We start from the raw sequence: 123,915 nt of genomic DNA, 5'->3' as shown, positions 1-123,915 counted from the left end.
GTGCCCGCATGTGCGCCCACAGATGTGCCAGGGTCCGGGGAGGGGGCTGGGGCACTGGGATTTGTCCTCGCAGGCGTCGAGGGTGAACGCAAAGTCGTTGGTTCCCAGCCCCTCAGGACAGGAAGACTCAGTGACAAATGACATTATTTCCATGCCCTTTCTTTTCATGATTAAAAAAAAAAAAAACACCTCTGTATCTAATTCAATCTTTCTGCTCCACTTACTATGAACTGATTTTGTCTGTCCCTCCCCCTGCTTCTCCATGTCTGTGACTCTGATTATTGTGAATCCCTGCCTGTGCCGACCTCCTTCTCTCTTCATCTGTGTCTCTCTTTGAGTCTATGATTTTGTCCCGGTCTCCCTGGCTCTGTTTCTCTGTCCATCTGTCCGGTTGTCTGTCTGTGTGTTCCAGTCTCTCTCCATGCCTCCCTATCTCTGGCTCTCTCTGTCTCTGGCTCTCTCTCTCTTGGTGTGTCCATTTCTGTCTGCTCCCCTCTGGGTTTGAGTCTGTCTGTCTCTAAATTTCTGACTCTCCATCTCTCTGACTTTCTCATCCTCTCTCTCTTTCCCCCTTCCTCCCTCTCTGTGTTTCTCTGCCTGGGTTTCTGTGTACATCACTCTTCTTCTCTCTGGTTCTATCTGTATCCTTATCTTTTTTTTTTTTTATCTCCCAGGTTTTGCTTCTCTGCCTGTTTCTCCCTATTCCTCTCAGTGTTTGACTGTTTCTCTTTCCTCTGCCTCTGTCTCTCTCTGAGTCTCTGTCATCCCTGGGTCTCTGCATCTCTGTGTATCGCTGAGGCCCTATCTGTGTGTTTCTCTGTCTCTCTCTCTGACTCACTCTCTCTCTCTCACTGTTTCTCTCTGTTTTTCTGTCTCCAAGTCCTTATTTCTCCCTGCTGCTCCATCACTTCCAGCCGGTCCCCTGCAAGATGCCAAGTTCTCACTCCCTGGGTTTCCCCAGAGGGGCAGGGTGGGGAGGGGCCATCGCCAGGTTGAGCCTTTGCCTGAGCCTGGTTGTCAGGGAGAAAGAGGGCTGGTTCAGGACCCAAGTGAGGGGCACCACGCCCACCTCACCAGGGCAGGGCTGTTTCTGAGTCTCTGACGCTGCTGCCGGGAGCCTGGGCAGCCGCCTGGTGTCCGGCTGTGTCAGGATGATGGGTTCTCCTGTGGGAGCCAAGCCCAGAATAGGAGGGGAGGGTGATTCCTCTACTCTGAGGTGGGGGTGGGGGGGCAGCCCAGGCTCCACTCAGAAGCCGGGCATCTGGCTGCCCAGCCCCCACCCCGCCCTGCCCGGGTGGAGCAGCTGTATAAAACCAGATGTTTCTAAAACCAGAGTGTGGACGAGGGAGGAGGGACCTGGACTTTAAACTCCAATGGTTTCCTCCTCCAGGACCCTGGAGTCCAGGCCCCCAGCCCCTCCTCTCTCAGGACCCTCTTTCTCCAACCTCCTCCTCCCTCAGACCCTGAGTCCGGGCCCCCAGTCCCCTCCTCCCTCAGACTCAGATGTCAAATCTCCCAGAATTCCTTGCAGGGAGAGAGGAACAAGGCTGGAAGCAGCCAAGACAGGAGCTGAAAGACAAGGACAGGTGAAGCCGGACACTCCCACGGGAGGCAGGGATTGGTGTGGTGGGACCACTTCCCACTCCCCTCACTAACAGCCATCTCTCCAGAACCCTCCACTCCAATGGTGGCTGATCTCGGGTCTCTGCCCTGAGTCTACAGTGGCCTTGCAAAGATATCAATCATCATCGCAAAACCTCAGGGTGTGGTTTACAGAACAAAGGACAAAAGGAGCGAAATGGACAGGGGAGATGATGAGGCAGAAATAGAGAAAAAGCAGGGGAAAGAACACTGGTTCACTGTAGGAACATCTCCTGCACCGCCAGTGGGCTGGGCTGTCAGCTGGGCGATGCCGGGCACATAGAAATGACTCAGACCCAGGCCCTGCCCTGGAGGAGATGCCAGTCTGGTGGAGGAGACAGCTGTGTAAACAGAGGACCACAGACCAGTGTGAGGCTGCATGAACCCACAGGAGGGCTTCCTGGAGGAGGTGATATCCTGGAGGTGCTGAGTCCTGACTGATGAGAAGTTAGAAAGGGGAAGGGCAGCAGGGGTGGGGCTGGGGGTTGAAAGGTGGAACTGGAAGGGCATCCAAGGCAAGGAATGTCCTGGCCAGTCAGGAAAGTACTGGGGAGTTGTGGAAGCTTCAAGGGTGGGGTGCATAGCAGGGTCCACCCCAGGCAGGGTTTTGAATGCCAAATTCAGAGAGTGGGACTTTGTCCTGGGTGCTGGGGAGCCATGAGAGGGCTGGCAGCAGGGGAGGGACAGGCAGTTCTGGGTGCCTCTGGGCAGTTAGCCATCTTCAGGACTACTTGCTTCCTGGGGAACTAGGGAGGGTGAGAGGCCCGGGGAGGGGAAGCAACTTGAAGAAGGCTGTGTTTTGTGAAATTCTTGAGTCTAGGCAAATGATTTCTCTGCAAGGTGGGAGGGAAGCACTTTGGGAGAATCTGGGCAATGAGAGTCAGAGGGGGAGAGGAAGAGAGGGAGAAGGGGAGGGAGGAGAGAGGAGGGGAGGATAGGAGGGGAGGAGGGAAGGAGGAGGAGAAGAGGAGGGAGGGAGGAGGAGAGGTGGGAGGGGAGGAGGCTCACCTGATCACCTGTTTAATATGGAAACCTGCCCCACCCTGGGACTCCCGACCCCCTCTCCCTTCCCCTACTTTTACTTTTTCCCACAGAATTTGTCGTCTTCATATGGAAAGTATAACTTGCCCATGGAGAATCTTTTCTGTATGAGGCATGTCTCCCCTGTGAGACTGCAAGCACTACACAGGCAGGGGTCTTGGCCCGGTTCCTCTGGATCTGGACCTATGCCTGGTACACAGTAGGTGCTCAATAAATATGTGGCAAATGAATGAGTGAGATTGGGATGGAGAGTCAGAATGGTAGACAGAGACAGGAAAGAGAAAGAAGAGGAGGAAAAGGGGGGATGGGAAGGGAGGGAAGGAGGGAATAGGAAGGGGAAGGGGGAGGAGAGATGGATAAGGAGGAGGAGGAGGAGGGAGAGAGAAGTAAGGATGGGGAGGGGGAGGGACAGGGAGAAAGACAGAGAAGTGGGAGGGAGCAAGCCCAGAGCTAGAATCCCCACCCCCACCCAGCAGCTCAGAGGGATGGGGTGTGGAGTTCCCAGGGAGGCTGGACCCTAGGCAAGGCTTCCCAGGATCGGCAAAGATCCAAAATCCCTAAGTAGAGCATGTGCCTCTGAACTTCCAGGAATTCCAGGGCTTGGGTCCCGGTGCTCTGAGCTGAGCCCTGGATGGGCAGCGGTACGTTGGTTACAAAGAAGGCTGTTCCTCCCACACATCCATGTTCTGGGAAACACCTCAGCCTCCAAATTCTGCTGAAATTCTGAGAGGAGGGGAGGCGATGACTGTACATCCACCTTCTGCCTCGGAGGAAGTTGGGGGACTTCTGAGGCCAGGAGGAGAGGGACAGTTCTGACTGGCCAGGACACCATCCCTCCAGCTGAAGACATCTCCGCCCCATTTCCTCTCTGCTCTCACCCTTTTCCCCAGAGGGAACTAGAGACAGAAGGAGCCAGAGAGAGACTTCCCTTGCAGCAGCTCTGTCCTCTCCCAAGGAAGCAAGAGACAAGTCTCATTTTCCAGAGAGGGAAACCGAGGCCTGGGAAGAGCTGTTTCCTGGCCAGAGTGATGCAGTCTGGGGGCAGCAGAGCCATGTAAGAAGGTCACTGCGGGAGGAGGGGGCTGGGGACTGGACCCCTGGGTCTGAGGGAGGAGGGTCCCAGGATCCACACCACTATGTACTGAAGAGGAGGCCTGGCTCCTGGACTCCCAGGTCCGTCACCTTCGGAGCTCTGACAAAAGTTTTTGAGGTCCAGATTACTCTTGAATACACGGCTTTAGCTCTGTGTCTCCCCAGCTCCCTTCCTGAAGTTCCCACTGTCCACCTTGAGTCCTGGGTCCGCCTCCAGCACTGACCAGGGCCTGAAGAGCCTCTGGGGGAGGAATACAGCAGTCTGAGTCAGAAGACGGTGAGAGGATGATGGGGAGCCGGAATGCAGGCTGGGCCTCCTGGGTAGGAGTCAGTTCCTTGCGTGTTCTTTTTTTTTTTTTTAATTTGCATTCACTTATTTATTTTTGTCAGGGAAGTTTGTATCCACTGCCAGAGACCCTCACTGTCTTTATTTTTTTTTTTAACTCTTTTTTTATTGAGTTATAGTCATTTTACAATGTTGTGTCAAATTCCAGTGTAGAGCACAATTTTTCAGTTATACATGAACATATATATATTCATTGTCACATTTTTTTCACTGTGAGCTACCATAAGATCTTGTGTATATTTCCCTGTGCTATACAGTATAATCTTGTTTATCTGTCCTACATTTTGAAATCCCAGTCTGTCCCTTCCCACCCCCCGCCTCCTTGGCAACCACAAGTTTGTATTCTATGTCTATGAGTCTGTTTCTGTTTTGTATTTATGTTTTGTTTTTTTAGATTCCACATATGAGCGATCCTATATGGTATTTTTCTTTCTCTTTCTGGCTTACTTCACTTAGAATGACATTCTCCAGGAACATCTATGTTGCTGCAAATGGCTGTTATGTTGTCACTTTTTATGGCTGAGTAGTATTCCATTGTATAAATATACCACATCTTTATCCAGTCATCTGCTGATGGACATTTAGGCTGTTTCCATGTCTTGGCTATTGTAAATAGTGCTGCTATGAACATTGGGGTGCAGGTGTCATTTTGAAGTAGGGTTCCTTCTGGATATATGCCCAGGAGTGGGATTTCTGGGCCATATGGTAAGTCTATTCCTAGTCTTTTGAGGAATCTCCATGCAGTGGCTGCACCAAACTGCATTCCCACCAGCAATGTAGGAGGGTTCCCTTTTCTCCACAGCCTCTCCAGCATTTGTCATTTGTGGACTTTCAAATGATGGCCATTCTGACTAGTGTGAGGTGATACCTCATTATAGTTTTGATTTGCATTTCCCTGATGATTAGGGATATTGAGCATTTTTTCATGTGCCTATTGATCATTTGTATGTCTTCCTTGGAGAATTGCTCATTTAGGTCTTTTGCCCATTTTTGGATTGGGCTGTTTGTTTCTTTCTTGTTAAGTCGTATGAGCTGCTTATATATTCTGGAGATCAAGCCTTTGTCGGTTTCATTTGCAAAAATTTTCTTCCATTCCGTAGGTTGTCTTTTTGTTTTACTTATGGTTTCCTTTGCTGTGCAGAAGCTTGTAAGATTAATTAGGTCCCATTTGTTTATTCTTGCTTTTATTTCTATTGCTTGGGTAGATCCTTGAGTGTTCTTAAGTCTCTCTTTCCTTACCTGTAAAATGGGAATGTCTCAAGTTGTCCCTCAGCAGGTAGCCCTTCAGATTAAGAGAGAGCATCTGCCTGGCACAGTAGAATCTGAGGTGAGTTTTAGCTGTTCCTGAGCCAATGGCAGCTGAAGGTCTGCACCACTGACCCAGGCAGCAACAGGGGGACCTTCACCCTCCCTGGTGACATCAGCTCCAACCCGGGGTGTCTGCATCCAACTTTCCCTTCTTCATAAGGACACCCAGTCCTATTGGATTGGGGCCCACCCTACTTCAGTACTGTCATCCAATCGAACTTGGTCTGCTCGCCCATGTGCAGTAAAGCCCATCTACTGACCCCAGGTTGTGGTGAAGGAGGGTGCAGGGTTGGTTGCAGGGCCCTCAGCAAGGAGTCCAAGTAGCTAGTGCTTAGAAGATCTGAACTCCCCAAAAGTCTTTCAGGGTAAGGTTTTTAAAGACAGGATGAGGGAGAGGGGCTGTGGGGGTGGGTGATCCGCTCTTGGACGTTCTTCTGACTGGTTGGTGGTGAGGACATTGGGAGTCAACATCATCAACCTTCTGGTTCCATCAGGTCTGGGGTCCACATGCTTATGGGCAGCACATAGTTAACTTCTTCCACCTGGTGGGGGTTTCAATGTCTGCAACACAGCTCAAAGGATAGGGCTCAGAATACTATCTATAGCCCTTAAGGAGGAGCTAAAGTTCCTTGTTTTTGTTTAATGGCTAAACTGTTATTATTTTGTCTTGTTTGAGTGTTTTCCTTCCTTTCTGCATTTTCTCACTTCTGTGATTAAATGTACCCTTTTGAACTGGGGAAGCCTAGGTGGCTGAAGTTTTTTTACAGACAGCAGGCAGGCGGAGGACATGGGGGAGGAGGCTGTCAGTTCCAGGAAGGCCCCATAGAGTCCTGCCTGGTTACAGTATGATCTCATCTTAACTTAAATAATTACGCATGCAACAATGCAATATCCCAATAAGGGCCATTCAGAGGTACTGGGGGGTTAGGCCTTCAGCTTAGGAATTTGGGGAGGGAGTGGGCACAATCTAATCCAGAACACCAAGAATGGCCAGCAACCTCCAGAAACTAGGAGGAAGCATAGAACCTACCTCCCTGAGAGCCTCCAGAAGGAACCCTCTCGATACCTTGATTTCAGACTCCCAGCCTCCAGAACTGTGAGAGAAGACATTTCTGTGGTTTTAAGCCACCCAGTTTGTGGTGATGAGTTATAGCAGCCTGAGCAGACTAGTACATCAGCCCAGTGCCCGACACATGCAGCATGCAATGAGCCAGCTGCTGGGCTCTACCCTGGAACCCTCCTCCCTCCTCTTCTAGGGCGCAAGGGACCAGAATGGGTCACAAGGAAGGTGTTCCCTTCCCCTCCCTCCCCAGGTCCAAGAATTCGGAGTAAAATTTGCTGAAAGGTTCCCCAAGGTGTTGATTGCCAAAGAGAGGGGCAGTGAGGAAGGAGGACTGTGAGGACGGGAGGGAAGGGCCACGTCCCTGTCCTCTGGATCTCAGAGAAAGCAGAGAGCAGGCCAGTCTCCAGCAAGAGCAAGGAGCCATCATGCTGATAGTGGCTGTGGCATTTACCAAGCCTTGGGTTGCCCACTTCATATTCATTAGCTCCCACCCAAAGGTCTCCCTCAGAGCTTTATTATAACTCCTGTGTTCAAGAAGAGAAAACTGAGGTTGAAAAAAAGGAAGTGACATCCAGCAATCCCACTCCTGAGCATATATCCAGAGAAAACTCTTAATTTGAAAAGATACATGGACCCCAATGTTCATAGCAGCTCTATATACAATAGCCAAGACACAGAAACAACCTAAATGTACATCAACAGATGACTGGATAAAGAAGTTGTGGTATATAGATATACATATATATATATGCATACACACAATTGACTACTACTCAGCCTCAAAAAAGAATGAAATAATGCCATCTGCAGCAACATGGATGGACCTTGGAGATGGTCATACATGAAGTAAGCCAGAAAGAGAAGGAAAAATATCATATGATGTCACTTATACGTGGAATCTAAAAACAAGGACACAAATGAACTTATTTACAAAACAGGGACAGAGTCACAGACATAGAAAGCAAACTTATGGTTTTCAGGAGGGAAAGGGGGTGGGGAGGGATAAATTAGGAGTTTGGGATTTGCAGATACTAACTACTGTATATAAAATAGATAAAGAACAAGGTCCTACTGTATAGCACAGGGAACTATATTCAAAACCTTGTAATAGCCTATAAGGAAACAGAATATGAAAAGGAATGAATATTTGTATATGTATAACTGAATTGTTAAGCTGTAATCAGAAATTAACACGACATTGCAAATTGACTATACCTCAGTTAAAAAAACAAAATAGGGAAGTGACTTCTCTAAGGTCCCACAAGTAGTGACAGAGTCAGAATTTGAACACGGCTCTTACAGAATCCCAAGCACATGTGCTTTCTGCACTGTGGTGTGCTGGCAAATATTTAACAGCTAGCTCTAGGCGGGGAAGAGGGTATCTGTATATAAATACATATGTTTGCAATCAGTTTTACTGAGTATAAATGATATGTAGCACACAGTTTACAAATAATAGTCCAATACACGATACTCTTTGCTGTAAAGTCCATGCAGCTACAGTTTCAGGGCAACTTGCTATTTCTTCCAAAATCCAGCACCAGTTTTTATAATTCTGCCTCCAAGTAATGTTGCAAAATCAGCCTATAAATAAATGTTTGATTACTCTCCAGTCCAGCAAAGAAATAGCTCACATGATTGATGCCATCCTACAATTCAGTTCTGACGCTGTCTACCCAGGGATAGCATCAGATCCCGAAAGTTAAGGGCTCAGCCCCACCAGACGCCACCTCCCACTTCAGACGCCAGTTCCAAGTCCGGGTTGTCACTTGTGCTTCTGACCAACCGACGACAAATCACGGGTTCCTGTGACCTCCCCATTTTGGGTTTGATTAATTTGCAAGAGCGGCTCACGGAACTCAGGAAGCCCACTTATTCACTACATTACTGGTTTATTACAAAGGAGATTAAAGGAGATGAATCAACAGCCAGAGATACACAGGGCGAGGTCCTGAACAAAGGATCTTCTGTGCTGTTAAACAGCAAAAATTCATCTGAGTAATTTAAAAGTCAGATTGGCTTTATTGAACGACTCATGCTTCAGGCAGCACCCCATCTAGCAAACTGAAAGGAGCGCCCATGAGCTGCAGGAAAAGAAAGGTGTTTAAAGGTAGAGGGGTGGGGGTGATTATTAGCAAAGGATGCATTGTCTCAGGCAAGGTCACCCCCCACAAAGGGGAACAGAAGGGGTCCATCAGCAGATTACCTCCCGGTCCTGGGCAGGAAATTCCAGGTTGGCTCATAAAGGTCACATCTCTGCAGGACTGAAACTGCAGTTGGTTAGGTATTAAGTCTCGGTTTGTTGGCAGAGTTGACTCCATCTTGGACCCGCTGTCTCCTTTTTAACAGAACCCATGAAGTTTGGGCTCGCCACGGTGATACGTGGAAGTGTTCCGGCTTTTCCCCAACCTGGAAGCTCTCTAAACCCCGCCCTTTTGAATTTTCACGGAGGCTTAATTAAATCATTGGCCGTTGGTGATGGAGCCCAATTTCCAGCCCCCTAGAGGTCCGATGGTGGGGCTGAAAGTTCCAGCCCTCTAATTACAGGATTGGTTCCTTCTGTCCTTAGGGGTGTGCCAGAAGCTACCTTATTAACATAACAAAAGATCTCTACTGCTCTCACCACTGGGAATTCCAAGGGTTTTGGGAGCTCTATGCCAGGAATAGGGATGCAGTTCAAATATATATTCCATGTTATCATCACAGTATCACAGATGCTCCCACAATTGCTAACGTGCAAGTCATCTACCAGGTAGGTTACTTAACTAAAGAAGATATGGTTCTTGCCCTTCAAGAGAATATACTGGGCAAATGGCATATAGAGAAAACAGGGACTCCAACAAAAACTTGTTCACAGTGTGGGCTAAGAATGCCACCTGCCGTGTAAGTAAACAAAGGATGCTGCGGCCATCAAGCCATCAGCCACTACCTGCACTGAAAAAGATGGCAGTCTTTCTGAAATTTTAAGAAATTTAAAGAAAGTATCATCTGAGGGTATCAGGGTGACATGGGGAAATATGGAAAAAGAGAAAGAGGTAAGGACAGTCACCCTAAAAACGTTATTCCCAAGGTCTTGTATCAATTAGGCTGCTTTCAATCATATGCAGTTTGCAGTTTACAATTACACCTAACAATGGCTTGAACTAAGGCAACATTTATGGTTTACTTTACAAGAGTTTTGGAGATGGGTAGTAGTAGGTTCAGTTCTGTCTGAATAATATCATCAAAACCACATTTATTTTCATCCTTCCTCTTTATCATCCCTAATATGATGGTCTTTTTCCTGGAAATTGCTACCTCATGGCTGCCAGTTAGCTGCCGGAGCTCCGGACTTCACACATGACAGCATCCCAAGCCAGGACGATGTAGACGAAATGAGGAATCACTATCAAATTTGTATTTTATGTCAAAAATATCTTTGGGATCACACATAAAAGACACATTATAGAAGGCTCCCAAGGGAGGAAGGATTACAAGGGTGGATGTGACCAGGATTTGAATAAAACCCAAAGTCTTTCGGGGAATTCAAATGAAGAGAATGGCAAAGGGTACTACAATGCGCGGGGAAGGGCCCAGATGCTGAGAGGAAACCAAAGATACAGGATCTCACAGAGAGTAACTGCCAGACAAATGTCCAGATCTTTAGAAGTCTGGCTGTTCTTTCTGAAACTGGGCTTCTTGTCATGACCCTGGCATGTTTCCCATAAGCCCTCTTTACAAAGGCATAAGCAGGGTTTTTCCCCTTGCTAACAAATGTCCCATGATTAACTAGAATCTGCAAAAATGGACAGAGGCAAAGTGACTAGGGTGAGGAAAAGAAGTCTCAAAGAGACTCCCACTCCTGAGTGGCCCCATTGCCTGATCTGGATAAGACAAGGAGGCAATGACATTGGGGTTGACCTGGGTAAGGCAAGTTCTTGCCTGTGCTGCAAAAATCCCTGACCCCTGGCAGCTGATGTCTGAAATGGCCTTTGTGAACCCTCCTACACTGTTGGTGGGAATGTAAATTGGTGCAGCTATTATGGAAAACATGGAGAGTCCTTAAAAAACTGAAAATAGACTTACCCTGTGATCCAGAAATTGCACTCCCAGGCATATTTCCAGAGGAAACTCTAATTTGAAAAGATTCGTACACCCCAACGTTCATAGCAGCACTACTTACAATAGCCAAGACATGGAAGCAACCCAAATGCCCATCGACAGAGGACTGGATAAAGAAGTTGTGGTATGTGTGTATGTATGTATGTGAGTGTGTATATATATATGTATATATATAATGGAATACTACTCAGCCATAAAAAATAATATAATGCCATTTGAAACAACTTGGATGGACTCGGAGATTGTCATACTAAGTGAAGTAAGCCAGAAGAGAAAGAGAAATGCCACTCCATTGTTCTTACTCAATCACCCTCCTCTCCCTTTCCCTCATGTCATCCCTAAAGTTTTTGCATTTCCAGTGCAGGGAAGTTTACCCATTTCATTTGCATTCTCGACTCCCAGAAATGCTTTTTAGTTCCCAAAGAAATGTACATTCTTCAATGCTCAATGAAGGTATGAGCATAGAAAATAAAGAACAACTAATAAAGGCAAGAGGGCAAAGCCAGGAGCCGTGAAGGACGGTGTACATCCTCTAGATAGGAGAACCAGTGCTTCCAAATGGGCTCCTTAAGAAATCTGGTCCCCCTCCCACCCCGCTCTGCCAGGGTAGGAAACTCTTACTATTCCTGCCCACTGGCCTTGGGTAATTGCAACAAAGAGTGCCTGCTATATCCTCTCCATTTTTCTGTTCTTCATTGGAAGTTTTCATTGTGGATGCTCAGTTCTCATTGCACTACTGTATATTGGGTCTCTGGGAGCTAAGGATTCTTTTTAAGTTTATGGAATGCTCACCACAAACACTTCTAGATCGGATTGAGTCTAAGATGCCAAAATAAAACTTTGGGGCTGTGTCACACTTGGGAAGGATGGGACTACTTCTGTTTGGGGAGAAGAGTATACAGGGATGCTGAGGAGACAAATGAGTAGGATGTGGCAGAGACGGCCAGCTTCCTCTCAGTTCATTCCCCTTCTTCCAGTGGGCTGGACATTCATACACCTAAAACAATACTTTCCTCAGCCATCCTTCCAGCCAGAGGAGAGTAAATTCTAAGCAATGAGATGCAACAGTTGTAATCATGAGTACACAGTAAGGATGGGGAGAGCTGAGGGGTCAAAAAGCAGCAGCAGTAGTGGGGAGGGTATAGCTCAGTGGTAGAGTGCTTGCCTAGCATGCAGGAGGTCTGGGTTCAATCCCCAGTATCACCAATAAGATAAATAAATAAACCTAGTTACCTCCCCCCACCCTCCTTTCAGTGAACAATCCTGGTGTGACTGGCTTTGGTGTCATTCAGGTTGTCCAAGTGCTAATGAAAACTAACTCCTTAGAAGCTGAGCTCCACCTTGTGGCAGCTGAAACACAAAGCAAGGAAACTGAGGTCCTGCCTCGTCCTCAGCCATCTGACCTCATTTGGAAGAGAACCTCTCGGAGACCTTGATTATTTTCCCCATGAGCTTCCCCCAGAGTGACTTTCTAAGTGCATCTGAACAACCTTTATTTTTCAAGTCCAGGAAGTCCCCTTCATTCCAGAACGTACATTCCAGAGACAGGAGAGTCTGGAGATCTCTCTCGTATCTCACCCCACCCTATGAGTTACCACTGCTACCAGATAAAAGAAAATCGGTGTAAATGTTGCATAATCTGGGCAGGCTGTGGATTGTTCAACTGTGTTCTTTCCTCACATTTCTATCTAACGCCTCTCCTAGCTCCAAATACCATCTAGGTAACTGTTTCCCAAATGTTGACCTACAACTGATGCTGTTCCATCAGAATCACTTGGGGAGGTTTTTGGGGTTTTTTTAATTGAAGTATAAGTGATTTACAGTATTGTGTTAATTTATGGGGGAGGTATTTTTTTAAAAAAAGTGTTAGGTCACTGCAGCATCAAGGCATCTGATTAATAAAATCTAGTGCGGATGCAGGAATCTGTATTTATTCACAAAACTCCCTGGTAATGGTGTTCCTCTCTCTTTCTATCTCTCTCTCTCTCTCTCTTTTTTTTTTTTCCTCCCTCGTAACTGTAATGGGCAACCAAATTCCTCTGATTATTAGCAGTTGAGTAAATACTCTCTTTTCAAGAGAACAGAGTAGGAACCAGCAGTAGATCTTGGGAACACAGATGTATCTTCATAGTCCACACCCAGGAACAAACGGCCATCTTTATCTGGGTCTAGTGAGGCAGTTATTAGGACGGCGATGTGGGCAGAAGTTCAATGTGCAAAATACATCTTTGACAGAAAAGCTGTTGTTCCCAACATCTGGTTCAAAGCCCTCTGGAGCTATTTAGGTCTTGAAGTGGCAGATGTGGGCAAGTTAGGCTGTTAATATTGTGTTCTTCTGAAAGGAGAGGTTCTCAGAAACAGTTAAAAGAATTACTAATTAATCAGAAAAAAGTCTTTCCCACTCTTTCCACCTCAAATTCTCAGCTTGCATAATCATGTGAGTCAATATCTTGTAATAAATCATACACACATACACTAATGGTTTTGTTTCTTTGGAGAATCCTACTATATTAGAGAATTATTGTTAATTTTGTTGCGTATAATGATATGGTGGCTATTGTCTTTTTAAAATCTGTTACGGATACATATTATTTAAGGAGAAATTATATGAGATGATATTTGATTAGAAATATTCCCAAGAGTGGGGAGGGTATAGCTTAGTGTTACCGTGCGTGCTTCACATGCACAAGGTCCTGGATTCAATTCCCAGTACCTCTGTTGAAAAATAGATAAATAAAAATAAATAAACCTAATTAAACCCACTCTCCCCCCAAAAAAGAAATATTCCCAAGGGGGGAGAAAAAGGAAAGGCAAGCAATGAAATCAACAAAATGTTTAAAAAATTTAAAGCTTTCCACAACATTGTAAATCAACGATATTTCAATTAAAAAGAAATTTTGAAGCCTTCTACTCTTGCATGTTTACATTTTCCATTTTAAAGTCTTCTGGATAAACAAGTCTTCCCTACTGTATAGCACAGGGAACCAAGTTCAATATCATGTAATAACCTATAATGAAAAAGAATATAACTGAATCACTATGCTGCACACCAGAAACTAATATGACATTGTAAATTAACTATACTTCAATTTTTTAAAAATATAGATCGTTCTGCCCAAATTTATGTATGATTTTAATGTGACACCAGACAAAATTACACAGTACATGTACTTCATGGAATACTTAAAAGTATTTTTTTTAAATTAGTAATGTAGGGATGTGTATATGTTAAACTCAAGTGATAAGAAATCATTCAATTAATAATAACTTTTCAATAAGCGTAAGAAGCCTAAAATAAGGAACCCAAATTTTAACAAGTGTTATCTCCAGGCAGCATATTTTGGGGAAACTTGCTTATTTCTTACTGTCTACGTCATGATCAGCCAGAAACGAAATACTCAAGTGAAGTATACAAAAACCTTAGAGATAAAAAAGGCAGAAGCCACACCTTTCATAACATATATTATTGCAGATTAATTTACTTTAATCACTTCAAAGTATTCTCATTTTTCAGAGAAAAAGTCGGAAGAGAAGACGACTTGGGGTTAAAGGAGAACTGAAAACAGGCTTTGAGTAGGAGATTGGATACGACGAAACAAACTGCGTGTCAGCTGTGAGAATTACGCCCCCAGATAGCTTATTCCCATTATCCGAGGCGGTGAACTCAAATTACTGAACATCCCCCTCTTCCACCTGCCCATCAAGACTTCCCCCAATTCACTGCAGTTCTCAGACCTACGCACAAACCGGACAAGCTACTCAGTCACAAACACGAATGAACCTGTCTGACCACTCACGCTCAAGTGGGATCTCATCCTTAACCAAGTCACCCCATTCGTGGACACACCATACTGAAGTTATCAATGACTCACACTGCCACGGAACACTGACCGTCAGGTTTCTCAAACACTGACTCGCAAGTCCCCAAGGAGTAATCCCTAGCCCCCGCTGGCCCACTCTCTTGATGCTGCCACTCACTCACACCCAAGCCTCCTCTCCGGTAACTCTTCACAGTCAGAGCCTCCAGCCAACTGCCATACGCCCCGAGGCTGCCTTCATCAATTATGCACCCTACCATCCTCCCTCGGCATTTTCTTCAACACAGCAACTGTATCCAAGCAGCTAGAACCCTCCTCAGCGCGCCACAGGTTTAAAAGGATGCCACACCCCACTTCCGCTTCCGGCCCCGGCCCCGGCCCCGCCCCCTTTCAGCTCACTCAGGGTAGTTTGACGTAAAGGGCCGCAACCGCCCAAAGAACAGATCTGTGCACCGTGGATGCCTGGTGAGCAACATGGCCGCCCCCGTCTAGCGACTTCACAGCGGGAGCGGCCATCTTGAAGTACGTGCCGTACAGAGCACAGCGAGGACTTTGTTCGGCTCCGCAGACCCATCCGCCTCCCTTCTGCGGAAGAACGCGGCAGGCTAGGGGCGCTACGCATGCTCAGTAGCATATCAGACTCCGTCTATCCCTACCCCAGGACCACTGGACCGCCGGCCCTTCTATAATGGCCGTAACCGTCGTATCGCTTTGGACAACGGAAGTTAGGGGCACCTCGCAGCGACCCCGGGCATCGTGGGCCAGGCGAGAACTGTGGTTGTTGGTACTGCAGAGAATGCGTTCTCTAGTCAGGGAAGGACGTCCGGGAAGACTTCTGATAAAAGGCAGCGTTCTCTGCGGGGGACACGGTAGACACACGCATAGCAGAGAAGTAATGCTAGGATATTTGGAAGCAGAGGTCCTGGAAGAGGAAAAGGAAGCGGAAGCCCTGGGGCCAGTAGGAGGGAGGCACCAACAGTAAGGACATGCTTTCTTTATATTAAGAAGTCCAGACGCGATGGGCTCGATGTTTGCAGAGAAACGGAGCCAGTTTTAGCGGCAGGCCAGCGACAGGGGGCCGGGGCAAATATCTGGAACCCACTTATCCTCTCCTTAGGATGGGAACTGTTGAGGCTCCTAAACTCAGAAAAAGTAGATACCGTCACCAACGCGGGCCCTTGGACTCTAACAGAAATTGGTAAGAGGCTAAAGGAGAAATTTCAGGCAAGGATTTACTGGGGCTCCTGCTGCAGCAGAGGGGACAAAAACAAGTAACAGGTACTTTTCCTGGCTCCAGGAGCGCTGCTTGGGTCCTTAAAACGGGTAACAACGGGTTGATCTGTGGGTCGGGCAGAAGGGGTAGCTTAGGTGGTCTGCCCACCCCCTTGGTGGAGTTGTGTGCAGGGATCATGCGCAGTGCCCTGCTTTTCTCTTGACACCTCAGAAGTGGCAGTTGGCTTGTTGCCTTTTTTGTCCATCATTACTCCAGCTGAGCAAGTGTGCAGTTTTTACTCCCTTATAGTTTTTTTGTTTTGATTTTTTTTTATTCTGTTGCTCCAGGGGACGTCTGTCTAGGTGCAAGCACTCTGGTAAGCGTCCCAGATCCCAGCCTGTCTTAATACAAGGTCCTGTAGTTTTGAAAGCATCAGGTGGGCTCCACAGATCAAACCAACCAGCCATACTCCAAACTCTAGCCTGCTACACACCCTGGGAAATCAAAGAACTAAAGTCACTTGATCAGAGAAAGTTATTTTTTACCTGAATGCCTCCACCTGTGGGTTGGTGTTGTCACATGAAGTGTTTTAAGCTTCTCTTCACAGAGGGGGAGTTTGTGATTCCCCAGTGACAAAGTGGAGACCCAGGCTCAGTCATGTTAATGTGACCTGCCTGTTGTCTGCCTGCAGCAAATTCTGCTGTGTATGTTGAAAACCTAGATTACTGAGCCCCACCACAGGACCTCTCTGAATCTGAGGGGGGGGGGGGGGCAATAATCTGCATTCCCAACAGGTTACTCAGTTGATATGCAGACCATGGTCTGGAAAAATGTGTTTTGAGAACCATCTGTACTGAGGGATCCTGCCTTTTAGAGTGTGTGCTGGTGCAATGGACTAGTTTGTAGCATAGAGATCCTAAAACACTTGGAATTTCCTAAGTAATGAGTCTTAAAAGTGTCTTTTGTTAATCATAACAAGCCCCTTTGAACCACACCTGGCTTTATATTAACAGGGTGACTTCAAAGCCAAAAGTAGGGGGAGTCTGCACAGAGGGTGGTTGCCAGGGGAACCAGCCACATAATGAGAGATATGGAACTTTCAGTCCTCCCCACTCTGGGAGGAGATGTGGGCAAGAGGCTGTCAGTCCCCAGTGGCCGATGAATTAATAAGTCATCTGTGTGTGTGTCTGTACATGTGTAATGAGGCCTTCATAAAAACCCCAAAGGAAAGGGTTTGGAGCACTTCTGAGTCTGTGAACACATGGACATTTGAGGAGAATGGTGTGCCCAGAAAGAGCATGGAAGTATGGAAGTTCCTCACAATGCTTTCCACATACCTGCCCTAAGCATCTCTTGATTTTCCTGAGTTATATTTCTTTACAGTAAACCAGTAATCCAGTAAGTAAACTGTTTTCCTGAGTTCTGTGAGCCACTCCAGAAAGTTAATCCAGTCTTAAAAGGAAGGGGGTCATGGAAACCTCCAATTTATAGCTGATAACAACCTGGACTTATAACTGACCTCTGAATTTGTTGTTCATATTTTCTACTTTTTCTAGGAATTTGTTATTTGTTATTTCATCTCAACTTTCAAATGTACTGAAACGAACCAGTTAAAATACCAGAAACAATCAGATAAATCCAAAATGGGGAATATTTTATGAGATCATTGCCAAGTCTTTTCAAAAAAACTGAATGTCATTAAAAAAAAAAAAAAAAGTGGAGGGAACATACCAGGTGAAAAGGAGGCTAAAGATATCAACATATGATCCAGTAATTCCACTCCTGAGCATATGTCCAAAGGAAACTCTAATTCAAAAAGATACATGCATCCCAATGTTTACCAGCCTAAATGTCCACTGACAGATGACTGGATAAAAAAGTTGTGAGATATAGACATATATACATACATACACACAATGGAATATTACTCAGTAGTAAAAAGGAATGAAATAATTCCATTTGCAGCAACCTGGACGGGCCTAGTGATTATCACACTGAGTGAAGTAAGCCAAAAAAATAAATAACATAGGATACCACTTATATGTGGAATCTAAAGTGACACAAATGAACTTATTTACAAAACAGAAACAGACTCAGACATAGAAAACAAACTTATGGGGCGAGAGGCAGGATAAATTGAGAGTTTGGGATTTGTGGATGCTAAATACTATATATATACTATAATGTATAAAACAGATAACCAACAAGGGCCTGCTGTATAGCACAGGGAACTATATTCAGTATCTTAAGAAAAAATGTAAGTGCTCCCAATACTGTATTATGAATATGACTGTAACACTGTAGTCCATAAATATTTTCTAACAATGTATTCATTAGTGTATAGGCTAGCTACCATGAGGCAATCATATTGCTGCTGCTTTTTTATCAATGCATTTTATCAATGCATGAGATGATTCATCTTATAAACAGCTGACATAAACTTGCAGTGTTGATAAGTACTGTGCAGTACTTTAAATAATTTTTTTCTTTTTCTTGGGGGGGGTGGGGTAATTAGGTTTATTTATTTCTTTTCATAGAGGTCCTGGGGATTGAACCCAGGACCCTGTGCATGCTAAGCAGGTGCTCTACCACTGAGCTGCGCCCTCCCAACTAGGACAGTACTGTAAACATAATTTCTCTTCCTTATGACTTTCTTAATAACATTTTCTTTTCTCTAGCTTTATTGTAAGAAGAGAGTATATAATACATAAAACATGCAAAATATGTGTTAAGCAGCTGTTTATGTTACACTTTCTATAAATACAGAGCAATGTGACAGGATCAGAATTTTCATTATGAAACTGTTTCTATGTGAACCACCTTTCCCACCATCATTATACTATAGTAGTCCTTAATAAATATCTGCTGCACAGTAAGTATGGACTTCATGCCAGAGGCATCCTTTATCACAAGTCTTCAGTCATCTGTGTTCTTTGGTATGAAAACTCAATTGTTTGGAAGGCGTTCACAACATTTGTGAGACTTTTCCTCATGAAAACTGACTACTTTATGATGGCCTATAAGAAACATTTGTTGTACTCAAAAGGTTCCATTTCGGTGTGATGTATAATGGGATTTCTTTTCTCAAGAAACGATTTCAACTTTTCAACTCAATATTGCCTTTTTCTAATGGAATATTAGGCTACATTGGTAGCAGACAATTTTCCTATATTCACTGCATTTAAAAGATTTCTGGGTAAGTTTTCTGAAACTTAACAAAGACCAAAATTAATGGAAAAGTACCCTTTCTCTGCCCTCATAGGGTGACTTGTGAGAATTCTCTTGTATTCAGTGAGATCTAGCATCTCATGAAAGTCTTTGTCGCTCACTGTGTTCCTGAGATTTCTTTCAGGTATGGATTTCCTCGTGTGAAGTGACAAAGAACTGGACAGAGGAGGTTTTCCCACACTCACGACACTGATAAGGCTTCTGCCCTGCATGACTTCTGTGATGGACACTGAGGTATGATTTCTCAAAAAAGGCCTTCCCACACTGAGTACACTGATATAGCTTCTCTCCCATGTGACGTCTCTGATGTCTAATGAGCTGTGACTTCTGGTTGAAGATTTGACCACATGGAATGCATCCATAGGGTTTCTCTCCAGTATGGCATCGCTGATGGATAGTAAGATGGCTTTTTTGGCGGAAAGCTTTCCCGCATTCATTGCATCCGTGGGGTTTCTCTCCCGTATGAATCAAGTGATGTCTGCTGAGCATTGCCATACTGCTAAAGGCTTTTTGGCATTCGAGACATACAAAGGGTTTCTCTCCTGTATGTGTCCTCTGATGGACAATGAGCATTGCCTTTCGTATGAAGGCTTTTCCACACTCACTGCATTCGTAGGGCCTCTCTCCTGTATGAGTTCTCTGATGGACAATGAGATGTGATTTGTCTATAAAAGCTTTTCCACATTCACTGCATTCATAAGGTTTCTCTCCTGTATGAATCCTCTGATGCGTTATGAGGGATGACTTTTTATTAAAGGCTTTCCCACATTCCTGGCACTCATAAGGCTTCTCTCCTGTATGAGTTCTTCTATGAGCAATAAGCTGTGACTTGTCTATAAAGGCTTTCCCACATTCACTGCATTCATAAGGCTTCTCTCCTGTGTGAATTCTCTGATGGGTTATGAAGTGTGACTTTTTATTAAAAGCTTTCCCACATTCGTTGCACTCATAAGGTTTTCTTCCTGTATGGGTTCTCTGATGTAGAATGAGTTGTGATGTGTGTACAAAAGCTTTTCCACATTCACTGCATTCATAAGGTTTCTCTCCCATATGAATCTTCTGATGCATTATGAGGTGCGAGTTTTTACTGAACGTTTTCCCACATTCCCTACATTCACAGGATTTTTCTCCCGTATGAATTCGCTGGTGAACCACAAGCTGAGACTTATTAGAGAAGGCCTTCCCACATTCTTCACATCCATAGGGTTTCTCTCCTGTATGGGTTCTTTGATGGATAGTCAGGTTTGACTTCTGCATAAAACCTTTCCCACAATCGGTACACTCAAACGGTTTCTCCCCTGTATGTGTTCTGTAATGTAATCTGAGCTTCGCCTTTTCCCTGTAAGCTCTTCCACACTCTTTGCATTCATAGGGTTTCTCTCCTGTGTGGGTCCTATGGTGTAGAATGAGATGATATTTTGTTCTAAAGGATTTCTGACACTCGATACAGTCATACGGTTTCTCTCCTGTGTGAGTTCTCTGGTGCAGTGTGAGATGACATTTTGTACTGAAACCTCTCTGACATTCACTGCACCTGTGCGGCTTCTCTCCCGTATGAGTTCTCCGGTGTATTACGAGCTTTGACTTATACCTGAAGGATCTGGGGCATTCACTGCATTCATAAGGTTTCCCTTCTGTGTGAATTCTGTGATGTCTTTTAAGATTTGTTACTGTGCTGAAAGACCTCACACGTAAATTATGTTCATAGCACTGGGCTTGAATGTGGGCGGTTTCATGCAGATTATGGAAAAATGACTTCCCATGACCATTTAACTCATCAGAGTTCATTTTTGCATAGTTTCTACTCTGAAAACTTGAATCTGAATTTTGTTTCAAACTTATTCCTCTTGAGACACATTTAGGGGGTCTTTCTATAAATGGCACAATGTTTTCGCTCAAAGAAAATATTTTCCCCCATGCACTGTTTTCATGACCTCTCTCCACAGGTCCATCCTTCTCATTATCTTCCTGAGGCCAATCACAAACTTGCCACATTACTTCTAGGAAAAAAAAAAAATCAATACTCGCAGAATCATGAAATGGAGAGGGATGAAATCTCAAAGTCAGATTTCCTATAACTTGTGAAGGGCACACAACTCAAGTGGCTTCAAGTTTTTATGTGATTCAAAGTGCCTGTATTTGCATTGTATCACTGCATCTTCAATTATAAGAAAAAATTAATTTTGAGTTGTTTTCATCATTAATAATTGTTTATCTGGAGCTGCATATAAAATAGTGTTATTTTCCATCAAAAAAACTTACATATCCAAAGAGATGGAGAAACTATGAAAAAGAATATGAAAATGAATATATGCATGTATATGCATGACTGGGTCATTGTGCTGTACACCAGAAATTGATACATTGTAACTGACGATACGTCAATGAAAACAAAAAATAAACAAAAAAAACCCCCAAAGTGATGGAGAAAGTGATACAGCAGGTGCACAATATTAAGTCTGAGGGATCCAATACAAGAAACAGTAAGAAGTAACGAACTGAAGGACATGAGTGTCATTAAACACTGGAACATAATAGAAGAGGTCTATGAATATGGATAAAAGGTGAAGGAGGCTGGTTGTGTCTATCAGGCTACAATAGAAGAACAGCCAAGTAAAAAAGGAGGGACCAAGTGAAATAGGCATAGATTTGACCCAGGTAGATAAAAGGAGGTAAATCTCAGTGGCTGGCACAAGAGAGCCATATGTGGAAGTGTGGCAAGGGAGGAAGCAGGCACCTTTCGTACTGAAGACCTCTTTTCACTCACAGTCACCTCTAAAGGTTCAGAGACTATGAAAAAAATATTAAAATAAGTTAACAAGGGTCCCAGCTCAACAATGACCAGTTGCTACTTTGCTTGCGTGAATTCCCACTGCACTGGTTGCACTCACCCGGACTGCACTGGCTTGGGAATTCCCTCTCCACTATTCCTTGTTCTCTTCCTTCCTCCAAGGGCACCAGTGCTTCTGGCTTGCTAACTTGATAACCTGTCAAGGAGGGGTAATGACAGAGAACCTGAGCAGTGTCAGGGCCTATGAAAAAAAGTTCTGTTTCAGGGAACGTATAGTTTAAATCTCAGCAAAATGCAAACATTTCACTTGGAGAATGAAATTAAGCACAGTCACTGTATGACAATAAATAAAATAAGCTCTGTTACCCACCTACACTAGGCCAAGTCCAAAATCACTGAGGATATCAGAGTACCCATAAATCGCAGCAGCGGGGAAAAGATAGTCGATTAATGTGCGTATGCTGAGATACTGAGGAAAGCTGTCCTTACCCAATGACAGCAGGTTGCTATAATTTTCCAACATCACATCCCGGAAGAGGTTCTTCTGAACAGTGTCTAGTAGCTGCCACTCTTCCCAGGTGAAATCCACAGCCACGTCCCTGAATGACAGTGAGCCCTGTGATAACATAATCCTTTTTAATCTGGAGTCAGTAGACTAGAATAAAATAGTAAAGATCTAAAGGATATTGTTCTGATTATTTTTAGTATGAAAATGTATAAATAGTATTTTTGTTCCTAGCTTTGATTTACATTTTGTGGGCTAAATTCATTAAAACTATCCTTTCTTTGTGCATTCTTCATTCCCTTCTTCACTCACTCGTTCGCCCAATATAAAACATCATGCAAACTCTAAACTACCTAAAAACCATCTGCAACCTACCTTACAAGCATTGAATGTTACTATAAAGTTTGCAATAAAAAAGGAAATAAAGCATGATCCTGCTGTCAAATGCTTTCTGATCTATTTGAGTTCAAGGAACTGCATGTAGTTCAATGAGACAGGCGAAGAGGCTGGAGAGGACAGATGCCCAGGTGACAGGCAGGTACAGGTCTTGGAGCAAGTGTGCACATTTCCTGCAGACACTGGGTAGCCACTGCAGTGTTTTTCATATACAAAAGGGTGCTATGCTCAGAACTGCCTATTAGAAATTGTACTATATATTAAATCAGGATACTAAAAAGAAAGACAAACAGAGCTCTCACTATGTGCTATGCATCATTCTAAACATCTTCCAAACAACAGTAATCTGCACAATAACATTCATGTAAGCACTATTATTATCTTCTTTTTATAGATAAAGTTTTAAAGTTTTCTAGCTGTATCCATTACATCTCCCACATTTCCTCAGGAAGATGACTTTTCACTTGGGCCACCGTCTGGATGAGAAACAAGGAAGAAGAAGACCCATCTTCATACTCAATGTCCAAGAAATATTTACTGATCTCAAGGAATTCATGTGCTTCCTCCTTATATACAAAGTAAACCTTGTAACATGTTTTTATTCTTTTGTGATGGTTTCCAGTATTACCGGAGAAATGTGTGCAACTCATTTCTGGATCCTGTTGCTTACATGGCAATGTTCTAATTATTAGCACCTTGCAGGACACTAAGACATGGAGATACATCTCCCTTCCTGATTGGCTATTCAGCATCATTTATTCTGTCTCCCAGTCTAAGCACATCCCTCCCAGCCATGGTATATCTATATATATTGTTCTGATTGTACACAGCTTTATAAACTTCTGAAAATCTAAAATGGAAAACAAACTGGGAAAAAACAAGCAAGCAGCTCACCTGGGACTTGGTCATTTTTAACAGTTTTTAGGAAATAGTCACCACTTTTAGGATCTGTCCTGAAATCCTCGTAATGGTGTCTCATCAATGGTATCCTTCAGCAAGGATGAATTTCTGGGCTTGAGCTCTACTTTGTTTCCCCCTCTTTATAGGAGTGGACTCATTCTAGGAAGCCAGCATCTATGGATTCAAGAAAAGATTTGTTTGGCATGAAAATAATGATAAAAACAAGCTCCTGTACAAGCAAGGAACTGCTTTAAGCATGTTCTTTTCTCACATGACCCTCACAACAATCCTATAAGGTACAGATGATAATTATTCCATTTTAGAAAAAAGCAAGAGAGGAAAGGTCTAGCACCTTCGCTAAAACCCAACATCTAGTAACTGGTGGAACAAGAACAAAAACACAAACCCTCAGAGTCAATAAATCCTCTGATTCCCAGGAGAACTACCAGAATTATGCTTTCACCTTAACCAACCAAAAAAAAATTAGGAAAAATATCTAGAACAACTATCTTAAGAGCCAGAAGTCAAAGAAAAAGGTAAACAAACAAGGTGAGACCTTTGTGTGCTGCAGCTCAAAGCCCGGTGAGACTTTGCAGGCTATAGCACAGGGAGAAGGAACCCCCAAAGAGCCCAGCAGTCTTGCTAAGTTCATGATACAGAATTCAAAGTCTGAGGAAGCAAAGGTGGCTAGAGTTTGCCAGGCAGCACACCAGAAAAAGAGACAGAGAGAAAACACACTCTGTAGATGTGCAGAGGGCTTCTTTGAGTCTCTGGCAAAGGACTGATGAACTGGAAAAACCACAAAGCCACTTGAAAGGAGCAGGTGGAACAATTCCTAGAACTTACACAAGATCAGGACTAGTTCGTGTTCCCCCTAGCCAGGGTGGAAAGACCTTCTAATATAAAGGGACTTCAAATGAAGTCCTCAGAAGAGTGCTGCCTCAGTAACAGGGACAAAGTAATCCTAGACAAAAGACTGATCTGGCCCCACCTAACAAAGTTTAAAAGGAAGTCTCTGAAGACTCAAACCATTTCAAAGTAACCTGACCACATCCCAGAACAAACCTCAGAAGTATTTAAAGGACTAAAAGAAAGTCCTGTAAATAACAATGTGAAACTGACAATAATCTGACAGCCAATCAACAATTACTAGACACTAAACAACAAGGTCCTACTGTATAGGCACAGGGAATATCTTGTAATAACCTATAACGGAAAAGAATATGAAAAAGAAAAAATATATATATATACACACACATATACTGAATCACTATGCTGTACACCAGAAACTAACAGATTGTAAATAAAATATATGTCAACAAAAACAAATCACTAGACAGGCGAAGGAGAAGAAGAAAAAAAAAAGACCCATAGTCAGGGGAAAAATTCAAGCTAGAGAGACAAAAATGACAAAAGGGATAGAACTGGCAGGCTAGGACATTTACACACACACACACAGAATGTATTACACATTACACATATTCAACAAGAGAAAAGCAAGAGCATGAGAGAAAAAAAAATTAACATTGAAACAATAGGCTATTCATGTTTGCCTCAAACCAAAATTAACTCAAAATGGATTACCAATGTAAGAGATAAAACTATAAAACTTTTAGAAGAAACCAAAGAAAAATTTTAAGTGAGGCTAACGTTTCTTAAATAGGGTATAAAAAAGCAGGATAAAAGGAAAAGTTGCTAAATTAGAATTCCTCAATTTTAATAATTTTTGATATTCAAAAGACACCTCTAAAAAATGAAGAATCAAGCCAGAGGCTACAGTAAAATAATAACAAAGCATGTACCTGACTAAAAAATATATATCTGAAGAGTATGAAGAACTTTTCCAACTTAATAAAAGAAACAATCCAGTAAAAAAGGAACAAAAGCTTCAAACAGACATTTCACCAAAAAAAAAAAAGATGGCAAAAAAGCATATGAAAGATTGCTTTAAGTTATATGATAAAAGCAAATTAAAATCTAAATAAAATATTCCTACCAACCTGCTAGGATGGCTATAATTTAAAAGACTGAAAATTCTAAGTACTGACAAGGATGTGAAGAAAAAAAAACTCTCATGCATTGCGAGTGAAAATACAAAACGACAAAATGGTACAGCCATTTTGACTTGAACATCAGTGTACACTGCAGCTTCACCCATAATATCCAAAACGTACTCCCCCAAATCCAAAATATCCATCAACTTGGAAATAGGTAATATTGTGACTCATCTGCACTGCTGAACATTAACTCAGCTGCAGAAAGGAATGAACTAATGATACATGCAAAACCATGGCTGACTCTCAAAAACATTATTCTAAGTGAAAGTCAACGACTTCCTACCATAATTCAATTGTATGAAGTATTAGAATATACAAAACTATAGAAAGCACGTAAGTGATTGTGAGCGAACAGAGGATGGGGGGTATGGTCTCAATATACAGAGGCACAGGGGACTTTTGGGGTTGATGGGAAAGCTCTATGTATTGATTACAGCGGTGGTTACACAGTGGTACACCTTTGGGAAACTCATCGAATTGCACCTGAAGAACTGGTGAATGTTATTGTATGTAAATTACACTTCAATTTTCTTAGCTCTTGCCTAAGAAAAGCAAAACAAATACAGGCTGTCTACTTCTGAAGACGAAATCCATGTCCTTAAACTGCAATGAAGCCTCAACTGAAATCTCAAATTCACGTCTCTCGTTTTGAAACTTCATCTTCACGCAAAATCCCAGCTGGGTCTCTTGGCTACTCTAACCAGTGTTGACTGTTAAAGAATTAACTCTGGTTATAAAAAATTAATTTAACACTGAGAATAATGTAGAGATGCCAGGACACCCTATAAATATAATAACACAGCTTAAATACTCTCAATATTACATTGCTGAGAACCCTGAAGGACAGTGCAACTCTGTCTTAGGCCGGATATAACAGAACTGAAGAAAACAGATCTGGATTTCAAGGACAATATGTCAAAGAAATTTATAGGCCAACCTAATAAAAATCCTACATAAAATACTAGGAAACCATATTCACTGCCATATAGGAAGGATACTAAGAAACTGAACATAGGAAGAATTATACAATTTACAGGTAGCTTTTTTTTTACAGGAACGTAATAGTGTAATAGAACTATTTAATTATCTCAATAGATGAAGACATGTAATAAGATACCATAGCCAATCACAATTTTAAAAAATCCTATGAACTAGAAATAGACAAGAACTTTCTTAACTTGATAGAGTATCTACCAAAAAAAAAAATCCACAGCATTTCTTAAAACTTAGGAACACAACAAGGATAACCACTCTGAGAACCTTTAGTCAGATCAAACCCTGAACAGTACAACAGGAAAAATGGAAGGAATGAAGATTGGAAAAGAAGAAACAAAACCGTCACTAAGCAACTGTTTTAAGATCAATAGAAACATTCATTGCAGTTTCATACTCAAACAACAAGATTTAAAGGGAGAAAAACACTATTTACAATGCCAACAAAATGTATACGGTACCCAGATGGGCTCCTTGCTCACTGGCTCTTCCAACGCCTCGCTGCACCGCCTACGGGGGCGATCCGGAGTCGACCTGTCACTGCCAACAGTTCCATGTATTGATTAGATGGGGAAGAGTCTCTCGATTCTTCCTCAACCCCCTCCCTCACACTGATGCCGGCCCAAGTCGCCCACAACGCCCCCCAAACTACCAGGCCGCTTTAAAGAACAATCCTCCAGGAGCACCCACCACAAACCACATCTCAAGTCACCGAACTCCCACCACGCGAGATTCTTAAAGCAGCTCGCAGAAATTTAACTTTACCACAAATGCCAATTCTCTGACTTTACGTCCCGGGAAGCCAAGCTTCGGACGCCACTTCCGTTTCCACTGACGTAAGCGGCGGGCCCCTGCCGTTACTCAGATTCAAGGCCACTTTGGAAGTGAGCGGTGGATTCTGGGGCCTGGAGGCGTTATTGCCGTGCAATATGGCCGCGCCAACTTCGTTACCTTACGTTACGTTGGGAGCGGCCATCTTGGACCGTGCGCCGCCATCTTGGGTCGTGCGCAGGGCAGAGAGCGACATGGCCACTCTCGCCGACCAAGCGAAAAAGCTGCAAATCCAACCTTCAGGAATTCTCTTCAGGATTTCTCACCTTTGGTTTTTTTCCCCCATGTTTTCAGCGGCTGCCAGCACAGTAACGCACGTTTAGTAGAATTTCAGCCTCTTGCCTACAGTCTTCCGACCGGACCGGAGCGCTGAACCAATCCCAGGCCAGGCCTGAGTGGACACTGGCCGCGCCCACTGTGTCTCGCAGCCCTTTTGAGGCCGCACGAAGCATGTGGCCGTATTGGAAAGGTTTGGGTCCCTACTGCAGAGAACCGGACAGAGAAATGGCGAGCGTGCACAGACAGGAGAAAGGGATTAGGAGGGGGCTAGAGCTGTATCTGAAGGATCCGAAGAGGTACGAGGAGAGCACTCCGGATGTACTTGGGGACGAGACGGAGCGGAGGTAAGGACCTCTTCAGGTAGATAGGTTTCATTCTGCGGGTCAGTGATGGGCTGTAAATGAAGTTACCAGAGATGAAGGAGAAGAATAGCAAAGGAGTTTATTAGGTTACACTGCCGTAGACAGCAGCGGGCCACACTGAAGAGAGGTGCTTGTTGCTAGGGTTGTGTATAAGTTAGGGTCACAAGATGCGTGATCCGCTTGTGCGCAAGTCTCTGGTTGTAGGTGAGGTAAGAAATTTAGGTTCCTTGCAGGGCTGTGGGGTTTATGATTCTTATAAGGTGGGCTGAAACAAGCCAGCCTGAGCTGTTGTGAGGTTAGGCATTACCAAGGGCTATTAGTTTATTAGGGCAAACATGTCCAGTAAAGAATGTGCTTTATCTGTTGAGGGATCACAGGGGGACAGATGAGAGCCCAGAAATGGGGGTTGTTGGACTTTGAAGGGTCTCGGTTGGTCCCACAACTTGTATCCCATGATACAAGATAATTCGAGATACATTCAAGAAGGATTAGTCACAGCCTGCCCAGTCATTTGTTTTTGTGAATACTGTGGCCTACTCTGTCTTTTTTGGGGGGGTGGGGAGGGGTTGTGTGTGTGTAATTAAGTTTGTTTGTTTGTCTGTCTATCTATCTGAATGGAGGTACTGGGGATTGAACCCAGGACCTCCTGCATGTTGGGCATGCACTCTACCACTAATCTTTACCCTTCCCCCTCAATTCCCTTATTAAAGTCAGTCTCTTCACTGTTTGGCAGTGCCATGTCTATCATAAATCAAGTGTCTGTGTGTGTATGGCTGGTCTAGGACCTTCTGTTCCATTGGTCTGTTGTCTATCCCTAGGCCAATGCTACTCATTTTAGCTACAGGATCTTTTCTAAGTCTCAGATGATAAAACAACGTTGCCTGCTATATTCTTTTACTACAAAATGTCTTTGTTCTTTTGGCCCTTACGTTTTTACATAAAATTTTACCTTACCTTGTCAACTTCCACCAAAAAAAAAAAAGTGTCTGGGATTTGTACTGGGACTGCATTCAATCGATAAATCTTTTGAGTAATGACATATTTATAATATGAAGTCTTAAAAGCCATGAACACCATGTATGATTCCATTCATTTAGGTCATCTTTGATGTCTCTGAATAAAGTTGATGTTACTTACAGAAGCGTTGTACATTTATATTAGATTCATTTCATGATACTTGAAATTTTTAATGCTTTTGTAAATGGTGTTTCATAATTTCATTAACTTTTTGTTGGTCGTATACAGAAATACAGTTAACTTGTATGTTGATATACCAAGCAAATGCGATAAACTGTCTTATTAATTCTCATAGCTTTTGTGTAGATCGCTGTATTGTAAATTTTAAAAGCTTCATATTTCTCGTCTACCTCAGCATCCCCACAAACAGGCTCTGTGTACCAGTGTAATAAGGGCGGTCTTTGCCACAAGTTCCTCTTCCTACCCTCCCCGGACTGTGACCTAGTGTCATTTGAACACACAAGTGAAATCTCCTCCAGTCTGTTCTTGTGTACTCCACCATGACCCCCAGTAAGGGCAGTTGTCCATGGTCCTTGCTCCCACCCCACCTACTTGGTTGCACCTTATCCCTTGGTGCTCTCTCCCATGTGACTTCCTCTCGGCATGCAATGAGTCTCGTCTCTCAGGACCTGTAAGTGTAATACTTTTTTTTCCCTGTACCTATCCTGTGTCCTTTCTTGTGGTCACAATCTGACTGATTGTCACCTTAAAAACCCACAAAAAAATTATAGCTTTTTACAGAAACAGTCATATCACCCTTAAAAAGTGAGTTTTTGTATGACTGAAACATTATGTTATACATCAGAAACTGACTGAACATTGTAAACTGACTATACTTCAATAAAAGAAAAAAAATGTTAAAAAAAAAAAAAAAAGACAAAACAGGGAGTTTTCCCCATCGGTCTCAATTTTTAAAACTTTGTTTCTTACCAGTTGCACCGGTGGGAACTGCAGTCCAGTGCTGAAAGAAGTGCTTGCAGCATTCTTGTCTTCTCCCTGATGTCAGAATTTCTCCTTTAAATATGATGTCTGTCAGAGATTTCTGTAAATATCCCTGTATCAGATTAAATCATGCCTATGTGATTAGCCTCCGTGAAAAACCCATAAACCACAGAGAGCCTCCAGGTGGATGAACACATCCACGTGCCAGGCGGGCGGTGCCCTCCGACTCCACGGTGACAGAAGCGCCTGCGTTTGTCCGCACCTCACCCTTTGGCCAGCTCTAAGCTGAGGATGATGTGTTCATTTAGGGGGCAGGTAAGTCTTGGCTGTTTTGGAGGAGTTTTAGGGCCTGTACAGCAGAGAACCTCATCCCTGGGCAAGGAGGAGGGCAACTAGCAGGGCGGACTCCAAGGAGGCCTCTCTGGTGGGGGGATTCTAGAGCAGCGTAAGGGAAAGTGCTTCAGGGCTGTCTCGTGGGGGCTGTTGACCATAGAAGGGGGAGGGAGGGCAGTTTACTGAAGGGCTTCTGGTTTGTGCCATCACTTGACTTAAGTGGTGTTACCTAGTTGTTCACACATAGGTATAGACATTTTATGTGAAACTGTGTGTATGTGTGTGCGTGCGTGCATGTGCGTGCATGCACACGTATGTGATTATTTTTAATATGCTTTTCTGCATGGTATATTTTACAATATGAATGTTTTGATAGTAGCCCATACTCCATCTTTACACAGCTGGCAGTTGGTTAGAATGAATGGCTCTTTAGTTACAGGCAACTATTTTTTTTCTTTTTATTAGACTTTTTTTTTAACTTTTTTTAATTGAGTTATAGTCATTTTACAATGTTGTGTCAAATTATAGTGTAGAGCACAATTTTTCAGTTATACATGAACATACATACATTCATTGTCACAGTCTCTTTCGCTGTGAGCCACCACAAGATCCTGTATATATTTCCCTGAGCTACACAGTACAGTCTTGTTTATCTAGTTACAGGCAACTATTGCCTTCTCTCCTCTCCTACTCCCTGCTCCTTCCTCCATTCCTTTCTCTTTTTCCCCAATACTATTTGGGTCTTTGGTGGTCACTTCAATAGTTAGTGCTTCTATGAATAGTTCATGTGACCCAATAGCTTAAATATCCCAAAGGGAAGATTGTATTTAGCCAGGCCCGAGTGCTTGGCCTAGGCACCAAGAAACTCATGCGGAAAGGGCGCTATCCTAACATCTACCATTTTCCCTCCTTCTCTTACCTGCTGGGTCTTAAGTGATGAACTCAACTGTTTCAGTCTTTTTACAGAGTCATTAGAGGACTTCAGTCTTAAATTTGGCCAACCTAAAGGACTGTGGCTGTCCGGCCCCAAGAGCTGATGACCATATGGAAGCTTATGTAGTTGGGGCCTGATTGTGAACCCTGGTCATATAATTTTTAAATATAATGAAGGCTCTGCTGCTGCCTTGTGTGGTATATTTGGCTTTGTGGCCTTCCTGGATTCAGGAAGTTTCACTGTGGCTTTCTTGCCTGAAACTTTCATTAAACCAGGTTTCTCTTTTTTCATCTTGCTGGTATTCTCTAGCAAGGGCCTCATTCTTTCCCAAATACCACACTCTCAAAGGACTGGCATCATGAAGACGTTGTGCTTGTAGGAGAGTATCTTTATTAGGAGATTCAAATTGAGGTATTTGGGGGTGAAGGATCATGATATCTGTAATTTCAGGTATTTCAGTCAAAAGAAGTAAATTGGATAAAAGAGAGAGATGGATAGATAGATGATATGTAGAAGATATATACATAAAACAAATATGGCAAAATTTAATGTTTATTCAATCTGTGTGATGTGTATAAGGGGGGTCCACTGTGCTATTCTTTGAGTTTTTATATATCTATGAATGTTTTTTATAACAAAAAAAAAACTTGCGAGAAACTACTAGTGACTGTCTTGGGATAATATGTAACTGATTCTTAGGTTGCTTGTTTTTTGTGTGGCAGGAAGTTGGAGAAGAAAGTAGACATCCTGTCCGTCGCATCTCACATCACTGCAGAAATGTTCTTAGCGCTCACTTATCTGATAAGAACTCATTTTGTCCCCATCCCTGGGAAGCACCAGGTTCCTGTTTAGTTTCCTGAGATGAAAGCCTGTGAGGAAGGAAATAATTTGATGCTGTTCGGAGTTTGTTGACCTGCTTGTATGTATAGATTGTTTTCATCAGATTTGGAAGTTTGGGATCATTATTTCTTCGCATATTCTCTATGCCCCTTATTCTGTCTCCTCTCCTTCAAGGACTTCTATTATGCATATGTTGGTGTGCTTGACGGTGTCCCCATCTCTGAGGCACTGTTTACTTTTTCTTTTTTGATTTTTTCCCACTTCACCTGGATAATCTTTATTGACCCATCTTCATGTTTGCCTGTTCTTTCTTCTGCCAGCTGAAATCTGCTGTGAAGCCCTTCTAGTAAATTCTTTTTTTTTTTAATCATCTCTCTTTGTTGATATGCTCTATTTGGTAAAACATCATTGTCATATTTTCCTTTATTTCTTCAGAAATAGTTTCTTTTAGTTCCTCAAACATATTTTAATAGCCAATTTAATGTCTTTGTGTAGTAAATCTGACATATGAGACCCCTCAGGAACTGTTTCTATAGGCCGCTTTTTTTTTCCCTGTGTATAGATCGTACTTCCCTCATTCTTTGTGTATCACAATTTTTTATTGAAGCTAGACATTGTAGGCAATATAATGTTGCTACCTTGGATGTCGAATTCCCCCTCTCCTCAGAATCTGTTGCTGTGGCTGTAACTGTTGCTGCAGTTTGTTTAGTGACATTCCTGGACTAATTCTGTAAAGTCTGTTCTCCTGTAGTGTGCAGTCACTTAAGTCTCTGCCTGGTTAGCTAATAATTGATCAGAGATTTCCTCAGTTGCCTTGAGTCAGTGAGTCCTCCACCCTTGGCCAAAGGTACTTTGTGTGTGTTGAGGCACTACTTCAATGCCCAGCCACTTTACAAGTCTGCCTTAGCCTTCTCGTCCTGCTGCAGGATTTCAAGGTCAGCCAGAGGTTAATTATTGGCGACCTTCACGTCTTTTCTGGGCAGGCACATATTCCTGTGTACGTGTGTGACCTTTTAGATCCTCAGGAATGTGTCAGAGTGCTTCATAGCTCCTTGGGTCTTAAGTGATGAACTCAATTGTTTCAGTCTTTTTACAGAGTCATTAGAGGACTTCAGTCTTAAATTTGGCCAACCTAAAGGACTGTGGCTGTCCGGCCATGTGAACATCTTATTCTTATGATACACCTTTTAAGAATTTTGGCCTTGGCTAATGTTTACCCCAACTCGTATTGCAGCCTTAACCTACCACAGTGTAAAACAATTGAAACTGATCCTTTCTGATGAAAGGTTTTCTTGCTACTGTAGCTATGAGGCTGCTGTTTTTCTAGGGCTAGTGCAGAGCTTGGGGAGAGGGAGCTGGGAGTAAACAAAGGTAAAACTCCACAAACCCTGTTTTTACTGCTGAGGTTCAAAATTTTTTTCTTGACAAAAAAATGCTCTTCAGATTGTTGTTAGACTTTGGTTAATTTCTAGAGTTGTAAAAAAGTTGACTTTAGTAATTTTGCCAGTATTTATGTTGCTTTTCTAAAACAGTAGATTTACACAGCATCTCACTCTGCTATTTTGGAAGTCTTGCCTCATCACCTCATTTACTTCTGCACAATAACCTAATAGGATACAATTTATTAATTTCATAGGTAAATGCCCTAAGTCTTACAATGATTCAGCTGCTTCCATGAGTTACAGTTGTTGGCATACAAAGCCAGTACTGCTTATCATTATACAATATTGCATCCAATTTAGTAAGTTGTCCTAATAAACCGTTAACATTTCTGATATGTCCTCAAATTATTCCTGTCCAATTTCAACTAGCATGCTTCCATCAATTATTCCAAAGAAAAACAATCACAAAGCATCATGATAATAGTAACCCTTATGTGGTATTGTATTTATTTGACAGTTGTCTGCCTTCTGAGTGAAGCTGGAAACTTCCACATGGCTAAGTCAATGTCATACAGATCTTTGCATCATCAGTATCTTGGGTGTATGTCTGTCATGTCTAGACATCTAGGATGTCCTTGCTTGAATAACCAGATTCTTTGGAGAAAAGAAACCATTGTGAATGGCCCACTAGCAATTTTGGAATTATTCCCCCACCATTTAAAAGCGGAATCTTGGTGCTTGGAGATCTTGAAGCAACAGTATCAGGGAGCTCAGGGTGGGATAACATGCTGCCAAAAACATAGTGGTGTGCTGCACCCAGAGGTGAAAGTTGGAAAAAACATTATAAATTGTAACGGACAGAATTGGCAAAGTAAAACAAAACGAAGGTGCTTGCTAGAAATAGGATGGTTTGAGTGGCTTTTGCCTCAGGAGAGAGTCTGTGGGAGTTTCTGAGGGTGTGCATATGCTTCAGTGTCTAGTGGTGTCTGTGTAGGAGAAGGACCGTGTGAACACTGGCCCCAGTCATAAGTCCCGTGAGCACAACATCTGGGAAGGTCATTGTAAGTGTGTATTTTGTAGTACTAGATGTTTCAGGCTTTTTCGAAGAACACAGCCCATAATCCCGGAGCTTGGTAGAACTGCCAAGACGCGGATGAGCCTCTAAATGGATAAGAATAAAGGTGTTTTATCAGCAGGTTGGAGATCGAACATAGGGAGCAGGAGGAACGGATGTTCTTCCAAGCTGTCTTTGAGCCCCATTGACCCACCAGTTCTGGGGCTGACGGTGATTGCCTGAAAGTTGCTCAAGAGGCAAGTGGTGCAGAGGGAAAGGCCTCGGGCTGTTCTGTGGATATAGTAGACAAGCTTACACCAAGCGCTGCCCACGATGTTGTGACTCCCCAGATAAATATCATCTGAAGGATTCCCTTGAAGAGAAGAACCAGGATGTTGGCCACAGCCTTGTTGGTGAGAACCAAGTGTATGGGCTTCCAGGCGTGGCCAGTGCAGGATGTGGAAGTGTAGGCTGAGAGAAGATAGATATTCCCCAGGACTCCGATACCTCTGGACCAGGAAAAGGAGCTTCAGGATCAAGTCACCAAAAATCATTCTCGTGGGATCATGGGAAGAAGCAGTTCAGAAAAGAACCTGGAGGTCATGAAGTTAGAACGCAGAGTGACAGCAGCACCAGTCACAGATCGGCTCCCTTATTCCCGGTTCTGATAGGGACTCTCGGGCCCTCAGTCATTTCCCTTTCTGAGGATAGAGATTTCAGTCCCGGGGAGGGGATCCAGAGCAGTGAGCTCAAAATTGCCGCTCCGAGTGGCCATCCTGGCATGTCTTCTGTTTATTCTCACACACAGATGCAAGATGGTTATGTAGTCTATTTCCCAAATCCTTCAGTGTATATGTCTAGGGCATAAGCTCCAAGGTATAAAGCTTTATCTTTCATTTTGAAAGCCCTTCTTAAGCATCTCCTATATGCCAGCGCAGGCTGTCAGCTCTCAGAGATACAAAGATTAACCGACTTGGATCACTGTTCCAAAGGGCTAAGAGCCTAGTGTGGGAGACACATATATAAAGTATGATAGAATAAAATATAAATCATGCCGAGAATTAAGGATATAAATGGTATTGTGGAAACGAGTGTCAGGGATCCCAGCGTTTAGGGATTCTATGATAATATATCAACATTTTAATTTGCATTAATTGAGTCAATTGTTCTCTCAGAGATTAATATGTGTCTGTCACAAGGAATAAACTAATACAGAGATATAGAGAGGAAAAAAGTTCATCTGTGTCCTCTGTCTCTAATCTCTAACCTTACTCCTCTCCTCCCTGAGATAACCATATATCTCAGTGTGCATTCTTCCACAATTTTCTTCCTGTTCTTACAAAATGTGTGTGTGTTTTAGCAATCACTAATAAGTATAGGGTTAAATGTGCTGCTTATGTTTAGAAATTTAAAGCATTCTTTCTCATAAAACATGGACCAAAGGAAAAAAATCATACTGCAAATATGGCATTAAGAAAATAATATATCATGGCCATGTGAGACGTACCAGGAAAGCAAGGATAATATTTTATTAATAAAATTCTTGTTATTATAAAATTCACTTGATATTTCTAAAAAGAAAATTCATAGGACTGTCTTCATTGATGCTAAAAAAGCCTTTGACAAAAATCAACATGATTTTTTTAAAAACCACTCAAGGATAAAGAAGTTTATGGAGACCTCCTTGGCATGATTATGTGTTTATATACAAGCATTTTACTTAAAGGGAAATACTGCAGGAACAAAAATCAAGGAGGGCCACTATTTCAGTTATTAATGTTGTCCTCTAAGTATTTAGCCAAGAGAAAACAAATAAGCATAAAAATTTAAAAAGAAATAAAGTTTGCAGGTGATATGATAGTATAGCAGAGAATCAGTGCTACAACAAACTCAGTTAAAAAAAGAATTTAGGAAGGTAGCAAATTATAAAATTTATACATAAAAATCATATATACAATTAATACTTGTAATATGTAATGAAAGAGAACATTCTATTTATAAAACTAATCAAAAGTTATCATTTTCAGGAACAAACTTACGAAAAACATAGAAAAGTGTGAAAGTTTCATGCAGAAAAGATTTCAAATACTCCAGTGGGATATCAAAGTCGACCTAGGCAAGTGAAAGGACATCCTTGCTTTTGCATTCACCACATGAATAAAGCAATAAAATATGATTGTTAAGCTACAGTGGTGGGCCCTACTTAATTCAGTCAGTAAAGAGTAAGTTTTTAAAATGTGGTTATTAGAGAACAGTGTAGGTAATTAGACTAAGTCTGTGTAGACAAGGCCTAGATTCTGTTAGCCCTAATGTGTAGATGCAATCAGCTTAATTTAAAATTTGGAATCTAAAAAAAAAAATATTTTGGCATCTTACGGTTTTTGTATAGCTAGGCACTTTATTTCTGTCTCTTGAATTGAAAGCACACTTCCATATAGAGTCATGTAATTGTCCTGAAATAAGATGCTTATAAATGGAACAGCTACACAGCTAGCCTAGTTTTCCCACAATCTTTAGCACCTAAGATGTTTTTTAAAAGCTTCTAAATGCCTAATATAAAGGGAGATGCTTATAGCCACAACATAAACAAACAAACAAAAATCTAACCATTATAAAGACATCTGTTCTCCACAAGATAATTTAAGAATTTAATGCCAAGTGAAAATAAGAATAAGCTTTTTGCTGGAACCAGATGAGTTGGTGTTTTAAATTACGTGGAAAGAAACATGCAAGATTAGGTAGGAAATGTATAAAAGAAGTGCTGTGTGCTATGGAGTAGTTCCACAGATACTACAGCAAACTGCAGTCTACACGCCCAAGCGCTGTGCTCACACACAGACAGGCAAACAGAGCAGCAGAATGGATGAGAGTGAAAGATGCCTCAGTCGTTTCAAATGAAACCCTACATGTAAGTATTAGAAGAAACCAGGAGTGTATCCCTCTATGACCTGGGAGTAGGGAAGGGCTTCCTAACTCTTACTGAACATCAAGAGGCAATAAAATATTGATACAGACAACTACATAAAAGTTAAAAAGAAACAAAAAAGTTTTCATGAAATACTAGAAGTAAAAGACAGGGCAGTTTCTGCTTCTGGTAATAAGCTGAGTAAATCTTGCTGAAGCAACTCTCCTGCAAATAACCACCACGGACTCTGGACAAAGTATACCTACTTTTTAATGACTATCTACAGAGTTAGTTCACCAAAGAGTGAACAGCAGCAGGCAAATCCTGCTGGGTTGACACTTGGAAGACGTGGGTTTTCCATTTTTTTTAAATGACTCAGTTCCTGAGGGCAGGCTGTAGCTGGCACCATGCACCCAGAGCCCAGAAAGATCCCCTGCAGTCCTGTTGGTTTAAAGAACCAAAGGACAAAGTTCAGCATAGCCACAGATGCTGCTAAAAGTAAAAGGAAATCTGATATAAAAACAGCCACAAAGGTGGTACCACAAATTTTAGATATACCCTCCACCTAAGACCCTGGCTGGTCCCTGAATATGCACGCCTGGGGCAGATACCAAGCCGTCCGCCAGAGACTAAAATGATGAAATCAATGTTATTATGTTACCTTGTATCTTCTTTCCCCATTTTGCTCCCAAATTTTAAAGATTTTATAATTTCTGTGCTGTCATTGTTTGTAGCACTTACGTGAGGCTCTGTAACTGACGTTCCCATCATCTAAAGGCTGATCTGTACGGTTATGTGGATTCCATGCTTACTCTCAGTTCTTTTGCCATTGTTCATCTGTCTGTCTCTTATGGGTAAAACTCATGTTTTAGTAATTTCTTCACAAATTTCATGCATGTTCTTGCATGTTCAGCAATGTCTGCCTCTTGGTACTTGAAAGACTTACTTATTGGAGGCGAAGAGTTGTCTTTGTGATAGTGAACCTTCTCATTTAATGACCAATCCACCTCTTCCTTTATTATGGTAATTTAAAAAATCTTCCAGGGTGGGGCAGGTATAGCTGAGTGGTAGAGTGGATGTTTCACATGCACAGGGTCCTGGGTTCAATCCCCAGTACTTCCATTAAAATAAATATATACAATAAAGTAAAATTAATATATGAATAAAACTAATTCCCTCCCCCCCAAAAAAAAACCTTCCAATAAAGTGGTATAAATCTTTCAAATTCTCTCGTAATTCCTATTGTGAACTGACAACTTTTCCAGAGTGTTCTGATTATTGCTGGTGCCTGGCACTCCAGTGAAGTTGCATACTGACCAGAGAATCAGTGAGTAATCAGAGTATCTAGAGAATCCTACTGGACTCTCATTCCGCCTGGTTGTCTGTGGCTTCTCCTCCTCCCACAGAGGCACTCACATCATCTGCAGATAAAGATTTTGTTTCTTCATTTCCAATTTGTAAACTCTTCAGTTGTTACTCACTGTCGCACTGTGCAGGTTAAAGACCTCCAGCAAAGTGTTTAGCAGAAATAGAGGCAACAGACTTGTGTTCCTCATTGGTGAACAACTAGGCAACATCTTCAAAGTCTCTCATCCTTAAATATGATGTAAAGTTTTGGTAGAAGATATACTCACACCTGTTTTGCTAAGCAGTTTTTTTTTCGTAAGTAACTTAATTTTTATCTGCATTTTGAGGGCTAAGTTTCTTGCTATGTCATTCTTTTTAAATGTATTTTTATTGGTGTAAAAATGTAGAAAATAGAAAATTAACCATTTCAGAGTATATAATTTGGGGGCCATTTCCTACATTCACAATGTTATGCAACCGCCACCTCTATCTAGTTCCAAAACATTTTCGTCATTCTAAAAGAGAACCCCATATTCATTAATTAGCCAGTCTCTATGCCTCCTCCCCCCAGGTCCTGGTAACCACCAATTTGCTTTATGTCTCTATAAAGTTACCTATTCTGCACATTTCATATAAATAGAAACACAATATGTGGTCTTTTGTGTCTGGCTTCTTTCATTTGGCATAATGTTTTTGAGGTTTATTCATGTAATAATATGTATTGATACTTCACTTGTATAGGTGATTAATATTCCATTACACATATGTGTGTGTGTATATGTGTAGACACACACCACATTTTGTTTATCCACTAATCCACTGATGGGGTTTTGGGTTGTTTTACCTTCTGGCTATTGTGAATAGCGCTATGAATACTCATGTGCAAATATTTAAGTACCTGTTTTCAGTTTCGTTGGGTATACACCCAAGAGTGGAATTCCTGGGTCATATAGTCATTCTATGTTTAACTGTTTAGAAGGGCCACCAAATTGGTTTCCATAGCAATGGAACCATTTTTACACTCCAGCAGTGTTCAGGAGTTCCAATTCTGCAGTGTTTTCTTAATATTAGCAAAATACCAGGCATTTTAGGAAAGGCTGAGAGGGAACTGTTTGTAGTGCCCAAGGACGTGTTATAATAATGATTCCAAAGTTCCTTTGTGACCCAGCACTGGAAACATATCCACGTGAACTCACCACATGTAATCCCATCTTTTTCCCTCCTTCAGTCTCATGTGCTGCTTTGTTTTATTATTTATTGTAAATCTTTTATCATCTTTGGATATTTAAAAAATAAGGCTCCAGAAAAATGTAGGCTTCGAGAAGTGATGGCCCATCACAGTTGGCAGATAGATTACAAAAGACAATAAAAACAAAATTGAGGAAAACAAACCCATGTGGGATATGACTTCATGAGTCAAATTACATATTACAAGGCATTTTAATTGATAAGGAAATAGAACAGTTCTATTTATATTAGATTATATTACTCACCACTCTGTGCCTATGCTGAGAATTTATTAAACCCTAAAAATTACATTCCTTCCTGTAAATTCCGAAAATAAAAATTAAGTACATAAAGTCCATGTTATGTAGTGTAGTCCACAACATAACCACGACAAACCTTGGTTGACACTCATCTGATCCTGTTCTGATTGTTTTTGTATATTCAAACAGTATTGTATTTGTAGTGAAAATGCCTAATATTTATAGTAGGATATTCTCTAAAACAATTATGCTAAGCCCTTATAAAATTATTTCATTCTATATATAGTTTCCAAGTTTACTTAATGACTCAAATCTAGAACACCATCACTTGTAGAAAAGCCCTTAATAATGAAATGATGACATTCCATCAACTGTAACATGTGTCACAATTTAAGATACAGTCAGATATGAAGAAATAAATCCATGAAATACAAAAATAAATTATCATTTACCATTGATGCTTTTTGCCACACTCACTGTATTCATAAAAGCTCTGTGTGGAGCAAACTGTTTCTAGTTTTAAGAGCTTATGAGCACAGAGAACTATATTCAATACCTTGTGATAGCCTATAATGCAAAAATATGAAAAGGAGTGTGTGTGTATATATCTATATATATATCTGAACCACTATGCTGTACACCAGAAATTAGCACATTATAAACCAACTATACTTCAATACAAAAAAATTTTTTTAAAAGAGCCTATGGCGGTTAATGATATCCAATCTTCCACAGATCGTGACTATAATCACAATATTTCTGTGATATATGAGTTCACTGGAGTAGAAAAAAGATATGATTCCTTAAGGATTTTATACCTTCACTGAATCTAGAAATTATTCCCTTGTCTGAGAATAGGGTCTTTCTACTTTGTGAGTTAGCGGGCAATTAAGGAGTTCTGTGAATTGTAAGTAAACCATTTTAAACAATCACTGCAACTCGTGGTGTTTCTTTCTTGCTGTGCAGTGAGTTTTGTGGCCAAAGGAAGACTTTAACTATAGCCATTGGAGTTTCTCCTGAATTAAGTACCTGCTGTTCAATATGTCACTTTCAAAAGTGTTCCTCATTCCGTTTCAAAGATTTACCTGTTACATGAGTTTGTGGATGATCTGTGACATCCAGATGAAGGATATACTTCATTTACTACGGCTTTCCTCCTACATGAGTTTGCTGATGTAAGGAAGATACGCATTAACTGGCAAGATTCTGTCACATTCACTGCGTCTAATGGATCTCTCTCCCCTATACAAGATGTTCAAAGAGTTTTAACTTTCTAGGGAATGCTCCACATTCCTGAAATTTTTATTTTTGTGTACAATGAGATGTAATTTCCCCCAGCTTGATGGCATTCACTGCAACTGTAGGGTCCCTCTCTTGGATGAATACCCTAATGCATAACAAACATGACTTGAAAAATAATAATTTCCCACCTTCCCTGCATCCGCAGGTTGTCACCTCCTAAACGCATAACCTGTGCCTCTCAAATAAAGTCTTTTGACAACTGCATGTATGTTTCTTTTTTGGTGAGATCCCTAAGGTATAATGAGAGGATGTCTTCAGATGGAAGACGTACAACTTTCATTCCACATCTAAGGTTTCCTTCCTACAAGAGTCTACTGTAATTACAACACACATAGCATTTCTATTCTGTATGAATTCTCTGAGCAGGTAAGATTAATCAAAAGAGCTTTCTTACATTCCCATGGTCATCAGGTAGAGGATTTTCCTGGGTGCTGCGTTTGCTGATGACTAACTAGGGCTGACTTCCGAAGGAAGGCTTTTGGACATTCACTGCATCCATAGGGCCTCTCTCCTGTGTGAGTTCTCCGGTGACCAATCAGAGTTGACAGAGTCGCAAATGCTTTCTTGCAATCACGGCATTCATACGGTTTCTCTCCTGTGTGGATTCTCTGATGTACAGTGAGGTAGGATTTAGCTGTGAAGGCTTTATCACACACACTGCACTTGAACGGTCTCTCGCCTGTGTGGGTTCTCTGATGAATCACCAGAGTCGACTTACACGACAGAACCTTCCCGCATTCACGGCATCCATACGATTTCACTCGGGCATGACAATTCTGCAGATGGTTGGTGAGACCCGACTTCTGGATGAAGGCTTGCTGACACTCGTCACACCCATACGGCCTCTCACCTGTGTGAATTCGCTGATGAATCATGAGATGTGCCTTAGTGGAGAAGGCTTTCTCACAATTCAAGCATCCATAGGGTCTCTCTCCTGTGTGAGTTCTCTCATGTACAGTGAGGTGTGCCTTTGATGTGAAGGCTTTATCGCATACACTGCATCTGAAGGGTCTCTCGCCTGTATGGGTTCTCCGATGTATAGTGAGCGTTGACTTTGAGGACAAAACCTTCCCACATTCACTGCATTCATGGGATTTCCCTTCTGCGTGATGAGTTTTCTTATGATTACTGAGATCTGACTTCTGGATGAAGGCCTGTTGACATTCACTGCATCCATAGGGTCTCTCTCCTGTGTGAAGTCGCTGATGAATCAAGAGCTGAGCCTTTTTTGCGAAGGCTTTCTTACAGCCTGAGCATTCGTATGGTTTCTCTCCTGTGTGAGTTCTCTGATGTGCAGTGAGATGCGTCCTAACCATGAAGGCTTTATCACATGCTCTGCATCTGAAAGGTCTCTCTCCTGAGTGAGTCCTCTGGTGTAAAATGAGTTTTGACTTCCAAGGAAAAGTTTTCCCACATTTACTGCATCCATAGGATTTCCCTTCTCTGTGTCGGGTTTTCTGATGATAGGTGAGAGCTGACTTTGTAATGAAGGCTCTCTGACATTCACTGCATCCATAGGGTCTCTCTCCTGTGTGAATTCGCTGATGAATCAGGAGCTGAGCCTTTTTTGAGAAGGCTTTCCCACAATCTGAGCATTCGTATGGTTTCTCTCCTGTGTGATTTCTCTGATGTGCAGTGAGATGCGTCCTAACCATGAAGGCTTTATCACATACTCTGCATCTGAAAGGTCTCTCTCCTGAATGAGTCTTATGATGTAAAATGAGTTTTGACTTCCAAGGAAAAGCTTTCCCACATTTACTGCATCTGTAGGATTTCCCTTCTCTATGACAGGTATTCTGATGATAGGTGAGCGCTGCCTCTGTAACGAAGGCTCTCTGACATTCACCGCATCCGTAGGGTCTCTCTCCTGTGTGAGTTTCCTGATGAGTAATTAGCTTTAACTTACTGGGAAATGCTCTCTTACAATCTCGGCATTCGTGGGATGTCTTTCCTGCGTGAGTTCTCCGAGGCATGGTCTTAAGTGGTTTCCAAGCATTCGTCGCACTTTCATTGTATGCATGTGGTTTCTCACCTAAAGGAGTTGAGTCATAATTAGCGAGCTCTGACTGCTAGATGAAAGCCAGAGTTGCCCACAACAGAAAGGGCAAGATAACAAGGAGAGGTCCAGAGAAGGTTTTTTTCTCTCATTTACTATAAAAAATATTAGCGAGACAATCAGTAAAATTTGAGTAAGCTCTGTAGATTGGATGACAGTTCTGTGTCAATATCAACATCCTGATTTTGATAATCTGTATTCTATTTATGGTTTTAAAATGCCCGTATTTCTAGGAAATACACACTTAAGTATTTAGGGGTAAAAATCTCAGAAAAACTGTGTGTGTGTGTGTGTAACGACAGATTAGGCAGACTATGATAAAGCAAATGTGGTAAAATATCACCACCTATGGAAATCTGCAAAAACAATGTGCATGAAATTTGTATATAGTTTTGGGATTTCACTGTTTAGAAATAAACATTTTCAAAGGGAAAAAAACAGAAAATAAAGGAAGACATTTATATAAAGCTATGCAGGTGCACTACTCATAATGGCCTGAATGCAGAATGAATTGTTTTATTTTCACACAACAGCATCCTGCACGGTGCTCTGGTGTATGTGTATGTAAGTATGTGTGTGTATGTATATATATATATATTTTTTTTTGGTGTGGGGGTTAATTATTAATTTTTAATGGAGGTACTGGGGATTGAACCCAGGACCTCGTGCATGCTAAGCATGTGCTCTACCCCTGAGCTATAGCTTCCCCTCTGTGCTCTGGTATTCTTGATCTAGACGCTGGTTACACAGTGTGCTAACTGCAAAAATTAACTGCGCAGTATACTTTTATCTGTATACTTTCCTGTGTTATACTTCAAACAAAGAAGTAAACAAAAATGCAGGCAGGAGTCAGGAAATGCTCACATGCACGAGAATCCTGGAAGGAATTTGGGTGTTATATTAATAATAACCGGATGCCATTCAAAATAACAGTACGAGGGAGATGACATGTCCCAATTTTCACTTTAGAACTGTCATCCTTTGTGTATGTGTATCAGTCATCACACGGACCAGGTTTTAAATATTGTGACATAGATGCTGTTTTTAGGCTTGTGGACTGTGGTTGTGAAAATTGGTAATGATCTGCTATGTCTTATAGCATTTTTCTTACTTTTTTTGGTATAGACTTGTTTTTAATTTAAAATTGTTCCTGCAATAGCGTAACACTTAAAAAGAAAAAATTCAAACATACACAAATGTAGAGATGGTACAGTGAACCCCCCATATACTCACCACCCAAATTAAATCACTTAGATTATACTTTAGCTCTTTCCCTCCACCCTCCAACTCAGAAGACTGCTCTTTCTATATGATGGTTTCTCTTCCAAACACCTTTTTTTCTGCCCAGGTAACAGTCAAAACCTTATCTTTTTAAAAATCCAGATGTTTCTGAAGTTTATCTTTATGGTCATGACCTTTGTGGGTGAGAAGCTGGAAACACTGAGTTTCCTTAGCTACTGTTTATAAATAAATAAAAATAATAATCTGGCTATTACGTGGAGAACAGAGAGAAGCAAGATTAAAGAAGTAAGAGTATTTTCAAGAAAACTATAATAATTTTGGCAAAAAATAATGGACATTGAGGCTTGAGTGAAAACCATAGTTACAGAAAAGAGTGGAGACCCTCAGGACGTGATAAGGAGACAGACTAGACTTGCTGATGGATTGTATCTGTGGTGGGAGTGAAAAGAGGAACCAAAAGTGACATGAAATCTGAGGTAGCTGTTAGCTCCCCAAGTGAAGAAATGAAATATCCAGGTGACTGTATGAGGATAAGGGAAGGTCTGGCCTGTAGACAGAAATTTGGGTCATCAGTATATAAACAGTATTGTTAAGGCCATGAAATTTAATGAAATCACACTGGGAACAAGTGATAGAAATAGGCAGGGATGCAGCTTCGTGCTTTCCAACCCTGAAGACTTTAAAAGATGCCCAGAGAATGGAGAAAACCCATCCATCAGGCACAAACAATGAGGACAAAGAAAAGATGCCGAGTTAAGTCTTGAATGAATATCTGGGGAGGCAGGTTAGAATGAAGGACCTTCCACTTCTCACTTCAAGGTAAGCGTAGTTAACTGCTCTTACTGATTTTTTCTTCTCTAATTAATTCTGCAGGAACAGACAATGAACTTTCCCAAAGCTCTAATATCATATTTAGAGACCACCACTGTGGTCAGCGTTCCCACCTACTAGCTTGCTTGGATTCATTCTCACCTGGCTCACAGAAGTCCACCTGGACAGTGGACCAGATATCCTTACCCAGGATAAAAGGTGCTGCTGTATTAACCAGAAGACTTGTTACATTATTTGATCCGGTAAAAGAGGTAAAAACAGGAGATGTGGAGAAAACAGGAAGTGACACTGCCGAAGAGGAAGTAGAGGAAAAGGAAGAAGTCTGGATGCTGCCAAGAAAACAACGTTCTACTGAACAATGAATCAATCCGAAAAAGAGAGAAAGGCACTTTTTTTCTTGAAACAGCAAGCAGGAGAGCCTCACCAAGAATTCAGGTATTGGTAATGACCTTTCAAGTTTTAGCCTTGTTAAACACACTTGGAAGGGTCAACCCTTCATGGCCAACTGCTTTACTTTCAAGGTCTCCCATCCTGCTGCTCCTCAGTTGCTCACTCACCTGAGAAGCACGGACACTGCATTTCATCTGCTACTCTCCATGGCTCCTCGCCATGCTTGAAATTAAGGATCATATCTGGTTTGGAAGCTTGACAGCCGGTTCATGGGAAACGACAAAGACCTGGACACTTATCACGGACTTGGTGGGGGATGTCTAGGAAGAGCACAGAACGTCTCCTGAACTGACACACTAGCACCTGGGCAGATTAAAGATCTAATGAAGGAGAAAGCACATTAAGTTCCATCTGGGAACAGAAGAGGGAATGAGCATCTGTCTAGAAGCTCAAGTCCAGGATCTGGAAGCTCTTTGGAAGCCAGGGGAGCTGGAAGGGGGAAGCCTACTGGCTGTGCTCTCTGAGTGACGCAGGGCAGTCATCCTTAACTGGTGTCACAGGTTGCTGTAATTCTCCGACATCACGTCCTGGTAGCTGCCACTCCTCCTAGGTAAAGTCCACCGACACATCCTCAGGTGACATTAATCCCTGCAATTACCACACGTTCTTCTTCAATTTGTGATGATCATTTCTGATGAGAAGAAGACCTACAGATACACCTTCTGGTTGTTTTCACCATCAGTTACAAAGGCTATATCTCTGTAACAGTTTTCATTGGAAAGAAGTAAAGTGCCATTAAATCCATCTGGCGACTGAACACCTAATCCAGTAAAATTAGAAGTTTTTGTAAGGCATACTGATTAAATTCTACATGTAAGACATCCCTAAGATAGTAATCTCTGAAAACCATTTTTAACGTCTATTTAAAAGGTAGAGAACTAAGTGCTAACATATAAACACAGCAAGTATCTGTCCTCAAAGAGCTTTTATCTTGAACATTTTCCAACAGATAGAACAAAGAATAGAATCAGACATGAAATGACTACACGTGCAGGAATTACCAGCACTGAATATTAATAGGAATATTCAATATAAATATTTAATATATTGAGAAATAAGCTATCTTAAATATGGAGAAGGAATAAGATATTATTGAAATGACCACTTAGATGTATATAAACCAGAAGAAAATTTTAAAAATAGAGTCAATCCTCATTATTTATGGATCTATTGTGAATTCACCACCTACTAAAATTCCTCTGTAACCCAAAATCAATAGTCGCAGCACTTCTGTGACCATTTGCAGACACATAGATACAGTTCTAAAGATGCCCCTCCAGATTCCTGTCCCTTAATTGGTCAAACAAACATTAATTTTGGAAGTGCTGTGAAGGGAGTCTGGAGATGTGATCAAGGTTACTAATAACCTGACCACAAGATAGGGAGATTAACCTGAATTATCGGTGGGCCCAGTGCAGTCACATACTAGTTTAAAGGAAGAGACAGTCAGATATGTGTCAGAAAGGGAAGCTGAAGAGATCTGAAGTACAAGAGGAACTCAAACGCCTGCTGGAGGGGGATCACATGGAAAGCGTCAAAAGGAAAGGAGGCAGCCTCTAGGAGAAAAGATTGACCCCTCAGCTGACAGCCAGCGAAGAAACAATGATCTCAGTCTTACAGTCACAAGAGAGTGGTTTCTACCTACAACCTGCATAAGCTTGGAAGTGGATTCTCGCCAGCACTTTGTTGGCCAGTACTGTGATTTCAATCTCAAGAAGAAGAGAGCAGGGAAACCAGCCACGCCCACTCAAACTTCTGATTTAAGGGACTGTGAAATAATACATTGGCAGTGTTTTAAGATGCTAAGAGTTGGTGAGAATTCGTTTCAGCACCAACAGAAAACTAACACATTATTGATACCAAAAACATTAAAAACATTTTTCTTTTAATGGAGGTAATGGGGATTGAACCCAGGACCTTGCATATGCTAAGCACGCACCCTACCACTGAGGTATACCTCCACCCCTCAAAAACAACTTGTAATTCAATTTAAATACATCATAAATTCTTACACATGTATTCACCAGTATTCCTTTTATTTGAACACTATGGCCTACATTTCCCCATTCTACCTTTGTCCTAATCTCAATTTTATGGTTTATTTTTTCTCAAATTCTGAATTTAGGAACATGCATGTTTCCATTTAATAGTTATTTTTATAAGCCTCTGTAAATTCAGGAGGAAGAAAGGCAAAATAGAGAAACAGAGAAAAACTCATCAGGGCCTTCCTCGGTCGTTTTCTCCCATTCTTAGAAAATGACCAACATTTCTAGGGTACGGTCTACTCTGTTGTCTTTTTGGGTTCTGAACATCTGACAGAAGATCTCTGATCAAGGGTAAAGGAGACATTCAGAGAAGGGCCTGGCTTTTAGAATTTTAACAATTACTCAACTCCTCTTTTTTGATGAAGGACAAATTCTTAAAAGCACAAGGCTGGGACTGGCAAAAGGAGCCCCCAGAGATCAGACGAATCAGCCCATATACGACCTATGAATTTCTAGTCTCTACCTCCACCCCTAAGCATAGACACAAAGAGAGAGTCAGCTGCTCCCCTGAACAAGATCAGCACTGGGCAACTTGTGGTGGAGTGGCTGACTCTCTATTTCTCTGAGGTCTAGAAGGTTCTAGAATCTAGAAGCCCAAGTTCTAGCCTGGAAATCAAGACAAACTGGGTGCAGCGACATGGATGGACCTAGAGATTATCAAACTAAGTGAAGTATGTCAGACAGAAAAAGACAAATACCATATTGATATCACTTACATGTGGAATCTAAAAAAATGACACAAATGAACTTACTTATAAAAAAAAAAAAAAAAACAGACTCACAGACATAGAAAACAAAGTTGTGGTTACCAGGGGGGAAAGGTGCTGTGGGGGAGGGATAAATCGGGAGTTGGGGGGATTGACAGACTAACTGCTATAGATAAAACAGATAAATAAGGTCCTACTATATAGCACAGGGACCTACAATTCAACACCTTGTAATAACTTATAATGAAGAAAATGTGAAAAGGAATATATATACATATATACACATGTATAACTGAAATGCTATGCTGTACACCAGAAATTAACACAACACTGTAAACAGATTATATATACATCAATATCAAAAAAAAAAAAAAAGATGAAGTGGGTGGAATCTGTAAATCTTAAAACTAGGGTTGTAGGTTCTAAAGTATGCAAATCAAATTTCTTTTGTCCTAAATCATCTTCCCATTGCTAATAATAATACTATTTAAAAGTTGTTCACTTAGTCCTCAAGGCACTGCATGGCAGAGAGTGTTCTAGAAGTTTTCTGTTCATGGTAACAGAGCTGGTAAGAAGAGGCTATAGGGCTGGACATCCCATAGGACACACTAAAATTCCCCTCCCAGGTCCCCAACACAGGATCCACCTGGCCCCCTAGAGCAGGAGGGATGAAGGTGGAAGGAGGAGGATGTCCCACACAGCAAAGGAGTTCCTGGAGCCATCACTCACCCAGGCCACACAGCAGGGCAGACCCACGAGGTCTGACCTGGCCGGAGCTGAGCACTAGATGGGCTCAGAATCGACCCAGGCAGAACTAACTCCCTCACACGGCGCAGACAGAAACTGCAGCAGCCTTCGGTTGGGGTTCTGGCAGGTACCCTCCTTTGACCACCACTGTACCCAAGTAGAATTCACTCATGTAGGGAAAAATGGCAGGAGATGCACGAACGGTGTGTCCCAGAAACCACCACGGTGACCAAACATCCAAGGCGCACCAGCCCCTAACCAGGAAGGTAACGTACCCTAAACCGTGCCTCCCAGACAGAGCAGCGCAGCACAGGCACCAGCCCCCAGGGAAAGGAGGGGGCAAGTCAAAGGCCGAACGACACTCCTCCAGTTTGGCTGCGCTCGGTTCTCCTCCTCATGGGACCGGGTCCTCACTGGCAGCAGCAGCTTCCTTCTGGTCCCTTCCTGGGAGGCTGAACACCCTGGGGACAGGGGCTCCGGCACCTGGAATGGCCTCATCTGCCCCTCTGTCATGGCGAGAGCGCCTCACCGTAAATTGTACTTTTTGTAATCCCCTTGATGTAACCTTTCTGAGCATACAGAATATTTACAGTAACGTTTTAACACCATTTTGCACTAATTGTATGCCCTGTGCCACTTGTGCGTCTCTGTTGACTTTCCTTCATATTTATGGGTCCTGTTTTCCTGCTGCTTTGCATACCTGGGTAGCTTTTGATTAGATGCCAGATGCTTCGAATTTTACATGACTGGTTGATGGATTGCTTCCTATTCCTTTGACTACTACTGGGTTTTGTTCTGGGAAGCAGTTAAGTTACTTAGAAAGTTTGGTTCTTTTAGTGGTTTGCATCAGTGCTTTGGAAGGACGGTTCGGAGCAGCCTTTAGTCTAGATCCAACGGAAGCCACCCACTGAGGCAACACTCTTCTCAAGTTCCGCTGTGATCCTCTGGGTGGTAGGTGTTTCCATTCCAGCTGGTGGAAACACAAACAACTCTCAACTCTGTGCAAGCTCCAAGGATGGCTCTGCCTGTCTGTTTCCAGCGGTTCTTTCTCCAGGCTGGGGAATTTCCTCACATATAGTGATTGCAACTTATAAACCTGGCGGGGAACACTACAGAACTGTGGAACCCACTCACTCTGGATACAGCCCTCTCCTTTCCTGTCATCTGTCCCATGGACTGGAGCCACCTTGAATTCTCCAAATTCAAAACCCTGTCTGAATTCAGGGAGGCTGCTGAGATCTTTTGGGGTTCCCCCTCCCTATGCGGCAGAACAGAAGCTCTCCAGGCAGTAAGCTGGAGGCAACCACAAGGTTCGCTTCATTTGTGTTCTCTCTCTCACAGACAGCTGTTCTGAGCTCCCTCTTACCCAACACCTGAAAACAGTCCATTCACACATTTTGTCTATTTTATTTTTTTTTTCAGTTATTGAAGGTGGGAGGATATATATGTTATCCTGTTGAAGAAAAAGGAGTTGTTAGAATTGGCTGTGAAAACACTGGTCAGTATTTAGGTGCATCGTGATATATGCAGATATATAAATCTATACAGTTTCATAGTTAGATGCAAACGTTGGTCTGGCAGCAGTTCCAGCAGCACAAATCTCATGTTCCTTTAGGACATTTAAGAGTTCTCTTCCTGTGCTGATAATCTGATTTATACATTTCAAGAACATTGTGCAGTGTTCATATCTAACACTCAGTGTAGGGTTCTCTGATTAAAGAAAAAATGTTAATGTATTTAGTTCATAATTACTTTAGATAATTCTTTCTCCGGAAACACGCTTTCCCAAATTTACTTAAGGGCTAGGTAGGAATTTATCAAACTGTAAATTCTCTGAAGTCTCATGTTTTTGTGGTAGGCGAAATAATGTCAAGTCCAAAGATGTTTATGTCCTAATTGTCAGAATCTGTATGTCACACTGCATGGTAAAGGGGAATTAAGGTAGAAGAGGGAACTAAGTATGTTAGGACCATATAAGTTGTTTCTTATATGAAGAGTTTTAGAGGTTCAGAGAAATTGTGCCTCGGGATGGATTATACTCAGAGCCTCACCGATACTTGACCTAGATGATGAGATTGGGTGCTGCTGAGCTGATGAATTTTAGGTGAGACTTTGGACTCTGGGTTGGGGCTGTAATGGGTTGAGCCATTCAGAGATATTGGGACAGGGTGAATGCACTTGGGCACGTGGGATGGACACAGATCACTGGGTGCCAAAGGGTGGTCTCCAGTAGGCAGAATAATGGCCTCCCAAAGATGTCTACATCCCAGTCTCCAGGACCTGCTTAAATTATAAGGCAAAGAGGATACAAGGTAGCAGATGGAGTTAAAGCTGCTAATTAGCTGATTTTAAGATAGGGAGATTATCCTGGATTATGTGGGTAGGCCCACTATAATCACAAGGGTCCTTGAGTGTGGATGAAGGAAGTCGAAAAATGAGTGTCAGACTGATGAAAGAGTTGACCTGCTATTGCTGGCTTTGAGGAAGGAAAGGGGCCACAAGCCAGGGAATCTGGGCAGCTTCTAGAAGCTGGAAAAGCCAAGAAACAGGTTCTCCTCAAGAGCCTCCAAAAAGAAATGCAGCCCTGCCAACAGCCTTGCTTTTAGACCAGTGAGATGCATTTTGGACTTCAGACTCCAGAATAATACACTGTGTTGTTCTGAGACACCGTATTTGTGGTAATTTGTTGCAGCATCCATAAGAAACTAATACAGCTGTACTTCTATATTCATTATATTCTCAGGTTTCTACTACATCATGCAATTCCTGGTGTCCAAGATGATTTCCATTATTAGAGAAGTCTTTCCCACTTTCTCAAGGGTAAAACGGTGATACAAGAATTCGTTTAGTGATAGATGTTTCTTTTTTTCTTTTTGCATTCAGTGGGGTTCTCTTTTCTACGAGTTCTTCCACGTTGGTGAACACGTGTTCCACATCTAGTGCCTCTAGAGTCGTCTTTCTGTGCTTCTCTGACAAGTGATAAGGTACAACTTATCACTGAAAGAGATCGCATTCCCTCCTAAGGTTGTGGTCCTGTGAGAATTCTGTGATAGCAACCGTGATGCCACCTCCAGGCAAAGGCTTCCCCCAGCGGCTGCACTTCTGGGCAATGTGATCTGACAGGTACTTACCAAGTCTGACCCTCGCAGGGGCATCCTCCGCCACCACTGCATCCACGGCATTTCTGTCCTAAGTGAGCCGACACATAACGGATGTGGGGCGGATTCACGCTAAAGGCTTTTCCACGCTTCCGGTACTGGAGAATTGTTTTTTTCCTATGCGATATCTGTGACATATAAGACATAATTTATTACTGAAGGGGTTGTCACATTCATTGCACCTGCAAGGTTCGCTCCCTGTGTAAATTCCCGATTAGCTACTGAGGCTTGACTTCGTGGAAAAGGCTGCTGCACAATCACTACGTTTCTGGCCCCGAGGAGCTCGCCGATGTTTAACGAGGGCTGAGTTTCCAAAGAAGACATTTCTGCAGGCACTGTGTTCATAGCCTTTTGCTCCTGGACCAGGTCACTCATGTATAAAGAGCTATGACTCCCCGAGGAAGGTTTCTCCACCTTCAATGAATTGAGAGCTTTCTCTCTCATATGAGTTTTCTTATGTTTGATGAGGACGGACATGTGGGCAAAGGCTTTGCCACATTCACCACAGGCATACGGTCTCTCTCCAGTGTGAGTTCGCTGATGCTGAATGAGCTTGGACTTGCTTCGGAAGGCTTTTTCACAGTCACTGCATTCGTAAGGTTTCTCTCCCGTATGAATTCTCTGATGCTTGGTCAGGTCTGACTTAAAAAAGAAGGTTCTCCCACATTCACTGCATTCATAAGGCTTCTCTCCTGTGTGAAGTCTCTGATGTGCAATGAGGTAGGCCTTCTGGGAAAAGGCTTTCCCACACACACTGCATCCGTAGAGCTTCTCTCCAGTGTGAGATCGCTGATGTCTACTGAGCCGGCACTTCCGGCTGAAGGCTTTCCCACATTCGCCGCACTCATAGGGTTTCTCTCCCGTGTGAGTTCTCTGATGTACCATGAGCTGTGACTTCCTGGAAAAGGCTTTTCCACATTCGGTACATTCGTGGGGTTTCTCTCCCGTATGAGTTCTCTGATGCTCGGTGAGCTGAATCTTCCTCATGAACGTTTTCCCACATTCGTTGCATCTGTGGGGTTTCTCTCCTCTTTCAGTTCTCTGATGTCTAACGAGCTGTGCCTTCCTGGAGAAAGCTTTCCCGCACTCACTGCACTGATGTGGTTTCTTTCCTGGATAAGTTTTTTGATGGTCACTAAGCTGTGGTTTAGTGCTACTGGGTTTAACACAACCATGGTATTTAATACCAGTAAGAGTTTTATCATGCTGGACGTAGTGAGATGATTTCCCATATCCGCTAAACTCATCAGAATTCTTTCCTGCATGTCTTCTATTCTCAGTAACAAAACCTAAATGTGATTTCAAATGTTTACAATGTGAGCCAAACTTATTGTGTCTTTGTGTTAAAGGAACCAGACTTTTGCATACATCGACATTATTTCCAAGTGCATAACTTTGCTGATATCTGTCCACAGTTTTAATCCCATTTTGGTTTTCTGGGTGCCATTGCATATGGTCAAGCTCCCACATTTCTTCTAGGAAAAAGAACAATGAAAATACTCATGATAGTTTTAGGGGGGAAAAAGGTATAAAAATGCCGTGGTTTGGGCTATCTCTTATAAGATCTCAGTCTAAGAGAAACGTACCCTATAGAAATGGATCCTATGCTCTGTGAAAAAGTTGACAATATTGTAAAACAGCTACTTCAGAAACAATGATGGATAGCCTACAATGAAGAAATATAACCCGGGCTTCTTTCCAAAGAGGACCATGCAAAGTGGGGACAGAAGCAGACACAGAACCACACTGTGACTGGAATACAACAAAAGAAGGTAGAGGGGATGGATTCAATAAACACTGAATCGGTTGGTGTTTGGGAAGATGTCACACTATCATATTAGAATATCAGAATTAGTATGTCACTAGAGTGTGACTGATATATTCTATCTCCATGGAGCTGCCATTCTAGCAACAAGAGAGAAAGAGAGAGGCAGCAACAACCAAGAGGTTAGCAAAGAAGGAAGAAAATGACAGATCGTGAAAAGCGGGATGAAGGAGGTGACACAGCAGTGGTAATTCAGTCTTAGATAAAGCAGTCATCCTCAAGAGAAAAGAAGTTAAGCTGACATCATAGGATAAAAGAGTGAGCAACGCTGTGCAAATAACTAGATGAAGACTATTCCACAAAGAGGGACCAACCAATGCAAAAACCCAAAGGCGGCGAAAACTTCAGCGTGATCAGGAAATGTTAAGGGAGGCTGGCGTATCTGGGACCATCCTGAGCTTGAAGGAAGTAGAGATAGTTAAGTTTAGAAAGGCAGGTAGAATTGAGAGCATAGAGATTTGATAGAAAGACTGTTAAAAACTCGATTTTATGCTAAGAACAAAGGCAGGTAGAATGAGAGCATATAGATCTTGTAGCAAGACTTTGTCAAAAATCAGATTTTATACTAAGAACCAAGCCACCAAAACTTTTTTTGGCAGGAATACAAGCGGTTTTGAATGGATATTTCCAAAAGGTCACACGACTCCTATGGAGAATGGCTTGGAGAAATGAAATTGTTGAGAAAACACACAGGAGGCTACGGCAGAGTGCAGGCAAGAGGTAACAGTAGCTTCAGCCTGGATGACTACCATGGAGAAGAAAAAAATGTACAAAAACAAAATTCCTAGGATGGAAGCGGAAAGGACAAGTGTAGTGGAGGGAAAGACAAGACTCACCAGCAGAACCAATGCTGGAGGCAGAAGAGTGAAGAATCAAGGGTTAGTCCTCAATATGTGGCTTAAGCATCCGATCTAGAAGCTGGTGCCATTTAATAAATGGGGAAGAGTAAAGACACAGGTGTGGCGTTTGTGGGGAATCAAGTGCTCCGTTTTGAGGTGGATGTCATGTTTGGGATGACTAATCCATTCAAGAGAGAGTATGATGTACTCAATTGGATCTATGAGTGTGGAGAAAGTTCTAGACTCTAGGTAACAATTTTAAGTCATGTGTTTATACATATTACTTAAATATTTGGACTGCATGAAACTATATGAGCTAATTTAAGAATGAATAGAGAAAGAGGAAGGCCCAGGACAAGTCGCTTCATGCACTCCCAAGTTTTAGAGTTTGGGGAGAGGGATGTGCAGGGATTATGAAAAGCCCGTCTAGAGATATCAAACCATATCTATGCTGATCAAACAAACAAACGACATGGGTTTTAGTAACAAAGGGATGGAGCTGGAATGTAGGATCACATTGAACCAGAACGTAGGATCCACGGCATCTAATGCCAAGATTACTGAGCTAAAATACTCAATAATCGCCTTGTCACTAAATCTTCCCCTCTCATGCCAACTACACACCAAAATTAAACTTTCCTAAAACACCAATCACCTATTTAATTGTAATACTCCAGTTAATACTCCAACTGTCTATATCGGGATGATACAACTTCAGAGGACCCAATACATCCAAACGTACATGTATCTATCTGAAATTTTAAAACAAGTCCCTGGGCCATCTACTCATGTCCTGTGTACCAACTGGTGGAAATACCACTTTCTTTAATCATACTGTAACTGTATATAGAGCTGTTCAATAAAACTTTCTGCAGTGATGGAAATGTTCTATATCTGTGTTTTCCAATATGGTAGCCATGTGTATGGCTGTTGAGCACTTAAAGTAACTGCAGAAATAACTTGTTACTTTTACTTAATGTTAATTAAATTTAAATTTAAGTAGCCCACCCGTGGGTCATAGCTCTTTATACATGAGTGACCTGGTCCAGGAGCAAATGTCTTCTTCGGGACCTCAGCCCTTATTAAACATCAGCAAGCTTCACATTTTCTCATCAAGTCCCACTGCCTGCACGCCCTCCACCCACAGAGAAATACAACCATAACCTCAAAAGGAGCTAAAAGTAAAAAACTGGAATCAGCCAACAGATGCAGCAACTGGGGCAAAACAAGTCTGTATCATAGTGGCCTCCTTGGAAGGCGGGAATTGATTGTGGAATCTCCAAAAGGCCTTTGCAAAACAACAAAATTTGATAGGAACAGCACAGACCTTTAGAAATAACACGGCAGAGTGAAAGGAAAGACTCGAGGCAACCGGAAGGTGACCAGGCACTGGGGTGTAGAGCTGTACGGCAAAACCTCAATAAAAGGCACGGGAAGTAAAAGGATTCACCAGGAGGACAATGACCTCCTTCATGAGGCTGAAGGAAAAAGGGTTTCATAGGACAATTATCTCAGGTGCCAGCAAAATACAAGATTAGAGGGCAGATTAGACTATAGAAAGAGAGCTGTTAACTTGGGGATGCCTGTCAGTGTGCAGGAAGCCTACATCTTTGCTATCTATAGAAACACACTATGATGGTGAAGATGGTATCTGGGAGGAAGGTCCAGTTTCACACACAGGAAGCAGGACATCACAGGGCGTCACAGCAGCCCTGGTGGCTGGTAACACGCAGAGGATTAGAGGGCAGATTAGACAGTAGCTGGGGTCAATCTGGGGCTCTCCAGCAGAGAACAGAAAGTTTAGGCCTTGAGAATGAATTCAACTTTCAACAGAAGATTAAAACAAAAACAAAAACAAAAACAAAAACAAAAACAGAACCTGAAAGCTGGGGAAACAAAAGGTGAATTAGGAGACAGAGGTGCCCTGAGAGACGAGGCGTGTGGTTCTCAGATGCACGAGGGTGAAGTGGATCATCAGCCTTTTCACAAGGGGCAGAAGGAAGGAGCGGTGCTGAGTGCACTGCGATCTGTGTGGGTCGTGAGGGGTTATCTCAGAGCAAGTCAGGTGGAGAACAGGACGTGAGAAGAAGAAAAAGGAGAAGGCATAAGTGAGCCTGCTGGGAGGAATGGAACCGGATAAGACAGCAGGTCCCGGATGAGACAAACTGCAGTCAGAGCCAGAAAATCTAAAAAAGGAAGACAAGGTGGGGAGGGTATAGCTCAGGGGGTAGAGTGTGTACTTAGCATGCATGAGGTCCTGGGTTCAATCCCCAGTACCTTCATTAAAATAAATAAGTAAATAAATAAATCTAATTACCCCACCCCCAATAAAAAGGGGAAGACATCATGCTTTAACAGCAGGCAAAGAAGAACAGCCCTAATAAAGAACATGCAGGAAGGTGTTAGGTTTCTGGGTCACCAGTGGGTGGAAGGGAAGTTCTCCAGGCAACATTCTGAGAGTGTCAGCCCTCCACTGGTGCACTGGAAGTTTAGTGTCCTTTCTCCCCATTTCCTCGGTTTTCACTCACTCACCTGGACAGGTGTGCCTAGGGACTGCTCCCTCTGCTCTCCACAGTGGTCGTCTGCGCTCCCACTGAAACAGTGAATCTGGTTTGGTAGCTTGATGTCCTGTAAACGGGAAGTCATGGAACACTTGGCATTGAACATCTGAGCCTGGGGAACCCATGAGAAAGCTGGAGAAAGTTATCTTTCAGGGACGACATCATTTGTACTTTGGTAAATAAAACCCTTTAACTCGGAAAGGGAGAGCACACACCCTAGGACCTATGGTGCTTTTAGTCCAGCTCATGAAATATTCCAGGGGCCCTAAACATTTCACTGAGTGAGAAAAGAAAAAGCATCTGACAGTGACGCTGCCTGTCAGGCTGCACCCAGCAGACCTACAAGCCCTGTACTGGCCCAGCTTGAAGACCAAAGAAAGAGCCCGGAGTCAGCAACAGCGACATCAGTGGTTTAATGGCATTAGGGGACCTTACACGTCTGAAGCAAGGTCCTGGAGCGAGACCCTCACCGTGTGCGGTGGACGGTGGGCAGGACATGGCAGCAGTTGTGAGGGTACCAGTTATAGGGGGAACTGACATCAGGTTGGCTCACTGGTTACCAGGGAAACCAGGAGAGGGGCACGCCCCTCACCGCCCGTTTGATAAGCCATCACAGTGGAGATGTTCTGATCTAAAGTTAGAACAGTCATCAGCTGGGGGAGGGGCAGGTATGCAGGAAGGTCAGTCAGGTGAGTAGAGTGCAGGGGAAGCAGGCACAGGTCGAGCAGGGGATGCTCAGAGAGCAAGAGAACAGCCATCTTGGGTGGCCTGACCCTGCCCTCTCCTTACCTACTGACACGACGTTGTAGTAGTTCTCCAACATGACATCCCTGTACAGGTCCTTCTGGGATGCATCCAGTAGCTGCCACTCCTCCCAGGTGAAACCCACAGCCACGTCCTCGAATGACAACGATCCCTGTGATGACAAACCCCGGTGTAATCGGAGGCGGGACAGATGATGGGGGAAGGATGGACAGGGACACATTCGGACCATTCTCTCCCGGATAAACAGTGCACGCGGTGACTAGTTCACTCAGCCACGGACCATGTGTCTTAGTCCACCCTGGTTGTTACAAGAAAATACCACAGATCGGGTGGTTTATGAAAACAAATTTATTTCTCACAGCTGTGGAGGCTGGGAAGTCGGAGATCAAGGCATGGCCGCGTTCTGGTGCGGGCCTGCTTCCTGGCTCAGTGGGCACCTTCTCACTGTTCTCACGTGGACGGGTGACAGACGTGCATTCTCTCCTTTTCGATGAAGATACTGGGGATTGAACCCAGGACCTCGTGCATGTCAAGCACGGGCTCTACCACTGAGCTACAGCCACCCCCTACCCCTGCCACGTATTCTCTTTTGTAAGAACACTAATCCTATTCACGAAGGCCTCACCCTCATGACCTACACACCTCCCAAAGGCCCCATCTCCTAATGCCCTCAGCTTTGGGGGTTCAGATTCAACACCTGAATTTGGGAGGCACACAAACATCCAAACCACAGCCCTGTGGAAGTCTACCAGCTAGTCCCTCTCTGACTAAAAAAGTGCTAAAATAGTATTTACACAGATGTAAAAAGCACTGTGCAGTAAGAATGTCTTTGTTTATAACAGTGAAAAATCTATCAGTAATTTAAATGTTTGCCATAAGCAGACAGGGTGTGCTGTATCTCTATGCTATGAAAAACTGTGCAAACATTAAAATCAATGGGGTATATTTAAACATACTGGTATCAGTGATCTTCAAGGCATTCTCTTTTTTTAGGGGGGGATTGGATTTTTATTTATTTATTTTTAGAGGAGGTACTGGGATTGAACCCTGGACCTTGTGCATGCTAAGCATATGCTCTACCATTTGATCTATACCCTTCCCCCAAGGCATTCTCTTAAATGAAAAAAAATCAAGTCCCCAAATTGTATATATAGTATGAGCCCAGAAATGTGAAAAATCTTCATAATATATATAATAATATATAATATACATAAAAACCTTAGTAATACAGTCTAAGTATACATATGTATACATATATAAATGTATATGTAAATTAATGTAAATATAAATATACATACGTTTTACCACTTGTCAATTATAGAGAGAGAATGGTGGGAGACCCAAACTATTAACATTTGTTACCCTTTGGGTGGGAATTCAGCAAGAAAAAGGTAAAAGGGGATATTCTCTTTTGGTGCCAAGACTTCTGTTTGCTACAATATCTTGGAAATACTTACTGGAAAACAAGTTTAGGCTATAATCTTAAAATCAAGGCAAATTCAGAAGTGAGATATGCAGGCTCCAGGGGTCATACAAAGTTCTTTTTTTTTAATAATGATATTTATTTTTATTGTATTTTGTTTTTGCTTTTTAAAAAACATTTTTTAAAATTGTAAATTTAATTTTTTCTTTTTCTCAACAGGGCACTGGGGGTTGAACCCAGGACCTCATGCATGCCAAGCACACATGCTCTACCACTGAGCTCTACCCGCCACCGGCCCGTACAGTTCTTAAGACTGCAGCCTAGGTAAGTGACTATTTAAGACCCTGTGGGTTGCCGTAACTTGAATATCTTGCATGCAAATAAAACCATGTATCATTAGAGTAATTAAAAACACAAAGACCCAAACAAGAATAATTGGCTCTGGCCTCATTTTTTGGACCTGGGGTTGGGAAGGCATATCTGCACACCAAGCTGCTCTCAAAAAATGGAACTTTTAGCTGTCTCCTGAAAATCAATCCCAAAAATCTGGTTGAGAGAATTCTTCTTCATGGAGGACCACTCAAAGGTCAAACAGCCCATCCATTCCACTGGGTAAAACAGGCTTTCTTCTTGGGTAAAGTCAGACTTCCAGAAGGCTCCATGTCAAGGCATTCTCCTTTCAGAGAAACTTACTCAGCTGAGTTCTGCTTTGGCGTGACCCGCGTGGCCCACCCTGGGGAGCCCAGTAAGGAAAGGCCCAAGGACATCGTATGCCTTTATTACAAGACTGATAATGAGGATACTGTCTATCACAAAACCTCTTTGAAGAACTAGCAAAAGAAATTAAAAAAAATTTTTTTTATTGAGTGTGGTTGATTTACATCATAGTTTCAGGTATACAGCAAAGGGATTCAGTTATACATATACATACATATGTATATTTTCTTTTCTGATGCTTTCCCATTAGGTGTTATTACAAGAAATGGAACACAGTTCCCTGTGCTATTCAGGAGGTCCTTGTTGTTTATACACTGATATGTGTGTGTTAATCCCCAACCCCTAACTTATCCCTCCCCACCCTTTCCCCTTGGTAACTATAAAAGAAATTTCTTAAGATCCAAGAGCAATGAAATGTTTTCTTCCCCTGAATACTGATTTGCAATCACAGACAATGCAAATCACGTAACGTCTCACATGCTTCCTGCTATAATGGCTGCCAAGAAAAGCAGACTCAGGCTCAGAGCTTCGGCACCCCACAGGGTCTTACACAGCCACTTACCTGGGCTCCAGCCTTAAGAACTTCATACAGACCCTAGAGCCTACGTATCTCGTTTCTGAATTTGCCTTGATTTTAAGAGTATAGCCTAAATTTATTTTCCAACAGATCCTGATTTTTATCAGTATACACTGTCTCCTTTCAGCAGACTGTTTTTTAGAAGCTTCCAGCAATTCACTGGGAAACAAAAGATAAAACAGATTAAAACAAACCTCACCTGGACTTTGGTCATTTTCTCCAGTTCTTAAGAAAGGGCTAGCAACTCTAAGGTGTGCTCTGTCTTCTATCTCTCCGGGCCTGCCCCAAAGTTGCGGTCAGGTATCTCAGGTCAGGCTGCTTCTGGAACGATGATCTCCCAAGCAAGGAACCCTCTCCTTCTATTGCAGAAAATGTCTTGTTCCCGCAGAATGGAGCCTCTGGATGCAAGAGCAAATTCAGCTATGAGAGCCTGGGACCACAGCTCTCTCTTGCCATAGGGACTCACTCTAATAGAAGGCCCCACATCTCCGAAATAAAATAGGTATTTTCTTAACAAAGGGAAAATGGATGCCTGGTTGGCGGCCAAGAGTAGCTAATAAATAATAGGTTAGAGGAGGAAAGCCTACATTGATATTGAAAAACCAGTTCGTAAAACTTGGTATTGCTTTTGTTTTAAACCTGTAATAGGCTTGGAATAGTGGCAAAGTGAGCAAAAACATATGTAAGGTACACAAAATATATGTTTAGGTCCACTAATGCAAGATTCACTGAATGAACAGCTATAATCCATCTCATGGAATACTACGTTAATTTCATATCTTAACAAACTTAAGTAAAAAATGGCCATAATATACAACTCGGTGGACAAGGCACATTTCTACTCATTATGTATAATACAATTCTATATTTCTGCAAAAGCAAAGCAACACACCTGTATCTGTGGGTACATATGTGAGTGTGTGTATACACACACTCACAAAAGGAAATACAGCAATGTTAATAATTATTATGGCTGGTCCGATATATTAGGATGTGAATTTTATAGCTTTTTCAATAAGCACAGGATATTTTCAATTACAACTGGAAGTTTACATTTTTAAATTTTAAATTAAAAAAAACTCCAACTAAAGTTAAATTAAAGGTGTTGCCAAGTCACTGTACATCAATAGCCATGTTTGCTTTTGGAAGGAATATTTGTTTACTTATAAATTTTATTTCTCTATTTAAATAAAATACTTAAATTTATTTTGTTATTTTAAATTAAATATACATTCAGTCAACTATATCTCAGTTAAAAATGCAATTCGAACACTTCCACTGTAATTTTTTTTTTGATTCATGGGTTATTTAGAGGTATATGAGATACTTGCCAAACAATTGGGGATATTCTACATACTGTTTTGGCATTGCTTCAGAGCTTAATTCCACTGTAGTTAGAGAAAACAGCCTGTATGATTTCGATCATTTGAAATTTGTTTAGACTTGCTTTATGGTCTGCCATATAACTTTTTATCAATGTCCTACAGGCATGTGAGAAAACCTGTTGGGTGGAATGTTTCATATTGGTCAAGTTTGTTAATCATGTTTGTTCATCTTTCAAGGGTCAGCACTATGGTGGGCTGGTGACCTGTTTTTGTAAATAATGTTTTACTGGAACACAGGCACACCCATCTGTTTATGTATTCTCTATACTACTTTCATGTTATGGTGGCAGAGATGAGCAGGCACAGAAAGAAGACCACTGGGCTCATAGAGCTTAAAATATTTACTATTTACTTCTTTACAGAAAGGCCAGAAAAAGTCTGCTGGCTCCTGTAAATCTATAGCCTTCTAGCTTTTTGTCTCCTTGGTCTCCATTACGGAGAGAGGCACGTTAAGAAGGATTCCCACTGTGACTGAGCATTTGTCATTTCTCCTCGTATCTAGCATACTTTACACTTTAGGAATTCCACTAAGTGTATACCCAACAGCAGCAAGATGCATTACAAACTGTTCATTTAAGCATTATTCATAATAGCCCCAAGCCAGTAACAACCCAAATGTCTATTAACAGCAGAATGGGTAAGTAAACTGGGGTATACTCATACAACAGAACGCTACACAGCAATGAAAAACCCATCTACTGCTATTTGCAATAACTTAGATAAATTTCACAACAGAATGTTGAACCAAAGAAATCAGATACAAAAGAACATGTACTGTATGATTCCATTTATATAAAGTTAACAATCAGGCAAATTTAATATGATGTTTTTAGGATAATAACTGCCTGTGGAGAGGAGAGAGGAGATGAGGATGAGGTTGGGGCTACCAGGGTGTTGTAATTTTTTTTTTTTAATTTTTAGTGTTATATTTGGAAAAAACTTTTAAAGAAAAGTATAGATCAGTTTCGCTTATAAATTTTCACCAAAAAACTTTAAAATTCTTAATATGAAAAATGTCAAGCAAAAGAAGAAACAGTATAATTAAACCTCATGCACACACACAAAAGAGCAGTATAAAATCATACTCCATGTATCTAATATGTGACTTCGGTAATTATCAACTCAAATCTAATTTTGTTTTATCTACACCACCACTCACTCCCCCTCCACCACTGGATTTTTTTCTTTTTCTTTTTCTTTTTAAGGGGAGGAAGTAATTAGGTTTACTTATTTAAGTGGAGGTCCTGGGGATTGAACCCAGACCCCTGTGCATGCTAGGCAGGTACTCTTCCAATGAGCTATCCTCTCCTTCTACACCACTGGATTATTCTGAAGCAAATCCAAGACATCTTTTCCTTCCTAGATGCACAAATACTAAATAAAATATCAGGAAACATAATCCAGCCCTATCTTAAAAGAACAAGTAAGGTTTCTTCCAAGAATATAAGACAGTCAGAAATCTAGCAACATAAATCAAAGAAAACTTTGAAGAGACAGAAAGAAATTATAAATGAAAATGAAATTAAAAAGCCTTTGAGGGGAATCTAATGTACAGCATAGTGATTATGGTTAATAACACTGTATTATATACTGGAAAATTGATAAAAAAGAGTAGATCGTCAATGTTCTCATCACAAAAAAGAAATGCTAATTATGGGACATGATGTAGATGCAACATGTAAATGTATCAAATCAACAGGTTGTACACTTTAAATTTACAGAATGTTATATGTCAATTACATCTTACTAATGGGGTTGGGGGAAGTCTCTGAGAAAGAATAACTTGATAAAGTACAACTACCATTTTTTCAAACTATACTATGTGTCAGGCACTACATTTTGTACTTAAATGACAACATTTGCTCATTTAATCTTCCTAACAACTATGTTAAGGAAATTATGAAAGCTTTTTTCACAACTGAGAAGTCTGACTCAGAGATTAACCTACCCAAGTCAGAGGCAGAAGCAGCTTCTTCTTACTCCAGTCCACACACCATGCTGGCTGGCCAAAACTGTTGGCAGATGACAAAAATGCTCAACTGGAAAACATAAAGAAATCAATATGAAGCTACTAAGTAGCATGAGGTGAAAAAATAAGTGTATCTTTTAAATTTTTGCTCTTGTGCATTACATAAAATTAGAAGAAACAAAAAAGAGGGAGTAAGTTTACATGGGGGAAAAACATCATTTACAATTAGAACAAAAGTGTAAACTATTCACAAATAAACATCATAAAACATGTCCAAGACACATACAAAAAAAAAATCATAGCTCGTCAAAGAAATAACAACAAAAAACTTGAGTTAAAGGAAATCTGCACGTTCCTGAAAGTGCAGTGCCTACATCAGTGGGTAGGGTATAGCTCAGTGGTAGCCGGCGTGCTTAGCATGCATGAGGTCCTGGGTTCAATCCCCAGTACCTCCGTTAATAAACAAATAAACAAACCTAATTCCTTCTCTCCCCACTACCCCCCAAAAAACAGACCTACATCAGTCTTACTGAAATTAAAACATTCACTTGATGGAACATACCTGCAGCAGTTAAAAAAGAAAGAAAGAACCCTTCCAAAGAGTTTGTAATACGGAAATGGTATAACAGGATGTTAGATTAAAAATGTATAAAGTTATAACAATACCTACACACCTGATCCCAATACTAAAAATGAAATATACAAATTTTAACGAGTCATTTTCTGGAGGAGTATTAGGAGGATGGAGGTGTCATTACTTGGGTCGGGATAAACCTGAAAACGTATTTCAATAGGAACATACAGTAAACATGGAACACAAGAGGACCAGAAACCCCAACTCTAAAACTAAACATGCGGTAAGCTCCCCAAACGGTGTCCCCAACGCGGAGACTCCCAACTCCCCCGAGCCACAGACATTCCAGACGCTACTCTGCAAAAAAGACCTTCCAAGTGTTCGCCCCAACAAGGAATCCCGTGAGCTCTCCCCCAACGTGGGGGAACTCTGAGCACACATCCCCAGTCGGATCCCCCAACATGCATCACCGAGCGAGGTCTACCGCTCGCTTGCCCCAACACCGACCACTACGCAGGCTGGGACAACCACCACAGAACACCCCAACGCACTTTCCCTGGCCCAGAAACACGCTTGGAACCCGATACTGACCTGACGGATGACCTCCGTCTTCACCGCTTGGACCAAACCACGGAACCACAGTTCTAAACACTTTGCTTTAGAGTCCGTAGCCCGGCGATCAACCCCCGCAGGTGTTAGGACCCTCGGACGCTGGAAGGATGGCGGCCGACGAGAGCCAATAGACCTTCGTCCATAGCCGCGGACTCTGGCTCCTCGCAGTCCCTCTGTGACGTAGTATTGCCGCGCCCGGTTCGAGGATCTTGACCGGGAGCCGCCATTTTCTCAGGTATTGCCGTACGGCGGGCAAGGTCTTCCTCTTTCGGCCTTTCGCGGGAAGGTACAAAACGGTGATTTTCAAAAGCTATTGAAAAATGACCTATATCAACCCATTTCCAGGCCACTTGACCCACCAGGCCTCGATTTTGCAACATTCGCCAGGGGCGCTACACAAACGCTTAGCTTCTCAGAAACTCAGACCTGCCCTGATCTCTCTGCGGGGTGGGCAGAGATGTCGCAGGCGTTTAGGCGTTTTGATTTAAAGGATAGAGAGAAGCTACGTGAGTGCGACCGTCTCAAGGGGACGTTCAACAGGGAGGGAACCCGAGCCGAACCAAGCTACAGTTGGAGAACCGACAAGTGTCCTAGGAATGCTGACTGGGGTGGGAGGTGGGGGCGGGGCTTTGAAGCCGCTGTAGGGTTTGGAGAACCCCTAAGGAAGGCACTGGTCTGACAGTGGGTAAAACGGCAGGATTATACAGCTCTCGTTATGACGGGTGTGGAAAATGGGAACACGGTTCATCAGAGATTGGCAAAAGGGGCAAAGCCAACGGAGAAGGGTGGTTTCACCTCCAATGTGGGTGGGAGGAGCCCCAGGTAGGGCAAGGTTTCCTTCTACAAAGATGGAAAATACTTTTGAATCAAGGGCTGAGTGGGGAGGGAGCGTTTAGCATGTAAGAGGTCCTGGGTTCAATCCTCAGTACCTCCATTAAAATAAATCTAATTACTGTCCTCCTCCCCCCAACCTCGGAGAAAGGGAAGAGATTCTGTTCAATGTTGCAGCCCAACTGATTAAACTGAGAGCTCTTAGTGCACACCGCACTCCCTGTAATTATACAACCAGGCTCAGAGAGCCTTCGAACTAAAGGGGTTAATCATTTATTCACCGAGCAGATGTTTATGAAATGCCTACTATGTGGCAAACACTTTTCTGCTTGCTGGAAATACAAAAGGTAGAAACGCAGACAAAAACATCTTTCTTCGTGAAGCCGTACATTCTACTGGTGTAGAGAATGTAGAAGTAAAGTTGCTGGTTTGATTTTTCTCATTACAGCCAAGTGTTATGAATCTCACCTACAATGTAACCTACAAGTAAGGAGTGGGTATAGCTCAGTGATAGAGCGCGTGTTTTAACACGCACGAGATCCTGAATTCAAACCCCAGTACCCCCACTTAAAAAAGATGAAAAAAATTACCTCCCCCCTCGCAAAAAAATTAAAAATAATAAAATGAATAAATTCAAATTACCATTGAACCAAAGACGATTAGTCTCAAGCCTTAAGATCTAAGAGCTGTACACCAGTAATTGACATAACATTGCAGACTGAATATACTTCAATTAAAAAATCTAGTAAAATTTGTTTCTCTAGGTTTTGGATTTGCTTGGCAACTGTCACTCTTTTTTTCCCTTACGATTGCTTTTAGAATGAGAAGGTCTATCCTACCCATGTCCCACCATAGTGTTTTGGAAGCATGTAACTTACCTGGTTTCATGGGTTCAAAGCTGGAGAGGAATTTTGCCTCCAGGTGAATTGTACCTCAAGTCTCACCCAGATCTGATTTAGATGAGAGTATGGACTGTAGACCAGAGTTAATGTTGGAATGAGTTAAGATTCTGGGGGCTGTTGGGATGGAATGCGTGTATTTTCCATGCAAGGTCATGAATTGGGCAGGGGAGAGGGGGAAAGAATGGGGCCAGTGGTGGAAAATTACAGACTGAGTTTGTATCTCCTCAGGTTCCCGTGTTGAAGCCCTAAAACCCAGTGTGCCTGTAGTTGGAGATGGGGCTCCTAAGGTAAGTAATGAACATTCAGTGAGGCTGTAAGGGTAGGGCTCTGATCCAGTAAGTTTAGTGTCCTTGTAAGAGAAACCAGAAAACCCTGTGTCACCAGAAACTATCTGCTGGAACTTGATCTGGGGCTTGCAGCTCCTGGGACTATGAGACAATTTCTGTTATTTAAGCCACCCGCTCTGTGGTATTTTGTTGTGGCAGCCAAAGCAGTCTAATACAGTGACTTACATTGCTTGTAAAATTTGCTGGGGGAGGGCATAGCTCCATGGCAGATCGCATGCTTAGCATGCACAAGGTCCTGGGTTCAATCCCCAGTACCTCCATTAAAAAAAAAAATTAGACAAATTTTAACCTACGTTGCATTCTTTGGATAAACCCAGTGTAGTCGTGGAGTGTTTATCTTTCTCATATATTGTTTATGTGTTCAGTAGAAACCTGGGAAATATTCGTGGCATTGTGATGGAAGGACTATAATTCTGGATCAAGCAAATTTAATAATATGGGCTTACTATGAATTGATTCTGGCTTAAATGGGTGAGCTCAATTAGACTGGCTCTCACAGTTTGCTTGGTTGGTTGACTGACATCTGACTCAAAGTGGCCTACACTAAAATTTCAATGCCAGAAATTCCTTAAATAAATTCCTTACATAAGTTAAATTCAGAGTCAAAGAAATGTGACCACTAATCATCATGTAATTCCATATGCATACCTTTGGATACTTTACAGTATTATCATATGATACTGGGTAGGTATTGAAGGTAATTTTTTAAAAAAGAAAAGAAAAAGGATCCACAACTGGGAGAAGTGAATATAGTGTGATAAACCAGTGATGCAGAGTGGACTATCTCCTTTAAATTATGGATTCATTAGCATAGTGACTAGGAATATGGTTTGAGGCTTCCTCTCCAGAAATGTACATCAGGTGGGTTACGTAATGTGTAATGAAGTGAGAAATGGTAACAAAGCCCTCAAATATTCCTCATTTTCACAGGCCTTTGCTTCAAAAGAACTTTAATATTTTGTTAAAGGCATTCCAGTTAGTGTGTTCACAGTGCTAGTTTTATATGATTTCACCAGCTAGTAGATGAGGCACTGAGAACCCTGCCCCATTCACTGCCTTCCAACAGTTTCTCCCCAGTATGTAATGACACCTGTTGAGGGCAAGGACTTTCCCTCCCACTTTCATTATATTTCTACTCACTGTGAGCGCACCAATGATGACTGATGGGAGACAGGGCCTATCTTCCAAAACACAGCCTCCCTAAGCTCCTCACTCACAGGCTTTCAGTGTATACATCACCGTATCATCAGCTAGACATTGTTGCTCAAGGCTTTTCCAAACAATGCACCAGTGTTTTCCTATGTGTTTTTTGTGACATAAAATGTGATTGACCACTGAAGGCATAACCACATTCACTGCATTCATAAGGTTTCTCTCCTGCACACACACTCTATCTCCTGAGGATGCACATCTGACATCGGCTGGCCCCCAAAGACTACATTCCTATCTGCTAGGAGCCCCCTGAGGGATCACAGAAGGTATCTATACAGTCACCGTACTAACAGGGTCTTCCTCCTGCATGAGTTCACTGGAATCTAAAAGCTGTGACCCTTTGTGGAAGGACATTCCACCTTCACTGTATCTACATGTTGCTCTCTTGTGTGTGTCCTCTTATGCTTAACCAGGTAGGATATGTTAGTGAAAGCCTTCCCACACTCGGTGCATCCATAGGGTCTCTCTCCTGTGTGAGTTCTGTGATGGACAATCAGCGTTGTCCTTGTCGTGAAGGCTTTCCCACAGTCACTGCACCCATAGGGCTTCTCTCCTGTGTGAATTCTCTGATGTTTAATGAGTCCTGATTTCTGCGAACAGGATTTTCCGCAGTCGGTACAGACAAAGGGAGTCCTTCCTGTATGAAATCGCTGATGTGCGATGAGGCAGGCCTTCTGGCTGAAGGCCTTTCCACACTCAGTGCATCCATAGGGCTTCTCTCCAGTGTGAGTTCGCTGATGGATATTAAGATTGCCCTTCTGAATGAAACCTTTTCCACATTCACTGCATGTGTAAGGTTTCTCTCCTGTGTGAGTTTTCTGATGCAGAATGAGCTGCGTTTTTGTGGAAAAAGCCTTCCCACACTCACTGCACCCGTGGGGTTTCTCTCCTCTTTCGTTTCTCTGATGTACAATGAGTTCTCGCTTCCTGCAGAAGGCTTTGCCACAATTAGTACATTCATAAGGCTTCTCTCCTGTGTGAGTTCTCTGGTGCTCAATTAGCTTGGACTTTCTGTAGAATGCCTTCCCACATACACCGCACACATGGGGTTTATTTCCCGTATGAGTCTTCTGGTGTTCCGTAAGCTGAAATTTCCTGAGGAAGGCTTTTCCACACTCACCACACTCATGGGGTTTCTCTCCTTTGTGAGATCGCTCATGTTCAGTGAGCTTGAACTTCTTGGAGAAAGCTTTCCCACACACACTGCATCCGTGGGGTTTCTTTCCTGTATGAATTCTCTTATGTTCGTTGAGCCGACACTTCTTGAGGAAGGCTTTTCCACATTCAGCACATTCATAGGTGTTCTCTGTTTTGTGTATTTGCTGATGTTCAAGTTCAGGATGAGTTTGCTCACGACTAGCGTGAAGCAAGGCTCTTCCCTCTGCAGCAAGCTCAGCAGGCTCTTCTGGGTCAAAGCGACTGCTCTGGCTGATTGCATCTAAATATGGTTTCAAAGGTTTTCCATGTAAATCAAATACATCATGATTTGGCTTTAAAGGAAAACAATTTTTGCTCCAATGAATAATATTCCCAAATGCATCCTGTCCATAACACTGTTCCATCCTCTGCGGCATATTTTGGTTTTGCCAGTGCAGCTGCACAAGACCAGCCACTTTCTCAATTTCTAGGAAAGAGAACAATGAACCCTTCCATGAGCATCACATGGAATAAAACTACTTCAAAAAATCTTGGGGTGAGCTGGCTCTTTAGTGGAAAACCTATGATAGCAAATATAAAAAAGACTCCAGGTATAAATGTGCCTCATCTCTCTTTTTTAAAAAAGCTTATAAAAGTTATAAATATATATGATAAATATTACCATTTTAACAATTTGAGTGTACAGTTCTCTGGCATTCAGTACATCCACACTGCTGTGCAGCTGTCACCACCATTCATCTCTAGAACTTTTGCATCTTCCCCAACTGAAAAACTCCATCCATTAAGCACTAACTCTTATCTCTTGGAAATGGTTAAAAACACAGTAATGTAACTGAGGGGGAAATAGAAACTAAGAATTTGGAGGATGAAGAGAAAGACGATCCTACGGAAGAATGGGGTTCTGAAATGAGAGCTGCAGAGAAGGAACTGGAAGAGCTAAAAACTGAGGAAGAAAAGTGTCAAAGGTTACCTTCAGTTTGAGTGTTAGAAAATCGGCCACACTTCACATGGCTAAATGACTTCCCACCTCCAGGAACTGACAAGGTTGAGGACGTAAGTGGCCTTCACATGGCCAGTTTTAGGCCAGTCTCAACAGTCTTGTACGCGGCCTTGCACAGTTCTACTTTCTTGCCATGTTTCCTCATCATCTTCGTACTTCAGAAACCCACCTGTATCTCCTGCACACAGTGCTTAAGGACACAGTCATTCTCCATTCTCTCTCTACCACTTTAGGCTACTTACAAGTTTCTCAAATAGGCCCTATATTTACGATTCACGGTGAACTTTGCACAGCGTTCAGTTAGCGCAAAAACATTTCACACGTTCAAAAGCTTAATTTGTAAATATTACATGAACATTTGTCCTAGCTTTGCTCATAAAAATCTTTGCTCTGAAAAAAAAAAAAAAACCTTTGCTTTGAAATTGTTTCCCACTAAACTTTGTCTCTTCTACCAAAAATTCTTAGCATCATCTTCCACCTTTTTTTTTTCCTTTCACATTCCATCTTGGGGTTTGATTATGTCTTCCAAAGAGATATGTTTAAATCCTAACCCCAATAAACAACAAGGTCCTACTGTATAGCAAAAGGAACTATATTCAATACCTTGTAATGGCCTATAATGAAAAAGACTATGACAAGGAATATATATATATATATATATATATATATATATATATATATATATATATATATATATGTAAATGAATCACTATGCTGTACACCAGAAATTAACACAACATTGTAAATTGACTATACTTACATTAAAACACACACACACACATATTCACTCGTTGTGTAAAATGAATATCGATAGCCAAATGTCTATCTTGGCTTTGAATTAGTGTCCAGATTGAGAACACATGATGATCAGTTCATAGTTAAAGCAATATAATATTTTTAAAGGATTTTATAATCTTTTTCAATAGTTATTAAACTAACTAGTTACATTAAGCTTAAGAAATAAATGGTATTTAATAAAGATCAATTGTGAAGCTTAAAAAAAAAATCCAAACCCCTTGTAGCTATGAATGTGACCTGATTTGGAAACAGTGTCTTTGTATGTGTAATCAGTTAAGATGAGGCCACAGTGGATTAGAGTCATCCCTAATCCAATGACTGGTGTCCCTGTAAGGAGAGGGAGATCCGGCTACAGACACACAGAGACATGCAGGGAGAAGGCCATGTGATGACAGAGATCAAAGACTGGAATGACGTGTCTACAGTCTCAGGAACATCAAAGATTTCTGGCTGCTCCCAGAAGTGAGGAAGAGACGAGTAGGATTCTTTCCTAAACCTTTAAAAGGGAGCATGGCCCCACCAACACCTTGATTTCCAAATTCCGGCACCTACAATTGTGAGAGAGTACATTTCTGCTGTTTAAAGTCACCCAGTTTGGGGTAATCTGTTACAGTTGCCCAAAGAAACTGAGATACCCCATATCTAGTTCAATGGCAAATTCAATCAGCCTTTATTCATCCAGAACCTTCCAGTACTCTCTTCAAGCCGGGCTGAAGTCATCAAGAACCAGGTCTCCCATCTGACTTTCTGCGTCAACACCTGCCTATTCGTCTAGTCTCTACCCATAGCCAGAGTGATACTCTGAAACATAAATTATATCATGTCACTGCCACACTTAACCTTCTAAAGGTTTCTCAATCCATTAGGAGTGAAACCAAGTCCTTGAAATAGATGACAGGACCCTACATTACCAACTGACCTATCGACAGCCCCCAGCTAAGACCCCACTGACCTCATCTCCTGTCATTTTCTATCTTGCTCACTCTGCTCTGTCTGCATGGGCTTCCTTGATGTTCCTCTAACATGCTCTTGTCTTTGCTGTGAACGTCCCATTCTCTCCACTCTTCACCCAGGAAACCTCATAACAACTCATCTCTCTGCTCAAAGGCACCTTAGATTATACAGGCATTCCTACTCCTAAGAGAGGAGCCCCAGCCTCACCACCCACTCTAACACACGCTGATGAATTGCTGTTTACAGCCCTTTTCACCACCAGATATAGCATGTGTGTACTTTTTCCCATGTATACTCAGTGTGATAAAATACACATAATGCAAAATTTACCATCTTAATCATTTTTGAGTGCATAGTTCAGTAGTATTAAATGCATTCATAATGTTGTGTAATGATCACCGTCTGTCTCCATTAACTCCATCTTGTAAAATTGAAAATCTGTATTTGTTTTGTTAAATTTCTGTCTCCTCCTCTTTGAGAGTAGGGACTTAAGTCTTTCACAGTAGAGAAGTTTCTCTGTCATAGTAATATGGTCACTTAGGACTTAATGTCATCAGAAAGGAATTCAGCAACAAAATCTACAGTTGAACTAAAAGAATGATTAGAGTTAACAAATACACAAAGGCGGGCATGAAGCTTTATGATTCTATTCAGGCTAGGAATTGAGAATGAGAAATTTTATAAAGGTTTTTCCTAGTTAAACGAAGAACGGGAACACCAAAGACCTTAAACACAGGAGCTCAGGGAGTAGAGACAATTCAAGGTAATGCCAGGATGGGCAAGATTTATGATGCACAGAAGTACAAGAGTCAGGGAGGGAAACAGCTCAGTGGTAGACACAGGCTTAACATGCATGAGGTCCTGGGTTCAGGTCCCAGTACCTCCACTGAAAAAAAAAAAAAAGGAAAGTACAAGAGAATCTGAATTTCAAAAAGGACAATGAAAAGGGATTTTCTTGGAGGGAAGATAATCGAGTTCCTCACACAAAAAGTAGGAACTCACAAGGAGGTGCCATGGAGATGTGAAATATATGGTACCAGCATGTGTATTAGACAGTGTTAAGGACGTGTCAACTGAGAGTCTCCACAGAGAATAAGAGCTCAACACATCTGAAGGAAGTAAGGTTTTACAGCCTATGAGCCAGAGCAGAGGATGAAAACATAACTCTAAAGATACTCAGAGTAAAGAAAAAGAAAAGTTGAGCAAGCAGATAAATGTACATTAAGAGACCAGTTACCACGAGAGTAAGACATCCAAGGTATGGCTGGATGTCATAAAAGGAAATAAACATTTCCCAAAGGGGCAGGAAGGTGTATTAGTCAGAGGACAATGATGAAGTCAAACTTTCCTCTTAGAAAGACACAGAAGGAGGAATTTCATAGCAAGCGACGTGAAAGGAACCCAGAATCATACTCTGACGATTTGAAAATCCAAGCAAGAATAATCCTAGGGGGAAAAAGCTGACATCTAAGAGGAAATAAACAAGAATTTGTTCCAAGAAGAGATAAAGGGGTATGTTTTCCTCTAAATTCCCACACAGCAAGAGTCTCGTATGGGAGGAGGGATACACAGAGGCTATTTCTGTATCCTTAGACCCCCTCACCACTGTGATTCCTTCTCTAAAGGACCAAAGTGATTTCTGCAGCCTTGCCCCTCCTGCAGGTTCTCTCTCACTGACCTGGATGGGGCTGATTGTGAATTTCGTGTTCTAAAGTCCATGGCGGTTCTCCCTGTTCCAGCTTGGAAAGTGTATCTAGGTTGCGAACTTGGTACACTGTTCGTGGGAGATGACAGAAGACTTACTAGGCCTACCAGACTGCACTAGGGATCTGTGACCCTGAGAATGGTACACTTTAGCGACTGCACGATTTGCATGTTTGCAAATTAAAGGCTTTCTGCTAAAATGAGAGGAGATTAAACCTTCTCATCTGGGGCCAGGCTGTGGAGTGAAAATCTACTTCAGAGCATCTCAGACACAACGAAGTGTTTAGAAGCTGAGAAAGGAAAGGCGCTGTCCAAGGGACACAGGGAGCATTCTCACCCACGGACACCAGGTGGCTGTAGTTCTGCAGCGTCACCTCCCGGTACAAGGCCTTCTGGGCAGGGGTCAGGAGCTGCCACTCCTCCCTTGTGAAGTCCACGGCCACATCCTTCAGGGTCAGTGATCCCTGTAACAACACAGTCCTGTTTAATATAAGTGTGTCTCTAGTTATTGAAATGGAAGGTGTGAGATAATAGAAAATATATTAAGGGCCTGTCCCTGATTCCCAGTACAGAGCTTCTAAAACCCTTGCAGTTTCCTGAGTGATAAGAACACTAGGAGCATCTTTTGTTCTAATAGTTATTTGGTTCCTGACGCAAGGCTCCTGAAATGCTTGTCAATTCCTATGTGGTAAGTATCAGGTTCAGAAAGCTTCTGGGTTGCTGAGCACGTGGAGGTGCTGGGGGTGTCGCACCCCACGGAGGGCGTGGAAGCTCCGTGTCCCTTCCCACATACCTTCCCCTGGGCACCTCTTCCATCTGAATGTTCATCCATATCCTTCACATCTTTTACAGTAAACTAGTAAATGTAAGTAAGTGTTTCCCTGAGTTCTGTCAACCATTCTTAACAAGTTAACTGAACCCAAGGAGGGGGTTTTGGGAACCTCTGATTTGTAGCCAAGTCGGACAGAAGTTGCAAGTAACCTGGGACTTAACTATTTTCGGTTGGCATCTGAAGTGGAGAACACTCTAATGGGACTGAACCCTTAGCCTGTGGGACCTGATGCAACCTCCAGGTAGACAGTGTCCGGATTGAGTTAAATTGTAGGACGCACGGTGGGTGTCAGAGAATTGCTTGGTGGGAGAAAACTCCCACACAGCTGGTGTCAGAAGTGCTGTGAGTGTGGTAGTGGCGTGTGAGCAATGGAGAGACCCAAGGGGAAGGACCGGGTTTCTCCCTATTCAAAAGGAAGGTGAAGGAAGTTGTTCTGCTCATTTTTCACCACCTATATTCCTGTTTTTCCAATATATTGTGAAAGAAGCAAAGTCCTATTAAAATATTCAGTCATCCATTCATTTCAGCAACTCACAAATTTCTGTAATGTGCGGCCATGAAATCCTCTTGCTCACCTGAGGTCGTCTGCACGCTTTTCAGCACCTACTTGTCGATCACTGAGCTATGTGCTTGTGACATCAGAACAATGTACTATGAGTCTACTCGTGGAAAAAAGGTCAATTAAACATGTAAAATCATGTGTGTGTGTGTGTGTGTGTGTGTGTTTTACATGTAAAACATTACCAATAAACATTTGGTAATGATGTGCTAGCAGATGAGGTAAAAGTATGGGGTGGGGAAGGAAGATTTGTTTTCTCACTATGGATACTATATAATTTGAGTCTTTTACATTGAAAAAGTATCCAGAAGTCTGGGCTTTTCTTCTGACACCAAGTACATGGTATCTTTTCCAGTACCAACTCTCCAGCTCTCTTAATCCGCTGACACCAAATGGACGGCCTACAATTCAATCCTGTTCTGACACTAACAACTCAGAGTTAGCATCAGGCTCCCCAGGTGAAAGGGCTCAGTCCCACAAGACTGCCTTCGCTTCACACACCAGTCTAAAGTCCCAGGTTCCTAGCACTTGTGTCCAGCTTGGCGACAACTTCAGGGATTCCCACAGCCTCCCCACTTAGGCTTGATAATCTGCCGGAACTCACAGAACTCCGGAAAATGTTAAACTTACTGGCATAGTTTATTATGAAGGATACAAATGAACAGCCACGTGAAGAGGTCCAGGGGCCTCTGTCCCAGCGGAGCTGGGATGCACCGCCCTCCCAGCAGGTGGCTGTGCTTGCCCACTTGGAAGCTCTCTGAACCCTGCTGGGCTCTGTTGACGGATTAAATCGCTGGCTACTAGGGCTCGAGCTCAGTCTCCAGCCCCTCTCCTGTCCATGAAGGTCAGAGCAGAGCTGCAAGTTCCAACCCTCTAATCAAGGCTTGGTCTTCGTAGAGATCAGCCCCCATCCCGAAGCTGTTAGGGGCCCACCCTGTGTCACCTCATTGGCATAAACTCACGTGTGGCTCAGAGGGGCTTGTTATGAATAAAAAGAGACACTGCTACCACTCAGGGAATTACAAAGGTTTTAGGTACTCTGTGCCAGGGACCAGAGACAAAGGCCGAATATATATAATACCTTTTACTGTGCCACAGTGAGTTATTTGTGTAATTAAAATAAAGGCGACAAGGAGGTAGGAGGTAATAACTACATTTAGAGGGTATTCTCTTTCAGTTGTCAAAATTTTATAAGCAATTGAACTTTTTCTGGTTAATTTTTCTGTATTACTTGATCAGTGATTTCATTTTTAATAGCTTTATCAACTTGGAATTTCAAATTTAGTGTCAATACAATAACCATCCTCACTCAAAAATAATGATACCTCTTTGAATGGGACAATAGCCACACCAGGATCAGATGTCATTGCTTCAAAGGTTAATATTTAAACTGACCAAACATCACATTGATGATTATGTATTATTTTGCTAGTTTCAATATTTAGATGAGTTCTTTTCAATGTAGTTCACTAACTGTATTTCAAATAAATATAACAATATCTGACTCTTTCCTATCTACACAAATACTTAGTGTTTTGGTCATGAAAAGTATAGTCATGACCAGATTTTGAACAGGGAAGGACCCTGTATTTTCTGAGATAAGGTGAAGTTCTAAAGTACACTATGGATCTCAGCAACCCAAGACATTACCGAACAACAGAACTTGACTCCCTGTGGCCAAGTCTGTACTCAAGCACCAGTTCAGCAGTCTGTCCACAGATGACCTTAAGAAACCATGCAAATCTTCCATTTTCCTGGACACTTCAGGTTTTATTCAAAGATAAACCCAGCCAGGAACAAGTGTGGGTATGTAAGTCACCAGGCTGTGGTCTTCTGAAAACCTGTGTCCACTGAATTCTACTTGGTCTAGTCCCTCAGGGCACTCAGAATAATCATATAAGAACCATACACAGCCTGCTTGTACATCTCTTAGGAAAATGCTATGAACACAGAGTCACCACCATCACCTCTAGAAAGAAATCATCAAAGATATTTCCTAAGACTTAAGTACCATGAGACAGTGACATCACCCGAGGAACTGATGTGCCTTCTCCCAGGGTCATTGCGTATCACATAACTCATCATGAGTCTGTGGGTGTGGCCGACAGCTGACCAACAAGGTCCTGCAGAGCCACACATTACATTCCAACACTGGTCACGTCGTATGAACTCTAGGAACAATACATTCCCGATTGTACTTTGTCCTGATTTTGAAGGTATGGCCTAAATTTATTTCTCCCCAGAACTCATTTTTCCCAAGGTACACTTTTCATTTAAATGAACTGATTTTTTTTCAGGCCTCCACAAATTCACAAGGGAATCAAACATAAAACAAACCAAAAGTCACCTGGGCCTTCGTCATTTTCTTCCAATTTGGAAAATGCCCAGTAACTGGGATGTTCTGTTTATAGTTTCTTCTGGATCTGCCCTAAATCTCTGTTCAGAAATCTCAGTCTCAGGTGAAGGATGTCCCACGAAATGACCATGTGCAACTCCAGGAACGTCCTCCTTGTCCTTTACTTGATCTCTCCTGCTCCTGGGAATCCAGGACCTGTGGGGGAAGAGTAAGTTCATTTGGGGTGATACCTTCCCTCTGGGCCGCTGCTGCTGCTGCTGCGCACCCACCTTATGTCAAGGCCAGCACTTCTAACTGCCCCTTTGTGTGGTGCTCCTGGGGCAATAAAACATACCAGTCTAAGTGGCGGGGCAGTAGGCCTTTCTTCAGAGAAGTAGAAGTAACAAGACTGAGAAAGGGAAGACGGGAAAGGAAAACCAGCTCAGCACAAAGCCTCAATGGCAGGAGGCTTCTCACACAGATCGGTTTTGGGAAGGAGGACACCTAGTAGGTGAAGCTCTGGACATTTTTTCCCTTAAAATCATGTGTCCACATACCCCTCTGCAGTGGGTTGAATGGTCACCTCCTAAAAGATATGTCTATATCTTAACCCCCACAAACCTGTGAATGTGATCCTATTTGGAACAAGGGTCTTTGCAGGTATAATTAAGTTAGGGATCCTGAGATGAGACCATCCTGGATTATCCACGTAGGCCCTCAAATCCAGTGAGTGTCCTTATACCAGACACACTGAGAAGAAATACACACGGAAGATGAGACCATGTGAAGACAGAGGCAGACAATGGGGTTATGTTGCCACAAGCCAAGGATGCCTGGAAAATCTGTTAGAAAGGAGAAGGAAGTTAATGGATGTTGGGCAGGTGTGCCGTTGTGGGGGAGGTGGGACCCCAAGACCAGCTGAAAGCCAGTGATAAAAGCATTCAGTAAGAGCAAAGGGGTGTGTGTGTGTGCAGTATCATTTTTCACCACAGTTCTGGAAATACTCCCAATACAATTGGATAAAAGAATAAAGTAGAATTCCTAACATTAGAGATGGAGGTCAATTTTAGTAAGCACCAAAAATAAGAGTATTAGGTTAGCTGACCAGTTACACAATCTACATGTAACAGCTGCCAGCACTATGGAGTGACATCAGCAAAAACAAAACGGTGGAGAAGAGACCTCCAGGGGACTCTGCCTCCTCAGGAGCACAAAGAAACCTGGCAGAAGCTGTCAGAATCAACCTTATTGGAACTCTGGATGATAGTCAATGGTTTACAGAAACAAAGTGAACAGCTGACCAGGTTAAAGGCCACTGAAACCGACTGGGAGAGTTTTTACGGCATTCTAAACTAGCCTCGCCCTGCACCACGGCAGACTGGTAGTCTGAAGATGGCAGCCGGTCTTCCTGATGTGGATGGATACCTGGTCCTGGAAAGAACAGTAACCTTGTCCCAAGGAATTAATAAGCTTGTTTGTTTTGACCTGTCTATGGATTCCCTGAAAGACCGATGAGAGGCCAGTATATAAAAGACACACCGAGAAGCACTCTCTGGTGGATCAGCAGGAGCAGGAAGAGAAGCCTAAGGCAGTGTCATAAATGGCCTGGCTAAGTTTGAAGGAGTGACCCCCAGTCAATAAGCAAAAAACTTAAAAAATTACTTTTTTTTTTTTAAAACTCAAAGACTTCTACACGAAGACACGAAGTTCAAACTGATGGAGACAGAATCTTTAAAGCAGTAAAAGAGAACCATCTGTCAGATGCAATGAATGTAAGAGGGAAAATTATTAAACTCCTTAGATGAAAACATAGGCATAAATCCACCTGACCTCAGACTTGGCAACAGAGCCTTAGATATGACACCAAAAAATACAGAGATCAAAGAAAATAAGATTTCATCAAAATTAAAAACTACTCTGCATCAATAGGACATTACCTGAGAGTGAAAAGGAAACCCACAGAATGGGAGAAAATATTTGCAAATCATGTAACTGATAAAGGTCTAGTGACAGAATATATAAAGAACTCTTACAATTAAATAACAAAAAGACAACAATGGGCAAAAAGACTTGAACAGACATTTCTCCAAAGAACAAATAAGGATGGCATATAAGAAGATGCTCAGTGCCATTTGTCATTAGAGAAATATAAATCAAAACCACAATGAGATACCACTTTACCACTTCACACCCATCAGCATGGCTATAAAAATAAATAAATAAAATCATAAGTGTTGGTGAGGATGTGGAGAAACTAGAATCCTCATATACTGCTGGTAGCAACATAAAATGGTGCAGCTGCTATGGAGAATGGCTTGGCAGTTACCCAAAAAGTTAGACACAGAATTACTTTATGACTTACCAGTTCTACATCTAGGTATATACCCAGCAGAATTGGAAACAGGGATTCAAACACAACTTGTAATCAAATATTCAGAGCTGCTTTGTTCATGATAGCCAAAAGGTGGGAACACCCAAATGTCTATCAACAGATGAATGAATAAACAAAATGGGAGGGTATCCATAAAATGAAATATTGCTCAGCCGTAAAAAGGAATAAAGTACCGATAGATGATTGAGCCTTGAAAACAGCAGGCTAACTGAAAGAAGTCAGGAATAGGCCACATGTTGTATGATTCCATTAATATGAAATGTCCAGAATAGGCAAATCCATAGAGACAAAAAGGCAGTTAGTGGTTGCCAGGGACTGGGGGGAGACAGGAATGGGAAGTGAGTACTTAATGGAGGCACAGTTTCCATCTGGGATGATTAAAACAGCTCTACAACTAGACAGTGGTGATGTTTGTACAATGCTGTGAGTGTACTCAATGTCACTGAATTATACACTTTAAAATGGTTAAAATGATAAATCTTACGTTAAGTGTATTTTACCACAGTAAAGAAATGGATAGAATTGTGTAAAAGAAAACTGATGTCTGTGACATGGCAGACCATTTTAGTGGAATATTTTAACACTGTGTACTAATAAAGTTCAACATAGGCATTACTGGTAACCAAAAATTTTACTTCTAGAAGCTTCTGCAAAGGAAATAATGGCACAAACATGCAAAGATATATATACACACATACATATATGTATTTATATAGCTACAGATGTATGTATATGCACATATATACATAAATGTATACATACACATAAAGATACAGATCTAGTAATAGAGGATTAATTGATTAGTATAAACTTTCAATGGAATACTATGCAGCTATTTAAAAACATTTTATATTTAGTGAAAAAAACATGTAGCTCTAAGTTATATATAGCATAATTGTTTTCTGCTGTAATATAAAATGTGGCGAGTTATGTTTTGTTTGGGGACCTCACTGAGAACTACAGCCTGGGAGACAGCTTCTCAGCTAGCTCTGAGGAACTGCTCTCAAAAGGTAAGGGGCGGGGGAGGTAAGGGAGGAGCCAGGATATATATGAGTTTTTGCTGAAAAAGAAACATGTAGTTGAACATCAAAAGATTACTGCTCATCACAAAAAAAAGACATTTCAAATTAATGATTTTAGCGCTTTTCTAAGTATGGGAAGACACAAGAGTCTGGGCTCACTGAAATTATTCCTTAGATGCACATCTTAACTATCTAGGACCAGTATCCTGAATTCCCCTCGGTGCACTGTGGGGCAGGGCGGTGGTGGGTGTGTGTGTGCACTGGCTGGTGGCTTGACGGCAGGCCACATTCGCTGTTTACTGAAATGACAGGCAACAGTTTTGGTCCACATATGTTTATACACAGACAAACGAAAAAATATCAATACCAAAAAGTTAATGTGATTATACTTAGATATTAGGTCATTTTATTTTCTTAATTACATTTTCATAAGTATGTAAAATACTTGTAATAGAAAATAAAATTATAGTTGCCTAATTATTACTCTAAGTTTATGGGTCTTTTAAGTGTTCATTACCCCCACCAAATGACTAAATGAACCTAAGTGATAAATTTCACAAAGTATAAAAGTACAAGTACAGGTAATAGCAGGTATTATTTATTTATACCATGTATGTGCCACTAACCACAATTTTATAGACTTCATTCCCTTAATTCACAGCAAGCTTGAGAGGGACTTCACTTTTATTTGCAAAAAGGAAGAAATAAGACTCTGGTTTAGTAACTAAATGAATGCTCTGGACCCATTTCCAACTTATGCCGGGATAGGGACTCCCCCTACACCACCAAACAATTCTCCAGACACCTGCTGGGTGTCCTACAATTCAACATAATCTTCACACTATCCACCCAGACACAGTGATAGGATCCCACAAGTTAAGGGTTCAGTCCTACAAGCCTGCCTCCTCCTCCCCACCACTTCAGATGCCAGTCCCAAGTCCAGGACTTCTGTACTTCTGACCAACTGGTTATAAATCATGGTTCCCATGACCACCTCCTCAGGTTCAATTTATTTACTAGTGCGGCTCAAGAACTCAGAGAAACTTTTTGCTCACTAAAGCACTGGCTTATTATAAAAGAATATAAATCAGGAACAACCTGATGGAAGAGATGCATTAGCAAGGTATGGGGAAAGGGCACAGAGCTGCGCCATCCCCAAGAGAGCCACACTCCCAGCACCTGCTGTTCACCAAACCCAAAGCTCTAGGAATCCCATTCTATTGGGGTTTTGCAGAGGCTTCATTACATAGGTATGACTGATTAACTCACTGGCCATTGGTGATTGATTCAACCTCCAGCCCCACTCCTCCCAGAATGCCAGGGGTTAGGACTGAAAGTTCCCACCCTCTAATCAGGAGGTTGGCTGCACTGGTAACCACTCCCCACCCTTAGGTGCATTCCAAAAGTGACCTCATTAACATAAAAAGTAATACCTTAAGGGCTCTCCATACTTAGAACAGCCCCAGGGTTTTAGCTCAGTGCCAGAAACAGAGATGAAGACCAAATATTTATCTTATTTTAAACCACAATATCACAGTAACTCACCCAAGTCATCAGTAAGAGCAAGAACCCAGATTTAAAAGCCAGATCATTTCATCCCCAAACCCACACACTTGTCACTGGGCCAATATTATTTTATTATTCACCGGAAAGTATACTGATGGCTGGAGTTTACTTTGAAATACACTGTTTTAAAAAGTGAATTTAAAAAATGGAGGGATGGATGGATACCTTATAGTGCAAATACAGTAAAGTGTTAATGGTACAATCTAAGTGGTCAGTAAATGTTCACTGTAAAATTCATTCAACTTTGCTGTGCTTGGGATTTTTTCATAATAAAATGGTAAGAGGGGAAAAGCTATTAGTAAAAGTTTAGTGAAGTAACCAAAACAAAATAAATATTTAATAATTTAAAAAATTGCTTTACTGTGTTAAAGAAAATTAGAAGAAAATGAGATTAAAAGGTAGGGGGCAGGGGAAAGACCCAATTAACAATTGTAACAAAGGCAGAAAGAACAAAAACAAAAACAGGAAGGAGATGAGGGTTAAGGAAACACCCTCTGGCAAATGCCAAGTCCTAATATAATCCTAACAGTAATAACTAATGTTTTAAATATTCCAATGCAATCCAAATAGATGCGTGTATTTAATCCGATTCTAATCAATGTTGTTCTCTGTCCTCTTTATGTATTAGTGTAGCCATTTTGAAAAATCTTAATAAGAGAACTTGTATTATTTAAATGTTTAGAATATGAAACAAAAGAAAGAAAATTACACCAATGTTTCCAGTTTATCTGAAATATGAAAATTGAACGGAGAAAGTAAAAGAAGTTGAAATATGCTAACATGGAAGAGTTGAGGGACAGAACTGGAGGGGTTAGAAGTGTTATTTTACTGGTGTCAAAAAGAATCTGAAAGGAAATACCCAAGTAAACTTGCAGTAAGAAAGAAAGAAACAACTCTAATAGGAAGTTTACCACTTTAGATTCGCTGTATCTTTGATGTTCCTAAACTTCATGTGGGGAGGAAAGCGGAGGGTGATGTAGAGCCCCAAGGGGACTACCAAAATGGTCCTTGGACGTGTACTTCAAGGACTGAAGAGAACTGTAGTGCCTCACGCCCAGCTCCTCCATCGCCCAGCTCCTCCATCGCCCAGCCCCAAATTAAACCCAGACACCGCTTTCACTGACACACACCAGCCCCCTCCCACCTCTCAATCACTGAGCCCTACTACAGCCGCAATGGCCCCAAACACAGTCCTTGCTCTCGACAGACCATTACTCCACGCCCGCGAGAGCGCCTCCACGCCCGCCAGCAAAGGCATCCCAACCGCAGCCCCACCATCCCGGACCACCAGCTCTCCCCGCCGACTCTGCGGCTCCTCCCGGCACGGACGCCCCCAGAGTCGCTCACCCCTTAACGCGTCCCGCGGAGAGACCCACACACTGACCTGAATTCCCCCCGATCCCACTGCGACCTCCTAGCGGCTGCACTTACCTCGCGCCTTCTTTCATTTCAGGCTCCCTGAGCCCCGCCCCGGAACCGGCCTACGGCGGCCCGCCGGGCTGGGCCTTTTCCCCGCAGCGCGGGCAGCCGGACTTCCGGCGTCGCCTTAGACGCTAACAGGCCCGCGCCGGCGCCGCGGCTCCCTGGGGGCAGCCATCTTTGAATAGCTGCGCGGAGCAGGGACGGCTGGAGAGAGGGGCTCGAGGCCAGGTAAAAAGCCCCTCAGCTGTTCCCTCACCTGATGCCTTGGCCTTTTTGCGGGGAGGCTGAAACGGTTGCAAACAGCGCTACACAAACTGCATAGATTTCAGAGGCTCGGGTGTACACAAGGCAAACATGGCGCCGGCGACGTTCGCCTCAACGGTCGGGAAAGAAACGGCCAGTGAGCGCTGCCATGTTGGAGGAATATCAGGTGTCCGTACGGCGGAGAGCTTTCCCCCAGGGAAGGCGAAAAGCTTAGACCACTAAAGCTTGGGTAATGAGAGGGCCCGTGACAAGTCCCTTCGTCTCAGCCGGTGACGTTAGATTTAGAAGGTGTGAATGACCGTCGAAGTATGAATTCATAGTCAAGGTTGCCTTTTGTTTCAGGCCTGTTTGGAAAACACCAAGTGTTGAAATTTGAAATGGTGGTCTGTGAAATAAGTGGACATAAAAGCCACGATGGTGCTGCCCTACCAGCAGCAATGCGGTGCCGACGTTTTGCAAATAAATCATTGTTGAAGGCAAGTTCATGTGCGTGACCCTGGGGGAGGCCAAGCAAACTGAAGTGGAGCAGAGAAAGGTTCAGGGCCAAGCGGGGAGAACTGGTGACGCGTAAGACCCAACTTGCAGATGGTCTTCGGGGAAGGATTTTTAAGGGCAAAATTTGGGGTGAGGGCTGCAAGGATTTGACTTTCTTCTGATTGGTTGGTGGTGAGGTTAACAATCAGTGCTCCAGGAATCTTGGGCTCAGCCTGAAGTTGCCATCCTCTGCTTGGATGGAGGCCTTAGTTCCTGCAGGAGAACTCAAAAGATAATGGTGTGTGTATTCCTTGAGGAACCAGGATCTAGCTTCATCTCTTTATCATGTTTCTTGACTGCTTTTCCTTTGTTTCTGCATTCCCTTCCCTGATTAGAAACCGTTTGAATCTGCCCTTTGGAACTCAAGAAAGGTCTAGGAGGCTTTCTCCTTTGAACAAGAAAAGGGGCACATGGAAAGGCTTTTGTACCTGTGAAACAGAGCAGGACCCTATGGGGTGGTCCTTGGTATAACAATCCTTTCTGTGCCCCCCATTTCTTGTTTGTAGGAAATAGACTTCATTCAGCCTCCTTGACCCTCCCTGAGTTCCAAAGGGCAGATTCAAACAGTTGCTAATCAGGGAAGGGACTGAAAGAAGAGGAACAGACTAGAAACAATAGTGTGGCCTTGGGGCAGGGTCCTGGTTCCTCCCCAAGGAATATATGTAACAGTATCTTTGAGTTCTGCTGGAACTAGGTGGATGGCAGCTTCAGGTCCAGCAAAAGATTCCTGGAACACTGCCCTGTTAACATCACCACCAGCCAATCAGAAGAAAGTCACACTTTCTGCAGCCCTCACCCCAAATTTTGTCTATAAAATCTTTTCCCCAGAAACTGTCAGGGAGTTGAGGTTTTTTGAGTTTGAGCCCCCCATCCTTCCTTGGCCCTGCAATAAACCTTCCTTTGCTCCAAACTCAGAAGCCTCTGTTTGGCCTCAGGGTGCACAAGGCATAAGAACTTTTGTTAGGTAACACCTGAGAAGGCCCACAGGGCCCTGCTTTGTTTCCAAATCACACATAACCATTCTTTCCAGGATAGTGTCATAAAGGTCTTAGAACTTCTGCTTGACACTAAGATTGTTGGGAGATGCTTCTGGAGCATCTATGAGCTGTTCTGTCACTTTCTTATGTCCAACCTTCTCTCTCTGATCACTGCTTGCCCTGTCTCTGCACCTTAATCCAAGCTCCTTCCAGCTGTAGCAGCAGTGAGCTATGGCAGAGACAAGTCAAATATTCCTTACAAACTTTTAAGACCACATAAATCTGTCAACTATAACTTTTTAGATTGGTCCCCAAAAGGTATTAAAAGTGTCTCATCCAATAAGAGCCTGGAGGGAGCAGGCTTTACTAATTCTTGGTTGTTATCTGACAGCAGTTACTTTCCTGCAAACAGGGTTTGAGGGTGAATGTCAGACACAGAGTGCGTAAGGATGAGGAAAGATGAATCAGGTATTTTGCATCTTTCTAGAGGAAAGGTTCTTCCTCTACTGGAACGCCTTTTAGTATTTTGAACATGTCAAGAAAAAGTTAGGAAGTCCTTCTCCCACATTTAAGTACAGCGATTCTCTTGTTGGAGAGTAATTTGCCAGTGGGAGCTGGTGAGGAGCAAGGTGTATGAAGACTCCTGATTCACTATAACCATTTTGCTGCTCACAGGTTAGAATCTTTGTCTTCAAAAGGACAGAGCCCTGTCAACTTCCAGGGCTTTACAATCAGGACAGTTGAGAGCTCCTAGTCTTTCGTGAACAAATCCTTTGGAAATGCAGACAATAGAATAGTGGTATTTGTTTTGTTAGCCAACATCTATTGTACTTGAGATTTCATCATCACCCCTCACACCCCCGAAATTCTCAAAGCTTCCTCTTGTGCAAGACTGTTGGTTCCCGGGTTTGGAACAGAAAGGCTGTCAGTGTCCCTGGGATTAGTGTCAGCCCTTCTTCTTCCTCTCTCTCTGTCATGCTGTACTGTGATGCTTAAGGTACATATGCCGGCCTGTCTACATTGCTTATGAAAATATGGAGCCGGGTGAGTCACACAGCCCTAGGAAAGGCTAGTTTTCAGTATGTGACCAGTGCCATTAAAAGGCCTCGCAGCCAGCTTGTGCCTTGGATCCCCTGAAGCTGATATTCTTCACATCTATTTTGGCAGCTTGTGATTTGGATATGAATAGTGTTCTTTGTGACTGAAAAAGGCTCCTGGATTCTGTGCCTGAATGTTGCAGAATACCTGTGTTTTATTTTACGGGTTTTTTCCTCATGCTGTACTGTAGTTTTGTCTTTGTTGGAATCTTACGAAGTGTAACTTGTGACGTCTCGAGTCCGTTCAACACCTTAAATTGTTCTAGTTGCACTTTCTCCATTTTAATGTAAAATGCGGTGCTTGAAAAGGAAACCAATTTTTGTAAAATTAAAGTCAGGTTCACTGTATGTTAGCACTTAATCCCCACCTAAGAAAATAATGTATGAGACTTTGCAGTTACATTCTAGAAAATATCTCTAAAGTTTGGATTCTGCTCTTTGAAGGGAAGTATATCTTGCGCCATATGGGGGAAACAGAAGCATATTTTTTTTGACCACAGGAACAAGTCATATTATCCAGTCAAGCAATTCCAGGACTAACACTCATATTTAATTTCCATCTTCTGATACCAGGGACTATCTCTCAAACTGTTTAGAATTCAAAGGGGTATAAAGCCTGTGAGTCATAATAATCTTCAAACCCTAAATATTTGTCTGGCTTAGAAGAAAGGAAATTATAAAGATGATGACTTCCACTGTGTTTCATCCAATCTTAAGATACCTTTTGTTGTATAAGGTACCATTATTTTATGTACCAAGTTCTCCGTTTAAATATGCCAAGCCATCAACTCTATGCTGCCTTTTAACTTCAGCACTGTTAATATGTGGGAAGTTTTTTCCATCTTATAATTGATGAAAAAAAAGCTTTACTCAAGAGAGACTCAAAAATTTCCAGGCCCACTTACTAATACTAGCAAATAGTGGGGCACGGTGGAGGGGGGAGATATTTAGTATTATTAAAATTTCTTATTAAAATAACAAACCATGTAGTTCAGTTATGATTTATGTAGCACTGTAATGATACAAAGACTCAGTGGGATAGTCTATGGTAAAGTTTTATGTACATTTAAGGACATGGACTAGAGTCACAATCTTTATGCTAACACATGCAATTCCTAAATATGAACAATTATTTTTATAATAAAAATAGGTACAAAACACTTACATATTCTTACATAGTTATAACATAATTTTGCTTTGCTTCCTTACTGTATTTATTTAGATATTTAATACTTTCTATAATGCTATTATGTCACAGTTACCGAAAATGACTTCCCTTATAAAACAATACCCATGAAAGCATGATTCTCCAGATTCTTTAAAGTATAGAATTTTTCCCTCCGTGTCAATTCTCTGATACCAGTGTAGTTGAATTTCACACCAACAACATCCCCACAGTTAATACTTAACACAGATATTCCTTCCTATCTCTTCTTTCTGGGCCACATTCAATTGAATTCATTGGGAAAGGTGTTTCCTCCTGTCTGGCATTCTATGCAGTTTCATTCTCAGCTAAGTAATAAGGTGGTGACTCTGGAAAGAAAGTGTGTCCCCATCTGCTGTAGTCTTAAGGTTTTACTCCCATGTACACTCTGGCGTGTAATGAACTATTCCTTCACAATGACGACTTTTGGATATTTACTTCGTTCATGATTTCTCTCCTCTATGAGTTTTCTGATGTAAAAGGAGGCTGAATTTGTGGGAGAAGGTTTTCCAACACTCACCGCATCCGTAAGGTTTCTCACCTGAGTGAGTCCTTTGATGTATAATAAGATGTGACTTCTGGGCAAAAGACTTGTGGCATTCGCTGCATTCGTGGGGTTTCTCTCCTGTATGTGTTTTCTGATGTAAAACAAGGCTAAATTTGATAGGAAAAGTTTTCCCACATTCAGGGCATCCGTAGGGTTTCTCTCCACTATGGATTCTCTGATGAATGAGGAGACTAAACTTGTGAGAGAAGGTTTTCCCACATTCGTGGCATTCATAAGGTTTCTCTCCTGAGTGAATTCTCTGATGAATAAGGAGATACGACTTCCGGCTGAAGGCTTTGTGGCATTCACTGCACTCGTAAGGCTTCTCTCCGGTGTGAGACCTCAGATGAATAGTGAGGTGTGACCTCTGGGTGAAAGCTTTCTGACACTGACCGCACTCATAGGGTTTCTCACCGGTATGAGTTCTTTGGTGCAGAATGAGACTAAACTTGATGGAGAACGTTTTACCACATTCCTTGCATCCATAGGGTCTCTCTCCTGTGTGAGTTCTCCAGTGTGTATTGAGGAGCGACTTGACACTAAAGCCTTTCCCACACTCGCTGCAATTATAAGGCTTCTCGCCCGTGTGAGTTCTCTGATGTCTAATGAGCTCCGACCTCTGGATGAAGGCTTTCCCACATTCATTGCATCCATAAGGTTTTTCCCCTGTATGCGTTTTTTGGTGTAAAATGAGGCTAAACTTAAGGGGAAATGTTTTCCCACATTCACTGCAGCCATAAGGCTTCTCTCCTGTGTGAGACCGCTGATGAATACGGAGCTGTGACTTACTGCTGAAGCTTTTGTGACATTCACCACACCTGTAGGGTTTCTCTCCCGTATGAGTTCTTTGATGTAAAGTAAGCTGTGACTTATCACTGAAGCCTTTCTGACACATCCGACACTCAAACCGTTTCCCTCCTGTGTGAGTTCTTTGATGTTTATTAAGGCATGACTTATCGGTAAAAGCTTTTCCGCATTTATGACACTCATATGGTTTCTCTCCTGTATGGGTTCTCTGGTGTAAAATGAGATGGGACTTCCGGCCGAAGGCTTTCTGACATCTACTGCATCCAAAGGGTTTCTCTCCTGTGTGCGTTCTCTGATGCTTAATAAGGTCTGACCTCTGGGAAAAGGCTTTCCCATAGTCACTGCAGTTACAGTGTTTCTCTGCTGTTTGAGTTTCCCAGTGTTTGATAAGCTGTGACTTATGGCTGAAAGCTTTTACACGTTCATTATAGTCATTGTATTTTTGCCCAGCATGAGTTTTCTCATGCTTAGTATAAAGAAATAATTTGTCATACTGATCAAATTCAACCTCATTTCTTGCATAGCTTTTGTTCTGAATAATATACTCTAGGTTAGGTTTCAAATATTTTCCAAGTATGTCAAGTGTATGAGATCTTTGTACTAAAGAAACATCAAGGTTTAAGCTCAGAGAAGGTATTTTTCCAAATGTATTATCTTCATGGTGACTCCCCATAGTTTGCAGGTTGCCTTGGTTTTCTTCGTGCCAGTCTCTATGACTGTCAGCTTGCCAGGTGTCTTCTAGAAACAGAACAACAAATCCACAATGACCATGTAATAGAAGCAGCAGAATCTCAGCAAAGGCCAAGGAGAGAAGAGGAAATGAGACTGGGGGGCGGTGGGGGGGTACACAACCGAAGTCTGAGACATTTATAAATGGAAAGAGAAAAATGTGAAGAAAAGAAAAGGAATAGACTACAGAGGTATGGGAGACACAAAATGAAGAGGGGAGAATTTATGAATGCTTGATTATATAAGAAAAGAGAGCTATAACCATGGATGAGGGAGAGGGAGACAAGATTAAGGCAGGTGAGCTGAGGATGCCAGGGAGAAAGAGAAGTTAGGAGGGCAAGTTCCAAGATGAACTTGAGAGGGATCAGATCAGAATATGTAAAACAAGGAAATGTATTTTTTTTTAAACCAAGCAAAAGAGACCTAATATGGAGAGATTAAGTGCAGTCGATGTTAGTGTATGTGGGAGCACACAACATTTGTTCCGAGTCACATTCAGGCTTAGAAACGTCAAGAAGATTTCTCCAAGCAACGTTTCAGAAGAGCCGCCCTCTTCCAGACCAGCTGGGATTTCACCTTCCTTTCATCCCCTGCGACTGGTTTCCACTCACCTGGATGAATCTGACTGTGGGTCTCTTCCTCTGCTATCCACGGTTTTCCTTGCTCCAACTGGCAGAATGCATCTGCTCTGGTATCTTGATACCCTACTCAAGGAAAATTACAGAGGACCTGTGGACCCAGATACCTGGACTACGAGGCCTCTGAAAAATGGGGAAAGATGACATTAAAGGGGCTGAACAATTTGCATCTTGGCCAAGTAAAGGCCTTTTTCTTTGGAAGTGAGAGAAAAACACTGTGTGAGAGGTCAGGAAGTACTAAAATCTGTGATGTATGAAACTCAACTCTAAAACCGTAAGGCACTTGTAAGGCTCCATGCCTTTCACCCCTGAGAAAGGAAAGGCAGTGGACTGCTTCCACTACCCAGGGACAGCTCTGCTTACCCACTGATACCAAGTTGCTGTAATTTTCCAACATCACATCTTGGTACAGGTTCTTCTGAACAAGGTCCAGTAGCTGCCACTCCTCCCAGGTGAAAACCACAGCCACGTCCCTGAATGATAGTGAGCCCTGTAACGGAACATTCATATTCTTTCTAAAAGGATTATCGCTGGTTAATACTATGAAGATAAATGGGACTTTCTTAATAATAACTTTTCCCATGCGAAGCTGTTTCACTGCTTTCTGTACAATTATTTTGCATTATACTTTCTAGGAGAAGCCAATTTTTTATTTAAAATATCCTGTTTTTGTGCTTCCCTCCAGTCATTCACTGACCCACATGTTCATCTATGCAGAAAAGAGGATTAGAATTGAGAGCATCCTAGATCCTTTCATCTAGAAACCACCTACAACCTCTGTGCATGCACCTATGTGTCAGACACTCCTTTATTAATAAGCCTTGCTCCTTCCCTGGAGGAGCACACTGGCTTGCAAGGAGAAATGGAAATGTATGGGAGTACAATACATTTATATATGGCAAGTAAGAAATATATGCCATGTGGGCACCATTAGGTAGGAGAAAAATTAGAAAGGTTAAACCTCATATAGCTGAATCTGGAACTAATTCTTATGAGATCAATTCTGTTTTACAGCAAGTTCCAGAGGGAAGAGGGGGCATGGCCTTCCAGAAAGAAGTAACATGAATGACAGCAAAACACTGAGACTACATTTCCTAAGCTGTGAAATTAAAGGACTGAATTTAGAGCAGGTGGAGCACTCAAGACATTTTTCACTTACTATTATTTGCTACTTATATGCTGATATGGAGAGACTTCCAAGTAAGTGGTTAAGTGCATATAATATATTAAAGGAAGGTACGTAAACCATAACTGTCATTATGACCATGTGTATATTTAGGTGCTGTGCAGGAAAGGGTTAACTTAGCAGGCCTGGGTTGCCCAACCCTAAACATTACAAAGGAAGGCCTATCCTTGACTTGCTCCTGGGAGATGACCTCTGGACCCCTGAAATATCCAGCCTGGTGAATGTTTTCACATTCCCAAGGCCTTCAGCTTCGCTGTATCATTTTGACTTCTGGGGGCTGGAGACAGAGCAGCTAAGGCCAGTTGTGTACGCCGGATGTCTACGCTGACTGACTCTCAGTAAAAGCCCCGGACATCAAGGTGCACATGGGCATCCCTGGCTGGCAGCACATCACACCTGTTGTCGTAGGTCATTGCGGGGAGACTTAAGCGCTGTTCATGCTGCTCCACTGGGCAAGGACAACTGGGACCTCGGGCCTGGTCTTTCCTGGACTCTGTGTGTATTTTGCCTTTGCTGGTTTTAATCTGTATTTTTTCACTGTAGTAATCCATAGCTGTGAGTGTAACAGCTTTCTTGAGTCCTGTGAGTTCTAGAGAATCATCAAACTTGAGGGTGAGCTAGAGACCCTCAACTCAAATTCATACAAATTCGCATTTATGTATGTAAATGCTGACATGGGAGGTCAGAAGAATACACAAAAGTTTTCAGATTATTTGAGAGTGGAGAAAAAGGACTGATGGGAGACTTAAGGGTTTAGCTCTGTAAACTTCTGGACTATTTGAAACTTTGACATTAAGAACATTTTAAGCTTCACTAATATTATTAGAAATGTTCTAAAATAAAAGATGTAAGTAGTAACTACAAGCTGAGAGTTGATGCTGCATTTTTGGATGTGAAGAGATTATGAAGGGAATATTCTAAGACTTTGCTAGTTAGTACATGTACTTTAGGACTGTTAGTCTATAAACTGGGGTTTCTTTTTTTTAATTTAAAATTTTTTTAATGAAATGTAATTGATTTACAATGTTGTGTTAGTTTCTGGTATGCAGTATAGTGACTCAGTTATACACATATATATTCTTTTTCATAATAGGTTATTACAAGATACTGAATATAATTCCCTGTGCTATATAGTAGGACTTTGTTATTTATCTATTTTATATATAGTAGTTTGTATCTGCTAATCCCAAACTCCTAATTTATCCCTCCCTCCCCCTTTTCCCCTTTGGTAACCATAAGTTTGTTTTCTATGTCTGTGAGTCTGTTTGTTTTATAAATAAGTTCATTTGTATCATTTTTTAGATTCCATATATAATAAGTGATATCATATGATATTTGTTTTCCTCTATCTGACTTACTTCACTTAGTATGATACACTACATTTTCTTTATCCAGTCATCTGTCAATGGATATTTAGGTTGCTTCCATGTCTTGGCTATTGTAAATAGTGCTGCTATAAACATTGGGGTGCATATGTCTTTTCGAATTAGAGTTTTCTCCAGATATATGCCCAGGGGTGGGATTGTTGAATCATTTGGTAACTCTATTTTTAGTTTTTTAAGGAACCTCCATACTGTTTTCCATAGTGGCTGCACCAAGTTACATTCCCACCAACATTAACTGGGGTTTCTTAACCTTGGCACTGTTGACATTTTGGGCTGGATAATTCTTTCTTGTGGAGGCCTTTACTATGTATTGTAGGATGTTCAGCAGCATCCCTGGCCTCTATGCACTATTTATAAAAATAAATGTGTATCATTAGGTTTTGAGGTGGCTTGTTATGCAGAAATAGATAACTGGGAGATAGTAGAGACAAGTTGGCACTCCATTTTATTACACATTTAGAGCCTCACAGGCTATTATCTATGCTCCAACTTTAAATAATTTGTATAAATGTATGACTTACATATTCTGATTGCAACCTGACTGTGAATTTGATTTTCAGTCTCAGTATTTTTTACTGAATTCTGATATTTATCTTTTCATGCTGTATCTGGTAGAGAGTAGTCTTCATAAATATTGAATAAACATATTTTTTAATATATGTATTATTTAATCTCCTAAAAACTACTGGAAATCCAAATGGAAAATAAATATACAAAAAAAAAAACAACTCACTTGAGACTTGGACATTTTCTGGAGCCCTGGGTCACAGATAGCAACTTTAATATCTGCTTTACTGTTGGTTCTGGGCTCTTCTCTGAAGCTCTAATACAAGGTCTCTGGTCAAGGATGTAGTGCTGATCTTGGTACCTTCAGTTCCTTCCCTCATGGGAACTGTTTTATCCCAGGAAGCCAGAACCTGGAGGATTACCGAAATTCCCTGCTGTAATAAACTATAATTGGGAGTATGACATTTTTCTGAGTTGTGTGAGTCCTTATTTGTATGTGTGTATGTATTTTAGATATACACACACATATCAATATCTAAAATTTAACTTGTTTTCTTCAGGTGGTAGGCTAACATGATAATCTAAAGAAAAAAGTAACATATTACCCGATGGTTTATTTTACAATAAACATGTAACTATTTTATAATAAACACAAACAACAAAGATATCTTTATTAAATTATGTAATGTTGCCAAAATTGTATTCAAAACTATATCTATATTTAGAGGACTATTATAAATAAATTTTTTTTAAAGAGAGAAAAATTTTAAAGCCTAAAAAATCCAGAGAAACAAGTATGTGTGTGTGTGTGTGTGTGTGTGTGTGTGTGTACTGCTTGCTAACCTGTCAGGTACTTAATATATGCAAGGTACTCTAACTATATTAGTAGTTAGTAGTGATTTTTTTTAACAGTGGGAAAAGAATCTCAGGTTTAAAAATCTGTCCAAGTTCACACAGTAAGTGGCAGGATATGGATAAAAGCCTAGATCTGCCCAAATCCAAAATCCATATTCTTTTCTCTGAGTTAAACTTACCCGTAGGTGCTCTGACTGCTTACCTGGGAAACCTACAAGAATCAATTTAAGCACATGAGTAATAATTTCAGTAAAGAAATGAAAGAGAAAATGTTTATTTTTAATAATCTGCTTTTATACCTATAAAATACAATAAAATAAAAAATAATTTAAAAATTTAAGAGAAAGAGAAGCTATTTGCAATGGCAGCAAGCATAGACAAGATGTAGGAATAAACTTAACAAGCAATGTCCAGATCTATATGAGTATTTTAATGTCATGTCTATACAAAGTATTGCAAAGATTTAATATAACTTCAGTCAACATTGCAAGGAGAGCCACATTATACAGTACTATGCAGCTATCAATAAGACTTTGTACCAAAAATCAGTAATCTGAAACAATTTTATCATTAGGTTAAGTTTCTTTTAGAAAGTAAACTATAAACTACTTATGCAGTCTTATCACATCTTTGTAATAAAATGCATGATGAAAAAGTTTGGGGAAGGAAATATATAAAGAATTTTAACCATGTGTATCTCTGACTACCAAGATTTTGGATGTAGGAATGTTCTCTCATGTATCAGAAGTACCAAACAGGAAGGCTCCCCGAGAAACACACAGTAAATTTGAAAGCTAGAGGGCCAGGTACTACATCTTTCATAATAAGCATTTAACCTTAGGTTTATTTAGATCTTGATCATTTCAAAGGAGTTTTCATTGTTTTGGAGACATTGTTTTGGAGAAGAGGTAATTTAGAGGACAGAGGGAGTTGGAAAGCAGGTTTTGAAGAAGGCACTGATGTATGAGAAGTCAATGGGCTTTAAAACCCCACAGCCTTTCAAAACGCAGAGACCTCTAGCTCCAACTCTCATAAATCTTTCTGGTATCAGTCCCCAACAACATCATACCCAAAATATGGGCTACATGGCTAGGTCAGTTCATAGTTCGAGACTTCTAACAGGTTACCATTGGCCTATCCAGACTCAAACGCCCAGATCTTCATGATTCTCAATGACCACTGGAGACCCTCAAAGACAAAAAAAAAAAAAAAAAAAAAAAAAAAAAAAAAAAGCTGCCTCAAGCACTAAGCTCCCCACAAGACCACCCCATTCACTGACCACCCAGAAGGATGCCCTAGTCACTGACACCCCCCCCCCCGCCCCCAAGTACGTTCCAGACACGGAAGCTAAGAACAGGAAAAACACTGAACTACCTACTAAGAATATCTCAATCACTGACCTCCCCTCATGGCCACTCCCATTAGTAAACCTTCCAAAAGACGTCCCAGTCACTGACTTATGCCCCAAGGATTCCCCAGACATTGACCTTCCTCCAAAGATGCGCCAATCGCTGACATCTTCCCGAGGCTATCCAAAGAACTGATCTTCCTCCAGAAGACTTTTCAGGTTCTGAGGCACCCCAATTCCTGATTCCCTTCAAGAACAACCGGATCACTGACCTGTCATTCATCCCCAATCACTAACCTTCCCTGAAAGATGCCCCAATTCCTGACCTATCCCCCAAGTGCATCCCAATCACTGACCCACCCCCTAGGTCACGGATTTACCTCAAGACCGTCCAGTCCCCCCGAAAGGCTAGCCCCAAGCCACTTAAATCTTTCTCCATGCTTCTCCGATACCCTAACCATCCCCAAGCCTGCCCCATTTTTGACCATCCCGCTCCCTCAATCACGGAATGCACCCCTTGCCCCACAACAGCTTGCTCCTCATACAGACTCCCCATAGCCCTCCCCTACCTCAAAGCTCGTATCTCCATAAAGCTCACCTCGTTCTGCTCCTGGAACGCGAAACTGGGACCCCTTACTAGATCGTTCGCGCACCAGCTGGGTGGGTAAAAACAGGCACAGTCCATCACTTTCTTCAGATTCACAAATCCAGCTGTTCCACCTCGCAGCTCTAGTTTAGCGTCTGTGGCACGCGAGTCTGCAGGATACCAACCATCACTCCGGGGCTTCCTTCCACCGACGAAGATTCCGTTACACTTCGGCGTCTTTTAGACAAAGACACTATGACAGGGTATGGCGGCGCCCGTTAGCTGATTTATGTGGGGCCCGCCATCTTGGAAGACCGGCAGTACAACCACTTTTCCTGCCCCCCCCACCCCCCAACTTGTCTGCGTTACGCCGGTCGCTAGTCTCGCAAAGGGCAATGCGCATGTCCTCCTCCGCAGACCGGAGTCTCATCCCAGTAAGACGCACGGAGCCCAAAGGTGTCCGCCTCCGCTTTGCCGCTGGTAGGTACGAAGCGGCCCAGCGTCGCCGCGGGCGCGGCCATCTTGGAAAGGGTGTGCGTGTCCGTACAGAACAGGAGTCGCCCTTTAGGGAGCCGGGGGCAGGTGGAGCGACTTCCGGGAAGGCTTCTGGAGAACCGCGTGTGGTTTGGAGAAGCCCAGGTGATAAAGGAAGGTAGCATGCATCCCTGTGGGCACAGAGTAAACAAATTTAGCTGAAGGAGAAGATCTCTTTCAGCCAGAACTGGTGGTGGAAGTTTGGTGACATCTCCAGGGTGAAAGGTGAGAGCTCTACTGGGAGGGTAGAGCTAACAGTGAGGGAGGGGTTATCTTTCTGACCAAAGTGGAAGGTAGTGAAATGGAGAGGAAGAGAAGACTAGAAATTGTTGGTAGAAATTTCTGTGGTGGCTTTATCTTAATTCAGATATTTTCACAAAATTTTTCTAGTGAAGAAATTATTAGAGTTGGACTTGTTGCATCGAAGAGAATGAAAAATTTTAATTGGATAGATTATTCTCGATTGTTGTCAAAAAATGATCTATTAATGAATATACCTTACTGGCTGCTATCCGTCCTCCCCCAAGAACTCCAACTGAAAAGGAATAGTTAATTTTTATTAAGTGTATACATTTTTTGAGTAGGAGGCTATTTCAAGCATAATTTTATTATCTTAATTTTCTAAAAGCAATCAACGGTGGATATAAATATTATTTATTTTAGTTATAGGAAAGAAAGGGCTAATTCTATCAAAGTGCCTATTTCCTAACTGCTTTATCAATCTTTTAGTTTTTGTCCATCCTAAGGGTTGTGGACTGAAATAAATGCACAACCTAAAAGTTGAGAGGTACGTTTTATTTGGTGGACAATACTGAGGACTCAGCCCAGGATGACAGCCTCTCAGATTGCTCTGAGGGACTGCCCAGAAGAGATAGGGTAGGAGCCAGGATATATAGTTTTACAACAAAGACCAGGTAGTTGAACGTTAAAAGATTATTTGTTAACTAAAGATAACCAGGACATCTCAAGTTAAAGAATTTAGTGCTTTTCTTTGTATGGGAGTGAACAAACATTTGGGTTCATTGAATTCATTCCTATGACTAGCACCTAGCTCTCTAGGGCCAGTATCCTGTCCTTTCTTTTTGAAGTCACCTCAGAGTGCACCATTGTGAGTGGCTGCAGAGGCTGGGCTGCAGGCTTGTCTTCACTGGGGGTGTTGGCAGTGGCTGATGACTTGATTGCTTCAGTATTCTTTGTTTACTGATAAGGTTTGCAGTATTTTTTGTTCACAGGTGAAAAAAAATACTGTTAATTTTTTTTTTTTTTGTAAATTGTTTACTTATGTTTTTCCTGTTTTAGGTTGGTTATCTTTTTCTTAATCATGTTGTGGATATTTATAACTATCATTTCTACCTCCATTCTCCCCACATCTAAGCAACCACTTACTTTCTGTCTATAGATTTGCCTATTCAGGACATTTTATAAGTCCAATCAAATAATATGTAGTCCTTGTAACTTGCTTCTTTCGCTTAGCGTAATGCTTTCAAGGTTCATCATGTTGTGGCATGTTTCTGTACTTCATTCCTTATTATACCTGAATAATATTCCATTGTGTGGCTATAGCACATTTTATTTTTCCCTTCATCAGTTGATGGATATTTGAGTTGTTTTCACTTATGGCTGTTATAAATAATGCTGCTGTAAACATTTGTGTATAAGTTTTTGTGTGGATATATGCTTTCATTTCTCTTGGTATAAACCTAGGAGTGAAATTGCTGGGTCATACAGTAAATAAGTTTACTGTTTGGGGAAATATGAGACTGTTTTCCAAAGTAGCTGCATAAAATGAATATCAACTGAATGAAAACTGTTTCTTCTACCCTAGAATACTTCTGACATCAAATGTGTGGATTTTCCCCCCACACCAAGCAAGTCTCCAGTTATCTGTGGACACCAACTGGGTGTACTACAATTCAGTTCTGAGACTATCCACCTGGTGTTAGTGCTGACCCCATAGGTTAAGGCTCCAGTCCCACAATACTGCTTCTGACTTCAGATAACAATTTCAAGAAGGTGCTTTCTGTATTTCTGACTGATTGGCTCTAAATCAGGGATTTCCATGACCTTCTCAGATTTGATAATTTGCTAGACTGTCTCACACAACTTGGGAAAACAGTTTACTTCCTGCGTTACCAGTTTATTATAAAAGGATAAATTCAGGAACAGCTAAATGGAAAACATGCATAGGGCAAGTTATGGGAGAAGGGGAATGGAACTTCCATGCTCTCTCTCAGTGCCATCCCAACACCTCAGCGTTTTCAGCAGTCAGGAAGCTCTCCCAATCTCTTTGATTATGTTTTTTTATAGAGACTTCATTATGTAGGCATGATTGATTATATAATTTGCTATTAGTAATTAACTCAACCTCCAGCTCCTTTCCCCTCCCAGCAGGGTGAATTCCCTGGCAATCAGCCCCTATCCTGAGGGGTTTCCAAAGTCACCTCATTAATATGAACTCAGACGTGGTTGAAGCAGGCTTGTTACGAATAACAAAAGACACTTTCACCTTTATTAATCCTGAGTTGTTTCAGAAGGTGGGAACTAAATCCAAATATTTTAACAAAATATATTCCTATTACTTTAATCCCTTAAGACATTACAAGGGTTTTAGGCGCTCTGGCTAGGAGCCAGGATGAAGACCAAAATATGTATTTCTCGTTTCACAATATCACACTGCACCCTTTTACATTCCACGAGCAGTTTATGAGGTTTCCATTTCTTCCACATTCTCACCAACACCTGGATTATTTATCGTTTGCAGCTATTATGAATAAAGGTGCTATTAACATTCTTGTATAAGTCTTTGGACATATTTCAGAGTATTCTTGAATAAATATCTAGGAATGGAACTGCTGCCTCCGAGGATTCTCAGTTTTATTTTGTAATTCTTTTAAATTTAGGAGTTAGTTTCGTAAGGCTTTTTACCCTTTTAAAGATTTTGACATTTTAACATGTACATATTTATTGTTGACCTAAAACAATATAACAGCTTGGAGGTTGGATTCCCTCTTCCCATCGGCTCGTGACTACTCTCCACCCATTTACTGGGAGGTAACTATGTCCCACCCCCAAAGGTATGCCAGGTTTCTTGCAGTTGCGGGTTTTTTGTTTGTTTTTTTGACATCCTGTGACGGCATTATGGTGTCCGCTTTGCCATGAGTACTTCTCCAAGACTCCTCTCTGTCCTCAAAATCATCCTTTCATGTTCCACATTCAATCAGAAGCGTTCTCGGGATATCTCCTTTTTGGCTTACCCGTTTGCTCTTTTTTCCTCCCCTGGAAAGGCGTTTTTTGTTTCGTATTGTGTTTGTATGGACACCTTACTTCGAAGATGGCTGCGCCCACTGTGTCATTTCCCAAAGTGGACTACTTTTCTCCCCAGCCCGCTGAGGCGGATAGATGCTACCCGATGTTTGTCTTGCGTCAGCTCGAGTTTCTGAAAACCAGTTTGTGGCGCATGGTTTACGGTGCCGAGAAATGGGACGGTATTTCCGTGGCTTTTCACCGTTCGGAGCTTTCCCTGGCTGCTCGGGCCTTAACGGCCACTTCGCTTTCTGTACGTTAAGTCCTGAAAGATGGCGGCCCCGGAATCTGTGGCGAGTTGGACGCCGACATGTTACTTCCGTGAAAAGCCGGAAATAGGGGTGTCAGTGCTCCGTTCAAACGCCGCAGACCCTCAACGGCCGCCGTAGCCCAGCGCGGAGGCTGGGCGAGGGCGCTGCTAGAAGAGAGTTCACGGAAGTGCAGGTTCTGGGAGGTCGCCGTGGGGTCAGGAGAAAATCGAGTCCGCGTGTGGATCTCTGCGTGGAGCAGGATGAGAGGACCGAGGTGTCTGTGCGTGTCCGGGTAGGGTGGAGCCGTGGGGTGCCCAGGGGAGAGGAACCATGTGGGAGTCTGTGACTGGGGTATCTGTGGTTGGGGTGCCGTTGGAGTCAGTCGCGAAGGATACTGGTTGTCAGTGATAAAGGCCAGGCGAGGTACGCGATCGAAAGAACGTGGTCAGAGGTTGGTGTTTGTCTGCAGGGCTTAGTGATTGAGGCCTGCGGAAAGAAGTGATTTGTGTCAGCATAAGCGGCGTCTGCTGTGGATTCGGGATTTAACGGGCGGCTCACTGACAGAAGCTGGGGACTCCTGGCCAGCGAGCCCGGGTTTCTCGTCCAGGTTTTGGGATTATTCCTAATGGGTGTGACCAGTGTTTCGGGGGGTGATCCAGGTATCTGTCGTTCAGAGGTTTGGGACGGCTGAATCTGGCTGGTGGGTGGGCTGACGTTCAAACGTTCCTTTCCCCGGCAGTTCCTCAAGTCCAAGCTCCTCTCCTACGCCTTGTTTGCAAATCTACTTTGGATTTCGACATCTCTTTTCGATCCTGTAGAAATGAAAGCTTTGGAGATCTAAAATGAAACACATCTAAATAGGTAAGGCTTCTACTGAAAAGGACGATTTTGCCCTTCCTGCAGGTTTACTCTGTGTGGGTGTGTGCGTGTGTGGATGTGTGCGGGCGCGCACACACTTGTAAATATTTTCTTTCAGTTGTTCTAACCCAAGTAAAATAACGTCTCTTTTACCCCAATTTTGTTCTTCAGTGATAACGTTCATCTGTTTCCTTTATCGTCTTCATTTTTCTATGCTTGATTTTCACAATTCCAGTATACTGACGAAATATTGATATAATTTGCCTCATCGTTTAATTTTATATTATAAATATTCATAACACACATATAAAATTCTTTCTTTGTGAATTGTCTTGTAAATATTTCTGTTAACAGTATACCAAGAGGCAAACCTATGCCCTTAATGATCGGAATCACTCAATATGTACATTCATTTCTATAGAATTTAAAAGCTTAAATATTCAGTTATCCCTTTTGAGAACAGTTTATGAATCTGCATTTACCAAAGGGAGAGGTTCCCTGTACCTCATCTTCACTTTGATTTTTAATTTTTTTACCATTATGAATGGTGTCTTTTTACTTTTGACCTTTTTATTCACTCTTAATTTACTATTACATAGAAGACCAATTACATTGAGAATATTTGTTTTGCTCACTCCACCAGTTTCATTATTACAAGCTTCTCCACCCCCCCCCCCATGATTTTATCATGAACAGTTTCAAACATAGCAAGGTTTAAAGAATTATACATTTGAAGTCCTGTATTTTATCATCATGATTTTATTATGTTTCCTTTATCATTTATCTATCCATAGATCACTCCTCTACTCATCATTAATCCACTTTTTCACATTTTTCTAGTGTATTTCAGTGTAAGTTGCAGACATTTACAAATTTCACCGTAAGTATTTTAGTGAGCATGTGATTAGAGTTCTACTCGTAGCGTTTTTCTAATAACAGCTTTTTTATTCACGTACCGTACAGTTCATCCACTTAAAGCATGTAATTCAGTGGTTTTTAGTATATCACAATTATGTGCAACCATCAGTGCAGTCAATTTTAGAACATTTTCATCACCTCTAAATGAAACCCCGTATCTTTAGCTACCACCCCTTATCCATCCATTCCCCCCTCTAAGCGACCACTAATCTACTATCTCTGTCTGTAGATTTGCCCGTCCTGGACGTTTCATATAAATACCGTCATATAACATGCAGCCTTTTATTATTTTATTTTAGGGGGGTGGTAATTTGGTTTATTAATTATTATTATTGTTGTTGTTATTTTTAACGAAGGTACTGGGGATTGAACCCAGGACTTCATGCACGCTAAGCACCTGCTCTGCCACTGATAATATGCAGTCTTTTGTGACTTGACTTCTTTCACTTGGCATAACGTTTTCAAGGTTTAGCCAGGTAGTAGCAGGCACGAGTCCTTCATTCCTTTTTATACCTGAATAATATTCCGTTGTGTAGATACAGCACATGTTGTTTATCCTTTCACAGCTGATAGATATTTGGGTTGTTTCCACATTTTCACTATTATGAATACTGCTGCCGTAAGCATTTGAACAAGCTTTTGTGTGGACATGCTTTTACTTCTCTTGGATATAAATCTAGAGTGGACTTGCAGGATCATATGGTAAATACGTTTAACCGTTTGAGGAATTAGCACACTGTTTTCCCAAGTGGCTGCACCATTTTGCATTCTGACCAGCAGCGTCTGAGGGTTCTGGTTCTTCCACGTACTCACCAACACTTGTTATTTCTTATTTTTCTTATAGCCATCCCAGTGGGTGTGAAGTGGTATCTCGGTTGTTTTTATTTTATTTTCTCTGAAGACTAATAATGTTGAGCATCTTTTCATGTGCTTGTACTGTACATAACTTTGAAGTATGTGTCTTTTCACTGAATATAGATTGTTAGTATTTTTAATTGCTGCATAGTATTTCACTGGATATGTGTATTTTTACTTATTCAATTAATCCTCTGTTAGTAGACCTCAATAATACTTTTACATCAACTTTGCGTGTGTGTGCCATTATTTTGCAAAAATGCCTAGAAGTAGATTTTTTGATTCTGGTAATCTCTATTGAAAGTATTCAATACGTGTTAAGCTATTCCCCCAAAATACTCAGTCATGTAACACTGCTATAAGAGGTGTTTTGGACTGCTGTCAATTATATAAATTCTGTAATCAGCCATCTGACTAAAAACTTCTCATTATTATTACTTTTTAGGGTTTTTTTAGGGGGGGGATTAGGTATATATGTATGTATGTATGTATGTATGTATTTATTTAAACAGAATTACTGGAGATCGAACCCAGGGCCTTGTGCATGCTAAGCACCTGCTCTACCACTGAATTATCTCCTCCCCACTAAAAGCTTATTTTTTTATATGTATGTTCTCTGGAATCTCTGAAACTCTGACTCTTGCATAATCATATTGGGGAACTTCTTATAAATTGTTTCCTTTTCTCTGATATGGATTATCCTTACTTGACTCTTTATCAAACTAACCAAGTAGCATTTCCAGAATACTTATAAATAATGGTGGTAATATCATTCATCGTTGTCTTGTTCTTTCCTTTAGAGAAACTACTTATGTTGTTGCACTGAGCATATAGAGGATGTATTTGATTTTTTTTCTTCTTTGAGATGAAATTCACAAAAGAAAATCAACCGTTTTAAAGCCAACAATTCAACGGCTTTTAGTATATTCATAAAGTTGTGCAACCAGCACGTCTATCTAGTTCCAGAACATTTTTATCACCCCGAAAGGAAATCCTGTGAAAACAGTCATTCCTCATGTTCTCATTCCCCTGATCCTGGCAGCCATCAATCTCCATGGATTTACCTATTCTGGGTATTTCATATAAATGGAGTCATACAGAATATGACTTTTATGTCTGCCTTCTTTCACTTAATATAATATTCTTGTGGTTGTGTGTTGTGTCTTCTCTGTAGCCTTCACTTCCTGCTTGCACTAAAAGTAGAGATCAGCCAGAGGGAAAGCTTCAGGTCTTACCTGGTCTTTCTGAGCAGGTGTTCTGCCCTGTGTATGTACGTGGCTTTATAAACTCCCTAGTATCCACTTTTTTTTTTTTCAAGTTCTTTTTAAAACCTTTTTTCTTAATTTTTTTTTATTTTGTTGGGGGAGGTAATTAGATTTATGTATTTAATTAATTAATTAATTTTAAATTGAAGTATAGTCAGTTACAATGTGTCCCTTTCTGGTGTACAGCATAATGTCCCAGTCATGCATCTATATGCATATATTCATTTTCATATTCTCTTTAATTAAAAGTTATTACAAGATATTGAATTTAGTTCTCTGTGCTATACAGAAGAAATTTGTCTTTTTATCTATTTTTATATATAGGGGTTAACATTTGCAGGTCTTAAACTCCCAAATTTAACCCCGCCCACCCCCCTCCCCTGGTAAGCATAATGTTTTATATTTTAATGGAGGTTCTCGGGTATGAACCCAGGACCTCGTGCATGCTAGGCATGTGCTATACCCTCCCCATCACTGTTGCTTTTGAATGGCTTAATTTCATAAAGAAACTCTCTTTCCAGCTTTTTAAAAAATATTTTTCTAAATTTTATTTATTTTTAAAATACGTTTTATTGTTTTGTTTATTTTTAAAGAAAGCTTTGGGGGGTAATTATGTTTGTTTATTGTTTACCAGAGGTACCAGGGATTGAACCCAGGACATTGCACATGCTAAGCGTGCACTCTACCACTGAGCCATACCCTCCTCTCTGCTTCCCAGCTTTTCCTCCCAATGTTTCAGCTGTGCCTCCACAGTATCTTTCACTCCAGGCAGCTGCACAATGTTTTTGAGAAATGCCCTCTGCTTCTCCACCCTAAGAGAGTTGCAAATGAGATGAAACAGGGTCGGGCACGTTGCATCAGCCCTTCATGTAGACCCCAGACAGAACAGAACAAAATAGAACAGACACACGCAATTCTTTGGCTAGTAAAGTCTACTCTGCTCCCGCCAGGACCAGGAACCGGGGTCCCACCCTGGGGATGCTGCCTGCCCCCTTCAAGACCACCACCATACTGGGGAGGTGGAGAAGCAAGAGCAAAGAAAACTGACACAGAGCTTGCCTACGATTTTTCAGTTGCCTTTATCTTGATTCAGTGTTAACTCTGTTGCGGTAAAGCTTTGACGGTTTCTCAGAGTTCTGACAGTTCTTGTCTTGTTTTTTATCCTGTTTTTACTTGGTTTTTTGATGTTTCTTTGGCAGGACAGGCCCTTGGTGCTGTCTATGCTGCCATTTCCACTCACTGGGATTTTCTTCCAATGATGTACATGATTTTTGGGGGGGGGTCACTGATGCTTTTTTAAAGAAATAAACTGATGCAGAGGCAACTTAAGTCATATCTTCTAGTCCATCCTGCTTTCCTGCCCCAGAAATTATGGGTTTGTTTGTCTGTTTGTTTATCTTTGGGGGGGGAGGGGGAGGTAACTAGGCTTGTTTATTTCTTAGCTTTCTGGAACTCATTTCTATCATGTGTGTTTTTGTGCTTTCACTAAATGTGTATATATCCACAAATAATAACCTTGTTTTCTATGCTTTACTTTTTTTCTCTTGGTTTGCCTTTGTTTGCTTCTTTCACATAATGATGATTAGTGAAGATGGTTCAAAGGCTTTTGAGCAGGTACATGGGCACTCATGGTTTTCAAGCAGTAGATTTCAAGGTCCTCACTTTTTAGATATTCTCTTTCCCAAAACTGGTCTGTGATCATTCCCCTGCTGCGGGGACATCGGGTTGTGCTGGTTCTCGCTTCCCATCCCCCCTTTCATAGTCACCCCACTTCCACGTCACAGAAGGAAGAAATACAACCCCCAAGTTCACAATCTTATGTTTTATTGCTCCAGAGTATAATGGCCCCTGGGGCATCAGAGAAAGGGACAGATGGCCATGAAATCAGGTGAGTGACAGTGGCGGTGACATCTGGGTCCAGAGGAGATGTACACTCAAAGTGAAATTACTTTTCAGCCTGCAGGTCCTGGCTCCCTGAGCAAGATACATCAGATGACGTGAGAAAGTTCCAGGACTCGGATATCATCATTAGTGGGAGCACCATTGACCAGAGACTAAGATTTCTAACCAGAAGTTTAGGGCAGTTTAAGAAGAGACCCAAGAGACATCTTCATCTTTGGCCATTGCCCAAAAACAGAAGAAGATGATCAAGGACCAGGTGACTTTTGCTTTGTTCTAGTCCTTCATTCTGTGATTGATTTCTGTAAGACTTTCAAAGACCATTGAATTAAGTAGAAATTAAGAAACTGGTAAATTAAGATTTGCGCAGAAATAAATTTAGATCTAACTTCAACATCACTGCAAAGTAGCACAGGGAATAGATTGTTCATGGGATCTACACTAAATGACTCATGGTGGGACATCATGTGGTGGGGGAGGGTAAAGCTCAGTGGTAGAGTGCGTGCTTAGCATGCACGAGGTCCTGGGTTCAATCCCCAGTACCTCCATTAAATGAATAAATAAACCCAATTACTTCCCCTGAAAGAAAGAAACAAACAAACAAGAAAGGGGCATCATGTGTGACTGGAGCATCCTGTGGGTTATGTCTGCCGTCATCTTCTGTCTAGTATCTGACAGCCCTCATGGCCAGGGCATCCTGGTGATCACAGAAGGCAGACCTGTTCCTCAGGGGAGGTCACTGTTGCCTGGCACTACACTCAGGCCTGAGGACTTTTTTTCTTTTTTTAATATATACATTTGTGGGGGGGTTGTTTTTTGTTTTTTCTCCTTGGGTGGGAGTAATTAGGTTTATATATGTACATATTTATTTATTTATTTTGTACTGGAGATTGAACCCAGGATCTTGTGCATGCTAAGCACATGCTTCACTGCTGAACTGTCCCCTTTCCCCACATCCTTTTTTTTTTTTTAATTTTTAAATTGATTTAATTAAATTTTTTTTTTTTTTACAAGGGAAGGTAGTTAGGTTTATTTATTTACTTTAATGGCGGTTCTGGGGACTGAACGCAGGCCCTCGTAATGCTGAGCATGTGCTCTACCACTGAGCTCTACCCTCCCCTTCTCAAGACTTTTTAAAACGGTTCTTCCTAGAGATAGTATGATAAACAGTGACCTTAACTCTAGCCCTCTCACAAATGCAAAAGCTGGTTCCTCAGAGACCCCTTTGGGACTAGATGAGGAAAACTCAGCAGGCACAGTTCTTTACGCCCCGTGGACCCAGCTTTGCAGCGTGCTGTCTGGGTCATCTAGGGATAAAATGCAGGTGATGTAAGAAAATGGAAAGATTGCATGACTTTCAGAGGTCCTTTATGAACAGGGGACTGAACTGGTGTTTGAGTACAGATTTGGAAGGAGAGAGCTGCAGGTACCATCTGATAACGTTGTTGGGATCCCGAGGGCTTGCTTTAGAATTTCCCGCTGTCCAAGGTAGTCCACTCTCCTTCCCTGTGTTCAAAGCCAAGTCCTACTGCCTCATCTTGTATGACCTTTCAAAGATGTAATAATACAAATGGGCATGAGTCCATTTTAAAAACGCCATTGATTACAAAACACATAGAGTGAAAAAGTAAGCTTCCTCATCTCCTGGTGTTGCTTAACAAGCAGGCAGGAGCGTGTACTTCCTGTCCCTGTGCCGTGTGTGTACCTGTGTCTATACAGATGTTCGCAGGTGGATCTAGCTCAGGTCTTAGGTCTTTGGATATTGCCTTCCCTTTACCGTAATTATGCGTTGGGAATCGGAATTGGGGAAGGTTAGATCTCACTGTAGCCTCTTTATTTATATTATTACTTTATATATTCCATCGTTTTGTCCTTTGCTGCATTTTGAGTAATACCTTCAGATCTACCTTCCAGTTTATTATCTCTGCAGTGTATCTGATACGCTGTGAACCTGACTAGTAACATAAGTATAAGTAATGTACATACATGTGTATGTATTTGTGTGTTTTGTGAAGGATGCTGTTTATTTTCTTAGTTTGCATAATGTTCTTTAATAATCTCTGGTTCTTTGGACATGCTTTATTTTTAATTTTTATATTTAAAGCTTTTTTTGGTGGGGTGTGGGGAGGGGAGTAATTGGGTTTATTTATTTATTTTCAGTGGAAGCACTGGGGATTGAACCCAGGACCTCATGCATGCTAAGCATGTGTTCTCCCACTGAGCTGTTTCCCTCCCCCCAGACATGTTTTAGAAAGATGTTTTTATTTTTCCTAACCTATAAAACATACTTATTTAATATGTAGTACCTTGTAATTATAGCCTGGGGTTTCTTCATGGTTGACTCTGATAATGGTTATGAATTTCATGCTCCATGTAGGAATGTGTTTTATTTCTTCTGATGTCACTAGAATATATTTAATACCTGGCAAATAGGTAGTTGCTTCAAAAAAATAAATATACAGCAAATGCTTCAAATATTTATTACAGATGCTTCTAGTTTAGCAAGAGGATTTAATGACTACTTATTACAGAAACTTCTGATTGGTTGAATGATGGTCGACTGCACAGTTACAAAATATTTTCTTGACATAGATTTGAAGATGGGTAGATTTTGCTTCTAGACAACATAGTTTAAAAAAACTGTTGAACCACCTGTGTATATAGATGTAGCCTAAATGGTGAAAAGGTGCAGAGCAACTTCCTACACATTCCTTCCTCTTCGATAGCTAGAGAAACACTCAATTAAACAGACTGTGTTGTTACAGGGATCGCTGACCCTAGAGGATGTGGCCGTGGACTTCACGTGGGAGGAATGGCAGCTCCTGGCACCTGCCCAGAAGGCCCTGTACCGGGACGTGATGCTGGAGAACTACAGCCACCTGGTGTCCGTGGGTGAGGACCGCTCCCGGTTACTCAGAGGGTCCCCAGTCAGTGGCCTTTCCTTTCTCAGCTTCTGAGAGCTCTTTAGCATCTGTGATGCTCTGAAGTGACCTGTGAGTCTCAGTTCCCTCTCTGGTCCCAGACTACAGAGTGTGATGTGCCCTCTCCTGGGAGAAAAGCCTTTCCTTTGCTGACTTGCAAATTGCATCGTTCCTAGAATATAACCTTCTCCCACGCTGGCCAGTTCACGGTCCTGTCTCTTCTGTCGTTTCCTATAAACAGGATATCAGGCCAGCAAGACAGATGTGCTCTCCATGTTGGGACGAGGAGAACTCTGGACGGTAGAAGATGAAATCTGTGGTCAGATTTGTCCAGGTGGGTGAGAGAGAGCTGGCGAGGGGGCAGCCGGGGGAACCACTTTGTAGTCTTTCAGAGATGTCACAGTGTGAGGGTCTGAGGACAGACAGACACTCCATGAATCTCACAGAAGACCTCTTTTTTCTTTTAGGTTTGTAGAGGAATATTTCTTGGTAGTTGACCTCTTTATTTCACCCAGGTCTTGATTTTTTATTTTTCCCTCTAGGTTTCTTAGAATTCTCAAATCTTACCATCTTTCTTCCCCTACCATTGTATTACTACCTGTTTTTTGTTTGTTTGTTTGTTTCTTTTTCCAGTGGAGGGACTGGGGAGTGAACCCAGGACCTCATGCATGCTAAGCACGCGCTCTACCACTGAGCTGTACCCTCCCCTCCCCCTTTACTACCTGTTCCTTCTCCTTTTCTTGCTATGAAGTTCACCTTCCATGCCCCTCTCTCGAGAGATGTTTGATTTTAACACTGTCTTCTGGCTCCTGAACCTTTTTGTTCCTTTGGGTAGCGTGGATTTCACTTCCTAACTTCCATCCCACCTTTGATGGGGGGTTAGGAGTTTTGTTTTTGTTTTCAATTTTTTAACGAAGTGTAGTTGATTCACAATGTTAGTTCCAGGCATACAGCAAAGCAATTCAGTTATACATATACATGTATATATTTTTTCTTTTCAGGTTCTTTTTCATTATAGGTTATTACAAGAAATTAAATATAATTTCCTGTGCTCTACAGTAGGTCCTTGTTGTTTATCTATTTTATATATAGTAATGTATGTCTGTTAATCCCCAACCCCCAATTTATCCCTCCCTGCCCTTTCCTCTTTGGTAACCATAGTTTGTTTTCTATGTCCATGAGTCTGTTTTCGGTTTGAAATTAGAATTTGTATCTTTTTTTTTTTAGATTCCACATATAAGTGATATCATACAATATTTGTCTTTGTCTTTGTCTAACTTCACTCAATATGATCATCTCTAAGTCCATCCATGTTACTGCAATTCTTACTACTTCTTAAAATTTCTCATTCTCTGTTCCCAGCCCAAACCACATTAAACCATATGCTTGCTTTGGTTTAACTTCTTTGTATGATCATTCGTTCTGATCATTATAATACTGTTAAATCCCCAAGGGGATTAGGATTTCAGTGTATGAATTCTGGGGGGAGGATAGACATTCAGTCTACGGCACCTTCTGTTATTCACATCGTATATCCTGGCTCTGCTGGAAGAGCCTCGGTCCTCCTCTTGGGTCTGTCCTTGGCCCTCACACCACTACCACACTCACAACTGACTCCAGATGTGTGGGAGTTTTCCCCCACAACAAGCAATTCTCTGCCACACCAGCTGGCTGTCCTACAGTTTAACTCAATTCTGACACTGTCTGCCTGGAGAAACATCAGACCCCCCAGGTTAAGGGCTCAGTCCCACAGGGCTGCCCCCACCTCCACTTCAGATGCCAAACACGAGTCCAGGTTGTTGCCTGTGCTTCTGACCAACTGGGCATAGATCGGAGGTTTTCAAGGCTCCCTGCTCAGGTTCCATTAATTTGCTAGAGTGGCCGCCAGAACTCAGAGAAACATTTTGCTTATTAGATCACCAGCTTATTATAAAAGGGTGTCACTCAGGAACAGCCTGATGGAAGAGACGCCCAGGGCGAGGTGTGCAGACAGGGGCTCGGAGCTTCCGTGCCTCTCCTGGTGCCCCCACCCCCACACCTCCGTGTGTTCAGCCACCCGGAAGCTCTCTGAACCCCCTACTTTTGTCATTTTTATGGCGGCTTCATCACCATAGGCACCACTGATCATGAACTTCATTTCCAGCCCTTCCCTCTTCCTGGAGAGCGGGGGCTGGGGCTGAAAGTTCCAAGCTGCTCTTTTTTTTTTAAATTTTTATTTCTGAAGTTACTATCTCCAGTTCTCTTTATTCAAAGTCTTTTGTTTGAGTTTTTTTTTGGTGGTGGGGTAATTAGGTTTTTAAAATTTATTTAATGGAGGTACTGGGGACTGAACCCAGGACCTTGTGCATGCTGGGCACGTGCTCTACCACTGAGCTACACCCTCCCTGCCTTATATTTATATACAGATGATTCCCACATTGTTATCTCCAGTTCTGACCTTTCTAAAGATCTTTCTATCCAGTTGAAATCTTCACATACCTGAAACCCACCTGAAGGTTGATGTGCTTGGAAATGCACCCTGATTTTCCCGCATGGTGACCCTCAGTAATAGTCCCCCATCACATCCGAAACCCCTCCTCACCCATCCAGCAGCCGAGCTCAGAGAATTAGGAATAATTCCTGGTTCCTCACTTATCGTAGAAACCACGACAGAGCCTTGTCTTTTCTGTGTCTAGACTATATCCCGATTTCCCCCACTTTGCTCGCCATTGCTCCCTCAAACCGCTTGTCACAATTTGTGTCTGCCTTCTTTATCATTGCTTTCATGTTCAGTTTTTCCCTGACTGGACTTTAAACACATATTTATATGTTTCTCTATCCTCATCACCAGTACATTGCTTGGTACATAGCCATAATTTAATTTAATAAGGATTTGTGGCTGTGTGAATGTGTCCTACATCATTTTGAAACAGATACCCCTCTCTCTTCTGTGGTCTAGTGCTAATTATAATTGATTTTTTTTAATTGAAGTGTGATCAGTTTACAATGTTATGTTAATTTCTGATGTACAGCGTAATATTTTAGTCTTCCGTATACACATATATTCCTTTTCATATTCTTTTTCATTATAGGTTATTACAAGATACTGAATATAGTTCCCTGTGCTCTTCAGTAGAAACTTGTTCTTTATGTGTTTTATAGAGAGTAGTTAGTATCTGCAAACCTCAAACCGCCAGTTTATCCCTTCCCACCCCTTTCCCCTCTGGTGACCGTAAGTTTGGTAACTTGGTTTTATTTTACTATCTCAGCATAATCTGTAAGGCCACAATGACAAAGCATTGCTCATTTTGAATGCTCTAACCCTGTGTATGCCCTGACTATTTTTACCTTGTATTTCCTTTGTTTATGTTATTGTGTTTTACCTTGTCCAAGTGAAAACAAGGATATATTTATGTGGAACTTTTTAAAACTGAGGTCATGGTGTTGTCCATGAAGAGCCAGCTTACACAAAGGCATTTGTTAAATAGTTTCACTCTGTATCAAGCTCATGGGAAGATTCATTCTTCTCTTCTTTCCTAGAAATGAGGAAAGGTGACTGTCATCTCCAGGAGCACCTGCAAAATCAAAGATGTCCAAGGGGAATGGAACGATGTCACAAACAAAATGCACTTGGCAACATCGTTCACTGGAGCAAAAATAACTTTCCTTTAAGGCAAAATCATGATGTATTTGACTTACATGGGAAAACACTGAAATCAGATTTAAGTGTGGTCAACCAGAACAGAAGCTGTGAAGTCAGGAACCCTGTGGAGGTTAATGGAGATATGAAGTCCTTCCTCCATGCAAAGCATGAACAATTCCATCCTGAAATTAAATCTCCTGAAGGTGGACGTTCTGTGAAGACAAATTCACAATGTATTAGGCACCTAGGAACTCCAAAAATCAGTAAAGCCCACGTATGCACTGAATGTGGGAAAGCCTTCGTCAAGAAGTCCCGCCTCACCTATCATCAGAGAGTTCACACAGGAGAGAAACCTCACGGGTGCAGTGTATGTGGGAAAGCCTTCTCCAGGAAGTCCAGGCTCACTGAACATCAGAAGACTCATATCAGAGAGAAACAGTATGCATGCAGCGAGTGTGACAGAGCTTTCCCCAAGGTATCACGGCTACTTATCCATCAGAAGACTCATACAGGAGAGAAACCCTACGTATGCGATGAATGTGGGAAAGGCTTCATCAAGAAGTCTCGGCTTGTTAACCATCAGAGAGTTCATACAGGGGAGAAACCTCACGGGTGCAGCCTGTGCGACAAGGCCTTCTCCAGGAAGTCCAGGCTCGTCGAGCATCAGAGAACTCACACAGGAGAGAAACCCTACGAATGTACCGAATGTGATAAAGCCTTCCGCTGGAAATCACAGCTCAACTCGCACCAGAAAACTCATACAGGAGAGAAGTCTTATATATGCAGTGACTGTGGCAAAGGCTTCATCCAGAAGGGCAATTTCATCGTACATCAGCGAACTCACACAGGAGAGAGACCCTACGTATGCAGTGAATGTGGCAAAGGCTTCATCCAGAAGGGCAATCTCCTTATACATCAGCGAACTCACACTGGAGAGAAACCTTACGTATGCACTGAATGTGGGAAAGGCTTCAGCCAGAAAACGTGCCTTATCTCACATCAGAGATTTCACACTGGAAAGACTCCCTTTGTATGCACTGAATGTGGAAAATCCTGTTCACACAGGTCTGGTCTCATTCACCATCGGAGAATTCACACAGGCGAGAAGCCCTACACGTGCAGCGACTGTGGGAAAGCCTTCAGGGACAAGTCATGCCTCAACAGACACCGAAGAACTCACACAGGAGAGAGACCCTATCGCTGCGCTGACTGTAGGAAAGCCTTCTCCCACTTGTCCTGCCTTGTTTATCACAAGAGGATGCTGCATGCGAGAGAGAAACGGGGAGCTTCAGTCAAGTTGGAGAATCCTTTCTCAAAGAGTCCCGGCTCATCACATTCGAGGGATATTGTACAGGGGGAAGCCGCTGTTACCGTGGTGACCCTGCAGGCGCCTTCCGTGGCAGCTCAGACTCCATCCCACATCAGTGGGTTCCTGGCAGATAGGCGCGTAGCCCTGGGGGGACAGCCAGGTGCCAGTTACACAGCATCCGCGGGTCATGTTTGCACAGAATAGAAACCTAATGAATGCGGTGAATGTGGCAGCACCTTCAGTGACCAGTTACATGATGTTTTATGTCACAAAAAACACACAGGGATAAACTGAAACAATCCAGCTGGAAACCCTTGAATAAAACCTCGCTCACTGTGTGCGGGTGAGTATATACCGAGACAAATATGAGCAGGGACTGGGAAAGCCTCTTGTGGAAAGACAGACCCTCTCAGAGCTTCATGGGTCACGTACCATCAATGAGGTCATAGTTGGTAGAAATATAATGACTGGAAAAGCCCTTCCCCAGAAAAAAGACTTCAGTAGGTATCAGAGTTCACACAGGAGAGAAACTGTCGGACACTTGAAGGCAGTACGTGTAGCAGGGTTGTCAGTGGCACGTTCTGCCTCGTCAGTTGGCAGAGGGAATAGTGGAGAAATGAAATTCTGGACTTACCAGCTGTGGAACATCTTCAGCAAAATATCAGAATGTGCACAAAGCGAATAAACCCTGTGAAAATGAAGAAAATTTTAGAGATGTCTCTAACCATTCTAACAACAGTACGTCAGGTAAAATACATAGTGTACATTTTAGGACAACAGACCTTGAAGCAACTCCTGGTTGGTATGTCAGCGGCTCCTTACTTGAAAGGAGGTTGGCTCTGGTGTACGTCGTTGGTTAAAGTTCTAATGCAGTGCACCCCCCTCTTTTGGGAGGAGGGGTGCATGAAATTCCTTTTCCCACCCAGGATCATTACGTGGCTAGCTCTGAGATTCCTTCAGTTCTAAATTTATTCAATTTATTATTTCAGACTCCCCAAATCCTTCAGAAGGAAATGGAATACATTCCATTCAGTAATGTAATAGAGCATGTTTGACAGAGCATGTTTGCATGCTTAACTTTATAAATCACACCTGGAGGCACACAGCTCAAAATTTGCAGACAACCTATCAGCCGAGCTCTTGCCCTAGGAGACAGTTTCCAGCCTGTGCACACACCACTCAGAACAACTTCAACAACTATTTCCTTTACCTGGTGCTGTTCTAGGACCTATAGATGATGACAGTGATGAACTTAACAGAAATTCCTTGCCACCTTTGAGCTGGCAATTTTTTAAAAGCTAGGTTTCAAGCCTGTAGCAGTTTTACCCTCCAGCAAAGATAATCAAAGGCTGTGTACACCTACATTCGTTGAAAAGGATGTATAATATAAAGAACAAAATACCCTGATAACTTCCTGTTCAAGGGACATATTGGATGGGAAACAGGAAAGAATTCACTTAATTTTACATAAAATAGGGTATGGATACTTATTTTTTAAATGTCCACATCTCATCACTTCACCTCGATGATAAATTCCTTGACTGTTTATAGATAATTGAATATTCCCCAGCACATGGAAAAATTGAGAATTCATTATATGTAGATTCGAAAATAAATGAAGGTGAGTGAGTGATGTAAGGGACTAATCAATCAAAATTATTTTTGTCAAAGAAGGAAAGAAGCTTCTGGAAAGAAATTCCAAGGATCACAATTACTCCAAGAAACATTTATTTTAAAAATAAGCCTGAACAGAGGCTCCTGCTGGAATGTGAAAGAGCAGAGCAGAGGAGGAGGAGGGTCCGTAGAATAAAACCAATCAATGGACGAAAATAACTTTCAAAATAGAGGATGGTACGCGAGGATGTGGGGAGGTGAGATCCCTTTGGATGTCTTGGAGGAAAAACGCTTAGATTTGTCCGCAGGCCCGTCACCTTGTAGAGCTGCCAGCATCTCAAAGATCTAAGCTCTGTAACCTGAGAAATTGAGACATGTGGTTTAGCCTCATCATTTTCATTGTCCTGGGAAGGGGGCCCTTGTCCTCTCTTCTATACTCAGGGTTTTTCTCTTGATCCAATAAAGATCTATCCAGTTTAAAAACAGTGAGTCCTGCTTATAAGGGAAAAAAATGTAGAAACTGACCATGGAGTGGCTGTCTCATAATTGAATTCCAAACTATGAGTTTGAGTCATTCACTACAGCAATATTCTTTTGAGCATCTGCACTGTGCTGGGCACTGTCCTAAACACAGGATACACCGGTGAACAAAACGTGCAAAGTATTGGCCTCTCACAGGATGGATTCAGGACAGATGCTCTTCAGCAAAGGATCAGAAGTGAATTCTTCAACTCAGACTGCAGATCCCCTCCACCTCTTGTCTTGTGAATCTGCACATCCTGTCGGGGCAGTCATGGCATCTTGAAATCATCACTCAGGCTTCCAGAATTGGCTGCCTGGAGCCCTGAGGACCAGGTGCTGAAGTCAGGTGTTGGCATCCCGGCTAAATAAAAACGTCAGTGGGTAACCTAATTAGGTAACTGACTCCTTCAAAACCAAGAGTTTTCAGATTAAAAAATTACCACCTCCAGATTCAGATCCCAGAGTCCCAGCAAAGTCTCGTTTTCCTCTGTCTGCTAGTACTCAGCATACCGCCTGACTCATAGAAATATTCTGCCGGCGCAGCTGGTCTAACATTGTTTTGTACGCCCATGCAGTTCAACAGGTCTAAATAAAATAAAATATATTTTAAATACAAAAAACAAATTAATGGGATAGATGGTTCCAGTTTGCCCTCTCAAAGAAGGCTGAACCAACGTATATATTCTACTGTTCCACCCCCTCGTATTCATAAAAACTATAGCTAACCGGGCTGGGGGAGGTATAGCTCAGTGGCAGAGTGCGTGCTTAGCACGCCCGAGGTCCTGGGATCAATCCCCAGTACCTCCATTTTTAAAAAACACACAACAACAGCTAGCAGTTATGAAGTGTGCTGGTTTCCAAACAGTAACTAGTATTTAGTTGTTTAGTGAGTACTCTGATGCTCTGCTTCCATCTTCATGCATTTTAGGGAAACATTTGTATACATTTGAATGCTCATTCCTTTCTCCTGAGTACAGGTGACCGCTGGCTGCAGTTGTACGTGTCCAGCCACAGAGCAGCGAGATCAGGGTTCGGGGAGGTGGTGGGTCACTCCCGTGTGGCTCACTGATGGAGAACTGGAGTTGGAGGTGTGCAGATTAGTTTGCTGGGGCTGCCATAACAAAGTGCCACAGACCTTTTTTTCCCCTCAATTCTGGAGGCTGGAAGTCTGAGACCAAGCCGTCAGCAGGGTTGGTTCCTTCTGTGGTCTCCGTGGCCTGTAGGTGGCTGCCTTCTCCCTGTGTCCTCACAGGGTCTTCCCTCTCTGTGTCCACGTTTCCTCTTCTGCTGAGGACAGCCCAGTTCTATTGGATTAAGGCCTACCCTAATGACTTCATTTTAACTCAGTTACCTCTTGGAAGACCCTATCTCCAAATCCAGTCCCTTTTTGAGACACTGGATGTTACGACTTTAACATGTGGATTTGGGGAGCACACAGTTAAGCAGGTAACAGTGGTATTTGCCAGTGAGCATCATGCAAGTTTGGAAGTGTATACTGCGCTAACGACGGAGCTGTCAGGTGAGTACAGGGCAGTGTCTTTCCCAGGTCTGATGACTAAGACAGGGTCATGTGGTCAGCACCTGGGGAGGCCCATGTGTATCTGTGGCTGAGGGGCTGGAGCTTTGGAAGCCCAGGATTCCAGGGCTGCTGGGCAGACAGCGAGCGTCACTTTCCCCTCAGTCCTTCAAGTAAGTCTGAGTCCCGCTTCAAGGGTCAGTGCACATACACACACGTGTCTTCTGCTAAAGCACTGGTCCCTTGGGGACAGTGATGAGACAACGGCCACTGTAGGTAAGAGGAGAGATTCCATTGTATGGAAAGTGCTTTAGGCTGAAGGAGGGTTTATAAAATAAATTGTAAAAGATGGAGCCATTAACATCTGGAGTTGCTGATCAAGCAAAATAACTAAGGGACAGATTTGTGATTTAATATTTTCTTCCCATTCATATCATACACTGTGTCTATATATGTGTGTGTGTATATATATATATATATGTATATATTTTTTTTAAATTCTATTTTCATGAAATAGTTTTTGACCACTCCAGAATACCCTAGTATCTCCCTTCTCTGAATTCTCGTTCTGCTCTGTGTCCAGGTCATTGAGACCCAGCCTTGCAAACACTGTGTCCGTCTATTTATGAAACATATTTTCAATGCAAGGTTTTTGTTGGAGAGTGTGTGCGTAATACATGAAGCAAGGCCTCCCACAGAGAGTCTGGTTGGATTCAGTTTTGTGCACCAGTCTGGGCTTATTGATATTTAAAGTTCTCTCGAGGATGCTGTGCTGGTAGCACACTTGGTGACTCACAGCTCCAACACTGAATTTCATGAGAAGCAAAGGAATATCCAGTAGCAAAGATTTCTGTGGTGAATATATGACAAATCTGTGCACACAGGTTTTGAACTCAAGGGTTTTTTTGAGGGGGATGGGGCTGGTAATTAGGTTTATTCATTTATTTAATTTTTAAAGTAAAAAAAATTTCTCCCCCAACGGAGGTACTGGCAGTTGAACCCAGGACCTCGTGCCTGCTAAGCACGCGCTCTACCACTGAGCTGCACCCTCAGCCAGAGAACACAAGGTGGTGTTGCTAGACCTGCAGCTTGTGTACAGCCACATGGCAAAGTGATTAGCAAGGTGGGATACTGTGAACATTTAGAAGAAACTTACTTAGCCACTTGGTTTTTGTGCACTGTATTTTTAACCAGTGTATCAGAAATAAGGAGCCTTATTAAAGATTCTCTCATACTGAGATCATCCAGTCAGCACTAAAGAGCCAGTCCACCCCTAAGCATTCCCTGTTCCCCTCTTCCCTGGACATCAGGAAGTTGATGATCATCTGCCAGGACCGTTGCATAAACCAAGATGGTTAAAGAGAATGGAAAAATGCAGTGAACATTTTGTTCATCCTGACCAACATTGTTTTCCTTTAAGATACAATCCTGGACAAACACTGCAATCCAATTTAAGTTTAGTCGATCAGAATAGAAGCTATGAAATAAAGAACCCTGTTGAATGTAATGGAGACGGGAAATCCTTTCTCCTGACAAAGCACGAGCAGACGCCACTAAAACTGCCTGAAATCAGAAACTCATCAGCACTAAGGCTCAAGTTGTTAAGCATCAGAGAGCTCACAAAGTTGAGAAATCCCATATATGCCGTCAACATAGGGAATCCGTCATCAGCAAGCCTCAGCTCACTAAACGTCAGAGAATTCACCTGGGAGAGAAACCCCATGGATGCAGTATGTGTGGGAAAGCACATAGCACCAAGTCAAGGCTCACTGAACACCAGAAAATTCAACAGCAGAGCAACCTTATGTAATACATGCTGAAGGTGGCAAAGCCTTTCTCATTGAATCAGTCTCATTTTACATCAGAAAACTCATCCTGGAGAGAACCCGTCTATATGTAATGACTGTGGAAATGGCTTCACCCAGCAGGTCAGTTTCACTGTATGTTGGTGAACTCATACTGAAGAGAAACCTCATGTCTGCAGAGAATGTGGACAGGGCCTCACCCAGAAGACAGGCCACACGTCACATCAGGGAGTTCATACAGGCAAGACTCCTTTTGGATTCTTTTTTTAAAGGGGGTGCTAATTAGGTTTATTTATTTATATTTATTTTTTAATGGAGGTACCAGGGACTGAACCCAGAGCCTCGTGCATGCTAAGCACGCACTCTACCACTGAGCTCTATGCTCCCCCAAGACTCCTTTTCTATGTAGTGACTGGAAAATCCCTGTTCTCAGAATAAATATCACAGAATTCACTGAGGAGAGAAACCTCATGACAGTAGTGAACATGGGAAAGGCTTCATCACAAAGCAAAGTCTTGCCTCATTAAGATAAACACAAGAGAGAAATGTGTAGATACAGCAAGGTGGAAAATCCTTCCACAGAGTCCTGGCTCTTAACATTCAAGCGAAACCCTGTAAACACCCAAAAAAATGATCTTGTTGATTTGGTGATCGTGCAAATGCCTTCTGTAACCCCTCAGACATCATGAAGTATCAGTAGGCTCCTAGCAGATAGGAACGGAGTCCTTTTGGAACAGCCCTTTGCAGGGGGTAAGGGGTATAGCTCAGTGGTAGAATCATGCTTGGTATGCATGAGGTCCTGGGTTCAACTCCCAGTGCCTCCTTTAAGGGAAAAGAATTTTAAAAAATTAAAATTAAAGAAAAACAGCCTTTTGCTAGATGTGCACCCTCAAGAGATAGCAGAGAATTCACACATGGGGGAAAAACCTTATAAACACAGCAAATGTGGTAGTGCTTTTTGATCAACTGTGTCACATTTTATATCTCAACCCATAGGAAAGAAACGCAATTACAGTCAATGTGGGAAAAGACTGAGCAAAAAAATTCTGGCTTATTACATAGCTAATAAGTGTATTAAGAAATCATATGGATGCAGACACAGGGAAAGCCTGGTAAATTCATCCTACATTAAATATGTGTGTTAATACAGAGACATAATCAGATGTTAACCCCAGGACCCATACACACCGGTTGCCTAATTTTGCCAGCTAAATCTGGAATGTTTGATATCATTTAAGTGAAGCAAAATACTGTGACTATTAAAAAAAGACGATTGGTATCTGGATGTTGCTAGAAATGAAAACTTTGATCAGAATTGTTTGGTGGGAAAAAGCAGTATTTGATTAGTGAGTTTGGGACATCTATATCTACGTCTATATACTATTGGTTCACTTCCCCAAGGACAGTGTGAAGGATTAATCGAGATCCGGTACTTTTAGTGTTAATTTTCAGGACTTTGTATTATGCATAGGCACCTGAGAAACAATAGCCTTATATTGAACCTGTTTGTTTGTTCAGTGAATACTTATCAAGCACCTCCTCTATACCTGGTACTGTTCTACCAGCTGAGTGAAGACGTGGTGAAAGGAACAGAAACGTCATTGCCCTCCTGAAATGAGCACTGAGTCAGCCCAGTTACTAGGTGGTACTTTCATGCTCCATCTGATGTACTCAGAGTATGTAAATTCTGCATTAGGAGAAATGGACACGGAGTAAGTGGATCAAGGTGTTTGTATTTAGAATGAGGTAGAGTTAGAAAAAAAATCCTAAAATAAAATTTTCCTCAAGGAGAGTATCATTTATCTGAAGGGGGGGGGGAGAGAGGAGGACTATTAACAGTGTGTAAGTAACGCAGGATACAAATGCTTTTTTCAAAAGATGTCCCTGTTTTATCTGCCTACCTCAGTCACTACTCTGACGTGCCTGTGTTCTCAAGATCCTGTGTTTCCCCAGGGTGAGTGAACATTCTAGCTCAGAGCTAGGGTGAAGGGTGTAAGAGATTATAACCTGTAGCAGGGCTAGAAACGGGTAGTAGGCCTATACACGGCTAGCAAAGACTTCTTGCTGACGTGATGAAGAGGCATAGAACCAGGAAAACCAGTTCTTTGAGGTCACTGTAGTTTTTGCACACTAATGTTCACTGAAGTTCCATTTGCAGTATTGAAAAAACTGGAAACAACCCAAAGCTCCACCAACTGGTGAATGATTGAATACATTTTCGAACATCCATGGAATATGAAGGAACGAAAAGGAATGAACTGTTGATGCTTTACAATGATGAATTTCAAAACAATTATACTACGTTAAAGAAGCCAGCACATACACAACTTAATTTTATGACAAGAATGCGGACTAATTATCAATTTAAACCCATTTTAGTCAGTTTTTCCCCGAAAAATACTGCCAGAGGCTGATGCTCGGTGTAATTTGTCTGTTCAGTTACAGAAAGTGGTGCCCAGTCGTAGAATGTATACCTTTCACCGCCTGATGTTTACATCCCGTGTAACAGAAAAGGCAACAATAAAACAGCAGTCCTACAGAAAGAATATGGCAGAAAAAGAAAAAAGAACTCAGACTAATTTATGGTGACGGAAGGCAGTTCAGTGCTGCCTAGGATGTAGCATGTTTTGCATTGGGGCGGGGTTAAGGAGGACAGTTGGGAAGCGGCTCACAACGTCCACTAGCTTCTGCTCACTTTGCGATCGCGGCATCCCCTGGTACTACCCGCGTTTCTCAACCTTTGTCTTCCTCAAACGCGTCCACCTGCCGGTTCCACGCGGAGCTCCCGGGAAAGCATCCTTTGGGCCAAACGGACACCGAACTGCCTCCAAGACGGCCGCGCCCACGGTGCTCCTGCCCTAAGGCGCCAACCCTAAAAGGACCGCGCGCCGCCTGTCTTGCTGCCAAGCATTCTGAAGTTTCCGTGGGACCGCTAAACCTTTGCACCATCAGTCCAATGACTGAGGTGTCCAGAAGCAATTTTAATCTCCCACGGAGCTGAGACCTCACAGCCACTCAGGATGTACGCGCGCCC

General features: G+C 42.1%; 5 protein-coding genes, 2 long non-coding RNA genes and 1 other non-coding gene across 30 annotated transcripts; 3 read left to right on the top strand and 5 right to left on the bottom strand.

Moving 5' to 3' along the window:
- Positions 1-18,286: 18,286 nt before the first annotated feature.
- Positions 18,287-27,343, bottom strand: LOC106729384 (zinc finger protein 883-like). Of its 6 annotated transcripts, none has more exons than XM_032487710.1 (6): positions 27,280-27,343; positions 26,955-27,033; positions 23,438-23,617; positions 22,132-22,258; positions 21,743-21,838; positions 18,287-20,851 (listed from the first exon to the last, which is right to left on the bottom strand). In XM_032487710.1, exons 3-6 carry the CDS (start codon positions 23,450-23,452, stop codon positions 18,972-18,974), a joined length of 2,118 nt encoding a protein of 705 aa, XP_032343601.1. In that variant the 5' UTR covers positions 23,453-23,617; positions 26,955-27,033; positions 27,280-27,343; the 3' UTR covers positions 18,287-18,971. The 6 variants fall into 6 exon arrangements, with proteins under 6 accessions (XP_032343601.1, XP_032343602.1, XP_032343605.1 ...); XM_032487711.1 differs by having other exon boundaries at positions 27,259-27,317; XM_032487714.1 differs by having other exon boundaries at positions 26,955-27,027; positions 27,280-27,300.
- A 117-nt stretch (positions 27,344-27,460) lies between these two features.
- LOC116666026 lies at positions 27,461-48,106 on the top strand. Of its 2 annotated transcripts, none has more exons than XR_004322877.1 (3): positions 27,461-27,947; positions 29,916-30,239; positions 31,914-33,368. It is a non-coding gene; the product is annotated as an uncharacterized LOC116666026 (long non-coding RNA). The 2 variants fall into 2 exon arrangements; XR_004322876.1 differs by lacking the exon at positions 31,914-33,368 and adding an exon at positions 45,680-48,106 and having other exon boundaries at positions 27,462-27,947.
- On the bottom strand, positions 40,141-66,152 carry ZNF577 (zinc finger protein 577). Of its 4 annotated transcripts, none has more exons than XM_032487735.1 (6): positions 65,971-66,150; positions 64,785-64,875; positions 61,651-61,849; positions 58,759-58,885; positions 57,941-58,036; positions 40,141-43,540 (listed from the first exon to the last, which is right to left on the bottom strand). In XM_032487735.1, exons 3-6 carry the CDS (start codon positions 61,663-61,665, stop codon positions 41,916-41,918), a joined length of 1,863 nt encoding a protein of 620 aa, XP_032343626.1. In that variant the 5' UTR covers positions 61,666-61,849; positions 64,785-64,875; positions 65,971-66,150; the 3' UTR covers positions 40,141-41,915. The 4 variants fall into 4 exon arrangements, with proteins under 4 accessions (XP_032343626.1, XP_032343627.1, XP_032343628.1 ...); XM_032487736.1 differs by lacking the exon at positions 65,971-66,150 and adding an exon at positions 65,750-65,912; XM_032487737.1 differs by lacking the exon at positions 40,141-43,540 and adding an exon at positions 50,978-54,219 and having other exon boundaries at positions 65,971-66,152.
- On the bottom strand, positions 59,226-59,297 carry TRNAV-GAC. Its single transcript has one exon. It is a non-coding gene; the product is annotated as a tRNA-Val (tRNA).
- Positions 66,153-66,216: 64 nt separating the features above from the next.
- On the top strand, positions 66,217-78,719 carry LOC116666042. The gene is made up of 3 exons (XR_004322895.1): positions 66,217-66,277; positions 67,953-68,011; positions 78,586-78,719. It is a non-coding gene; the product is annotated as an uncharacterized LOC116666042 (long non-coding RNA).
- LOC106729382 (zinc finger protein 613-like) lies at positions 69,005-78,773 on the bottom strand. Its single transcript, XM_032487788.1, has 3 exons — positions 78,636-78,773; positions 75,235-75,361; positions 69,005-70,907 (listed from the first exon to the last, which is right to left on the bottom strand). The coding sequence occupies exons 1-3, from the start codon at positions 78,648-78,650 to the stop codon at positions 69,607-69,609; spliced, it is 1,443 nt and encodes a 480-aa protein (XP_032343679.1). The 5' UTR covers positions 78,651-78,773; the 3' UTR covers positions 69,005-69,606.
- A 10,163-nt stretch (positions 78,774-88,936) lies between these two features.
- LOC102507957 (zinc finger protein 84-like) lies at positions 88,937-98,234 on the bottom strand. Of its 14 annotated transcripts, XM_032487725.1 has the most exons (8): positions 97,702-98,230; positions 97,243-97,342; positions 96,883-96,943; positions 95,935-95,966; positions 95,127-95,310; positions 92,186-92,312; positions 91,796-91,888; positions 88,937-91,193 (listed from the first exon to the last, which is right to left on the bottom strand). In XM_032487725.1, exons 5-8 carry the CDS (start codon positions 95,139-95,141, stop codon positions 89,545-89,547), a joined length of 1,884 nt encoding a protein of 627 aa, XP_032343616.1. In that variant the 5' UTR covers positions 95,142-95,310; positions 95,935-95,966; positions 96,883-96,943; positions 97,243-97,342; positions 97,702-98,230; the 3' UTR covers positions 88,937-89,544. The 14 variants fall into 14 exon arrangements, with proteins under 14 accessions (XP_032343616.1, XP_032343615.1, XP_032343618.1 ...); XM_032487724.1 differs by lacking the exon at positions 96,883-96,943; XM_032487727.1 differs by lacking the exon at positions 97,243-97,342 and having other exon boundaries at positions 96,825-96,943.
- A 3,677-nt stretch (positions 98,235-101,911) lies between these two features.
- Positions 101,912-118,180, top strand: LOC102507694 (zinc finger protein 613). The gene is given in 7 exon segments (XM_014557908.2): positions 101,912-102,069; positions 102,517-102,638; positions 107,630-107,831; positions 110,338-110,464; positions 110,735-110,827; positions 114,013-115,385; positions 115,388-118,180. Coding segments are annotated over 5 exon segments (1,779 nt in total). The 5' UTR covers positions 101,912-102,069; positions 102,517-102,638; positions 107,630-107,816; the 3' UTR covers positions 115,559-118,180.
- The last annotated feature ends 5,735 nt before the right edge of the window (positions 118,181-123,915 follow it).

This window comes from Camelus ferus, chromosome 9, assembly GCF_009834535.1.
Source record: "Camelus ferus isolate YT-003-E chromosome 9, BCGSAC_Cfer_1.0, whole genome shotgun sequence".
In the NCBI taxonomy this organism is placed as follows: Eukaryota; Metazoa; Chordata; class Mammalia; order Artiodactyla; family Camelidae; genus Camelus; species Camelus ferus.
Note: the sequence above shows the minus strand (reverse complement) of the source record. Positions and strands in the feature narration are given on the sequence as shown.

Excerpts from the sequence above, each read along its gene's own strand:
- LOC102507957 (XM_032487717.1), bottom strand. The coding sequence starts at position 97,788 with ATGGACTGTGCCTGTTTTTACCCACCCAGCTGGTGCGCGAACGATCTA. Across the intron at positions 91,889-92,185 it reads CAGCAACTTGGTATCAGTGG|GGTATCAAGATACCAGAGCA; the intron begins GTAAGCAGAGCT and ends TTCCTTGAGTAG. Across the intron at positions 91,194-91,795 it reads CCACAGTCAGATTCATCCAG|AAGACACCTGGCAAGCTGAC; the intron begins GTGAGTGGAAAC and ends TTCTGTTTCTAG.
- LOC106729384 (XM_032487710.1), bottom strand. Across the intron at positions 21,839-22,131 it reads TAGCAACCTGCTGTCATTGG|GTTATCAAGTTAGCAAGCCA; the intron begins GTAAGGACAGCT and ends CCTCCTTGACAG. Across the intron at positions 20,852-21,742 it reads CCCAAGCCAGTGCAGTCCGG|AAGTAATGTGGCAAGTTTGT; the intron begins GTGAGTGCAACC and ends TTTTTTTCCTAG.
- ZNF577 (XM_032487735.1), bottom strand. Across the intron at positions 58,037-58,758 it reads CTACAACGTCGTGTCAGTAG|GACATCAAGCTACCAAACCA; the intron begins GTAAGGAGAGGG and ends TCCCGTTTACAG. Across the intron at positions 43,541-57,940 it reads CCCTAGGCACACCTGTCCAG|GTGAGAAACCACATGCATAC; the intron begins GTGAGTGAGTGA and ends CAACTCCTTTAG.
- LOC106729382 (XM_032487788.1), bottom strand. Across the intron at positions 70,908-75,234 it reads CAGCCACCTGGTGTCCGTGG|AAATTGAGAAAGTGGCTGGT; the intron begins GTGAGAATGCTC and ends TCTCTTTCCTAG.